The sequence below is a fragment of the Falco cherrug genome, chromosome 7 (assembly GCF_023634085.1).
Source record: "Falco cherrug isolate bFalChe1 chromosome 7, bFalChe1.pri, whole genome shotgun sequence".
Taxonomy (NCBI): Eukaryota; Metazoa; Chordata; class Aves; order Falconiformes; family Falconidae; genus Falco; species Falco cherrug.
Genome location: NC_073703.1, coordinates 52,547,948 through 52,691,629, shown reverse-complemented (window position 1 = coordinate 52,691,629; position 143,682 = coordinate 52,547,948). Strand labels below are relative to the sequence as shown.

The 143,682-nt window shown below is 45.5% G+C and overlaps 2 protein-coding genes and 2 long non-coding RNA genes across 10 annotated transcripts; 2 read left to right on the top strand and 2 right to left on the bottom strand.

Annotated features, from left to right (window-relative positions):
* Positions 1-4,125: 4,125 nt before the first annotated feature.
* Positions 4,126-10,613, top strand: LOC114016369 (uncharacterized). The gene is made up of 2 exons (XR_003560787.2): positions 4,126-7,272; positions 7,309-10,613. It is a non-coding gene; the product is annotated as an uncharacterized LOC114016369 (long non-coding RNA).
* Positions 10,614-19,806: 9,193 nt separating this feature from the next.
* LOC129736451 (uncharacterized) lies at positions 19,807-26,260 on the top strand. The gene is made up of 2 exons (XR_008733065.1): positions 19,807-23,541; positions 24,430-26,260. It is a non-coding gene; the product is annotated as an uncharacterized LOC129736451 (long non-coding RNA).
* Positions 26,261-27,298: 1,038 nt separating this feature from the next.
* LOC102048374 (serine/arginine-rich splicing factor 5-like) lies at positions 27,299-44,166 on the bottom strand. 3 transcript variants are annotated; one of them, XM_055715325.1, is made up of 8 exons: positions 44,010-44,166; positions 41,492-41,630; positions 37,878-37,948; positions 37,040-37,126; positions 34,655-34,727; positions 30,741-30,814; positions 29,676-29,786; positions 27,299-28,803 (listed from the first exon to the last, which is right to left on the bottom strand). In XM_055715325.1, the coding sequence occupies exons 2-8, from the start codon at positions 41,615-41,617 to the stop codon at positions 28,521-28,523; spliced, it is 825 nt and encodes a 274-aa protein (XP_055571300.1). In that variant the 5' UTR covers positions 41,618-41,630; positions 44,010-44,166; the 3' UTR covers positions 27,299-28,520. The 3 variants fall into 3 exon arrangements, with proteins under 3 accessions (XP_055571300.1, XP_055571301.1, XP_055571302.1); XM_055715326.1 differs by having other exon boundaries at positions 34,655-34,724; XM_055715327.1 differs by lacking the exons at positions 27,299-28,803; positions 29,676-29,786; positions 30,741-30,814 and adding an exon at positions 31,492-31,803 and having other exon boundaries at positions 34,655-34,724.
* A 7,909-nt stretch (positions 44,167-52,075) lies between these two features.
* Positions 52,076-143,148, bottom strand: ACTN1 (actinin alpha 1). 5 transcript variants are annotated; one of them, XM_055715950.1, is made up of 22 exons: positions 142,853-143,148; positions 99,682-99,796; positions 94,373-94,492; positions 86,746-86,832; positions 86,074-86,161; positions 85,086-85,164; positions 78,815-78,896; positions 77,092-77,177; positions 70,129-70,221; positions 68,772-69,002; positions 68,069-68,216; positions 67,346-67,496; positions 64,812-64,920; positions 64,149-64,289; positions 61,979-62,161; positions 61,111-61,245; positions 60,110-60,289; positions 59,057-59,203; positions 56,985-57,065; positions 56,356-56,421; positions 54,687-54,845; positions 52,076-52,957 (listed from the first exon to the last, which is right to left on the bottom strand). In XM_055715950.1, the coding sequence occupies exons 1-22, from the start codon at positions 142,955-142,957 to the stop codon at positions 52,799-52,801; spliced, it is 2,745 nt and encodes a 914-aa protein (XP_055571925.1). In that variant the 5' UTR covers positions 142,958-143,148; the 3' UTR covers positions 52,076-52,798. The 5 variants fall into 5 exon arrangements, with proteins under 5 accessions (XP_055571925.1, XP_055571928.1, XP_055571929.1 ...); XM_055715953.1 differs by lacking the exons at positions 56,356-56,421; positions 77,092-77,177 and adding an exon at positions 75,653-75,738; XM_055715954.1 differs by lacking the exons at positions 56,985-57,065; positions 77,092-77,177 and adding an exon at positions 75,653-75,738.
* Between the last annotated feature and the right edge of the window lie 534 nt (positions 143,149-143,682).

Sequence of the window (143,682 nt, the reverse complement as noted above, 5' to 3'; positions counted from 1 at the left end):
GAGAGTTTTGGATGAGTTAGGCATTTCGCTCCCCCGCTCCCATGGGAATCGTCATGTAAACAGACATGTCTTTTCCGCAGTGGTGCTCCGATGTACGGAGGCTGGGGACGAAGGAAGAACAAACCTCCTGCCTTTATTTCTGCGGGGGGTGTAAGATGAGTCGAAGCTTTTTGCAGTCGCTGTTCTATCCATATCTTTTGGGTCCGGTGCTATTTTTGTTGGCTGTGTCCCTGGAGGTGGAGGTGTGGAAGTGCCTTTCTGCTGGTCTCCACAAGCAGGTGTAGCTGTTCCCTCTGTTGCAGGCGCCTCCTCAGATGCTGTGGCCTTTCGGGGGGAGTAGGCGGATGTCAGCATGGCCGTTCTCCGTCTGTCCCTAACTTTTTAATCCTTCCTTTTATTTTGGCCTTGCGCTTCTTCCATGGAACATCTCTGGGTAGCCACTGGGAGGTGTGAATGGCTCGGGATGGAAACCACAGCTTGTAGGTGCGCCCTCTGCCAGGCTTTTCTGGCACCCGGGGGAGCCTGGCCTCCGCCTGCTCCCAATCGAGAGGGATACTACCAGCTGCTCGGTGAGAAAACAAATTCACAGAGATACAGGAAAGTGTGTTAAGGTGGTGGGAAGCAATGGGAGTGAGATTCCTGGCAGCTCGGGTATGTAAACATTCATAAAATAGAGAGCGTGTGCATGTGTGTACTTTGTGGTGGCAGGAAACCCAAGAAGCTAGCTCCATTATTTTTGCTGGAATTGGTCACAACAGTGCCAGACGAGTATTATAAGCCCTTAATCCTCCTGACTTTACACCTGTGAACAACCTAAAGACCATCCAAGGCGATCTAAATTATGGGACATCTTTACTAATTAGTAATAGGGTTTGGGATCCGACTTGGTTGTTCATAAAGAGGGTTTTCTGTTTCTCGGCAGCTCAGATGCTGGGCTACCTCTGGGGGACGTGAGGGGAGGGGGAGGCAGGAGGTGGAGGTAGTGTGTGGCCTCTTCTGCAAGTGTCACATGAATGTGACTAGCCTGCCACAAGTTTAGCAGCACAAATGGTGGCACTGACAAGATGCTGCAGTGGAAAAAGCAGAGGTGGGTGCCCTTTTAGCAGACGCAGGGTAGGGAATTTGGCTGAACTTAATGGATCTAGGTTATAATTTCCAGTGGAAATACTAATGCAATTAATACATTTCCACATAGCAGGACAGCAAGCCTGTGTTAGCGTTTAGCTGTTTGCCATGATTGCTCAGGTGGCTGGGCCAGCCACATCCTGGGCTCTGTCCAGCTGCACCCACATGCAGCCTGTGCTGGGCTGAGGCACAAACCAGTGTGGAAAAATAATAGGTTTGAGGGGCTGGAGGAAAAGAGCATCACCAGGACTGGCTGCTACATGGTTGTGGAAAGTGAAGGTGCCTCAAGAGGAACCTCTGCTCCTGGCCTGGGTGCCGGGCTGTCGTCACTGCACCCTGGCTCCCTGGCAGGGCACCCACCAGCCTGCCCAGCATCTACACACCCAGTCCATATGTGGTGCACAGGGCTGGAAAGCCCAGCAGCACCCTCCTGCAGTACCACAGACCTCCCGCCACCTCCTGCAGGGAAATCTCCCTGTTCTTGTTGGGGTTTGTCAATACTTCTTAGTGAAGTTGCAGACCCTTTAGGGCAAGGAGCAAATCTCATCTGTCTTTCCTCCTTGAATGCGCTGCAACTGCATGAAGCTGAAGAAGGGTTTTCCATCCTGCTGGCATGGTAACGGGAACTGAGAAAGTGCCCCAGCCTGGGTACAGCAAGGCGAGGGATGGAGCAAGAGATGTTTCACACCACTGGTGGAGGAGAGCTGAGAAGCAGTATGCCATCCCACTGCAGGTCCCTGGAGCAGTTCCCCATCCCCCTGTCTGTGGGAAGCACCCCCATATGGGACAGCTTGCACAGCTGGCTGCCAGCACCCTCGCACTTGGCAGTCCCAGGGTCCCTAGCATCACTGTTAGTCCCAAACTCAGGAGCTGCTATGGTGTACAGCAAAGGCACAGCTTCTGTTAGGTACCTTTAACTGGGCCTAGTCTACACAGGGACCTATGCCTGCCAAGGCAAAGAGAAGTCAAATATCTTTTATCTAAACAAATCGTCGTTCAGGGTAAAGCAAGTGCCAGAAGCTTTAAAGAGGCTGTTGGCAGTTTCCAGAAAAAGCAGCAAGTGACACCTGCTGCACATCAAAACAGCAATTGCCCTTGTATCGATAGGGTGGTTAGTTCACGAAACAAAAGTGATCAGGGACATGGAAAGGCACAGATCTCAGAAACCAGCACCAATTCCACATTTTTTTCAAATCCTGCTTCCACGCTCCCAAGCCCATACACAGCAGGGCGATAACACAGCACAGCGATTTCTGTTGGCCTCTGCCCGTTTCCAGCTGGAGCAGCCCTGGCTGCTGATTTATTCAGCAGACGTCAACCAGTGGAATGTTTCAATGATTTTTCCCTCCAAAAGAATGTGCTAGGACTAAATACTTTCACCTTTCTTTTTTTAAAGGAGAAAATGTAAACCTACTCGGGAGCCTCTTGGATTGTGTCATTTGTCTGACGTGCAATGCTGGTGGCGGCTCACCTCCAACAGGCCCAGCTGTAACCCTATGAAAAATGCCACTTCAGCCCTTCACAGTGGAACTTGTCATAACCTGATTTCCAAACACACGGGTTGCGCGCCACACTTCTTACAGTTCCATGAGATACTTGCATCAGGGAGGCAGCTTGCTTTCCCACCTATCCCGTTCCATCAAAACACACTTTTAGCGCCAGGCAGGAAGCCAAGGTCAAGTCTCCTTTTCTTTCTTTTTTTTTTTTTTTTTCCCCTCCCCCTGCCTGCTCTGAATACATTATGATACAGGCTTCAGTTCCACTATTCTGTCTTTTCCCACAAGACCGTTGCCTCATTCAGACCACAGCGGGGAACAGGCTTTCATCTCTGCCAGCTGGGCATGGCTGGAGCACCCCATGCCCGTAGGAGCTGTGTGGGGAGGACGCAGAGGCGAGGCTTTGCAGATTCCCAGGCACAGAAGACAGAGGGATTTGGTCAGGTCCAGTTCTGGGAGGGCATTTCCAGGGTATCTCTCCCACTGCCTCATTTATCAGGTTGGTAGTGAAGAATATCGATGAGGATGGGATTCCTCTCACCTGATTTTAGGTGCCTAAAAGTTAGGTGTCTAAACCTAATTAGCTGGACAGGCTTCCTGCATAGTCAATGGAGACAAATAGGCACCTCTAGCATGTGATTCATCTCACCTATCTTGAACATTTATCTTGAGAAGGGCTGACTCACTCAGCAGCCAAGCACCCACTTCTCTTCTGTGCTGTAAAGGCAGATCAGCAACTTGCTGAGGATTTGACAATTAAATTTTGGATGTCCCAAGTTAGGCAAGGTAAGTCCTACCCCCAGCTGCAGCAGTGTCTGTGGGAAGCATTGTCACTGTGCCCCTGCTGCACACCCACACCCACCCTCCAGTTTCCCTCAGAGGGTCCGTTTCCAGCCCTTCCCAAGCAGGGCTGGGTTTTAGTCTGTCCAAATCACATAATCAGTCCTTATCATATTATCAGGCCAAGTTAAATATTTATAAAGCACCTGGGGGCAGGGTCCATGTCTTTCTCCTGTTTGTATATTCCTTCGAGGAGCAAAGCCCCCATGCCATTTGCAACCTTTCGTGGACTAGTGCAATGCGGCACCGTGGGTCCCTGGGCCAGTCTGCAGGTCTTGATGAAATGCAGCCGGGAACACAAAAAGAGCTTATGGACATTGGGAAACAAGCAGAAGTGAATCATAAGAGTCAGGAGAAGCTACTAACGTGTGGGAAAAAGGCAAATGTGCTACCTCGGCACAAACATATAATAAGGAAGTATGTAATAATAATTATTGTTATTGTAATACGGTCTGGGTGAGCATTTGGGAAAAAGATATCTAATAACTGACAAGTGACGTGGCTCGGTTTGTTTTGATCTGAAATTCAAACAATGGTTGTGTTTATAAGGCAATAATACGCAGGGCACAGAGCACTGGCATTGCACCAACTATGCACTCCCCAAGTCGGGTTTATGTAGGTCATGCCAGACAAATAATAGTGTTCTTCAATATAATTACTGATTCATTACGGAGAGGGAATGTAATCGAGTCTGTCTGGATTTCAGGGAGGCGTTAGATATGGTAAATTCATACATTTGAACTCGGATTGAGAAGGCTTTGTGCGCTTGCCTCGCTCTGCTCCTCCGGGAGTTAGCGGTAAAATTCCCGCTGCAGCCTGCCCCGGCAGCGCGGGAGCCTCCCCGCTGGCTGCAGAAGGTGCTGGTGCTCCCACCACCCTTTGCAGACTCTCTCAGCACCCTTTGAAGCACTTCACAGGTCGATGGGGAAACTAAACTACGGCTAGACCAAGACCTGGATCCATATGTGCTGGACCTGGCACTTAGCTTAGGCAATTGCCCCCGCCCCGTCAGCTGCCCTCCATCCCAGGGGCACCCTGGCCCCTCCACTTCTGAGCTTCCTGGTCCATCTTCTGGATGTGTCTCTTTACACACATTATTCCACTGTTATTTCAGGGGGAAGCGGTAAAAGCCAGAGGACAGGATGGCCCAGCCGGTGCTCACCAGCCCCCTGGCCTGCACCAGGGAAGTAGAGGAGTACAGGAACCTTCAGTAACAACTGGCTGATGCTTTGGTTTCTTTGTGCTGTGCAAGTCAAAAAGAAAGATGTAAAGGTGCTTTTAAAAATAGTTGCAAGGGAAGTTTGTGCTTTGCCACCCGTCTGCCTCGCAGTGCTGTTCCCTGCTGGATGCCATCTGTTGATAAGCTTTTATCTGTCCTGAACTCAGCTCTGCGTACCAAGCCACCCGTAGCAGTGTACCTGCTCTGGCTGGACTGCCAAGACCCACTTTTTCAGAGACTTGGATGCAACTGCCTTGTGGGCAACATCCAGCCCTGAGCAGCAGCTGGCGAAGCCCAGCCTGTGCACTGAAAGCCTGTTCAGCATCAGCATCTGACTGTCATGGAGCAGGGACCACACAGTGGGGGACAACACAGTCCCTGGCAGGGTGTGGTGACACCAAGACCTGTGCAGTAAGAAATGGAAGGGAAGTGTGTGTGTGTAAATAATTTACTAGCATGACCTAAATGCTACCAGGACTTTGTTTATTTTTACGAAGTCAGTAAAGAACCACGTGGATTCCAAGGCTGGAGTTTGGGGACCAGAGGCTCAGAGGTGACACATTGCAAAGGCATCCAACCCCTCCATGCAGGAAGGCAGATGAGCTGGGAGCAGAAGGCTGCCTTCTGAGTTTCTGAATTTTCCTGCATACGGAAAGTTTTGCAGAGAAATGAGAGACGGAGAAATGCCACGTGTCTACAGGTGACTGCCCCAGAGAGGCAGGAGCTTCACCACAGGCTCTGTGGAGAGAGCAGGGAGGGGAAATAGTTTGCTGGATGATGCCTGTTATCTATTTCAAGTAGGGTTTCTCGCCACCTGCAGCTGCCAGTGCTGCACTGGGCCCTGGGTCCATGGAGAGGTAGGCTTTTGACTGAGAAACAAAAGCAAAGCCTGGACTAATCAGCATCAAAGAAGAGCTAATCACGCTTCTCATGAGAGCAGAGACATTGGGCCTGGTGTCTTAGTTGCCTTACAGTACAGGTAATGAGCATGGATGGGATGCCACGATGCCCTGCTCCACAGCAGTTTCCTTGACATTGCCAAGCCCAGGTGGTCTGGGAGATCAACAGCAGGGCACCTCCTCCCTACAAATCCTTGGCTTTCTGTAAGAGGGTAAGAGGTGTTGCACACACGTGAGACATTGATTGTTGGCTGCTGGAGTTGTGAGAAGAGGAAGGCTGATGCTCCTCTTTGTTCCTACTTTTTTTCTTTAAGACTCTGCTCCATAGATCGTGTGGTTATAAGAGAATCTCATTTTTCGGTTAAGAAAAGCATGCTTTTCCTGCTAGCCAGTGCAAAGAAAAACATGGAAACTCTGGAGCGTGAGCCGAAGACTGAAGAGTCAAGAGGCAAACATACAGAATTCAACATTATTGGTTTTAATTTTTTAGATTATGTTCTTTAGGTGACTGACAGTATTTTGGAACATGACTCTCAAATGTTTGGGATTAGCTCTCCTGGAAAGGAGAGGATGTTGGCTCTCGAGTGCCACTTGGGAAAGGCCCGGATCCCAGCCCCCAGCTCTGCAGGGAGCTGTTACTTGGCACGTACCTAGAGCTTAATCAGAAGTTTGGGACCACCTTTGGGAGGGGTCAGGGAGAAAAACAGATCACTTTTTCAGCAATCCTGCATGTGGCTGGTCCAGCTGGCTAATAGGTCCAGCAGTAATTCCTAACAGCAAGAAACTCTCCCCTTCAAGGGCTACCTGAAGTCCTGTGTGAAATGAGACTTCAGCCAACGGTACAGGCGCTTCTTAGTGGACAAGTATCCACACAATGTAATTTCTGCAGTAACTGGTGTCTTGGTGTCAGCCGTGACCATTCTCCCAGCCACCCAGCAGAGAGGACTGAAATTACCTGGAAATAAATTTCTTCATTAAAGTGTCCTTCCAGCTGAGGCTTTGCACTGCCCTGCAATAACAGCACATGCACATGTACCGCTTTGCTGCTTGCACGAGTACAGTGCTGGGATGCTGGCTGGCGTTGTGCAGCTCCTCCCAAGTTCACATGTGTTCAAGATGCGTGGTTCAAAGATGACCAGTCTGTCACTTCTAGTATTGTTGATGGATCAGAGCCCCACAGATTCAGGCTGTGGAGGATATGATAGTGTCTGTTTCAAATACAGCTGTTCCAAAATGCAAACCAGAATTTGTAAGTGCCACTGAAATGGTGAAGACCCATTGGGGAGCAGGTGTGTGGGTGGTGGGTGGCAAAGGCTCTTTTGGTGAAACAGTTCAAAAGAGCAAGTCTGCTGGCAAAGAGAGGGTCCCACGGTCACCTCCAACAGTATAAGCAGAACGAAAAGCAGCAGCAGCAAAAGCCAGTAACACGCCAAAACCTAAATGTCCAGGCTAAATCAGGCCAATAAAAATAGCTGTGCTGATGAAAGAATATGCCAATCTAAGCCACCTTTCCTGAAGCAGCTGAACCCTCAGTCAGAAAGCTCGTGCCAGGAAGAAGGGCTGTTTCAATGACGATGCTATGGAGGGGGATAGCTCTGCCTCATAGCTGGGCTGTATATGGTTACGGCCAGTTTGCATTTGTGAAGTGCATGCTTTTCCGTATCTCTTTAGTGCCAGAAAAAGCAAAAAATAGGTATTTCTCTTTAGTGCCAGAAAAAGCAAAAAATAGGTATTTCTGTGCATGTGTGCATCAGTGAGTTCACGTACTAGACTAGGAAGACTGTGCATATGTGTGTGTGTGTCCATGCTAGCTTAAGGAAATGTGTACGTGTGTAAGAACAAGAGCTAGTGAACATGTGAGCAAGACACTGAGTGGCCATCACGTGGCTGCGTGTGAGCGCCCCAGACTGCAGAAGAACCGGCGTGGGCTGGGCGGGGGTGCGGGTGTTACGCAAGGGCGAGTAGGGCTGCGCGAGCGCTCGCTGATGCAAGGCGTGGGGAGCGTGGGTCTGCGCCGGTGCGAGGGCAGGGCAGCAGCGGTGTGCACGCAGGCGCCGGTGCGTGCGGGAAGGGAGGTGATCGCTAGTGCAGGGCAGCACACAGGGCACCCTGGTGCTGGAGGGGAGATGCAGGGAGGCTTTATCCCGACTATTTATACAACACAGTTTGGCTCGGCAAAGAGTTAATGTGGTAAAGAAGAGTCTAGAAGGGCTCCTGCCAGCTGTAAACGGAGCGATCAGCATACACAGGATGTGGCAAGCAGCTAAAGGCGTCCCGTTATTAACTTCACTTTTATTTCAAGGGGATTCACTTCTCTGTTCTGTTTCCCATCTGGGAAGTGAAACCTGAGATCATGCTACCATTAAAAAAAAATTGGTCACAGTTCATTTGTTTTTCTACTTTATTCTTTTCTGTTCGTTTAAAAGTTACTTTGCTTTTCCTTGAATGGAACTTATTGAAATTGCTGGTAACACATTAAGTCTTCACTCTCTGTTTCTCTCCTGAGGAATTATCTCATTTGCTCTTGTTTGAAACTGTTTGACTCTGAGGGGAGTGTTTACACCCCACAGCGTGCTCACCGTATGGTGCAACCCGGAGCAGAGGGAACAACACGGGTTCCGCCTATGCACAGCCAGAGCTGGCCTGCGCACTGCTTACAAGGTGCTTTGTAAACATTTATTCATTCTTACACACACACGCTCCCTTCCCTCCCCCCATCAGGTGAGGAAATATTATTGTCACCATTTCACAGATGGAAGAAGTGAATGCAGATTGGTTTGGTGACTCACCCACAGCCACTGAGGCAGATCTAGAGCTGAGGTGTTAAGCTCCAGCCACCTAATTTAACCCAGCAGGTCACGTTCCCACCCAGGGCTGACAATATAGGTAGCGCCATCTCCATCTACCTGCCACCCACTTGTCCTGTGAAGCAGGAACACTCATCTCCACGTTTGCAGAATGAGATCAGATTGCTCTGGCTTACTCCATGCAATGGTGTCATCAGAGTGCGATATATCATTATGATATCATGATGTTATTATGCCTGAAACTGACACACAGGCCACGCACAGAACAGAGGTAGGCAGTTGAAAATCAGTGACCGTGTGCTCCTTAACCACATCACACGCACACACACCCTGTACCAGGGTGTTGGCTGATCCCACCACGCTGCAAGGATCTGCAAACAATCTGCATGCTGGGCAGGGTCTCCCCACCTTCTCTGGTGGGGCCTGGGTTCACTTCTGCCCCATACAGTCCGGTGCAAATGGCTGAGGTAGGAAAGGAAAGATGGCTACATGAGGCAGTGGAAGGAAAACGTTTGTCTCTCCAGTGGAAATGGCTTTTAAAGCACATGGTCAGTAGCTACAGTTCTGTGGCCCCAGTTCTCTGGTGAAGCTGGTTGGTTTTGAGTGCTGAGCACGTACTGGAAACCAAGCCTCCTAAAGGTGGTTCAGTACAAGCACCTGGGAAACCGAGGCTTCAGTGTCATCACGACTGAACATCCAGGGCCACATGTCGCCACTGTTTGCTTCTGCTTTGCTATTTGAAATCTTTGCCGACATTGTTATCCTCTCCCACAACTGAATCAGAAACAACAGCAATAAAAAAACCCCGCTCCTTATCATCTTCATTTGCTTTTCACACTGTTTATATGGAGCATGATTTCACTCATATCCAACTCATCACAGACGACTGATATTAGTCAGTTCCACTTTCTGAGGCAGGCTCGTCTGGCTGGCTGCGGCTCCAGCCTCGCAGGATGCTGCTGCCACCAGCCTCACCCTATCGGAGGGGAGGTTAGCTTTCCCTGTACCAATCTCAACTTTCATTTTTAAATGAAACAGTTGGTACTTTCTTCTTTTGAATATAACCTTTGCAACAGATCATTCCAGTGAAGGCTGGTGTTGCTTTTTGCCTTGCCATGTGCAAAACTTATTTCTGTTGCCACGATGAAGTCTGCAGAAAGATCCTCCTTGATTTCTGTGGGCTTTGGACCTGTCCCTCAGGGGCTGTTACTGCATGTGTTGAGAGCATCAGCGAAATGCCCACTAATTTCAAGGTGTGAGAGATGAGCATCTCAGAAGTACTTGAGACTGGGAAGGGGATGCATTTCAGTGCCTGGACTGTTCAAAGACTTCCCTACATCTCTTGCCACCATGGTGTGTGGCTTTGGGGTGCACTAGGACTTTACGACTGTAGGGAGATGGAGAGGTGGAAGATTCTTGACCATGTAGAAGGAAGATGGCTTGCTCTTCTTGCTCTGGCCCTCCTTTAGGGACAAAGTGCCAGAGACCTGTGTTGCAGTGAGTTGCACCATGTCTCCAGGCAGTTGCCTCTGGAGTTGAAGTTTCCTTTCCTTACTGAGGGTTAAATGGGAGTTTTCAGGACGTGGAGGAAGGCAGGGTGGCCGGCACTGTGACCAGCGGTGGCAGACCGTGGGCTGGTGTGCAGAAGAGCTTTGAGTCAGCACCTTTCATCCACAGAAATAGACAACCCTCCGTTGTTGAACTGGCAAAGAGTTAATCTCATAGTTAAAATATTACTGGGCTTTACCTGCTCTTATCCTTCCACAGGGCAAGGGGCAAGGGGCTTCGTAGGTCAGCTGGCTGGTACCTGACAGCAGCTAAAGGGAGCCGGTCAAGGCCCAGAATTTGACCTGTGCCTCCTTGGTTAGATCCTCTTCCAAAGTTCATGTCATTCTTTTATAGCCCTTGTTCATGCTTCAGTGTGTTTTGTGCTAAACAGAACGAAGTAAAAAGCCTGCAGAGAAGAAGGACCAGGCCAAAGCTGAGCACGTTCAGTCCAGGCTTCATCAGCCATCCTGCAGTGACACAAGGGTGCACAGGGTGCTCGGGAGGGCAGCCTCGACATTGCTGGCTGCTAAATGACAGTCGAGTCCTTAGAACAGTGCATATCACAGTGCCTAAATCTGAGGAGTCCCTGATGGGGAACGCGGCTGTGCCAGCTGTGAGAGACAAATAAAATGACTGGTTGAGAAGGAGTCACAAATTCAGGGCAAGCGCCCAAGCAATACCCCGCCTTCTTCTCGTAAGAGGCATATAACCAACACCCTGTGGCACTAGTAATCAGAGCCCTGAGTAGCACAGGGTTTGTTTGCTGCTGGCATTGCCACTGTGCCTACCCCAGCCACAGACCTCTGCTCCCAGACCTAAGCTACCAAGACTGCAAGTCACAGTTCCGTTGGCCAAAAGCTTTCTAAACGGGAACAGGGAGCAACCCTTGCTATCTCTGCAGGTTCCAGCTCGGCCACGTGTGGTGCTACACCCATTCATCTAAATGCAGAATTAGCTCTGAAGCTAATGATAAGGCTTTCAATGCCATCACACAGCTAATTTATTTCCCCACTGTCCCAAAGTGCTTCCCAGGTGCTGAAAAGCTTAGCTGCCAAAACCTCCATAGCCTCTGCTGGCGTCAGCGACAACACAGCTCTGCGTTGCATCATATTTCCTATTCGTGCAGGCCCCGAGTGCCTTCAGCCATTGATGTGCTCAGCCTCAGAGCCCCCAGCAGTGGGAGGGGGGTGTCGTTCTCCCCCTGACACGGCCAAGGAGACCTGAGGCCCAACAAGGAGAAGTGGCTTCTCCCCACTCACAGGGGAAATGGGTGTTGGACCACCACCACCAGCTGATGCCTCCCATCTTCCATGCGTGTCTTCCCTCCCCAGAGCAACATGCTTCGCCTTGATGTCAGTGAAGCTGCACAATTGCAAACTGGGCGTGAGATCACACTACAACACATTGGTTGTGTTGAAGGCACAAGGTCATCCCACCCTTGGGGAGGAGAGAGGACATGGGTGTATATACACACACGAGCACACCTTGGTGGCTGTGTCTAAACACACGTGTACACATGGAGCTTCCATTTGGAGATGTGCCCCGCATCTCACGTATCTGTTCAGGCAGAAAAACATCAGTGCCACCGTTCCTGCAGCAGAATCGTTTTTTGTTTTTCTCTCTTGGGATCTGGAGTTACTTCTGGTTTGCAAAAATAGCACTGCTCAAGGCAGCCTTCCTGATAGGTGGAATAGTTTCCCCTAGAGAAGAAACTAGTGGAAATCCCCTCTCCTGAGACATTTTTAACTTTGCCAGGAAACGTACAATGGGAGTGACTGCTTTAACTAGTGAGCTGACTGGGATGAGCTAATGGGTTTTTCCATCTCTAGTGTCTAGTTCCAGGGATTTCCATGAATTACTGTCAGGACAGAAGGCGGCAACAGATTGCAACTGTGGGATCTGCTGTTTCAGCTCCACTGACACGTCATTCCCTCAGGACACCCAGTGACCTGGTTAATCTAGTTCTTTGCTTCTGGCTTCTCCTCGTAAATGATTTATCAACTGGCATGGATCCCTGTTTGCTTAAGGAGGCGTGTGACGACCTCTAGCAGACCAGCTGCACAAAGCTACAGCCCGCGTTTGGCACCCGGCTGCTGGTCCCAGCTTGTGACCCCTGGCACTGGGAGCAGAAGGACAGGGCTCTGGCAGAGCCCAATGGCAAGGGCTGATGCAGGGAAATGTGGGTAGTGTTTACATGGCTCTGTGGAGAGCCTTGGTGACTAAGCCTTCAGCTCGTCAGCAGGGGTACTTACAGGCCTGCCTCAGCCCATCCTGACCCCCACAAGACAGAGGTCCTGGCTGGGTGACTGGCTGCCGTGTTTGCTGTATATAAGCTGTGGGGTACGAGTCATGGGAAGCACCAGCTGTGCCAGAGCCAGTCTTTGGGTCTGTGTGCTCCAGAGAAAAAATAGCATGAACGTCCACCACCTTTTCCATCCTCACAAAGTAGCATCAGTGGCAACAACACCAGTCTGTGAACCAGATGCGGTTCTGGAGGTCTTTGTCATGCACACACATAGGTCATCACAGACAAAACACTGCAGCTAAAAAGAAGATCTTACAGATCTAAACTCAAGCACTCAAGCCAGGGAGGTGAGGGATGATCCTTCAGGCTTTTGTACATGAAGCTAAAGGGGTGTGGAAAGAGATCAGATATCACAAATTGGGCACCCCCCTAAAAAATATCTATGGGCAACTCCCTGCCTTCCCTCCAGGCCAGTTATTGCTGCTGCCTGCTGTTTCAAATCCGGTTATCCTGAGCTATGCCTGTTTTGGCAAATACGGTGCAGCAGAGGGGAGGTCCCCGTTCCCGTTCCCGTCGGTGCTGTATGCATGCCACAGATCACAGAGATTAGTATGGGAGGAATAGCTCAGATGAGCTGCTTGAGGCAGGTATTGGGAAGCTTACAACAGAGCTGTGCAATGATTAGAAATATAAAACTGTTTAACAAAATCTTCATTTTGGAAGGTACAGGGCCATGCTGAATTTCCAGATGGCCAGAGGCTGTTTCATAGGGGTGGCACCCAGCAGAAAGGGAAGCTGAGGAAGCCCAGCTCCATCAGTGGCCTGGACAGCCCTGCTCCCCAGAAGCTAGGTGTCACACCAACCAAGGGCCACACGTCATCAGGGAGGACTGGCTCAGGCTGCGGCAGGGAATCTGCAGCCACATGTAGGCAGAATCACGGGGTGTGTTTTCTTCTCACATAAGGTTGGATCTGCAGCAGCTTTCAGCTTCCTGGGACATGAGAAGTGGTTTTGTTCATAGCCCAAAATGACGGAAGGTGCAGCTCCTGTTCCCTTTTCTGGGGGCACGCCACGAGCTTCCTTTCTTCGGGCCTCAACAGGAACCTCTGTGTTCACGTACCTCATGCTCACACTCTGCACCTTGTACAGCACACCAGCATCACCGAAGGACAGACAGCTGGTGGGATGTGTGAGGGCTAATCCCACCTCACCAGGAGCAGCCATAGCTACTCTGTGGCTCAAAACCCAAAAACACGTCCCAAAAATGTATGCAGTCTAGGCTGAGCCCACACGCCCTATGAGTTCCCAGTTGTAGTTGCTGGTCAGAGAGTCAGGACAGGGAAAGAAAGGAAGGCTAGCAAGTTACCCCAAAATCATATTTCCAAACTCTTAATACGGGGAGACATATTTTAGGTATAAACTTCGATGTGAATTCCCAGGTGCTGTTAGATTTATATATGGATAACACAGGCTTCAGGCTTAGTTTCAAGCCCAGACTCACTGAGTGTTTGCAGCACCTCTTCCGTAAAGACTCTTGCTCTCCAAACAGTGGAGAAGAGCCTGGTCCATGTAGAAACTATGTCCTTACCAGCAGCACAAGTACAGTTGGCTCAAACCTCTTGGCTTTGCAAACTCAAGCGTGTTCACTGAGGACAGCACAGATGTAGAGTGAAAACTTTACAAAGTGCAAAACTCCCCAGAAGTGCTCCCTGTTCCTAGGGGGGTGAAACAAGAGCTGAGTTTTCTCATTGACCTCTTTTGTGGCAGCTGCACAGATCTAGTAATGGCAGATTAAAAAATGCACCCAGAAACTCTGGCAGAGCCAGGACTGGAATCTGCTTCCTCTCATCACCAGTCTCCCAGGCTGGGGAAAAGATCGCTTCCAGGTGCCTGGCTTTATTCCGGTCCTGGCAACACAAGGCCATTTTCTGGTCCATTTTCTGTCTATCTCAAAAGGGTTTTAATTTGCATTTTTGACCACAACCAAGAAGATATTTTCATTGAGCTGTTCACGCAGAAACCATTTTATTGAGCTGTTCTGGTTTTGGTGTGCTAAAATCACCCATCTGGCAGAGAAATTCAGTGCAAGACAGAGAGAAGTCACATACCTCTCAGCTGGATACTCCGGTCAAGACTACAGCTACCTTCTCTGTAGTCAAGGCATCCTCCTTTACCACCACTGTTCTGGAAAGACAGGCTCAGAGTTAAGAGGCATGTGATTCCAGTGTCTCGTCCAGGTCCACTGCTGCTGAGGTTCACATTAAATCTACTGGCAAGATCTAACAAGACTGCATGCAGAAGGGCACAGTTATGGATGTATAGAAGTTAAAGGAATGATAACCTGCTTTTCTTGGACATGGTCCAGTATTCACTAAAGGGATTTCCATGAGCATTACTGGGACTCAAATCAGACCATAAATTTCTTCTGCTTTATTAAAGTGGGAAAAAAAATCCAAACTAAAAATCTATTTTAAAAGTTGTTTCCCCTTTTTCTTATGCATTTATTATCCTTTCTTCTCCTTCCTGGCACTGGGAAGAGTATATCCTACCTCTGACAAGACCTTGATCTGACAACTGTCCATAACATGAGAAGTGCATTCCTGAGTCCCCCAGTTTTGCTGACCGTGGAGAATCACAGAATCATTTAGGTTGGAAAAGACCTTTAAGATCACCAAGTCTGTTAACCCGGGACTGCCAAGTACCTACATGTTTTTTGAACACTTCCAGAGGTGGTGATTCTACCATTCTACCACCTCCCTGGGCAGCCTGTTCCAATGCTTGAGCACCCTTCCAGTGAACAACTGACTTGGCCCTGCTCCACTTCAAGGCTCGTCACTTGTACCAGGCACTGGCACAGCAGAATGTTCTTCCTGTCTGATGATCACCTCCCCAAAATATCAATTAAAAAATGTCACATTTCTGTACCCTGTGGATGTCATCTGCCTTATTTGTGCACTTGGTTCGTGCAGGGTTGTGACACACACTTCCCACAAGTCATCTAAGGAGGAATATTACACGTATTGAGGCACTTAAAGATGCTGGCAGAGCACCTAATTGGATTTCAAAAGGGCATTGCTTCTGCTGCCTTTTGGTTTCAGTACAGGCTGGACATGTAAACCCCAGTTTCCATCTCTAGGCAGCAAACACATTTAAGGTCTGGCTGACAGCCTCAGTCCCCCCTTAGACTATGGTGCTTAGCTCTCAGGGTGTTGCAAGGATGGAAGAAGTAATGACTATGAGTTCTCGGGAAATATAGAAATGGGGTCAACTAAGTAACTTTTAAATCAATTAGAAAGACAGTCTATTAACACTTTCTGCTAACAGCCAGCTTTGATTGATTCCTATGACTCCCACTGCCAGCATCTCCATTCACACAAGGAAACAGTTATGACCCTTCTCCCTCAAAAGGTTGGTTTATCTCATTTAATATGGAGAGAGCATGAAGATAGATGTATCAATGTGACATTAACTCTCCCTTTTTGTTCCCATGCTTAAAAAAGAAAAGCAGCATTCAAACCTTAAAGTGGAAAGTGAATCACAGAGTGGCCATGGATTGGAGCCATTAAATGCCTAGCTGGATTTTTTTATTGAAACAACGGAAGCAATTAACTGCACAAATAGCTTTGGCAAAGTGGGCTTTAAGTTCTGTGAAATTCACAGCCCTATACCCGAAAAGGTCAAGTACAGCAGCAAAGCCTTTGACCCTTCTGAGTGCTGAGGCACTGGCTCTCACCCCAGGATCGCTGCTGGCGCATCAGGCAAAGCACACACTAAATAGGTGCGAGCGTGAAGCCTAAAGGAGCTACCACATCTCTGCTTTGATTTCCATGCAACTTCGGAAATGTCAGGGTCAGTTCCCAGGGAGCAATTCCTGGTCCGTTACAGGTAAGTGTGGAGCCCAGAGGGGAGCAAATCCATAGTCCTCCTTTTGAACAAGAGGAGAGAAAAAAACATATCTAGTTTGTTTCCAATGCTGTCTTGACTGCCCATAGGTTTTGGTCTGAACTACTAAATTGGGAGGCCTGTCTATGCCCCGTGTTTGAAAGGAAAGCTTTTCTGTACTTTTTAGCATTGTGGTGTGTGAGCAATAGGGCTGCCATCTAGAGGCCAAAGCAACTTTCCAGCACATTCTCTGGGACAGCAATGGCACTGGCAATAACCTGCTCCCCACACCACCACCTTGTAAAGGATTTCTCATTTCTAAATACAATTGCTATAGTAAAAAGCACTTCTCCATCCACCATCTCTCATTCAAGAATTGCATATCCTGCCTTAATCAATCCAGCCTAAGAATGGGCTATATAGGTAATGAATGTGTCTGCCATAGGGGTGAAGGACAGTATGAAACACGAACTATAAAGCAGACACTTGCAGGGGCTTTGGGGGTGGTATTAAACATGTGGGTTTGAAAGAGTTATAGCAGGGAGACTCAAGTATGGGACAGGGCTTTGTGTTGCTTTCTTGGTCACATCAAGCTCTATAGCCACAGAGCGAGCACAATTCTCAGCGGCTCCTCCCATTGCTGCTCCTCACTACTTCCCAGCTTGGGAAGAGTTTGCTCTGAAAGTGCCCCAGAACTGCATCTGTTTTGGCTCTGAATGTGCTTTTCTCCCATCCCTACAGCAATATCATTCCTTTCTGGCAACAAGCATGGGGACCAGGTCTGCTGAGACCAGCAGCAAGCTCTGGCTACCTAGGCCTGGACACCGTCCTTCCCAACTTGTCCCTCAACTGAATACTTCAAGTCAAGCTGATACAAACTCCCAGCAACTGGAACCAGGCTGGAACTTGTCTTGGTGATTACAGCCTGTACAGAAAAGTCACATCTCAGCTCATGCTCCTTCCCCATGGCTGCTCCTCTGTCTTGCTGCCTAATCTTCTCTCTAGTCTGGCTTAAGTATGGCCTTTCCCCATGCATTTCCCTGCAGCAGGTGTAGGAGTCGTTTAATACTGACAAATGTTAAAAGGAACGAGGCAGAGGACATTCACAGCAACCTACTGCTCTCCATAATGCCCGATGCTAATTTGAGGTGTGTTAAACCCTTCTACCCCCCCACACACCTCCAGCAGCCAAGCAGGTTGAAGTGGAGCAGGAAAGCAAGGGATGCAGGGCAATACTCGGGCCTTGCAGCTGGAGAACCCCAGTCAAATGTCCTCACAAAGCACTTCAGTTTTGCTTGCACAGTGCCTGCCCTGTGCTCCGCACCCGCTGTATTGCAAAATCCCCCGTTGATGTGACTAAGCGTCACGCTCTGCAGCCTCAGCTTTGGTTTCTAGCTCTCGCAGCCCTGAAATGGAGACGGGGAAGTGTCAGACTCTTTCTGTTCTCCTTAACTAGGACTTTCTGACCACGGGTGTTTTTGAGTCCAAGGGGCTGGAGGGACCCTTCAGTCAACACTATCACGTGAGTGGCTAAATAAAAACAGATCTAAACCCAGTCAGTGCTGCTTACATCAAGGAAAGGGGAAGCGGCCGTTGACTCCAGCAAGCACCAGCAAAGTTCTGCAAGAGGTGGCTAAAAATAGGGCTGCCCCCTACAACACTTCCGTCCTGCCTTTGACACACTCGCAGCTCTCACATCCCATCGGCCTCGCCGTTTCCTTGTCGCAGGCTCGCCTCACACCCCGGCTCAGAGCAGCCCTTCCTGCCTGTGGACAGCCTCAGGAGCTTTGAAGTGCGGGCAGCTCCCTCCCACCCTGCTGTAAGCGGCCACAGCCGTGTCCCCCCGTCCCCTGCCCTCTTTACATGTACTTCAGCTGCAAATGAGAAGCAGGGCAAGTGCCTGGTGACTGTCTCACCCTAAGAAGATTGTGACAGTCTTGCCCTAAGAAGACACTAGAGGTCCCAGAGGTACTGAAGATCAGAAAAGCTTTCCACAGCGGAGTGTTTTCTCAGTAGATGAAATGGTAGAAAGTGTTTGTTTGAATACCCTGGGATAGCATTCCCAAACACTGCCTTTCAATTTTGTTGCTTATTCTTGGAGAACTTGGAGCCGAAATGGCCTGAACATGCTTCTTGGAGTAAAAAGCAGAACAAGTGAGCCCAGAATGTAGTGAAGGGGAACTGCTCTGCATGGTCTGAGGCTCAGATACCCTTGCCCCTGGAGCCAGGGAGATGGCTGTTAGCAGGCCAATAGTGTTGTGTGGATGTTGGATGATGGCACATAGATGGAGGTGCGTTGGCAATGTGCTGTATGAAGAGCAAGAGCATTGCCAGTTCTGCCAGTGCTGTTCATAGAACAGGGCTCAGGGTGGATGGCCATCACAGTTAGGCTGAGGAAAAAGCAACAAAGTCTGTTAACCCAGATGAAATGGATACTGTTGAAAGTAGCCTGTGCTGTTTTGCGCAAGGTTTTCCAAATGCTGGGAATGTCCATGGGAAGTTGGGCTGATTGGGAGCTCACCTCATTAGCATTTCTGTCTTCCCTGCTTTTCAGTCCAGCAAGTACCAAGAAGGACAAGGCAGAACATGCTGGACTCCTGGTAAAGACAAATAGGATCAGGGAAATCCAAGACCAGGGCTTTGCCACCTTCTCTGGACCACAAAACAATTAAGCAATTTACCATCTTTTTGCCATGCTGAGGCAAAGGTCCAGGCAGTCTGGGAGCTGATCCACTCCTCCAGGAGTCTGGAATTTGGCTGTTCTGGCCTTAAGCTCAGCGATCTGGTCTCGAAAGATAAACACTTCACGGACCCCAATTCAGCTCCCAGGTACCAGGGGTGAATCAAGAAAGCCAGCAGAGTCCCCTTGCTGTAAAAGGGCTGACAGTGAAGAGGAACTGGGCCCTGTCACTGAGGGTGGGGGCTGCTGTCTGGGGGTCACCTCTGTGGAGCCCCGACATTGGCAGAGGACTGGAGTGTGGGGTGGCTGCCTTGGGGATCTGGCTTGTTAAGGGCCAGAGGTCTCTGGAGTGGACCATGGAAAGGCCCACCTGGCAAGAGAGCCCCCAGCCAGCCCGCAGGACAGCTGCCAGGGAATAACAGCCCTGTTACCAGAGGGATGCTTCAGGGCACTGGGTGGTAAAACATAGCAGAAAACTTCTCCATTCAGAAGTCACACCCAGACAGCAAGAAATTTTCTCCAGACCAAGCCAAAAGCTATTTCCTGAAGCCTCTTTGTCACCAGACTCCTCTGGAGGAATGGCAGCATGCAGTGCGTACCTGGCACTAGCGGGAAGCAGGGCCATAGCAAGACAAGAGCACAGCCTCCACTCCAGGCAGCTCCCGTGGGCCCGCACGTGTCGGGAGGACAATGCTGGGGGCAGCTAGCTACTCAGCAGACAGTTTTAAATTTCTCAGTCTACTGCAGAAGACAAGCATTTGCAAGCTCTCGCTACTCCTAAGCCTTGCTAACTGCTCTCCTCTCAAGACTAGCCTGTGTAGGTTTCCTGAGTGGTTAGTTTGTGGTTTTTACCGTCACAATTTAGTATCTGGATCTTAATTCAACCTCTCCATAGCCCTCCACTGCCCTGCCAGAGGTCACAAAGGTGGGCTGCTGCAACAAGGCTTTTACCTTTGGCAGGGCCCAGGCTGTTTCTCCTTCCTCCAGAAGACAGACCACACCACCCCTCCTCCACCCAACCACCTCTCCCACCCTCCTCGGTGCTATTTAAGCACTTAGCAGGAACGAGCTACAGCAGCACATCGTCCATGTCAACCAACCCACTGCCTTCGAGGCGAGGCCACAGCTGCATGTTATCAATGCTAATCAACCCACTGCCTTCATTCCTCTACAGTGGGCAGCTTGGGCCCTTGGTAAAGCTGCACTTCTGAATCCTCCAGAAGCTGTTGTGACGACCTGGGGAGCTACCCTGGGGCTGCAGCTGGGCTGGAGGAACCGGTGTGCAGCCCTCCACGTCAGCCCTCACTGACAGAGGGACTTCCAGGGGCTTGGGGCAGTGCCAGGGAGTCAGAGGGATGGCACACGGTGTATCTGCAGACACAGAGGTGGCTTCCAGCAGGTCCTTTTGAGAGAGCTGCACACAGCTCTGCTCCTTGGGTGATTTTTGAGGTCCCCTGCCCGCTCCCCCACCTCTTCCTTCCGCCCCCCGGCAGGTGAGCCTGCAGGAAACCACGCGAGGAGCACGGCAGTTTCCAGCGCTGCGCCCAGGGTGCTGTGATGGTTTTGTGTGTGCGCGCGTCTTCTTTTTCCACCCAGGCAATGGTTTGGGTCACCGGGGCTGTTTTAAGATGGGGTTTGCAAGTTTCTGCTCGACAGGGTATTTCCTTGAGGCAGTGTCACAGCACCATCTGGTGGGGTCCCAGCCAACCGCCGGCAGGACAGGGGCTGCTCGTCTGCAAACGGTGGTGACGAGTGGGCCACCCTGTGCGCAGGGTCGCTCTGCCCCGAGCGCAGCCGCAGCAGGGGAGGGGGCCCTGCACCCCCTGGCAGCGGGCACGTCCGTGGGGGCAGAGGCGGCACCTTTGGCCGTGCTCGCGGTGCGCTGCGCTGGCAAGAGCTCGCCGAGAGCTGAATACACTAGCCGGCTGCCATGCTGCCAAGTGTCCCCGGCCTCGTGTGCTTGACGTGATCTGTCTGACAATGAGGTGTGCTAACCCTTCCCTCGGGGGCTGCGCTGCAGCTGGCACTCGGTGCCCTGAGATCTAATGGCTTATGTACTGGACAAACCCTGCCGTTAGGCAAACTGCACCGTCACGGTGAAGCAGCAAGTGGGGCAGCTTTAGACCCAAGTCCAAGACAGCGGTGGCTGCTACATAGCACCACAGCTTCTTCACCGTAAGTACAAGCATAAACCACTCTCACCGCACTCTTTTTCCATATACATCTATCACTGTTGCTCAGGTAGTATGGACAAATGTAGAGTAGGAAATGCGCGGTGCAGGTTTGCAAGGTCTTAGCTAAGTAAATCGCTCATCGTTTGTGAGGTGCTCACTGAGAGATTTGGGGTCTCAAAAGTTATGTACCGAGTATCATCCATTATCACCGGGAAATATAGCATAGTGTGATCATTCTGGTGTTCAGGAACAAGAGATAGGAGCTGCTGGACTAAAAGTAGTTCAGGGAGAGCGTGTACAATGAGCAGATGTGGATTTTAGAGCATCCAAGTGCCAAAACTGGGAAAAGGTAAAGCAAATTGAAACAAACGGAGGGCAGGTGTGGGCAGAAAGCTTGCAGGTTTTGGCAAACCTGGAAGACCAGCATACATGATCAGCAGCGGTTCTGCTGTGCTAGTGGTTCAGCACAGTGCTAGAAATAGGCTATGACAATTTGAAGGAAAAGAACAAGGAAGCTTTTTAAACAGATAAGAAAATTTGATTTTTTGAGCACATGACTTTTCAGTTAGCTATTCACAGGAACTGGCAGTGATATAGAGAACATGGCAATGGCCATGTGCGTAAGAAACAGTAGAGGTGCTTGCTTATACTTTTTTGTTAAACAGCTGGTGTGATCTGAAGCTTTACTAGGAAAACAACATAGAAAGAAAAAAGCCAAGTGCAACCAAAAACACCACTTCAGGCTGAAGCACTAGATGCTGTGTTTAACTCCAGCTCTGGTAAATTCTGTCTTTGGCTAGAGGCACGGAAGGGCCAAATACTGATTCTCTGGTGGCCTAGTCAGGCACAGGCTGCTTTGGAGAGCTCTGGCTGGTAGCCGGAATGGTGCTGAGGTGGACTTCTGATATCTCAAGGCACTTAGGAAAATCCAGAAGTCACAGCGGTGAGTGAGATCCACAGACCCATTCACTGAGTTTGAGGAATAAATCTTTCAGCTGTAAGTGTGAAATGCAAAGATTGCATCCCATTTCCTTTCTTTCCCTGTATATCTTTTTCTTACATCTCCTTCCTGTCATTGCAGTGCCAGTGTACGTTGCACCAGTGCGACTCTACCCCCCAGCTAAATTCTAACCCAAGTTTAAACTCCAAGTTTGGAGTACCTCTACTTTCATAGCTTTACAGTGGGAGCATTATCAGATTTTAATAACTTCAGCTATACTATGGGTGCTCACTTCCTTTAAAAGAGTGACCTGCTACATCTTACCTCTATGAACCACAAAGTAACATCCACCAGCCTCTGATACGCAAGGAGAAATCTGTTGCCTTAGAACACCAGAGAGCTGGCTCTTGGGTAAAACAAATCCAGCATGCAGGTAGGATCCTGATGAACCTGGTCTCCAGTGATGTATCACACCTACATACATACATACAGAGCAATTCTTGATCTGAACAGAAACATCTACTCTAAGCATATTGATCTGGATTTTTCCAGCTCAACCTGCCATTGCTAAATGCGCACACAGTGCAAAGGTTTTCTGGAGCGGAAAAGGAGAGAACAGGGAAAAGACGACATTCGTCCCTGGTTACAGGAAAAAGTCATCACACAACACAGAAGTATCATTCATTACGAGTGAAACACTGTCTTTTAGCTTAAGCCCTTCCTTAATTTTGAAGAGCAGATTTTATCATACACTCTTCTCTCCCTCATCGCTCCCTCATAGTCCTAGGCCCAGCAAATCAATAGTAGTGATTGTCCTTCAAGCATCTTGAGACTACTCAGACATACAGAGTTGCCATTAGCTGGTACATACAGTGCATGATTTGTTTCTAACCAAGGTCCCCAGCCTGCTAACCCTTGTACTTTCCTCTTAGTGCTGACTCTATCCAAGGCCTGAAAGGCTCCCTTATGGGGAGCCAGTGTTTCTGCTCTATCCCCTTCCTTGAAGCTGACAGGCATAGAACGCTCTGCTTGTGCTGCTCCCCCCGCTACAGCCCTCTGCCAGGCATAACTGCCAGCTGATCAGCATTATTGTCCTAGCAACTCACCCCCAGGGCAAAAGGCTAACAACTCTTGCAGGTTTGCAAACAGAGGGGATGAAGGGGTAACTGATTGCAGGGCTGGTAAAATGGGAAACATGCCCTCAGGTCTAGTACACACAGAGCATTTAGTCTTCCAGCAAACAATGGCTAGGGAGGGGGAGCGAAGGAAACGGACTGGAAAACACACGATTCCAAAACCCACGCAAGAAAACTAAAGCCACTGAGGAACGGTTCGGCACTCAGCTCTAGCGTGAGGGTGCAGCAGGAAGCGCAGGCAGAGTGAAAATCTTCCCACCTCTGAATTCATTATCGCTGACTCTGCTAGAGCAGCGGCAGAGCACTGCGGGTACAGATCCTGGGGCACTTCTTACTACTCGGGAGTGCGCTGCTACTACACCTCACTTTTGAAGGAGAAACTTTTTCTCTCCCTAGAGGAAGCAAACCCTCTTCTCAGCCCGTTTCATGGCTCCCCAAGCACCGGCAGCCGCTAGATGGCACGGGTCAGAGCTGCGTCTGTCCAGGGAAGGATCTCGGCTCTCCCTGCGAGCACGTTCCTCCTCCCGAGCCCCTCGGTTTGCAACCACGGGTAAGTACCCCCACCACTTGCTTTCCTTTTCTCATCTGTAAAGCAGAGATGTGATGCGGCCGAGTAGTTTATCTTCACAAACTGCTGGGATACCCATGGATGAAGAGCCCTGTGTTGATGTAACAAAAATGTAATTAATAATAAAGTGCCATAAACATCGCAGAAAACACTCTTATTTTGGGGGTATGATGTCACCAGTTGACAAAATGCAACTAATTGCAGCGCTCAGCTTTCAGCTGTGCCCTGTGCTGCAAGCAGCTACATGCTGTAGCATAGCAGTTGTATGCTGTAGCATAAGGCTTCCCCTGGGAAGAAAATGTCCTGTGGTAAGAGAAGCACAAGAAATCGGGGACAGAAGGAGAGTGATGGTGTTCTGTTTGGAGACTGACCACTTGGAGAGCAGAACAGGAGGATAAAGTTCAGAAAAATAGGATACTTGTTTGTGAGGCAGGCAAACAGAAGGATTGCAGGGGAGTTGCACCCCCAGGTCATAATTCCACTGCCTCCCTCCCAGAGAGGGCTGGAAAAAGCAGTATTGCAGGAGACCCAGGTACCCACTTTTTGTGATGTAATTGAATTGGCTTCTGGAGGATTGGATGAGCATCAGAGCTGGCACAAGATGGGGGGCAGGCACAGGGATGGCAGCTTGTCTGGCCAGCAGCAAGCTGCTAAATCATCCCAGCTGTATCGCCCAACTGCACCCTCAAGGTTCAAGTGGAACCTCTGAATCTGATACAAGTTTAACATGTGTATTGTCTCATGTCATCTCCATTTGCTGAGGAGAAACTTGTGCAAACTGCCTTTCAAGGATCAGGTTAGCAGAGTAAGGTAGGACTAATGACAGATTTACTTGTAGATGCATGACTGCAGAACTTTTGTTCCCTTCAGCTTTCTAGGGCTGGGAGTAGCAGCTTTCTGCCGGTTGGAAGGGATGATTCCCAGCTTTCTCATGGAAAGTGTCAGATGTTGGAACACGCTGCCTGTAGAATATATGACTTTAATACTTAAAGAAGTCTATTTATGGTTATTTTAAAGTGGAGCTTACATTCCTGTGCTCTGTAAAGTTGGAACTAAGGCACCTGATATGGAGAAATAATTTGTTCCAACAGAGTATAAAAATGTTCTATTTTTAAAAATAATCCGGTTTCTGAAATACACCAATAGTTCAGCCAAGTTTCAGACTATAATGTGTTCTGGAAAAAGTCTACCAGGCAAGACCCTATCTACTCATCGGCTGCCTACCTGACCCATAAATACTATCTTCTCAGAGGAACACAGGTACAACTTCAGTTTTTAGACCTTTGGCTCTTCAGCGGAGCACCAAATATTTTTAAGCAAAACAAACATGCGTGCTTCCCAATTTGTTTCAAGATCGCATGCTGGGGGAAACCTCTGAATCTGAACCATTGTCACGAGTATAAAGATCGCGCTCCCTCCTGCGGTCTGTCTATACCAGTCTTTGACGCTGCAACTGCCACCTGTCAAAGCTCAACTCCCTCTTGTCCTTTTTTCCCTGGTCATGGCTTCTGTCTACCCCAGACGCTCTTCTTCCCTCTCAAGACTTTTCCACACTTCTGACCACCAAGCAAGTACTTTATTCAGGCTGCTGAACCGTCCTTTTAATCCCTCTGCACCAATTTATATGCCTAAAACTACAGATTCTGGATTGGGTTTGCTCCAAGTTGAGGTCAGACATGACCAACTTAAGAGTGGCACAATGAGTTACACTTCATAAAAGCAATTAAGTGTACACAGGTAGCTCACTTTACATGTCAGGTAAGGTCAGAACTTTAAACCCCAATGAAAAATATAGTTTTCATTTCCAACTCTACAGTGCGCCAAAACAGGGCTGTGCTGCTCTGAAACCTGTGCAAAATTGTTAGGACTTCCTGATAAGATAGTCTTGAGGTTTGGTTTTGGTTTTTTTGTTCTTCCCCCCACCCCTCAAAGGCAAAACAAAAAAAAAAAATATCCAAGCTGCTATTCATAGTCTGCCCTCTTTAAGAAAAGAAAAATAAAATAAATTTGGTGACACAGCAGGAAATGGGGAAGGGGAAATCAGACCACCCTTCTACCTTTTCCCCCATGGTACATTTTAAGGGCTTAAGCTTTTCTGATGCAGAAAAAGCCATGGACAAGAAGTCACGTGCATAATAAATAAAAATCTGGGCTTCAAAATCCATTATTTCTCCAGGCACTGATATACCAAAATAGACAACTAAGAGCTGAGTAACCATGGACTCAGCATCTCCTTTAAGAAAACTGTTTTCAGCTGCCATAAATTCCTAGCCTTGCCCTTCAAATAAATATTAAGAAAGCTGCCAAGTTCACATCTACCATAAAAAAAAAAATCTTTCCCTAGAGAATGATCAGATTTAATATTCTTAGGATTTCAAAAGCTCACCTTTTCCTTACCTAAACACCTTTGTGCACCTTAGGGGAAGAGAGCGCCACTGCTTGCCACCTTGAAAAACATGTAAAAAAATTAGAGAAAGGTCTATTTCCATTGTGTGACATTGCACCTGTACCACCACCCCACAATCTGCAGTCCTTACTTACCTGTTGCTATATTTAGAAACCAGGACTACAGTTAACTTGGATGCAGCTGTGCTGGCAAAGATGTTTAAACCGCTACTGTGCCAGCACAGGAAAGAAATATCATTGTAGGTGTTTCTACACTAAACCACTATCAGTTCAATCACACAATTGACAAGTTTTTTTTTTTTAAAAAAATGTACTTCTAGGCAGTGTTAATAGCAACACCTATGGGTAGACTGGGCTTTAGGTTCAGAAATAAGTTCTATGTATTCATGGTTACAATCGCAGCAATTATAAACTTGTTTATACCCTCAAGGTGTTTGGGTGCAAAGGGGAGGCTGGTTCTTTGGTCTATATTCATCTTTCTGTTGCTACTGCTGACTGAATCAACAGAAAATTATGGAAGGGAAATGACACTGTACAATAATAAAAAAAATTAACAAGATCTGCATTAGTTCTATATTTAAACAATTTGCAAGGTAAGCATGCTGTGGTCAGAAGCACTCAAGGTCTCTGATATCGAGCTTGCCAATCTCAAAGGCACTAGGCTAGGCAGTGGACATTTTTAGGTTTTTTTGGTAGCATGACAAATCTACCAAAGCAAGCAACACTGACATTTAACACAGCTGAACATATCCCAGCTGTGCTAATAATTAGTCACATCTAGCAAGATTCCTCTGCAAAGTGATTTCTATTTGTTCCTTGGGTTCTTTCTGATGTGCTAGCCTACTCAGATCACGTTAAGCCAAACACGCAAAGAACATGGTAAGCAGTAATCTGCTCTAAAAAGGCTATCTGTATCAGCCTTGAAGCCTTAGATGCACAGAAGCGGTGTGGGCAACAGAATCTCTGGAACCACATTTCAAAAGTGACATGGGTTTACCTATAGGAAGATTCCAACACCCATGGCCATTTGGTTGTTGGTTCTTCTGCTGGTGGACAAGAAGGTATCACGCAAATCTGTCTGCAAGGACTGCAGCAAGACCACTATTTGCCATCCATTCAAACAGGCACTGATGGCCATGACAGTAAAATTCTATCTTGTCCTTCTATTAGTCAGCTTCTGGTTACTTACATGTTGTAATTGGTTTCTAGTTTACATTTTGCTTGCTTCTATTGTATTATCAGTACACGGTCAAATAAATTTCCCTGTGATGGTTTCCAAGATTGTATGACGTGAACAACAGCAACAGTAACATTACTAAACAAAACTGCAAAATAAGCCAGAAAAAGTTTTTATTTTAATTAGGAATGGTACATTTAAACACATGTAAGACTTTGGGATTAATTTACATATTTTTCCAAAAATGTTTCCCTTGATGATACAGAAGTTAAAAAAAATTATCTAATTCCAAACGATAAGAACAAACAGTACTTGCAGCGGAAATTTCTATTAATCAAAACAACTGTGCATTCAGGAGATTTAAAGAAATTACCCTCTTTACGCTTTACCATGATTCACTTTTCCTGTCACAACCGACTACACTTTTCCTGGGATTTTTTTGTTGCTGTCATTACTAAAATAACCTTCCTTTCCATCAAGACTATTGCTAGTCATACACACATTATTCAGTATCATACTTTTGGGTATGAAAGCTATGTCACTTTATAAACATCAAAAACATGGACATGCATATTGACATTTCTGTGCAGTTTTATGGAGTCACTTGTCAAATAAGGCCTCTACATACAATACCACATACTACTGAATTACTGGAAAATTATTATAATGGATTCCCAATAATCCTGATATCTGGATGGTACATCTCATTTTAACAGGAAATTCCAGCTTCCATTACTGCTTAACATTATATTGATTCACTATCCAAATGAGTAATATTCAACTAACCAATGTGTATTCCTGAAAGTCTGTTGCAAATTAAGCATATTATCAAGGTAATTTAAAGCTGGAACTTAAACAGCCTGTTAAGCCAAGCAATGGGGAGAAAAAGTGAACTCTAAATTCAGCTGGTCCATCCATTCTCACAGAAAAGTAGCCACAGAACCTTAAAGGAATAAAATCTATACTTCCTGTTCTCAGATTTAATACCAAGGACAAAAGCTAACGTAGTATTTTGGAAGTCAAAGGCCTTTGGAGGTGGAGGGGGAAGTGAGGGGCAAGAGAGGGAGAAAGCAGCATATTGTCTCATCCCATTACCTCAGCATTATGTGTACATAATGTATCTATGATAGAAATGTTTACTAATAGCAGGGGAAAAAAGTAAAAAAGACTTCCCACTCCAGACTTCACTGAAAGGAGAAAGCTGACAGCCCCTCCTCACAGAGATGGCCTACTTGATGACAGGCACTTTGGCAATGTAAGAGGAGGTTACCCTTTCATCATGTTAACTCTTCCCCTCCCAGTTCTCATGTAAAATTTGTCTCAAGTCTTCAAGAAACTTGAGTCAAATTAAATGCATTAATACATCTCTAAGAGCAGGTTAACTACGGCTATGAGTAGAGCTCGATCTAGAACGAGATTTTCTTTTAGACGAAGAGGGAGATGGGGAAGCTAGCAAGCTGGAGCGGTGGCTCTTCTGGGAGTAACTCTTTTTAGGTGTACGACTGCGAGAACGAGATCGGGACCGGGATCGGGACCGGGATCGAGAGCGAGACCTGGACCTTGATCTTGACCTGGACCTGGACCGGCTGTCTGATCTGGAAGATCCTGTAGACCTGGACCGGCTGCGAGATCTTGAGTAACTCCTTGATCGAGATCTGCTTCTAGAGAAACACAGTACAAAGCTACAAAGCTGTAGTCTCACCTCCTAGTAGATTTAAAGTACTCAAGTTCTCAACTATTTTGCAGGCACAGCACATCCATCTGAACATCTGAATGTGCTATGCACAGCACTCTTGTTATTTGAGAGTACTGCTAGATTGCTGTTTTCCTCCATCACAACAGTATCTTCTTAGGCCAAGGCCAGCAGAAACTGCTAGCCTTGACATTCTTTGCTAGCTTGGCAAAATATGAACTGCCTAATAAAAGATGCATTCCCCTCCCCCTGCCAGGAGGAGACAAAAAAATGTTTAGCCAGTTTTCAAGAAAAGTACAGAAATGAAAATTCATACTGGTGCTATTTTTTCTCTCTAGAAACACCCATGTAAATTAGTTAGGGTTTCTTTCAAGACTCTAGAAAAAGTCCCTAAAGGCATGGAACACCAGCACACTTCAGGGTGTAAGAGTTTAACACCTCCTCTAGTCATCTGTCCATTTTGTCATGAAAAGAAAGGGATTTATTTTTGAAAGACAATGAAAGAACAGCAGCTAAACAGGTTTTTTTAATGACTAAATGGCAGAACTACTTTAGGAATAATGAAAACAATCTATTTTATTCATAGTTTTTTAAAAGTCCTTTCATTCAAATATAAAATTTTATTTTTAAAGAAACCCACCTCCTTACTCTCATCCAAAAATGTTCTATTTATGCTGGTTTTAGCAAGTTAGTTCTTATCTAAATCTATTTACACTGCTAGAAAGTGGTTCTGTGCTGCGGTATTTAGCTTAGGGGCAAAGAATTAGGTAATAAAACTTAGGCATTGATACTACTGAAATCCATGCCCTCAGCAGAATTTTATCAGATCAGGTGACATACCTGTGCCTTCTGTGATCTTCAGTCAGTTTAATTCTGCGCCCATTCAGCTCAGTGCCATCCAGTTTTTCCAATGCACTCTTCATATCACTATAAGATGCAAATTCCACAACCCTATATATACATACCATCAGGAAAAAAAGAAAAAGTTTCAGAGAAACTGAAAAAGAAGAACAACTTTGGGCCTTTTTCAATCTGTTTATTCACAGCTTGATGTTTTATCTTCTCAAAGCTAATTTTTAACTTGGTTAACAGGAAAGTATGACACTAACAGTCCTAGCCTTTCAAACATTACAAGCACGCTCATCTGCAATGAGATGGAGAAAACGCAGGAAGCTACACAAACCTGCACCAGCTGAGGAAGTATCTTTCAGTCCTCTACTAAACTGCATTCTAAAGTGTCCAAGAAACAAAAACTTGGAGACTCTCCTGCCCTACTGACATTTTTAATAGTGAATAGAAAAATCCCATGGGTTTAGGGTTTTTTTCCCTAAAAAAAAGTATATGTAAGTTGCACTTGCTCGCATTGGCCCTAGAGCACTCTTGCCAGCACAGCCACTCTGTTCATATTTCCCTCTCTCCTGCTTCTCTGCAGCAGTTTTGTAGTCTGCAGAATTAAGAATTGTAGAGAAGGCAACTAGGTGTTCCCTATTGGTTACATTCATTTCCTCTGACTTTGACTGTTGAACCAGTGCAAAGCAGCCACACACAGGAGGTATTTTAGCCTCAGGAGTCAGATCATAAATGATTATACATATCAAAGTTAAAGACAGCAGAACTCAACTGTTGGAAGTTACCCTCCCTTCCCTTCCTGCTTTGACAATTTTTTTTTCTTTTTTAAGAAACATTCTACTTTGACACACTGTAGAAACTGAGTTCAATACCACTTCTGAACTCCTACTTACTGACAGTTTGGAGTTTTTTGTTTTGTTGTTTGTTTTTAAATTGGAAAAAATTCAGCATCTAAGCCACACCATAGATTCGTGTTTCATTTACTTTATATTGCCAAGATAATCTTCCTTCAACAGTTTCAGTTATCATACAGGTATAGGCATAAAATGAACTTACCCTTCATTCCTGTTGTTTCTGTGTGCATCCACATAGGTCACCTCCCCTGCTTTTCTCATGACATCTTTCAAGTCCTGCAGCAGAAGTTAACATTTTAGTCTTAAACAGGACACAAATGAGTCCAGCTAGTAATACCCCCCCCCCCCCGAAAACTTTCTCTGCTAAAACCGCTTAATGCTTTTGTATTTATATATATCTAAAAACATGTATGATTTCAAAAAAAGTTTCTGAAAAAGCCTATGTAACAGCAGCTGCATATAGAAAGGATCCCTCATTTTTACAACTGCAGTGAATAAAATATTGCTTTTAAAATAATGCTGCATCCCAAAACCATCTATTATGAAAACACAATGCAATACTTTAAATACCTACATATGCACTGAGATCAGAACTATAACAGATGAAAAGCAACATAGTATTAAATTAAGATTTTCATGACTAAACCCCCAGTTAAATGACAGTCCCACATACATAGACAAATTCATTCTATATGCTCACCTCCCCCAACTTCACCGCAAAAATTAAAAGCAAAAAGGTATAATTACTACATAAACAATATTTTTACATAGGGAAATTTTTTTCTTATATTTCACTTGGAATATCTGTCACACTACAGTGCTACATCAGTAGACACCCTTGTATTTAACTTAATAGAGGCTAAAGACACAGACACTGTAACATTACTTGCTCAGCAATAGGATAAAGTACAAACAAATAATGCAAAAGGCCACTAAAAAGCTAAACATTTGTGTAAGTTAAAGCAGTACTTTTACCAAACACTATCTGGTATTTTATAATCCCAGACTACTTACCGCAACATGCCACAAGTGGCAGATGATATAAGAAGGTACCTTAAGCAAAGAGTTGCTTGTCCAATACCTAGCTGGCCAAGAGGAACTCTCTTACATGAGAAAGGCAGAGTGATGGCTCATAGCAATATGCTTCACGGAGGTACCAGAGGCCCTGAAAGCACTGGACATAGTCTCCAGTCTCCAGAAGTGGCTAAAGAACCCGAGGATGATCTGTGCTAGCCAATCGAGATCAAACCCAGGCAAACCAAGATCTAGATCGCCAAAAAACAGGAGTGTCATAGGAACCAAAAAGAAAATTCAGAACAGGCCAAACCCTAGAATTTCAGCCACTAGAAAACCCCCAAATCTTTGGTTCTTTTTCCTCCACACAAGAAAAATGAGGGTTAACCAAATCAAGGTTGTTAGAAGAGGTTCAAAATGCACTTGGTTAGACATATGCTTGAGGAAGAAAAGACTATGAAACAAAAAGCCAAGAAAAACTTAAGAACATTTGCTACAGAATATAAGAAGGCTTAGTTTTATCTAATCTTTCAATTAAAATTAAATCGTTTTATTTTAAAAACTGGCATATGCAAACCAGTAACTATTTTCCTTGTTTCACGTGTGCTTAACACAAAGAAACCTTAATAGCAAACGAAAAATGGGCCCTACAGTACCATTAAAAGTAACACTTCAGTCTCGGCATGTTTATCCTAATTCAGAGATGAAGAATAAAATTTGGGCTCTGCTAAAGTCAATGACAACTTAACCAGACCAGGACTGGTAAATCAAAAGGAAGTTAGAAAATGTTAACCTACATAAATATTTTCTATTTCAGTAACTTTAGGCTTTAAAACTGAACCCCCCCACAGACTTGCCACACTATACTCTGAATCCTAAGGATCATCATCACCAAATATAATTTGTAACAGTAATGTCAACACAAGTAAGGTGCCAACGTTATTGCTTAAAAGACCGTAAGTGTGCATGTGTTATAAAATCTCAGAGTAGTTGCTATTATTAGGGGAATGTTTTAAAGTTAACTGGTTTTACTTTATCAGTGGAAGAGTCAAATTTTATCCTAAGGTTCCTGTTCTGGTTCACCTTAAACAGCAAAAGAATACCCTGCTGTCCTTAACAGAAAAAGAAAATAAGGTGTAGGACAATCATAAATAGGAAAAACAGAAATTAAAAATTACACCTTGATGTAACACAGATCTACTTTTCCCAACAGCTTGAAAATTTACAGATTCTGAAAAACTAATGAGGGTGGTTGGAAAGCTCTAAACACACAGAAATACGTTTGCTAAAATAAGGAGAATTCTGGCAGTTTGACTACTTAGATATGAGCTTATAAATGAGCAATAATAGTCAACAACATGAAGAAACTGATCTGAATACAGATTTTATTTGTGGTTGGTTGTTTTGTTAGGTTTTTTTTAAAATATCCCAACACAATACCTCTTAAAGGAGACAAGTTATCAAAGCATGGGGATCTGCACACATACAAGATGAAATTATGCGTGTAAGTTGAAAGCAAGGTTCCATATCAATCGTGCTTGCCAGAAGCTCAGGGATAAGAAAGGAAGAACAATGCCACTACTGTTAACATATTGGCTATTTTAATCTGTGGTGTAAGTAGCATACTTAAAAGCAGTTAAAACACTGTAGTCAGTATCAAAGCAGTACAGCTTCAAAACTAAATGAGGCTTGTGTATGGATGTTAGCTTCAAATGATTTCTATTTAGGCAGGTATCAAGAAGTAACGTCTCTTACGCTAACTTAGCATATATTTAAAAGAGTCATATTAAAACATTTAATTAGAATCCTAAAGATTCATCGGTATGAAATCTGAATTGGGTGGGCTTCAGTCTAAAATGGTAAGTACACATAAAGCCATTATAAATATTGACAAGTAAAAGAATTTTACAGAAACAATTTTTTCCCCCCAAGTTATGAATTTAATGCTGAACATCCCTATAGGATTTATTCTCCTTAACATTCCATTCTAGCTTACTTCTCTGGTTCCTACTGTCGTTTCTAAGCACTGTGTATTATAACAATCTCTTCATAAACATAACTGCGTAGCATACTCGGAAGACATTGAGATGAAATCCAGTTGCTCATCACCAACTCAGAAGCTGTTTTTTTAGTTATTCAATAATTAACACAACTGTACAATTACGAACCTTTTGAACCTGTCATGCAGAAAGTAAACAAACCTAGTTCAACTGTTTATCTGCATGGACTGTACCCAAGCTCTTATGGAACACATCAGCGGAGCTCCGGGCAAGGCAAACAGCCTCCTCACACGAATTTAGCTGCAAGACCAAGGCTTTGAACATTCATGATGTTCCACTGCATCTTTCAGTACACTAATTAAAGTATCTTTATTCAAAGAATACAAAGGTTAACGAACAAGACTAAACTCCACTATTCACTCAGCTCTTGTAAAAGCATCTATTGCTATGCCCTTAAAAAGTAAACTTTCTGTAGACTGTATACTATGTAGAACACAACTAAAGGAATTGATTATATAGTTATTCTGTTACAAGCCAGCTAAAAATTAGCAAAACCTTAGCAAGGGGTGTGGAGAGAAAAAAAAAAAAAAAAAAAAAAAAAAAAGATGGCAAGAAAGCTTCAAAAGACAATTATTTAAAGTTTGGGGTTTTTAGAAAATACCTACAGTAAGCTTTCTTGTCACAAAAATATTTTGCAAAACATAAGAAAAGACTGTAAATTTCACTCAAAACAAAGGCATGCACTTCCAGTTTTAACAATCCAAAAAGGATGACAATCTGAATGGATGCTGTGCTTCAATAATTTAGAAACAATCTACAGCATTCAAAAGTTTTATCAGCTGGTAAACACAAGTAAGCAAGAATCAGTTCCCAACTACAAAATCTAGTTATACAACTATCTGCACAGCTGTGAAACAAAAGACTCCTTTAAGCTTTTAAGCATTCAAATGCTAATTTTTAGCAATCACTTAAGCTTTTTTGCTTATTTTTTATTCATATTAAATATTTATGATGGCTTTATTAAGAAACCAGGCTGACAGCAGTCTTACTTCCAAGGCAGGAAAATAAGGTATAAAAAAATGAAGTTAAGAGGTTAACTCACCTGCCAGCTGATACGGGATGAAAGGTTTTCAACTATGATCCTGTGTTCAGTACGAACAGGAGGTCCATACCTGCTAGAAGCATTCAGAGGAGAAAAAAGGGAGAAAAAGTCTCCAGCGTAAGGAATTTAGAACTTAGGAGATCTGATGTTTTCTATAATTTGCTGAGAGATTTAAGTATTTTCCTTGTTGCTGGTCTGCAGATTGGATTCTCCCTACTCAAGATATATTTAGGACTCCGCTACAAGAAGAGAGCTGCTACAAGGGGATTAAAAGGAATTCTGACGAAGAACTTTGTATGAAGGCAGCCAGTATAGCTGCCATTTTTAATAGATACACTGAAATAAGTGCCTAGCAAAATGAAAATAATGTAAAGAGAATTATTTTAACTTTGGTGTTTGATAGGCTTGGCTCACACATCTGGTTTTGGAGAATACTAATGTAAAGGGCAATTATTAATTTTTTTTTTTTTAGTTGGTAGGGTAAATTCTGCTTCACGTCAGAGATGGAAGGCACAATTTAAAAGCATCTTAGTTCATGCTTCTAAATTCCAAATCACTTGTTAGTATTTATAAATGTCACCATGACCTATATGAGGTTATTTTTGTGGGTAAAAATACTTTTATTTTAGTAAAATGAGAGCTAGATAACTGTTTTTCCTGAAGTAACTGTGGCAATTTACAGTTCCTGAATGAAAGCTGATGCTTTTTACTTAACCAAAAATTAAAAAGACCCTCTCAAAAAGGAAAATGTGGCTTGAAAGTGTTCATACGGAAAAGTAAGGCATCTGGAAAGAACACTGCCCTTGCACGTCATTTCTGTTCCCAATCCTAGTCATTCTGAATCCAAAGGGATCTGAGAACTATGGAAAAAGGTATACCAGCCTTTAAATAAATAACGCAGGATTCTAACAATGGCACTATTTATATTACTACAAAAAGATTCAAGAATCATGAACACTGACCTTACAGAAAATTATTCTCATCTTCTCCTCCCACAGAAACATAATCCTAAATTGTGCGTATTGATTTGTACACTGAAGCATAGGCAATTTCATTTCAGTGCATACCTCAAAGTGTCCCAATTTTTTTCAGAACATCCAGATCTTCCGGGCATTTAAAGAGGTCCCACAGTCCCAAAACTGGCAGGCTGAGTCTCATTTTTCCATTATTGCAAACCGCAGTCTCTTCCTGTCTGGCATCGGCAGTCTGACGTCATGAACATGACTACAACGTCAGATGCCCACGACCTTCAATCACACTTCCTACTTTAAAAGTCCACTTTTAGCCTGGACCTCGGACCAATTATACCGCATCAAGGTTACTGCCACTAAAGAAAAAATAATCTAATTAGCATACTTGCATATGCAAATTAGATGTTCCAGACACTGGTTTGTAACCGGCAGCAATTCTGACCTTGAAACAAACGCAGAGGTTTATGTCAGTTAAGTCTTCATCTTTCTTCCAAACTCTGCTCTGCATAGGCCACAGCTATAAATGTTTCTACAGAGTAAAATATTCCATACATACTTGTTTCACACAGGCAGATACCAAGTACAAAGGTGTAATGTGTAGTTTCTTGGCAGAACATGTGCAAATCTGCAGAACTTTCACAAACTCTGCTGCAAGTTCACACAGTGTTCACCACTGGCTCAAATCCCTGAAAGTGAACAACTGCACAAACACTGTATGTCCACTACAGGTATTCTAGATAGGAGCTATGTCCTGTTTTTCAGATTCCATTGTCAGACAGAGGCTCTCCATCAGCAAGACATCTGTTCAGTCAGCAAACTTAAGTCAATTGGTATTTAAACACTTCTGCATGTGCTAGTATCTTGTGCCCTAGCACTGTCTCTCAAATACAGTTCTTTTGTATGCTGTGCTGAAGTAAGCATTTTGATAACCATACAACTGGAAATGTGAAAGCTTGGTTAGACAGTAAATATCTTGAACTACTACTCTATAATAATTCTACTTAGCCTGTAAGCTCAGTTTAATGCCAAAAGCCTCAACAAAGAAGCTCTGGTATCTTTCTTGATTTAGGGTCAAAAACAGCCAATCCAACTGCAGCACTACTCCTTCACACCACTTACACAACAGTAGGAAGCAAGACCAATGTAGTGCCTACAACATGGAGAGGGAGCATTTTATAATGGGTTTATGAACCTCTGTGAGCCAGTTAAACTGCTTTTAAATCCACATTCTCCTCAGGCAGAGGAGGTAAATGATAGTAATGGACCTCCAAGGTTTGAGAACATGAAAGTTCTTTCGTGAAGCTATAGAAGGAAACAGAGCTGGATCCCTAACTCCAGCCACAAGAAGAAAACAGTATTTCAGTACAGTTCTTCAGCTACTGAGTTTGTAAGACACAGAGTCCAGACCACTTACCTAGATCCACTCTGCGACTGGTAATAACTGAACCGTTGTGGGAATCTGCCCCTTCCCCTTCGGGCTCGAGCATGCTCAATTGTAACCCTTATGATAGGAACAAAAAAACAAACAAAAAACCCCACAAACTTTGTTTGACACTGACATACATCTTTTGCAACTGGAAGCACACATGCACAAACAAGAATTACTTTGCCCTTGCAAATAATGATTTATAACAGAGTCACTGGCGTTTCTTAAAGAGCCAGAGCAGTGGTATTCTCTTGTCTCAAATCATCATGAGTCTGTAATTCAGACTGAAACAATTAAATTTGCTCAACCAGAGCCCAAGAGTAATCACTAGTAATCAGAGGGAAAAGAGTACCAAAATGATTAACAACAACCTACTGACCAAAAACCAGCTCCCACAATCGAAATACTCTAACATGCAACCAGTACAGTCCACATTGTTGCAAACTGAAGGGCAACGTTCCAAATGATGAGAAGCTAGCATCACCTTATTTTCTGAAGTCAACAGACAGATAAGTAATAGATATATAAGTTTAATTCACTTTTACTAACATTTCTAGTGACAAGACCTTGAGTTAGCTTTGAAGGAGAAGTAAGTGCCACTGGAAAAAACAGTGAGCCCTGCTCCAAACCACCCCTCCTCCAGCCATGTCTTTGTGCCTCATATAAGCCTGCAGCCAGGATCCCAATGAATCCCTTTAGATAAAGTTATGAACACTGTATCCCACCCCTGAGCCACAAGAAACATGTCACAGCACAAGCTAATGCATTGTATTTAGATGCAAAGCACTTTTGCTGTTCTTAAGGGAAGTTACAGTATCATGCTTACCTTTCATCACACAACTCTTTACCATTTAGTTCATAAATTGCATCATCAGCATCCCGGTGGTCTTCAAATTCCTAGAAAGAAAATAGGAATAAGAAAGTATTTTCCATCATATGGAAATTTTCCATCCATTCAAATGTCAAAACACATTTTCTTTATAAATTTTACATTTCTGCAGCAACAGCCAGAACACTGAACAAGGAAGTAGATTCCATTTATGACTGAAAAGCCAAGATGTTCCTGTTCACGACCATTTCTTCTCCTTCCACCCTGCAAACTCCTTTTGCCTCCCTCCATTGTTTCAGTTTAACTATTTCCAGGACCTACACAGAAAAATTACCTGGTTTATTACAGAAATGTTTAAAATACTTTTCGTGAGAGAGGTGGGGAAGTTACTTCAAGGTGTACAGTTTAAAACACAGGCCTACATACAGGAAAAGCCTGTACAACACTACAAGCTGACCAACTGCAAACAAGAGCATGAGAGCTGTGCACTCCCAAACTTTTTAGAGACTTCTGGGCTGATTTAATTCTTACTGAATTGCCAAAGAGAGTAAACCAGAAAAAAAACCCTTCCTATTTTTTTTCTGAGCTAATTCAGCTCACTAGTCTGGCAAAAAGGTGCCTGAGTAAGGAAAGTAAGAAACAGACACCCCTCTTCAGAGTAGCACTGGCCACCTGTGGGTCTGGATCACCTATAATATGCAATTCCATATACTGTTGCAACAGAATCTGTCACCTTGCTTTTGGCAGCAATGCTGCCTCAGTCAGCCAGAGTAGCCTCTGCCCACTACCCAGCCCACTGATTCTTGGCAAAGCTGTTTGTACAGCTCTGCAGGAAACTAGGTCAAGAAACATCCAGAGGAAAAACAGCAGACTTTGTGCAGGAGGTGGGGTGAAAAAGAAGCGTTACTTTTCAACGAGATCAGCTACCCAGGTAGGTTCATTATGTGGCTGAACAACCATGGTAACACCATGTGAGGCAAGAGGAGAAAGGAAAAAAAGTAAGCAGTGGGAACAAGCAGCTGGGTAGGGACTGCTTGAACCAACAGTGTGGATGGAGAGGAAAAAAAAAGTGGAACTGCAGTTTGAGAGCAATGAACAACAGAGAAGAAGCTTCTCAAGTTGAAGAAAGTGTTTGCATAACTATAAACAGCTTTTCAGAAGCAATACTGGCTTAAGCAACCTACCCCTGTCTGCACTGAAATCTGTTTCACTATGAAGTGAAACATCACACATCCTTGCATGATGCAGATATTACCTTGAGAAAATTAATTTAGGCCCAGCATTTAAGAGTAGCAATAGTTAGCATCTACAACTCCCCTGATTTCAGCTAGTTTCTAACAAACTGAACATCTGCAAGTCTATCTAGCTTTACATACTAGCTTTATGGTCTGAAGTTTGAAAATATTCTGCAATAAAGTCCACAAAATTTAAGTAAATATAGTTAGTTTCAAAGATCAAGCAGTGATTTCAATCAGGCACAATGAAACATGCTTTTGACATTACAACAATGTTCAATCAGAATAACTTGATTAATAGGGTTTTTAAATACGTATTTTAAATAAAAAAAACAAAGATGAACTGACAGCCCATGACAAGTGAGGTACCACAAAGGATAATGCTATTCAATGTATTTATAAATGATCTAGATGACAGAACTGAGTGCACTCTCACCAATTTTGTGGCTGACACCAATGTGGGAGGAGAAATAGATATACCAGAAGCGTATCTATTTAAGTAAAAAACACAGACAGACCTTGATAGGTTGAAAGATTTTATCAACAAGAAGCGCAAATTTTAACAAAAGAGAAATATGAAATCCTGCAGCTGGGATCGAATAAACCTAAGCAGCTGAACACGCTGGGTTCTGAGTAGCTGGAGCGTAGCTCTGCTGAAAAAGACATGGACAATCCTTGTGGAGAGTCAGCTAAGCATGAGTCAGCAGTGCGGCCTTGCTGCAATGAAAGCAAACTGCATCCTGGGCTGTTATCAGGAACAGTACAGCCCGCAGACCAAGGGATGTGATTATTCCACCCTATTTGGCATTTGTTAGGCCACACCTGGAACACTGTGTCCAGTTTTGATCCCTCCAGCTCAAGGAAGACATTGAAAAACTGGAGTGGGACCAGCAGAGGGTCATCAAAACCGATCAGAAGGTTGGAGAACAAAGAAAGGTCGAGTGTGCCGTGTCTGCTCAGCCTGAAGAAAAGGCAGCTCAAAGGGGGTCCAGTTAAAAGTCTTCCAAAACCTAAACAGTTACAGAGATGATGGAAGTACTCTCCTCATGTAGGGGCACAGCGACAGGATGACAGGTGAAGGGGCAAGTGAAGTTTTGTTCAGATGTAAGGAAAAAAATTCTTCATCATGAGAACAATTATTTTTTTTTTTTTTTAGACACAGTTATGGGACAATTATTCAAGCCTGTTAGTGAGCTTTGAAAGAAAACGCTTCTGCCTAGGAACTGGAGAAGAGGAGGGAGGGTTTGGTGACTCATGTACCAGAGCTGAACAGAAGTTATGCCTGAATGAGTCAACAGCCCTACCCAAGAAAAGAAGAGGAATGCTCAGAGAAAGGCCATTGAGAAACAGCAGCAATGGGAAAGGATACACTAACTAAATGCAGGTCCATGTCTAGATCGGCCGTGTACCTTCAGACTTTAAGAGGCAGGTATTTACCTACTGCAGTCAGCAAGAAGTAGCTCATACTGCAGGGCAATGAGGAACTGGCTCATGTAGGAGTCAATACTCTTATGAAACCAAAGTAGGCAAAGCTTGTGGTTTTGTTCTTTTCCCACAGCTTCACCCAAGGATTGATCTTGGCAGAACAAATGACATGTAAGCCTGCCATAGGCTGCCCTGTGAGGGCAGTATCAACCTTTCCAGTTTGAACTCTGTGCTGCAGAACAGATAATTCTCAGTTCTCAGGAGAAAATAGTTAAGAAACAGGTTGATCAACTTGGGAACCTGTAAAAATTTGGACAACGGTTTAGGAGCACAGAGCTCTAGAAAGCAGTGGTAGGAAACTAAGATCCAATGAACTGTGTGTGCATTTCATTTAACAGTCTAACAGACCCATAGGCCCTGTGAACATATATTGATGGTGAATAAGCCTAAGTTTAGCTGCACAAGAGTTAAAAGCTGTGCTGCTTAAATCCAACAACAAGCACCTATTACAACACCTGTTGCCTCAGCCAGCTCTTTGCTCTTATGTCAGGCCATTATTTCGAGATACAACCAAGCTGAGCAGGAGTGAGAAAGGAAGATAAGTGGTTCTTATAAACTTTTCTGCAGGTTAAGTCTTTGTCAAGTTTTGTAATGCTATAACAGGGTATTTATACTGTCTTCAGAAATAAGGGATAAAATTTAAATCCATGGAGGACTATGATCAGAAAATGTATTTAATGTACCTAGAATATTACCAAGATTTTGAGCAAAACCTGGCTAAAACCAGGTAAAACTATAATCCCAACATCTGAAAAGCAGTCTGAAATGTGTATTAATATTTGCCATTTCCCACTGCAACTATTATTCTCTTAAAGACCCTCCCTTCCTTGACATCAGCCTAGCAAGAATAGTACCTGCAAGCAAAAGAAAGGAAAATAAAGTATTACTTACCACAAATCCAAATCCGTTTTTTAGATGGATTTCTCGTATGCGTCCATATCCTTTGAAAAATTTCTCCACATCCCGCTCCCGAGCGCGTGAGCTTAGGTGTCCAACAAAGACACGGCAGCCACTCATCTTAAGGTTGATGCTAAGAAAGAAAACAGCACTGTTTATCAGATTAACCAACTTAAAATAGGGTGATTAAGATCACTTCTGTATCTCAGAAAACTTGGTTAAACAGGATTTGATTTTATTGTCCTCCCAGTATATATATTACAAACCCAATTCTCTATAGCCAGATAAGTGAGAAAATCCTGTCTTACTGACTTCTAGCAGAACCTACACAAACTCTCAGTTTTGTCTTTTTTAGTCATGTAATTTAAAGACTTAATGCATCTGAAATTATGTTTTTTGTTTGCTGTTAAGACTAACAAGGCTTTTGTATCACAGAGCATGATAAAAACCACTCTATAAGCTCCAAGATACTGGGTTAAGAGCAGTTAAAAAAAAACCACCACCAAAACTGTTATGCTAATCATTGGAAAAACAACATAAAACATTCTCAAACTTTTGCTTTCACCTGAAGGAATTGTTGCAATAAAAGTTGTATCAGCATCCAAAAGATAAAGAGTAGTCAGAAAATTATTTTCATTTGCACTAGCCATAAAATACCTTATTTTGACAGTCTATCAAGTTATGAAGAAGAAACATTTTGTTATTGTGATATTTCAACAAAGGCAAAACCAAAGGCTATTTTGGACGTTCGGATTTTCAAAACTATCTACTGATCCAGGATACATACTCTGAGATATTTTATGGAAGCTCCAATGTTTACCTTGAGTATGTAATTATTTTTTTTTTCAGTTTATGTGATTTAGAAATTTTTAAGTTCTTGTAACTGGAAAATATTAACTATTAGGCTCAGTGAGCTTGCTGTCACACAAAACCCAAAGAATCCAAGCTCTAAGGAATTGAAACACAACGTGATCTTAAATTACAATACTGGATTGCAAAGCAGATACAGTAAACAGACAACATATCAGGTCAGCTGTGAAAGTAATTCAAGACAATTTGAATACAGTATTTTGAATTAGTGTGATTTAACTTCTGTGTTAACACCCACTAGGTTTCTATTGATCAACTTCTTTATTCAGGCCCACTGTGCCACTAGAAAAGTGCCAGAACTTCAGAAGACAGTGTATAGGGCTTCTTATGGGGCAAGGGGTAGAAGTGTGCCAGCACTTCACATCGATTAACCTAAATTGTCCCCAAACTACTACCTAAGCCAATAGCTATTGGATCACTTTCACATGAAGTTTTTTGTGCTTCCCCTACAAGAGCCTATGCTGCCTTCTGTAAGCACTGCCTCCTTTGTGCTCACACTTGAATTTTTATGCCCGCATGGAAATCCAGCTCAGACCGATTCAGCTCCCTCGCAGAGTTAGCTAGTCTTCCAAGGGATCGTTTCCCGGATGCATCCTCACCACACTGCCAAGGCCAGCAGTGGGTAGGTATTAAGGGAAAGACAGGCCTTTGCAGAGGAAGGCCAGACTTACATAACTACGTACTTTAAACACTCTAAGATCAGTCACCTCGGCAACGGCACTCATTTTGGGTGCAACACAGCTCTGACAAATTAAAACGACTGTGTAACTGCTATTCAATACTTTCAGTTCTTAAGTTTTAGGAAAACAAAGTGGGAAGAAGAATCACAGATGGAAATTAACATGGGCGGATGGAATTCATTCGCAGGACGGCCTGCGAAACCGTCACAGATGCAGCATAAAACATGCAAACTATCCGTCCATGCATTATTTACTCAACCAGCTGGGAGCACAATGGATGTGATATCTGTATCGACACCCGCAAGTCGCAGAGCTTCACAACGTCGTTCCTTGCACAACGCAACCGCGGCTGCTCATCGGTGACTCACAAGACACCACATACCGGCGGAAAAGCCCTCGGGAAGCACGGCCCCGCAGCGAAAGGCCATCTGCTCGTTCGGCTTTTTAAGAAGCCGAGACGGGACGGGGCTGCGCTACACTGTCCGCCTCTCCGAGGCGGGGGGACCTCCTCCTCGGGTTCACGGCCACCGAAGCACCGGGCCGCCCAATGGCGATCGCCCCTCCGGCTCTTCGCAGCGGACGCGGAAGCTTCGTGCTCCCCATTAGGCCCCGACGGCTCCCCAGCCCTCCCTCCGAGCGGCACCGCCGGGCCCAGCCCTCCCTCCGCACCGCCACGGGGCAGCGGCGAGGCGCGCCGCCCCCCAGGGCCCGGTGCCGTCGCGCCTCGGTTACCCGCCCGCCGGCGGCCCCCCGCCGAGCGCCCGGGCCGGCAGCGCTGCGCGGCGCCAGCGAGGCCTCCGCCGGCAGCTGCCTTCCCCTCAGCGCGGCGCCGCCACAAGAAAGGCCTGGCCCGTCCCCGCCCCGCGGCAGGGCCCGGCCGCAAGAACCCCGCTCACAACTCAGCGCCCGACCCCTCCCGGGCCCCCCGCCACCGAGCGAGCCAAGGCGGGGCAGACACGCACCGTCACCGAGCGCTGAGTCCTGCGGGCCGTGAGGAAACCACTCTTCCCCGCCGCGGCGGCAATGGCTGCCGTGATCCTGCCAACGACCGACACCGCCGCGCGCCCCCAACGGATACTGCGCAACCGCCAACGCCCGACTCCAACTCCCAGCGTGCCCCGCGCAGCCCCGCCCCGCCCCGCGCGCGCCGGGAGCTGTAGGCGCTGCGGGCGGCCGGGTGGCGCCGGGCCTGGCCTGGCCTGGCCGCTCTCAGCTGGAGCGGGCGCTGCGGGGATGAGGGCTCCCGGGGAGCGGTGTCTGGCCGGGAGGAGAGGGGCGGGGGTGGCAGGCCGCGGCCCTGTCAGGGTTAGCTGTGGGGCCGAGGCCGCCAGGTCAGGGAGAGGCCGAGGTCGCGCCTGCCGCCACCAGGCCCAGGCTGCGGGGCGGGAACGCGCTGGGAGCCAGCGCTTGGCGTGGAGCCCTCTGGAATAAACCACGCTTCTTCCCCAAGGAAGCCGTGCTGTGCCTGTGCATCCTTGGCAACCTGCTGCAGTCCCCCAGACGTTGTACTTCGTGCTGAACTGCGTGTGGCTTTTGACCAAGACATAGCAAAAAAAGGTGGTTATCAGGCTTAACAAGCGGACGAGCAAAGGCACACGGCCGAAGAGTTCATCCGGTGTTACCCGTCAGCTCAGCAGCTACAGCTCTGCTAACACAAGTTCCCTGCGGCCAGCCCTGCCTATCCAGAATTACCCGGCTTTGGATAAAATCGCAGTACTGTTACTGTCGCTGACACCAGGGGGAAACCTTGGGTGGGGAAAAGTGGCTCGCACGGAGATGCTAGGCAGCAGTTTTTCCATGCACATACAAGCAGCACGCTACTTTCTGGTTTATCAGTGTCTGAGATGAACTCATTTTAGGGAGTTCCTGCGGTGTAGTTCATGACAGTTCACAGTATGATGATCGAGATAAAAAATGTTACCTGTTTCTTCAGTATAGCATAGCTGGTAAAATCTTAATTGTCCGGATGCTTAAAATACAGCTGTAGTTTGTTTTGCCCATTTTTTCCCCTTGTCTGATAGCATTATGTCTGGATCTCCTGATTTAGCTTGGAGTAAATATCTAAGTTACGTCTGTGACATCATATGTTAGATTCAGGCATCATTCAAATTTCTTGCCATCTAAGTATTCTTTAGGATGCAGATAACCTACACATTCAACATCCATAATAAACACAATCATTTAGGTTGGAAGGGACCCATTGAGATCATCTGGTCCAGGCTCCCAAGATTGCCTGGGACTGTGTCTGATCAGCTTTTTAATGTCTCCAGAGATGGAGGCTCCATAGCCTCTCTGGTCAGCGCAATCCAGTGTCTGACCAACCTTACAGTAAAAAAGTGTTTTCTTGTGTTCACATGAAATATCATGATTTCAAATTGTCAGTGTATGCTACTGAGAAGAGCCTGGCTCCCTCCCTTGAATTCCCTCCCATCAGGTATTTATACACATTCAGACTTCACCAGGCAGAACAGTCCCAGCTCTCCCAGCCTCTCCCTGCATGAGAGATGCTCCAGTCCCATAAACGTCTTTGTGGCCCTGTGCTGGACTTGCTGCAGTAAGCCCGTATTTCTTTTGTGTTGAGGAGCACAGCAGAGGACACAATGCTCCAGGTGTAGCCTCACCAGTGCTGAGAAATCACTTCCCTTCGACCTTCCAGCAACATTCTACTTAACGCAGCCCAGGATGCTGTTGGCTTTTGCTGCAAGGCAACTGATGTGAACACTTACCGGTAAGAAAATGGAGTAATGTGACAGGTTAACAAAGGTACCTGTGGTTAAAAAAGAAAAAGTGGGTAGCTGTAGCTGGGGCAAGTATGTCTTAAACTTTGAATACAATGTCCAGTTGTAAGGCTGTTTTACATCTTTATTTGAGAAGACTGTCCAAGACACTCAAAATGGCAGCCCTGTGAGTCTTTCTATATAAATTCTGTGTAGGTAGCAGAGCTGGACTATTATAGGAGTAGCACCAGAGCCTCTGTGTGCTTGTGTGCTTGAATTGCTGCACAGGAAGCTCAGAAGCAGAAAAAAGCTCCTTAGGTGGCAGTCTTGGAATGGTACAGGAGTAATAGGGATTTGAGTTGCTGGCAATAATGAAGATAGTCATGCTGGAAGCCAAATTAAAGCTTTGTTGGTTTTATCCTGCATCTCTGCAGCCTCTGGGGTCATGTCAGTGGGGAAGAATGTGGCTGTGCATATGGAACGCAGCTCTGGCTTCTCTGGCAGTCTCTGAGCCGGGCTGGAGTCCTGCTTTTCCTTTCTTGGTTGTGGACACTCTGCATGGGTGGTAAAAGGCATGAAATATATCATTAGAAGAATCTGCAGCATTGCCTCTAGCGTGTGGGTAGTGTTTCTGGAAGCTATCGTGTGCAAAATCAACTTTCATAATAAAGCTGTATTTTAGTTTCCTCATTATTTTGGTCGCACAAAAAGATCCATCTCTCAGAAGACCGTCTGAAAGCCCACTAGGAACTATTAGTGCCCTGACTGCACACCTACAAATGTAAACACTCACTCAGCTGGAATCAGGATACTTAAAAAAACACAACCTGTTTGTTGCTGGGATAAATGAACTGCTTTCTTGCTTCCTCAAAGAAGACATTTTATTTTCTCTGTGGCAGAAAGCAGGATGCTGTGGTTCAGTACCACAGATTAGAGATTATGCCCTCTATGATTATTCAAGTAAGAAGTAGCAGGAGAGAATTTCTTCATTAAAGTGATGGTGTAATGTTTGAATGTGCTTAATAATAAAGAAGGTATAAAGTGCTTTCTTAACTCTGCAGTTTAAAGTAGTCCTTGTTTTTAGGTTTTCTTTCCTGTTCCTTGGGTGCTTACTCTTTTTTTCACAGAGACAGACGGAGGGAGGCTGGAGAGATGCTCCCTGGCCCAGCCTATTAGGTGTCCTGCTGGTTAGGGTGCAGTGTTGGGAGGTTGGGATCCCCTGAGGAGGGATGAAGCCCTGAACTTGTGTTACTCTCCTTATGTGAAGGTATTTTAGGCAATTAGGCTCTTACAGAGCAAATGGGTGACAAACCCACCAAGGGGCTTTGCAAAGAAAGCAGCCAGTCTTGCTGTTCCGTACTGCTATTTGTACACGGGGTAAGGTTTGCAGCCCCCAGTGATGTGGGGTGTTTGCAAGGGAAATGCTTGGGCCCTGATGGGGACTGTCACCAGGGTCCAGGTAGCTGGTTGTTTCAATGGCCCATTCCAGGCCTGCCCCGAAGCAGAAATGTAGGTGTGCAGAGAAGGCTTAGGTGTAACAGGGAAAAGCCTAGTGAACACTACCTCCAGACTGGGGCAGCAGCTGAACAGAGACCGTTTGGATTGCAATTGTAAATTCAGGATTTGCATTTCAACCTTCTAGTGGCATCTAGCCCTTTTTCTCCATGTGCCACCTTCATCTGCACAGTGGCAATAACACTGTGTGCTTCCTACAGCAGTCGTGAGAGATTATGCTTTTCCAGACAGTAGGAGGATCAGGGTCACTGAGGTATTGTGCTAGCTAGAGGTCCTTCACAATATTTTGCTTGAATGCTTGCTAGGTCACAGGATGTGAACTACTGACTAATAACAAGAAGGTGTAAATAAAGTTGCTAAGAAGAGATAAGACAGAGATGGGATGTAGTGCAGTTTTTACCAACATATTTTTGTGCATGTGTGTCCCAGAAATCAGAGAACAAACCTGAGAAGCTTTCCTTGTAGAGGAATACAGTGGGTTGATTAGCATTGATAACATGCAGCTGTGGCCTCGCCTCGAAGGCAGTGGGTTGATTGACATGGACGATGTGCTGCTGTAGCTCGTTCCTGCTAAGTGCTTAAATAGCACCGAGGAGGGTGGGAGAGGTGGTTGGGTGGAGGAGGGGTGGGAGTAGTGTGGTCTGTCTTCTGGAGGAAGGAGAAACAGCCTGGACAGTAGAATCTGACCAAAGGTAAAAGCCTTGTTGTAGCCTACTAGTTTGTTTGTGCTGCAACAATTGGTGCCCCGTGTAAGGCTGACTGAGTTGGACTCCAAAAACTGGTGCCTGATGTAGCTGAGACAAGTGGGAGAACCTGTGACCCATAACAGATGCTGTGACAGGTGAGCTGTTGACAACTAATTGATGTGGGTGTATTGCAATATTTGTTAGCCATCTTGACTCAAATTGCAACTCTTTCCTGACTGTTATGTGGAGTCCAAACACGGGGGGGGGGAATCCATTTTAATATCTTATTGGTGAGTGTCTATAGTGGCTGTAACTCCTCAGAATATAGGAAAGATTAACTTTTCTCTTGCATTTTTAGTGGATTTAAATTGCTGAGACTTTAATCTACCTAAAATAGTCTTACAGAGCATCCTTTCCTGTATGAGATTGTCTAACTTTATTCTTTGCAATGGCTGACTTCTCTACTGACTGTGGCACTGAACATGTTTTCTCGGTGCATGCTGGGGAGTGTTCTGATTACCTGTTTGTCTCGGGATATGCCCTAGACTTTGTTTATCATGCTAGGACTTTCCCAGCAGCTTAGAGCTAATGCAATGGATTGTAAGGGTTTACACAGTAGCAACTCTTTCAGTAGCCAGTCACCTCTGCAGTTTGATTAATTCAACAGGATTAAGCTTTCTTAGTACTTCGCTGCCACGGGTGGAAAAAATCTGTCCTACCCCAGCATCTGTAGTGCAAGTAATGTTGTACCAATAATCTTGTGGTCTGAAAATCATACCTGCATTCTGTTTTCTTAATAAAATTATTTTAGTTTGAGCTGTTCCTTTTCCCAGCCGTTACAGTCACCCTTTCTTTATTCCTTGCCCTCTCCATTATTTCTCTGATAAAACCAGTCAGTCTGATTCAGCTGGATGGATTGTCTGTGGATGTATGAATACTACTTTGAAACCAAGTTTAGTCAAGGTTGCAGATCTGTTTCCTTTCATTGTTTTCTTGTACTGCTGGCTCTGCTCCTTCACTCCAAAAACAGATGCTGGCAGCACTGAAGACATTCAACAGTCACAAGATAGATTTGAGAGGCTTTTAGAAAGGCAGTTGACATTCTGGCAGGGAAGACAGACCCATGTTGTCTGAGCACTGATGTGTTTTTTGCCCCTGTACTGCCAGATAGTTATGCTGGGGCAGGTACTGAGACCTCAGCAGCCAAAGGTATCAACAGCGATGAAAGGAACATGGTTAATTTCTTGGGAAAGCATTGTTTCAGGTTTTTGTGCCTGAAAATAGTGAGTATGGCAGACTGATGAAAAGAGTTTACCCTTGAATGGGAGATGTGAGCTTGAAGCAGACTGTCTGCTTCTTCTGTCCTGAAGGGGCAGTCACTGAACTGCAAGCAGCTGCTTCCAGAAACAAATTTCATCAAGGCTGATGTCAGGACTTGGCTAAAGAATGGCATGGCATATTAGCTGCAAAACCATGAACCTAATACCAAAAGCTGCTTTCAAATTTCAGCATGCCAACTGCCAGAGACTGTAAGGCCACGTGATTGCAAGATGCACCTTGTGCTGCATATGAGGGAGGTGAATGTCTTGCAGCATCCTATTTGCTTCCCCTCAGATGGGCTGGGAATGAGGAGGCTTTGTCTACAGCCCAGAAAAACAGACAAGGTCACACAAGCTCTAACCAGTTTGTCAAAGGCTGTGCCACCTAAGCAGAATAAATACCAGTAAGTGTGCCTAAAATTTTAGGAACACCTGTTGCCAATATTTTGAACTTTATTCACTCAGAAGCACTCACACAGGTGAGGCCCTTCTGGTGCTGTTGACACATCGGCTTCAAAGGATGTGGTGCTGTGGTGCCAGTGGAGCAACATTAGCAAGGCTGGATCTCCCACACTGACACCAATTTGTGGCATGGGCAGGGATAAGCTACTTGCTTTCTCTCTCATAAAACCAGCTGGGGTTTTGTGTGGTCACAGCATGCAACACAACTACAGCCCAGTAAAAGTTTTTTGTTTTGCAAACACAGGACAGGGCAGCTACTGAGGCTGAGGAAACAGGGTTGGTTATCAAATCAAGGGCAATGGCTACTGTGAGGCAAACATCAATGTAGATTATCAGCTCATGCCTGTCATCACCACCTCTGCTGTTTTAGTTTTCAAACAGATGATCTATTATGCACATTAGAATGTGGCAATGAAATCGGCACTATTCTTGAAGAGGAGAGTCCCATTTGCAGCAACATACTAGCGATGTAGCTGAAAGTGGGCCTACGGGGAAGCTTGCAAGTGGATTAAATACTGACGTGGCTGCAAGTCCCTACATTATGTATTGACCAACTCCGAGCGCACCTCCAGGCTTCTCGGTGTCATGGGTCACAGCACAGGAAACTCTGCTTCAGCTCAACCACAGCACTCGTTAACAATGCAGTTACCGGTAACTTACATGAACTGCCTCTGCTTCAACATTTGGAGACAAATGACAGCAAGTACAGTCTGGCCTTGTCTATGTATGAAGCAGTGTACTGTACGTATGAAGCTGTGTACCCTCTGTGAACACATTACCCAGCCTACAGGAGAACACAGATCTTGGTGTCTCCTGGAGGAAGCCTTGTAGGAGGCATTGGCATCCCCCCTTCCAAATACAGTATGCGGATACTGTCAGGTTGGGATACATCATTGTGATGTAAGAACCATTTACTTTAAAAAAGAGAGGGTGAAAATGTAAATATCTGCAGCGAAAAAACCAAGCATTTGAAAGAGGGAGGATGTTAGTTAAATCCTTAGATAACAAAACATGGCCTTGGGGGAAGGAACCATAAATATGTCAAGCTGGGACACAAGAAAATAAGCTCAAGGAGAACCAAATGGTTAACAACACTAAACAATTTGAACTATGTGTCAACAATCCTATTAACATAATAAAAGATCCACCCTGGAGCAAAGAGGGCCCCCTCACAAAGCCCTCTTCCCCACAGAACATGCAGATGAAAAGAAAAATGCTATACCTTTAAATGGAGACAAGGCTCGAAAGAACCAATGAAAATTAAGTGTGATTAAATGTAACTGTGAACTATTGCCCAAGTGTGTAAGAAGTTTGACTATGTGTTCAGAGGAGTGCTAGCTTTGTGGATTTACCACCTAGCACCCAAGACTCTGTGTGTGGATCAGCTCTTGCACACGGGGTGAAGAACCCAGATTTGGGATAACACCATCACACCGCTGTGATTTTTATTTTGTTCTACTCAAGGTCAGAATAAACCAGAAAGCTGTGCTGACCCCCCAACCCAACACGTACAATGCCTTCCTCAGGACGTAGCTCTGCCCTGGAGAACAGAGGGCAACAGCAACGCTCCTGAGGGCTGCAGGGGTTGCTGGTGAACCTGTGCATGGTGCTCCTGCAGTTGTTACTTCAAAACAGAAACTGCCTTTGGGACCAGAGATGGCAGTATGTAGTTTTACCTAAAAAACACTCACTAGAAACGTGTCATGAAGCAGTAATGCAGTTTTTTTGCTCCTAACTCCATGTTTCTTAAAGTTGTGGAATGACAGGAAATGCCCAGATGGCTGGGAAAGGATTAGCTGCTTCCCCTTGCTGATTTTCAGGCACATGCATGTGTGTGTATACTTTATGACTTGTTAAAGGTCCCAAAGGCTGGTTTCTTCTGAATGTCCAATACAAATATGATCCTGGTCTCTGGAAGAATTTATAGTTGGAAGACATGATATCAAAAGCGGTGAGATACTCAATGCTGAGCATGGAACAGTGGATGAGTTTTTCATAGGTAGTTCAAGGTACAGTGGCTGTCTGATCTCACAGGTCTACTAACCAATTCTGTGCTGGTTTTTAAGCAATAAGAAGACTATTGTTCTTAGACATGTGGGTGTATCAGGGATGGTGAAAAATTACCCAACCCATTAAAGTGGTCATAAAGCTGTGAAAATTGCAACATCATTCAACAAGAATGAAAACGTTAAGAGGGAGGGAAGTATACCTTTAAAAGTATTGTAACTACAGTTAAAAAGCCATTAACTTTGGATTCTCTTCATCATGTTTGTTGTTTTAACTAAGTAGGATTAAACAATTTTACTATACAAATGAATGAAGTCTGGAGTTGTTATCACAAGAAATTTTTAATATGGTTTGTGACAAGCAATATCAAAGTTATCAACTCTCAAGCTTCATGTTGTGAAACCAGACAACTCGCAGCAACAAAAAAAGTTGTGCACTGATAAACATAGGAGGCATATTGTATTTTTTAATTAAATATGAAAACATGAGCTGTGTACATTATTTTTTCCCTAGAAAACACAGCAATTTCAAAAGTTTATCATAAAATATTTTCATGAAATGAGTGAACCAGCAAACACATGCACTTGTGTGCCTTCCCCCCTCCCGTGATAAGAGACATATGCAAATGCAAAAGTTAACAGAACAAGTGGTATTTTGTTGTTGTTTGGTTCTTTTTGGAAAGGATGGAATGTAACATTGTGCTTGACTTCCTATGTCACAACAAAAAATATCTGGTGCAGTATTTTAACATTTTCTTTTTAAGTTTCAATCTGGTGGTGAAAAATACCTTTTTCTATAATAAAATATGTCTGTTCTTTTTAAAATGTAACTTTTTTGCACAAAATAATTTTGTAAACTGTCATTTCAAGGGCAAGGTAGGTGGTGCCATGTCAATGTCCTCCCCCCCACTTAAAAATGTGATCTGTTATCTGAAGCAAAACAGGGAAACACAAAAAAGAGCGGAGCAGAGGCTGCTTTGCAAAGAGAAAGAAGGGCGTGTGGGACAGGGGAGAGGGGAGGGAGCGTGTGGTGGGACAGAAAAAAGTTAAAGGTCACTTTCGCCATAGAGTGCCGTGGAGAAGGACATGTAGTCCAGGGCACCAGGTACAGCATCACGGCCATTGTAGGGTGCCATTCTAGCAATGCAATATTCAGCCTGATCAGGAGGCAGTTCCCGCCGTAATTCATCCACAGTGATGTAGTTCTGCAAAGAGGACAAACAATAAGGTGATTGTTACTTTCAGAAAACTGACCTTCCTCAGAGCGACAACCACCCCCTGCCCCTCCAGACAGCAATCGGGGCCGGGACCCAACAACTAGACTAGCAGTGTACACCCACGTGGGGAGCTCTGTGCATACACCTTGGGAGGAAATGCAGTCACTGCCCACTGTTTGGACAAGAAAACGATTTTTACAACAGAAAAAGATTGTTTTTGCAGGAGAGATGCCAGCACACCTAAAGCAAAGACCTAGAGGTAAGTAAGGCAAGTTGTTGGTGTAAGACTGTGCCTTCCTGTGGAGGTAATTGGGTGAAAGCAAATGGCAGGACACAGAAACCTGGGAGCTGCCGATCCCTCTCTTCAGAGCAGGGAAAGGAGCCATCCCCACTAGCTCTGGCTGGTAGCACCAGCGCAGGCAGCAGACAAGCAAACACTCTGTATTGCTTCTGCAGGTCCCCCAACAATCCCTGCCTTTCACAGCAGACGTTTTTAATAAGCAAGCAAAACTTCTTATGTAAATTCAGCTTCTGGAGACTCACTGGGCTAGCTTGGCTTCTCTCCATGCGGCAGGTAACAGTAGCTGCCTGTTTGCTAACCAGTATGTTGTCTTTAGCTGACTGACTCATGGGCATTTGCAGTCTGTCTGAACAATGCTTCAGGTTTCACACCATCTCCTTCCCTCCTCCGTGACTCCCCCCCAGCGCCTTTCAGTTTAATGACTGGAGTGAGTAAGAGGTATTTTTCTTCATAATGAAGTACTGTCTGATTCATGTTACAGTCACTAAAGCATATTAAACACTGACAATTATATTTAACGTACTGTACAGAGTAAACGAGTTAATAAGCAATACTGCATCCAAAAGTACCTATTTATTCAGCGATTAGCTTATCTAAATAATGTGGAATTTTCATGCCTTGAAAGACAATAGGACTGTAAAGACTAAAGGACCAGTATCGTGGTTTTCTACAGTAATGATTTTGAAAAGATTTATTAGTGAAACATGGAAACCAGTACTGGATTTAATGGTAACTCATTACAATTTCAGAAATGGTATCTGACATTTAAAGTGAGATGAAAAAAATCATTAGCAAATATAGAGATATATTAACATTACATGAAGATGTTTGTTCAATTGCATAAAAGATTAGTAGGGACTGTTATATAAGAAAAATAAGATGACAATTTTTATCAGCTGGTTCCACTGATGATGCAAATTTTAAAAAGTTAATACTTTTAGCATCATCCAATTTCTGTGCTTAAAAGATGATCTCTTGCAGATACAGATATCCTCAATGAAAATCTACTATTGGTTATGTAACAACTGATAGTGACACATCTATATCTGAGAAAGGTCATCTCAAGTTTACAGCCATCAGTAATTAATAGTTTTTCAAGACTAATCAAGAACCATCTGTTGAATTTTTTCATACATTTTAAAATGACAAAATGCAACCAAGCTCTTAATTAACTTTTTAAAGCAAGAGTGGGGAGCAAAGTTCTGACTGACAACTGAAGAGGACTTTCAAGTGCCTTGGCAAGGCTGCTCATTAACCCACACTTAAGCCTTGCACTCCTCCAGCACTGCACAATGGTGGTGTGAAAATACCCTCCATGCTAGAGGGTGCTTCCCTCAACACTTTCTCTCAGTGACAAGATAGAAAAAGAAAAGCAGGAGCAATGCAGATGCAGGTAAGGAAGGTGTGGAGCCTGACCTTATCTCCAGCCAGGATCTTGAAGGAAGCCATAACCTGGTCAGCGGTATCTGTATCTGCTGTTTCCCGGGACATGAAGTCAATGAAGGCCTGGAACGTCACTACACCCAAACGGTTAGGATCAACGATACTCATGATGCGGGCAAACTCTGCCTCTCCCTGGAGAACAAGAGAGTCATGTAAGCCTGGACATTTTGGCAGCAGTGCTATGAAAGTGAGGAGAAACTGTTCAGCAGTGCATCTCACAGCTAGAAAAACAAAGCCAAATAGAAACCACTTTTTTTTCCTCTGTTTTCTTAAGCAGGATATTCTTTTTCAGCTTGCTGTTGTGTACAAATGTTTCCCACTCATTTGCCCTTTGGAGTAAAAGTCACAGCTGTGCCCTAGGATAACATCCATCTCCATCCAACTCTAGGACAATGCTCCTATCAGGAAACAGTATCACACAGAATTCAGGGAATCATGCAAATTTCTGTGTAATATATGTTGTCCTAGATGTCTGTAGCAGTATTTGAAGGTCTGCATTCCTCAAATCCTTTTATTTTTCATTTACTAAAAGAAAACTTCCACAGTTCTATTCAGCTGCCAGAACAGAAGCTCCCAGAAGAAATGTCTCTGGGGTCTTTAATAGTATCTGGTTCATCTTAACTAGACAGGCTTTGGAAAGAAGGACTTGCATACCTGGAGTGGCACAGGGAAGTAGCCTTTACAGGGAAGATCCTACAGAGGAGTTCGCTACATAAGTCAAAACTCTGTAGTGTAATTTTCTGCATTTTTTTTTTTTTTTGCATATAAATGGAAGATCATCTATTCTCATCTTTGGGACTCTTTCCTCCCCAGGTAAAGAGGAAGAGAGAGCAGAGCTGAATCTTCTCCTGGGAACAGGCTCTTTAACACATCTAGAACAGTATACCTTCAAGAGTAATTAAGGTATCTAATCAAATGTTACTGCAGCTTGGCACTCTACACTAAAGAGTCTGTATTTATACTGGGCTGATGAGTAAGATGAATAAACACTGCTTTGCCTGACAGCAGGAGCAAAGATACTCTGAGTACAGCTGAATATTTCTGCACTACTCTTTTCCTGCCCCTTGATGAGCATCAGTCGTTGGTGAAGCTCTTTCTATTACTTATTGTGCCTCTGAAGGTGCCACATGTTACCGTTCTGACTATGCAAGTACTCTGGAGAGGGAAAAGCTATGGGGAGGATGACTAGAACTCGAACTTATATGTACAGGAAGAGAGATGTGAAATAAATAGTAGGAATGAGAGGAGCAGCATTTGAGTGTATTCAGAAATCAGGTCATGTGTATTTCTAGATGAGTTCAACTGATACTTGGGGCTGGGGAGGCTGTGTGCACTGTGCAGAGTGCAGGAACTAATATAAGGAAGTTTACCATTTCTTCCACTTGTAGCTACTCACTTCGATAAATGTAGTGCTTATTTGAAATACACAGGAATTAGACAATTATTTCCATTTTTTTTACTTTCAACTACTGCTGTGAGACAAGAATTTTACATGTACAACTACTCTAGATTAAACATCCATTGCTGATAATTCTGGAAAATAAGGCTGTATTTACCTTGATTCACTACACATTCTCCCTTTAATTTTGAAGATGTCTACAAGAATCACTTTGAACAGGAGTGACAGAGGGCTCTACATTACCATATTGTAACCCATGGAGATAAGGCAGGCTCGGAAATCTTCACAATCCATCATACCAGTCTTCTTCTACAGGGAATGATGAAAAGATGGAAAGATGGAAAGATGGAAAAAGCCAAGACAAAAAAGGGAGACCAGTCCAGGGAGAAATGAACCCACATGAGATATTACAAAGAATGAGTTTCAGGAGGGAAGAGAGGGAAGGAAGGATTTACAGACAATGAAAAACAACAGAGGAGAGGTAGTTTGTGAAACCAAGAAGAAGCAAAGGTGATTTTGGACATGGAATAGTTTATACACAAGGAACATATTGACGATGAAAAAAAGGAATGAATATACCAAGCAAAACAGATTGAGGGATGGACAAAAAAGGGAGTGTGAAGTGACACAGAAGTAAATGGAATAATTTCCAGACATAAAAGGAATTTTCCCAAGACAAACAATTAGGGAATTAAGAAGGAATAGATATCAAAGTACATTTAAAGAGGAAGTAGTATAGAAGAGTGATGTATATATAGTCAAATACAAGAACAGCAATGACAGATGGATTAAGACAAACAAGAAAAGAAAGGAAAAACTGTTATTTTTTCACAGTTTAATATCTGGCTGTGTTCACCACTAGCATTCAGTACCTGTGCATCGTTTCCAATATCGTAACCCAAGCTGATGAGACAGGCTTTGAATTCCTCAGGGCCAAGTGTGCCGGAGTGGTCCTGGTTATGCGGTGTGCGCCAGGCAGCAGGACATGCAGTGCCAGTGGGGTGATGGTGTGGGGCAGAAGGAAGGGGGACAAAGAGGAGATAAAAGGGAGGTGAAAGGACAACAAACAGGTGCACCATGCAGTGGGTGAGGAGAGAGGGAGAGGAAGAATGACATGCAGATAGAAAGACAGGGAAGAAAAATAAAAAAAGTGCACAACATTAGATATCACAATGACATTTCAGGATGTGCTAAAAATGCTCTTGGAACAGCTCCTCCTCACAGAGCTCATCACATCTTGAGAGCATTTGAATGACAAAACCAGTTGATACTCAGAAGCCTCAAGATCTCCATCTCCCGAGTGAATTACTTGTGTCACCACTTGTTATCCATAGTGTCAGAAGCCCTGTGTTTGACTAGTAACCCGGAGTGCAGGTAAGCAGGCAGAGGCAGTGAGAAGCATTGCCTTAATCTTCTAGTCAAAAGTCCCACTAAAGGAGTAGGTGAGGGCAGGTATGTTTGGAAACACGCCCAGGGAAGCTTAGCTGTCAGGGCATCCCAGGAACAGACAAGGAAAAACAGCTGAAGCTCAGGGGAGCAGTGTTATGGCTGTATTTGTGAGACCTGCACATGAGCCGAAGCTTTGACTGGCAAAGCTATTTCAAGTGCTCAGCTCTGCAAACAGCACTGCTGTACAGCACAGCACTACACAGCTTGGCAGCTGCTCTTCCCTTTGCTCATTCCCCACATCCCCCAGTGTCTGGATGTACCCATCAAACTATACGTGAGCTACCACGCGAACTGAGACTCCCCATCCACCCTGCAGAATTTTAGCTCAGGACAGCCCCCAAGCACTGAAGAGGCTCTGCCTGCCACCATCATCTCTGGCCAGATCAAGGAAGCTACAAGACAGGATGGTGGGGCCAATTCCAAGCAACCTTCCTCAAAAAAAATCAGCTTTTGAGGTCAGCATTAAGCCTTCGTAAATCAAAACACAGCTGAAGATGGGAAACCCATGTTCTCTATATGTTATCATACAGACTGGTGTGGAGCAAGGGGCAAATGATATGAAGGTCAAAATATAAAATCTATAGGGCTTTATGGGTTCCTCTGCTAAGAAAAGAAGCCAATGGTTTTTGTTAGGCAGCTAGAGAAGGGCTGAAACAGCCAGTGTTCAGCAATCTGAAAGTGTTGCCAGTCTCTGAGGGCAGACTGCAGCCCTGTTCTATGGAGACCTTTCACACACTCTGGCTGGCGTAGCAAGTGGTGGAGAGCAACCTATATTTGCATCACTGACTTAGTATCTCTGCAGGCTGCTCACGGCTTTCCAGACAACATTGAGGGGTTGATAATGGAGCCAGTTTCAAGCCTGGGCTGCTGTCTCTGCTTCCCTGCATGACACCTTTGTGACTTGGGTTGTAGAAGGAACAGCTGCAGACAGGCTGGCAAATTGAAGGGAGGAAAATTTCCTTTAAGGAATTCGAATTCCTTTCTTACTGCATGACTTAACGCCTTGGCATGTGTTTCCAAGTAAGGCAAGGCAGGCTTTACATCAGGGGTTTATCTATGTCATGCAATGCCATGGTGTGTATAGACTCTCCTGTTTGCTCCATACAAGAGCAATATTTGTTTCTTCAATACACATTTATATGATGGTATGTCAGAGTGGAGGATAGCTGCTCCAAAGAATTTTATAAATCAAGATAATAATCTCTCTCTTGGGAAGATGGGGTAGAAGTTTGATTCCCTAAATAAGCCTTCAAACTTTTCCATGCTTTAGGCTTTATCAAGAAATTTTGCAGTTTCCTGTGAAGATACACTTCTGCCAGCCTGATGATCCATTAGCAGTCTTCACAGGAATGACTGCTCCACAGGAGTGGTGTTTTTAAGGATGAAATAGCTTCTGTTGATCTAGTTTTATCACAGTGACTATTTACTTTTTATTGCATTGTGCAGTCTACATGGAAGCTCGTAGCTTACCAAGCTGCAGTCAGCACTGACTTACCCTGTCAAAATGGTTGAAAGAAGCCCGGAACTCGTTCATCTGTTCCTGGCTGATTCCTTTGGCATCACGGGTCAGAATCTGGTTTTCCACTTCGTTGATGGTTCTAGCAATTGTTGTTAGTAACTGCTCCCAGCCCACCCGGATATGCTGGAAAAAGAGAACAGGACAATTTTTAAATTAAAAAAGTACCACTTCTGCCTCTGAGGCCAGTGGATCTAATGTGCTACTTGTTTCAAATTAAATGATCCTGGTGGCCAAGGCAGAAGTCGTCCATTTGCTCACAAAAGCTTCCTTCTCATCTGCAGTGTGAACCAACCAGACGTTTAAAATCTGAATTCTGACTGAAAAAAAGAGGCCATTTCCTGATCTTAAGAAAGCCTTGGTCCTATTGCAAAGTTCCTTTGTCTTGTCAGAGCAACACATTGAGAGCCTTCAACACAAATGAGAATCAAACCCAGTGCTTCTGGGTCTTAGTTGGTCAGAAAACTCTCCTTACTAAGAAAATAAACAAACCACAGTCCTTGGAAGACATTGGTGCTCCACTGCCTGTGCTGTTGCTTAATGGAGAGTTGGCCAGAAACCAAAAGACAAGTTTCAAAGCCCGTCTGTGTTCTGCTGGACTCATGTTGAACTCCAATTGCTTCCAAGAAACCTCAGAAAGCCAGACTCCAATTTTAAAAAGCTTTTGTTGGACTTTTTCCTTCTACCAGGCTGTGGCAGCTCAAAATCACCAGCACTCCCTTGGTCTTTCTAATCCCAGCTAATAGGTTGCCACAATTGGGTGGCAGAAGAAATGAGACCGGCCAATTTTCAAGCAATACTGCTGATCTCATTCAGATTATGTCTGTTGTCTATATTTGGAAATATATTGGACTGGGTTGGCATGAAGTACAGCAAGGCAAAAAAGAAATTCAGCAACATGCTGTTTCATGCTTGGCCACACTGTCAAGCTCTCAATTTTCCTAAACCAGAACACATTGCTAGAGCTAGGTGTGGCTGATGCTAGCTGGCCACAGCAGATGAGGCTGGCTGATCTGCTGCCAAAACATTTACCTCCATGGTGTAGTTGGTGTGCTTGTTGTCAAAGATGAGCGCTTCCTGGATCTGTTGATGGTCTCCTTCCAGCTGGTCAATCTTTGGTTTGTAATTCACAATGCTTTTCTCATACTGCCGCAGGTGATTGAGCTGGTCCTCCAGGGTCCCATGCATCTCTATTGAAATGCGTCCAATCTCCTGCATTAGCAAAGCCAAAGGAGTTAGACCCCATTGGAAGGACAAGCTTCAACATGCTGGACATTTATTGCAGCTATTTCACACTCACACAGGATGATGATTAAAAAAAAGAAAAAAAAATATCTCATGGAGCAGTTACTTTAAATGAGTCAAGACAAGTGTCAGCAAAAATTTTAATAGAGCTGAACATTTTCCAAGTGAGGTGAGTCACATGAGATGTGTCTAATACAAGGATACAAAAGAAAAGGAAACTGCAGTCCACAAGCTGGTAATGTACCAAGCCAGATCTTTTTCTGATGTACTGTCTGCCACTTAGTCCCTTCATACAGACATATTTCTGTAATTGCCCTCTTCTTTACAGCTCCTGCCATCAGTTACAGCTTCATATTTTTCCACTTCATCAATTGCAATTACTTCAACTCAAATATTACCTAGAGAGAGAAGATCTCCCTTTAAAATGTCTCCTCTATATATGTTTGATATGCTAATTGTATTTATTTTGTCATGTGTATCAAGACCACTGCTGTGAAAGCAGTTACACAAAACATGCCTTTGATTTAGGGTTTTAACTTGCTGCATATAAACACAACCGTTTTAAGTGATGTTTTTTATTCCTGTACTAAAGAGTTCAGGGAAGAAAAGTACAAGCACTTTAGTAACTAGTGTCAATCTTGGGATTCTCCATATTTTCTATTGAAGTTTCTCTTGCTGTAACCTGAAGGAAGAATGACTGTGCCAGTGGTCAGGAAAGACCAAGAATAAGAATATCAGCGAAGATCACAGAAGAAAACAAGACTCTTTCAAAATCAGCAAAGCACTACCTCCATCTTTGTCTGGATCCAGGGTCCAATGACATTGGCTTGTGCACCAAATTGTTTACGGAGTCGTTCATTTTGCTGCTGGCGAGCATGTTCTTCCATCAGGGCTTGATCCCTCCTGGGAACTAGTTGCCGCACCTACAGCAAAGAGTAACAAAGTATGCAGTTTATACATACAAAGGCACATATATAGTAAACGCAGAAATTGCTGCGAGGAAGGGAGGAGTGGTGTTTGCACTGAAAACAAGCAGTCATACTGCTTAGGACACAGTGGGAAGGCTCATGGAATGCAAATCCTATCTGCTGTAGGATGCATGCTGCCAACTCATCTCAGGCCATGGAAGACGAGAAGCATCTTCCATTCACTACTATTTTGGTGGGTTTTGGTGGTTCGTGTAACTGAACTGCAGGACCCTGTCCAGACCTCACTTTGGTGATCTTGTTTGGTAGTAAGAACCATCAGCACGGCTGGTAGGGAGAGCAGCTGCTCTTCTAAGCTTACAGCCACAGAAGGCTGTAGAGATAAAACATCTGAAGGGCTGAATGGTGAAAAAGGATACTGACTCACATATCATACTTGCTTGTCAGGTCAACTGAGGACTGAAAGCCTCAAAGCTTTTAATTTAGCATCTTTCATTATAAAAATAGCAAGTAAAAAGGGTCTGACACCCCTTACACATTTATATGAAATATATCTTCCATTTTCCAAGTATGTGGCAATTGAGCTGAAAACAAATGGGGAAAAAAAAAAAAAGGCTCAGCAGTAAGCACGAGAGGGTAACGGAAGGGTAAATAATATACTTCCTGGGGCCCCCAGTAGTTAAGCAGCAGCATTCTTCCACACTAACTTGCAAGGTTGGAAAGAACTCACATGTTCCCATTTGCCATTGATCTCATGTGGGGTGATCGTAGTGTAAGGATTCGTTCCTGCCATGTTGACATGGTATGTCTGGACAATCTTTGAGACTTCATTGTGGATTCCCAGGATGGCCTGTCGCTCCTTGTCGGCATCTGGCAAAGTGGCTTTGAACTGTTCATGGGCTGTGGTTAATCCCTGCAGAAGGAAGGCAGCAGCAAAGGGACAGTTAAGAGCATTAGTTACTGAATAGCCTCTTCAGTAAATGTATCCCTGCAGAAGTGACTGCAAAAGCTTAGATATTCCCAGGATACAAAGCAGGCTACTCTAATACACTTTTCATGTTCTCCCAGCATCACTAAACAGGCTGTTTCAAGTAGTTAAATGATGTGAAGTCTCATTTTTGCTCTGCTTCTGTCCCATGTTGACCAATGACAGATCACATCCCAAAAAACGGTGGAATAATTCCAGCTCATAATTTAGGGGGGGACTCTTTCTCCAACACTGCTCAGGGACTGTCCATCAGCCCCTTTGGGAAGATCTGACTACTAGCACTTCCTATAAAGCAGTCACTTTACACTAGTGAAACTAGTGTAAATGTGCCACGCTTTTCTTGTCCCACTAGGTATCCGCTACTTCTACACCTAAGATAACCCCAGAAGAATAATAAGAGTCAGATTCAGTCTGATCAGAGCCAGTTAGAACTAGGTGAAGGTCTTCCAGCCAACAGCAAACTTGCGCAGGCAACATATGCTCCAGCTGCTCCTGAAAAACAGCTCCTTCTCCCTGAACACAACAGGCCCTTTCTGTTCCCCGTCTTGCCGTGGTGCCCAGCCTGTGCTCCAAGGACTGACGGTGGGGGCATGCTTGCTGGTGGTTTGTGGACAGCTGACAAGCCAGTTGGTCCTGGCTCATCTCCCACTGCTTCTACAAGCCTTTAAGGTACTTCGTCCCAGAAGCCTGGAAGATCAAGACTAGGGAAGCAAACACGGGGAAAGAGGCAGCAAAACCAATGGGGGACAGAGAGGTGTGTGCAGGGATAACTGAGGGAACAGTGTGGACAAAAGAGGGAATGAAAGTAAACCGCATGGCTGACCACTCTCTTACAACACACACGCTGTAACTACTTTTTGTAAAAGTGCTTCCTTACACGGTGACTCATTACTTTGCAGCTGCTGCGGTGGCCATCGAGATGTAATGCAAGTCTGGGGGCCTGGGAAAGATACTGCACAAAGGGATGATGGAAGTGCTTAAATGCTGTTCAGATTTGTTCTGCATTATGAAAGGCTTAACGAACGCCTTTGTTCAGGAGGGAAGGGTAGAAGAAACAAGTAGCAGCTCACTAACAGTGTTGATACCAAGCTAGGGCTATTTCACCACCCCTCTGCCCCCGCTGCCTGCATGGTGTCCTGTTGGGTGTCCCATTCACCGCCGCGCTGATGGCCACGTTGCTGTCCGCCATTTCTGCCAAGAGTTAACTTGGATTCTTTTCATGAGCCCATCAAGCAAGAGAAATAGAAGTCCCCAGTGCAACCCAGGGAAGAGTAACTCCTGCTCTCAGAGGCCTGAAAATCACCGGTAGATACCTCAAGTTGCTTTCATAACACACTTTCAGAAGGGGGAAAACTGAAATACTGTCTCTGTTGTCTTGCAGAAGGCAGGAAGTCTTTCACTTCAAATGGTAATCCACCACCAAAGTGGACAATTCTGATTTTTCTTGTGTTCAGCACCGAAACCCAGCTGCCAGCTCAACACCTGCCCTCACAGTACTTCCTATCACTTAGGACCAAATTACATGGACATGACATTACATGGGAAAACTGACCTGCAGAACCTGTGAGCAACACTAAGTTCTGCTCATGTGGGTTAAAAAAACCACACAGGACCCTAAAAGATTCTCTAATTTTCAGGCTTTCATTAATAAGACTGGACTTACACTGAAAAAACCTACTTTCAGTTCTTTGTGTCCAGCTAGGATGGTCTTAATATGTTTCATACCCATTCAGATCCAGGTTTTCCCAGGAAATCAAGGAAAAACATAACAATTTTTGTTTCTCTTGCTAAGGCTCACTCACTAGACCAGAAGCACCAAAACATGACCTACAAATCTGGCACCACTAGGAAACCAGGAGACCCCCAACTTCTCTTTATTCCAGCCTAACCGGTGCAAATGACTGCTCTGTACCTGGATCTCCTCAATGGTGTGAACAATGAATGTGTCCTGCAGGTCCTCCATGGCCCCTTCCATCCAGTTATTGAAAGGGGCAGCTCGTTTGGCATATTCCAGGTACAACTGGTCAATTGTTTCCAGTAGCTTCTCTGTCCTCTGGGTACGCACCAAAAAAGAAAGAAATTCAGGAGAAATGGTTAGAGAAGAATAATCACATAGATAGGTGGGCTGGCTGAGCTGCTCCTTCCTTTCAGACCTCCTTGGTGCTCCCAGGATGGCACTACAGTAAAAGTGTCTCTGCTGTTAAACGCTTACACACAGGCTGGATTTTTCCCTCAGAGGGAAGAATCTCAGGTCCTTTGAAATAAAACAAAACAAGGGCAGTATTTTCAAGCAGAACAAAATTAAAATCACAGACAGGTAGAAATAAATCTGAGCATATCTAGATATCTAGATAGAAAACTATCAGAAATAGTCTGAGCAAACAAATGACACCATAATTGGGCTGGAAGGGGAAAAGCAGGCTAAATATACTGAAATGTAGCCCCCATTTACAGTCTGGGATGTTATAGGAGTGCACAAAAGAGCTGAAATTCGTTGCTTGTGCCCACCACAGCTTGCTTCCCACAAATGACCTTCCCACGTAATCCCAAAGGTCCAACTGGTAACATGTCTCACCTCTAAGGCTTCTCTACGTTTCTGGGTTAGGGCACCCAGATTATCCCACTGATCACAGATCTTCTGGCACCTGGCATTAACACTTGGAGAGTCATAATAGTCCAGCTCACTGTAAGGGGCAGGGAAAAAAAGGATAAGTCATTAAAAAAAGACCTTTGGGAGGAGAAACCCATTAGAAATCTTTATCAGCCTTGAGGACAGATTCAGACAAAGAGCTCGTGGTCTCTGCAAGTAAAGTGAGCCAGGATGACAACAGTATCCAGTTCTGGAGACGCTGTACGTTATGGTACATCAAACAGAACAGAACAGAAGAAAAACAACCACAACCTAAGGCCTTACAAACACTGGTGCTGGCTGCCTGACCGGAATAACTTTGCACTGGGGGAAGGGAGTACAGACTTTTGCTCAGACTGGGAATAAACAGATAAAGTGCAGAGCAATATGCCCCTGTACGCTGTGTAAGGACATCATGCAGGCTAACTACCTGCATCTTGTACACGAGAATGGGCAGCAAAAATTTTATTATGAATGCAAAGAAACTGCTTAAGATTGTTCTAAGAGTTGCATAATATGGGTGGCAAGGAATAGCTAAATTATACAATCCATTAATTTCTTTAGGACAATCCCAGAATTACAGTGTAGGTTTCTCTCCTACATGCCTGACAGGGGGTGCTTTGCTGCCTATAGGCTGACACTCATGGAAGACAGGCTGGTAAGAATATGTCTGGGGAAAGGAGAGCACAGGGGTAACCTGAAGCTTGTGGACTTGTACAGCTTTGTGCTCTTGGTTCTGCACATGGTCAAAGAGGAAGAAACCTGCAGGCAGAGGGAGACTAGCTGAACTGGGAATCATCAGCCTCAGAAGAGAAAGAAGAGTGACTTACTGGGTCAGTGACTGACCCTGGGCCATCCGATGAGCATTTTTTTGAGCAGGAATGCAGGTTCAAACGTTTCTTATCGCCTCCTCCAGCCTTGTTTCTTCCCACCATTGTATTGCCCTCCTGAGGTGCGTGGGCACAACTGTTGGTGGAGTCTTGTGGTAAACTAGTCAGGAAACTGATTTAGGCTAAAAATAACTTCTTTGCTGGGTTTTTAATCCAGATCAGTTCCTTGATCTACTTTGCTGCAGAGCCAGCACTGCAGATGAAAGAACTGTTTCTGAAAGCTTGTCTCTTAATGCACCCCTGCTGGACCACTACTGCTGGGGAGAGGAACGTGCCGTGCCCCCAAACACACCTGGCACAGGCAGCTGCAGTTGCTTCCTCCAGACCCTCTCCATCTCCCTGGCAGTGTATCTCTGGGGGAGAAAAGGGCTCAGCCATGGTTTTTCAGGGCACAGCCTCTTTACCGAGATGGAAGATGACTTTTGGAAGGACAGCAGAGTCCACTGTTCCTACACTTTGGAAGAAATCATCTGTCCCGCAGCTTAGGGTCCAGCCTTCCCTGTCGCTCTTACAGCTGCAGCTGCTTTGGAAGTGGCAGGTCAGCTAATGCTTGCTGACTAGCCAGCCTTGGTTTTAATCTTACTGACATGGAGGATTGCCTTGAACCCTCCTCCTGTTCCAAGGTCAATCCTCCGGTGGACAAGGGAGCGATTCTGTAAATCTGTGTTGTTAAAGGAGATAATGATCTTGATCCAATAATCCTGATTTTTCAGAGAAAAACAGTCCTTCAGCCCAAGAGTACTGATCTCGGCCCAGATGCTAACTTGAGATAGGTCAGTGTGATATATAAATCTTTTTAAAATAGGAAACAAAGTCAAAGCCAAGTTCTTTAGACTTTTTGCCAAGAATCATGCAGAATTTCAAAATCTCCCTCCCTGTCCTGCAGAGGCCAGCTCTTTACCTGCCTGCTATCCCTAGCAATCAACCTCCTGCTGTGATGAGAACCCATTTCTCCTGGTAACCTGCCACTCCTCACTCCAGCAAAAGGTGTGGAGGTGAAGGTTTCCAAGCTGGGGGGCAGCAGGGAGGGAGCCGAGCTGCTCTGAGGATGCCCTGGAGCAAGTGCTGACCAAAGCGCACATGGTGCAGTACTCCTGAGGCAAGGGGCCTAAAGGTGGCAACTGTGACCACGATGGGCTCAAGCATCAGCAGATTTTTTTCCTGATAGAATAAGGAGGATGTTTTTGATAAAACAGAGCAAACCGAGAGCCTGCTATCCTCTGCTGTTCCCTTCTACTCCTGGAAAAGTATGACAGTGTTATAACTCTGAAACCTAGCAGGCACCAGTGGCAGGTCAGACTCTCGAGGGAAGGGTTCACAGCAGCGTAACGAGCTTCAAGAGGATGGAAACTTGGCTTGGGAACATAATTCTGCCGCCCCCTCACCAGCACCCACGATTCATTTGTTTTCTGGCCTGCTCTTCTGGTGCATGCAGATACTGAAGAGCAGTATCCTAGATACTGTTTGGAAACACTGGGACTTCCCAACATTTTTGTAGGGGGATGGATTTATGGCTCTCCAGAGGGCAGAGGGCAAAGCTGATTAAGCCTCCCTGGCCCCAAGGATAGGATGTGCACTGGGGTGCCGTACTTCAGCTCTTGTGCAATAGCAGCAATCTGTTCCACGCGGTCCTGGTGTGCAGCCAGGTCGCTCTCAAAGGCCTCGTGTTTCTTCAGCAGGGCCTTTATCTCCGAGAGGGTAGCAGTTTCATAATCCTTCTGCTGCAGCATTGCTTCCTTACCTGGGGAGGGAGCCAAAGGACAGGAGAATGAAGGACAGGCCCCGACGCCCCCAAAGCCAGCTCCCTGCCACCGAGCAGCCCCGAGGACCCTCAGGAGGGTATCTGCACCACTCCAGCCACCCTCCCCGAGTGCTGGCCAAGAGATGCACAGTCCTCGCTTTCAAACCACAGAGTGTGAGTTTGCCATTAACCGCAGAGAAGGGCACACAGTGCAGCTCAAGCCAGTGCTGTCACAGTTTATACTGGACTCATCTCAGTACGTGCAAATTGGGCTATGCCAGTCCTGTAAAGGCCAACTGCAGCATTTACTGTACAGTAACTTTTCCTCTGCTTTGTAGCTCTGTTCTATCCAAAGTTATCACTTTGCTAGTTAGGAAATGCTGACGTGGCTGCATGATGTAGCAGAACAGAGATCAAGCTTTTCATACATTATTTTCTAATAAAACAAGAAACAAATATAGCCTTATTGAGAGGAAAATCTCATGGAAGGACCTATGCACAATCCACCTCTGCCTCCCTACATAACGGACAGCACTGTATCAGGCAACAGGAAGCATGTAGGTTGGCATTACCATCTGTCCAGGACTCATGAATGGATGCCTTTTGCCGGAACTTCTCTGCCAGGTGATCCAGCCTCTCTAGCCTCCGGATCTCATTCAACAACCACTCCTCATAGCCCTTTTCAGCCTGCTCTAGGCCACCCCAGGCATTGTTTATATCCTGGAGACCGGAGCATGAGAAGAAAAGGCATGTTAGAAGATGGGGAGATTTGTTCATCAGCATTAGACTCAGTGAGCTACATGGCTCCAGCTGGTAGCAGGGAGTGGCCGTGGGCTTTTCATCTCACAGTGTTGTGCAGACCAGTCAGGACAAAGACAAAATGCCAGACTTAAGAGAAGCAGGACTAGCAGTGTCAGGATATACCTGTCTGCACAAGAGTCCCTCTCTAAGCAACACCCCACGTGAAACTTTAACAAAACCCGGTCATGTCTGAATCAGAAAGAACGAGGCACCAAGGCATCTCCTCATAAAGGCATGCAACTTGTGAAGACCAGGCTGAAACTTGTGAAGAGCCTCACAGTCTGGTTTTGATACAGGGAATCAGTGATCATGTGATTATCTCTTATTATGGCCTCGTTGAACTATATTCTGTAGGGTTCCTACCATAAAGCAGCTCACTCTGAAGGTGCGTATGCTCTGCCCACCCATGGGCAGAAGAGGACTCCCATTTTTTAGGCATGGTTGGGGTATACACGAGCAGTTACCCCCACTCACCGAGACCATTTTCCCTTCTGAAGGCATGAAGGCTGGCCTGTTGCTGAGCCGCAGCTTGGTCTGCAGGGTGTTGAAATTGATCTCAAGTTGGCACTTCTCTTGGACCTTGGGGGGCTTGTGCAGGCGGCGATAGTCCCGGAAGTCTTCCAGTTTCTGCTGCATGGCTTGCATGGTGTTCTCTGGGGCCCGGTTCTCCAGCCAGGGGATGGTGCGACGGATCCACTCCAGCAGCTGCAAAGAGCAATGACAAGAAGCCTTGAACTGGAAATTGTGTTAGAACAGCAGGTGTTGCTCTGCTCTCATTAGGGACCGCTTACTTCTATGTTTGCTGTCAGAAAGATTCTGCCACCAGCAGGGCTTGTAAAGAAAAGTTTGCCAACTTTGTTGAAAGTATTTGCTTTTTAATGAGCAGCCCATTCCCTACCACACTAAGTAGTACTGCTTGTTGCAGCACCGCCAATACAACAAGGCATAGCTTCCACACAATCAAGACCAAACTAGGTCCTCAGATTATGCTAAAGCTTTCCAGTTTTGTTGGACTGTTCAATAACTAAAGGATGCTGTAAGTCATATTATCTCCAGAAGTGTCTGACAGGAGAAATCAATTTCTTGCCTCCAGTTACACTTTTCCCACTGTAGCTTCCTTGAAGCCCGTGTTGCTCTTTGAATAGTCCTCCTTAGCAAACCAAACCTATCTGGGGAGCCAGCAAAATGCTAATGCAATGGTGGGCACTCTACAGTGTCAGTGCTTTTCAGACCAGGCTGAAACCGGGCTCCTGGACTATGTTTGCCTGTCTGTTCTCCATCTTCCCCTCCCTACTTATCTTCCACAAACATACTTCAGTCCACATTTGGTCACTTCTGTAGTTTCACAGCTGTCAGTCTGTCAGCCTCCTCAGTTAACCAAATGAGCTTCCAGCTTGTATCTTACACAGATTCTTTCCAACTATCAGCAAATGCATATTTCTTTCCTCAATTATCTCTAATTTCCATTCTCTCTGATCCAATTCCTGACTTTTGCAGTACATCAGCATACAATTTGCATGAAAGATGTTATGAAGTTTTATAGTCCTGAGGAATGCAAGTTAAACCAGCTTGATTTTTCCTTCATTTTCGCATTTCTGCAGCTGCTCTTAATGAACTGAAAAACTCAAAGCTGTTCTATGGAAGCTTTCTGTTTTAAAGTAGATTGCTCTTGCCTTTAAGCAAGTTTGATCTTTAATTTTTCTCAAGCTAGAAGGGGAAAAAACAATTTTCCAGGGGAACATGGGGCAACAGCATTCCCCAATATTAGTTATTAATTATGCATTAAATGCAACTCTTTTCCAATTACCACCTCCCAGAAACCAACACCTACATCACTGGCCAGTTTTTCGTAGTCTTCCATGAGCTGTTCATTTTCTTGGTTGACTGCCAGCACCTTGCAGATACGATTTGCTGCTGTCTCCGCCTGATGGAGAGAAGAAAAACAGAAGATGGCAAAGTGTGAAAAAAACCCAAAACAAAACTCAAGGCTTGCAGCTTACCTTCCTGCTACATACCTGCAGGTAAAGTCTCCTACCTTTGGCTCTAGCAACCTGTTTGTGCTTCAAAACTTCTGTCCTGATCCCTTTGCTTTCCATCTGACCTAGAATAACTTACTTTTTCCTTCTCAGGTGAATACATTGAACACATTCCTTCAGAGATTCTCAGCTCTACTGATCACACCCTATGTGTTGTGAGACAACCACATTTCTATGCCTTTTCTGAAGCTGCTCCTATGAGGGCCCCGTTGTTTGCTTCCTACCAGAGGGACCCTGGCTGCCTTTTTGCAATGACAGGGGTGTCTGCCACCACCTCCATTCCCCTCACCAGCATTCAGAGCTGCAACACCTGTAACTGAGTGGCCAAGCTGATGAGGCTTTCTACATGCTTTTACCCAGGAAAAAACTACCTAAACAGAGTTAATCCATACACCAGACTTTGGAAAATTCCTAATTTTGTTTGGAAGATAAAGTGGTAGATACTCCTTTTAACCTTAAACTCTGCCCAGCAGAGCTGTATTCCAGCCTTTCCTGTATTTCTGGCACTCATTACAGGGCCACCTCCTCCAGCATCTTGCCGCATGACACCTACCATGTATTCAGGGTCTTATGATCCAGCTGAGAAGAGGATATTTTTTTTCCCTTTCTAGGTAATCCTTCTGCTTACTCTCCCAAAACAAGTCTCACCAAAAAAGAGCATGTTGTTACTATTTAGGGTTTGTGTTTGGGGTTTTTTTGGTTTGTTTGTTTTTTGTTTTTTTTTCCATTGTGGAACCAAAATCTTGTTCTCTGCAGGGTACTGAACATGTTAAAACATGAATTTGGAACAAAGTAAGGATCAGAAAAATCCCAGCTATGAACTCAGGAGCAGTCTGCTCTGGAGTGCAAGGCACGCGTTTGGCACAGAGACCATACAGCAGGCTGATCCTTGCACAGCATGTATCTGTGGATATCACCTCCCTTTATCATTATCATGGTGCGTGCCAGGCCACCAAGGGTTGGAGGATGTGCCCTGATGGGTGTCAGGGGATTGCTCAGCACCCTCTTACCACAGTACAGCTATCGCCCTGGTGCCTGGGGCAGGTGCTAGAGCTATCCACAGGAACACTATGGAGTAATCCTCCTTACAGAGGCTAAGTGGAGATGAAGAGGTGAGGAAACATGCCAACACTACAGCAAACCAGTTGCAAATGCTGTGTCCTGCCCTAGAACTACCTGTGGGACTGATGTCAAAAGAAATTTTGCTGAGCTTATTGCTGGCAAGTTTCAACCTTTTTCTATCTTTAAAAGGCCTTTTATTATCTGTTTATTCAATCTCCAAGGCCATTTGAGAAGAATCCTCTAATTTTTGCAGCTGATGCGACGGCAGCAAGAATAGCAATAAAGTCATAGGCTATTAACGATGTATGGATTGCAAAGGTCCCAAGGGATCTGGCAATCTTATCCATTTGTAAGAAGCTGTAAAAACAAATATTCAGTCATCTGTCCCTTCACTAAAGTGGGCCAGCTAGCCGATACACAGATATTAACTAATTTAAAAATATATCAGAGGGACCTGCTGTTCAGGAGAAAGAGCAATTTCAATCGGGGAAAAAATATGTCTGCAAGAAGTGCAAACAATGGTTGCATTTAAGAAAGCTTGTATTTTGATCTATTTTTAACTGAAGTTTGTACTTTAATGGAGTGCTTTCAGATATCCAGAGAAAACTTTATAGACATGGGATGTATACAGACAATGTCAAAAAGACATTGCCAGAGTCCTACCATGATGTGCCTAGTGACTGCAGGGAACTGGTGGTGCCAAATGTTCACCTTGATCGTCTCAGGAAAGGAACGCCCTGCATACTCTTAACTTTCTTCTTTTTACACCCCAGGAGCTCACTGCAGCAGCAGCCAGCTGTGCAGGAGGGACCCCATTTCACAGAGGCATATTTACATGTATCCAACAATAGATTTTCTCCAGCTGCCCAAGTTTTTAAATATGCGTGTGTATATATGAGTATTGAACATCTGTCCAAACACAAAAGCCCTCTGAATGTCAGCAATTACGACATTATTTGTATTATCCTAACAGCTGAAGTGTAGAGGCTTTCTCTCCCCTACCAGTACTTGCTTCTCAATGGTCCTTGCCTACTCCAGACTGCTCTATGCAACAGTGTGCTGCTGCTGCAGCAGCGGGAAAGGCTCTGTGGCCACTATCACCATTAATGTCATGAGCAAGACATTACACCGGCTTGCTCAGAGAAAGGCATGGCAAAAGGATGCTAGTGCTTTCAGGTAACCTTCCAAAATGCCTCCCACAGTACTGCTAATAAGCTGATCTGTGGCGATGGCAACCTCAGTGAAACACTTTCAGGTAAAAGAAGAATGGCATACTAAGATGTTTATGCGATGCCAAGGCAGCTCCCCCTCCCTACACCTTCATTAGTGGAGTGGAAAAAGCCATTTTGGCTTCCCCACCCTACTAAAGGCAATGATACATTTAGGATGCTCACATTGGCTCCAAACAAGCTGGGATGCCCACAAGGCATGGAGCAACACTGAGAAAATGCACCATCCTGGGGCCTGAAAGCTGCAAACCTGTGTTCTCAGAGAACCCGTGTGGGCTGATCAGCTTTAGTGCAGCACAGTGCTGACACATTATACTACTTGCACTCAAGAGACTGTAGGGAGGGCAAGCCCAGGGCATTCTGCCTGATACCACACTGCTGCGGTGTGATACAAATGTGCTGTTTTGGCAGATTCAAAATGGAAATCGGAATAGCCAAAGTAACAGTAATTGCTCTGCCTTTTGTCTTTTCTATACCTCTCAGCCCTGGGTTGGCCTGCTTAGGATAGAAGTGGAGTAAGCTGTCTCTCTAGCTCATGGATCCAGGTCTATTTGCTGAGGAGGATCCTAAAGGAAGGCATTCCCACAGTGTGTTACGTAGGTAAGATGCCTGCCTGTTGCTGCCCTCTGGTCTCAGAGGACCGCTCCAGAACACCGTATGCCAAACACAATCTCTTAATAAAATGGTAAAACGTTAGTTAGAAATTTTCATCCCAGAAATCAAGTTTACAAAATATTAAGCCAACCAGTAGTTGCATGCATTTAGTGTGAAAGTCAGAAGCAGTTAGAAAACAAGCAAATGAACCAAAGCAAGTATACCTACAAATATATATATATATAAAAATGGCACAAAGAAAAAGCAGCCATCTACACACACATGTCAGGCTGGGGACCCTGTACCTTCAAAGGCTCAGTACAAGAGAGTGAAAGAAGCAGAAAGCAGCTCATGGGACTTCCCCTTCAGGACTGGTGGCAGTAATGAAAAATCTGAATGAAAAATGGAGCGATACCACAGTAAGTCACCTAACCGTGCAGGAGGTGGCAACACATTACAGTCTGGGCTGGGGCTGGCACTCAGTAATCACTTTGCACTTGCCCAGGGGTCTGAATCTGTCACTCAGCAGCTGGTTAATGTATGGCTAAGGCAGCTCCAAAAAGGAGCTCCACCCCTCCATCCAGGGCACAGTTGAGTTGCTGGCCCATCAGAACTGCTAAAAAAATTAATAAGCGATTAGATCTTTGATCTTTCCCGTAAGCCAGTTAAACTACATGGGACCGAAGCTTTAGTAACTAAGCAGCTCCATCTCTAGTTCTTGACCTAGCTACTTGGTTCAGGTCCTGAGGCAGTAAAAGGTTGTTTTCAGTTATCCCAGGAGACCTAGCATCCACCTAAATTGCTGATGAGAGCACGGGACCTGCTGAGCAGGTTTCCAAATTGTGGAATGGGTGCAGAGAAAAGGAAGAGACTGGCAAGAGGCACAGCTGCTCCTGCAGCAGGCTACAACCCTCCTCATATTGTGCTTCACTGTTTCCTCAGTCTGGAGTTCTTCAGGCTAAGCAGACAGCATGGAGCAGTCCCCCTGGGGCACCTGGCAAACAGCAGGCCTTACAACTGGGATGGCATGAGTTCTGAGACTGCAGCCTTCCTAGGCAAGTATCAGCTGGCCACAGCTTGCAGCCTGGTCTTAAGGTTTTCAAACTATTTACAAAGCAGGATCCTACTGGAAAAGTCACGACTACACAAATTATACCAAACAGGCAAGTCTAGTGCACTGCTGCGGGACGTACTCCCAGTTCCTTGGAAACAAGGCAGCATCATATAATTTTTACGGAACAGGGCAGAGAAAAAAACAACCACAACAGCTTGAAGTAAAGAGCTGTTCCCTAACCTACTGCCTGAGTTTGCCCTCTGAAAGCCAGCATCAGCATGGTACCTGCACCAACGCTGCAACCATCAGCACTGGTTTGTACAGAAGAGATGGACTCTTCTTGGAGTGGAGTTAGCCCTCAGGCTGGGCAACACATGGACCGTGTCTCAAACAGAAAAGGCCTTGCGAGAGCAAGAAGTTGAGGCTGGTGGAAACAGGGAGATTTTACATCTGTTTGTAACAAGAAGAATGTACCCTTGAACTTTGGATTTTATTGTTCCAAAGCCTACAATATGAAATGAGCAGTGATCTTGTGGAAAGGCTGCAGGCCAGCCAGACTATGGCACTGGAGGAGCGAAGGACAGACCTTTTTCTTCTATTCAAAGTACTGCAGGGAAATTGCTATTTTGGGGGAAGTTTGCCCGAAGGCGAACTGTGACCATTTAGTTCCTCTGAGGACAACTGTCCCACTGCCAGGCAAAGAGACTGGAGTAAAGAGGAAATGGAGGAAGAAGGACTTAAATTATGGAAATGGGCAAAGCAGAGGAGAAGAGAAATAAAACGCACAGGAGGTTTGGGAAACAGAGGAGAATGACCGGGGAGAAGCAAGGAATGGAGAAGCGTGTGGGTTTGGGAAAGCTCAAGGCCTGGTAGGAGTGGACTTTGTGGCTGGAGCACAAAAGTGCTACGTAACCAGCTCACAGATGATTCAGCCTAGGAGGAGACCGCTGACCCAGTGGGGTCGAGCGGGGAAGGCACGATGGCGGGTCAAGGAGGATGGGCTGCGATTTCCTGGAGTAGGCTGATCTGACTGTGGTGCTTCTGGAGGTGCATCGCCTGGCCAGGATGATGCCCACTGGTGACTGAAAGGGTACTGACTCCGCCAGAGCAGATGTTCATGCACCGCTCAATGCCAGCTTTACCAAACACCTTCCCCACTGCTGGGGGCTGACAATGGAGGGAAGGAGCAGCTCAGGTCTTTTGGGAAGGACGCTGACATCACATCTCTGGCAAGCCTACAGATCGCACATCCCAGCGCATCGCTGGGTGTGTTGGGCTTCCCTGCCAGTGCCCTGGGGCTGATGGTGGGTCTGGCTCGCTCGGAGAGGAGCAGTGGGCAGGGCAGGGGAGGGGAGGGGATTGTTAGCGGTAAAGTCTCACCTTCTGCGCCCCTGAGAAGGCGTGGTAGTAACATGAGACATAGGTCATTATGGCCTTCTCATCCGGCCTTAGCGTGCCTATAATATCTGTGCAGAGAAGGAAAAGAGGTTGAAAGGATAAAGTAAGAAGCAGCACATAGAATAAAACAAAACAATCATGGGTGGCGTGAGAGGGGGAGAAAACTTCCCATCATGCATTGCAGGACAGGCCAAACAGATTTCCATGCGGAGAGCTGGGAGTTCGGATCAGAAGGTGGCTAGCAGCGTTGGCTTGTGGCTCAAAGCGGCACCCCTCCCTCCCACCCACCCCAGTCCAGGGGGATCCCGAGCTGAGGATCCAGGCTCTGCCACCTTCACGGCTACGGGCCAGAGGCCTGGCCCGAGGATGCAGACAGGCTGTCTGCAGGTTTGAATGCCCGCACTCGAGGCCCTTGTGTATGCCAAGGAGCTAGAGATCAGAGCCCTCCTACGCGGTGCGCTTCCTACACAGATCTGCTCTGCTGCAACATGCACTGCCTGTTCCTACAGCACTGAAGCACAGGCGGCTGCTTGGTTTTGGCGAGAGATGTTTACAAGGTTTCACCCACAAAATGTTTTCCTTAAGTGACTCCAATTACCAGCAGGAAAATGGCTAAGCCAGACACAAGCAAGGACCCAACTGCCTGATTTCCAGCATGGTGGGTGAGAAAAGAGGGAAAAGAGAAACAAATGAACAAAACTAGGCATCTCGGTCATAATAGGCAACGCTCTGTTTGCAAAATCACCACGAACGTACTTGTTAGACGTGCTTTGTAAGCCCCAGGTGAACTGGGTCTGAATTGGTGGCACAACTGGAGAAAGCAGCACGTTCAGACCTTGAAACAAGGGTGTGGGAACCTGCGGCATATGTGAGGTAAAAGATAAAGCTTTGGGTATTCATTGAGCTCTTCATAAAACCACTAAGTCAGCTCTGTTTCTCCATCTTTGAAAAAGGAAAAAAAAGAAGTGAATAGGTATCATCATTCTTTCCAGTGGGGACAAGCCGTAGTGCCCTGACGAGCAGAGCATCTATGTGGTGGTCTCCACCTTTGTGAGACCAAGCATCCTAGCTCAGATTTCCCAGGAACAGGGGGTGCAGGTCCTCGACTGTCAGGGCAGCAGTTTGGAAGGCAAGTGGAGAAGGCAGAGCTCCCAACTCCTTTGGATATGTGTGTGCACCAAGGTGCTGGCATACTAAAGTACCACTGGAAGTACCACTGACTACAGGGAAATGGGACTCCTGGCTCCCTTGCCCCACATATTATGTCTGGGGCACCACTTTGAACCAACAGCCAACTCTACCAAGAACATAATAATAAAGATGCCCGTAGCTAGAGAGGAGAGAGAGAAAGAAAAAAAGGTTTGGACATTAGCAACGGCACCAGGTGTGCTCTGTGGAGGGAGCTTGGGATCCTGCGATACCTTCTGGGCTCCTGAGAAGGCGTGGTAGAAGCTAGAAACATAGGTCATGATGGCTTTCTCGTCAGGACGGGCAGTTCCAACAATGTCTGTCAAAAAAAACCTCACGTTAAGAGCATAATCAACTAATGGGAGAAAAGCAAAGGAAAGGGAGAACCAGAATCGTCCAGGAGGCCTGCTGGGGTACATGCTTGTCATAGCAACTCCACAGGGCTTCCCAGCATTTCCCAGAAGATGTGTCTCTCTCAGAAGCCAGGATCACCTTCCTGGTTCCCCTCCCTCATGATAAAATTGCTTCCAGGGTCTGACCAGACTCATTCAGCCATATGTCAGCATGTCTCATGTCACAGCACCTCCTCGTCCCGAGAACATTGCTGTGAATGGTGGGTTGACTCAGTCCAAACTGGCAGCAGGTTGACATGGCTTTTATAGACGTATTCTACTGCAATTCCTCCATGCAGTTCTTCAGGAAAGATCCTTTCTCCCTTCCTTTCCATGCCCGATCCCACCCCACACACCCCTTCCCCCCACTATTTCAACACAATGATGGCTTGAATTTCAAAAGACCCTTTCATTAGTTTCAGGGGAAACTCAAAGCCTCCAGGGATCAGAATTAAAGGTGTGGAGGAACGCACATTAGCTCCACTCCATGAGGGAGGAGAGTGATCAGAAAAGATCAGTGGGAGCTCCTGCAAGGGGCCCTCTCTTCATCAGTTCTAGCTTTGATGAGATCTGAAGCTAAATCTACTTATTTTGGAGGTGGCTTTATTTCCTACATAACGGCAGGAAGCACTTGAATCTACTCCAGAAACATCATGATTTTTTGTCACCTCAGCATGACGAATGCAGGGAAAGCAAGTCTCATACCTGGGGATGGGAAATACTGCCTAAGAATATGAACATCCTAGTTATCCAAATACAGGTTCACTGTAGTTATCTGTGATATTGTCCCCTTTCCCCCTTATTTAACAAAAGCCTTTAACTGCTTCTCCTGTCCAAACCAAGCTTGAAATACAGCTTCTACCATTGAAACCAGCTGTCTTCAGGCAAACAGCCAACAACCAGTGAACGATTTCTGGCTGTTGTTACTCCAGAGTTGCAGTCTTCAAAGTCTATTGCCAAGCTGGTCCTGACAAGGCTCTGAAAAGTAATCCTTGCTGGCCCAGTGGCATCAGGGAAGCAGTCATAGTCAGTAGCAAAAGCACCTCTGAACAACATAATCTCTGCCTTGGTCTCCAGACCCAGTCAATGAGGGATCTTCAGGCCCAACACTTTGAGGAGTCATGAAGAAGCAATTTATAATACTAATATCATGCCCCCAAAAGGGGGATTGCCAGCAATGTCAGAAAGAGCCCAGAAAAATATGCTGGAGTAAAAGGAACACAGTCCTACACCATACATTAACTCAGTATTAAGCCCAATCCTTGAAAGGGAACACTTCAGTCAGCAGTGAACATAGCCAGGTGTTACTCATCTCTGCCTAATGTGTTAACCCCAGGTTAAGATTGCCACACCAGACTCAGAAGGCAGAGGGGGCACAGGAGGAAGAGGGAAGCAGAACACGTGATTCATTATTCCATCGTAATTTTTTCCCTATACATTTACTATGTGGTGATGGAGGGAGCATTCAGAGGTTACTGAATTCTTGTACAATACAAGTCCACCTAGAAGAAGTGGGAAAATTTCTTGAGAAAAGCATGTTAAAAGCCACCGGGTTCTACTTTACCTTCTGCATCCAGCATCTTGGGAATATCCAGATATTTCTCAGCCACATCAAAAGCTGTGTTTAGATTAGTGAGAGGATCATCCTGGGAAACAAACAGATCCAGAGTATCAGCATCACCTTGTAACAAGGTACACAGCATTCATCTCAAAACAGAGCTATCGTGCTTGGTTTGGTTCAGGTAACCGTACTGTCCAGGCAAAATTATGCGTGAATCCTCATGTATCAGGATGAAGTAATTATCCTCCTTTTGAAAGCAGAGCCTGGAGACTCATGATATGCTAATTAACATACAATCTATGCACTTGCAACAAGAAGGAATAATACATTTTGTCGTGAACCTAGTTTAAAGTAAAATGTGAACATCATACTGATAGTAAATGGCCATATCTCACGCTTATATTAGGTTTGCAACTTCCATTTCAAAGAACTGCAGAGCAGCGTATCTGTTAGAACATCTAAGCAATACTAAAATAGTAACAACATCTGCAATGGGTGCTGTCCTTAGCTAGTCTACAGTTTGTGGAACACCAGTTGAGTGGGAGGAAGAGAAATGTTTTAACAAATCTCTACAAAATAAATATATATAAAAGTACCCATTTTGTCTTGAGTATTGCTTTTCCTCCTAGGCACTGCACATGACTTGCTATTTCCTCGGTACATTTCTATTCCTCTATATATAAACCTTCTGCTGTGGCAGGGTGCACTTCAGATACAGACATCAATATACAGTAATCAAATCCTAAACAAAGTTAAATGTGACTTATCATCATGAGTCATATCACAGAGGTAACTAGATTTTAAAGAGCCACACAAAAGAATATGAAACGCAGATGTCGCTGGAAATGAAAGACCTTTGCAAATCGTTTCCAGCATTCAAACGTAATGATCGGTAACAAGACACCTACCAACCTGTAGAACCTCATACAAGCCTTGCATGGAGACCCTCATACAAGCCTGATTCCTATATACGTGTATATCCATGATACTTAGTTACTCTGAATGATCAGTCTACTTAATGGATGACAAATGACATTTGCACTGTCACTTTCTACTGTTGAGGCAAGTGGCTTCTCCGGGAGGAAAGGGTGTGCACAAAGTGCTTGTGTTTAGTCACCTTGTTTGCCAAGTGCCTTCTGGGAGAGAGGAAGGATGGAGTGACACTCTTCATGTTGTCGTTTGTGCCACCTTAAAAACTAGGAAATAAGGAGTGTAATTATTTTACCTTTCTAGAGTGGCACCCATGTTCTTTTTCTTTTCTATTTGAGATCATATGCCTTTGCCTGTTGCATCGACTTGGAAGATTAAGCTGAACTCTAATCAACAGACAGTTTCCTTTGAACCCACTCAACACCAAAGATGAAGCCAGGCAGGCTTGGGCAAACAGGTATAGGCATGCAGACAAGTTCTTTTATGGCACTGGTCATTATGTTGCCCTGGAATTATAACCTTCACGAAACTAGGAAACGTAGCTATTCTGAAAAGCCGTTTCCTGCAGCTTTCCCATAGGAATTACTGCCTGTGTTATGTTGGCATCCCATATAAGCGTCATACTCCTTTGGGTCAATGTCTCCAGCAGACAGCAATGTTTCACCTACCAGAGCAAATCACACATGGAGGCCATCAAACAAAATATGACCAGCATTCCATATTTAGTCCACTGGGACAAGTCAATGCTAAGCAAAGAAGTGTTGTACGGGCACTCTGTGATGAAACCAGCAGCTGTCACACATGGTAACAGGCCCCCGTCTCAGTGTCAAATAGTACCTTATCCCTATATAATACACTTTCAAGGGTGACTACATTGAATATATCTACATCCACCTCTTCAGAGCTTAGCAGTGGTGCAGGCAGGGGATTTTTACTGTCCTCCAGGCACATGGAACCACCCTATACTATGGAATTAAGAGGCTTGTACCATTTCAGCTTCAGTCTACTTGTCTCCTGTGCCTGCTGTGGATAAAACTCTATGAATCCAAAATGTAACCAAAAGCCTTACTTGAGGAGGTGAGGCTAGCTGGTATATAATGCACCCTTGTTCACAGGTCCTTAGCTCCATTTACGAAGGAAAAGTAACAGCCTTTCTTTCACTCCAGTATCCAGACATGCCAAGTGGCATCTCCCCTGCCAGTTTTCCCCTAGCCCTTGTGTCATTTTCTACTTCTGTAGAAATGTCACCACTGGGTACCAAATTTCAGCCTATGCTGACAGTGACCACCACGGCGTGGCTAACACCCTGACAGAGTGTTTAGTATTAGCACAGACCCTTCCTCAGCGCAGGTCCATCTGAATATGCTGCCTGAAGATCTGTCAGCTTCTTCAGGAGGAAAGGGAGAAGCAAACTCATTGCACATAGCTTTTCTATCAGTTTGCAAGTAACAACACTAGGAGCAATGTTGCCGAAGGTTAAAAAGAAATTTTAAGCTGGAAGTTGGGAGAGGTTTCCTGATGGGAAAACTTACTGGGCTGGGGCACTCCCAAAGGAAGGGCTGGAAGTCTTAACATGTGGGAAACCGGAGGCTCACCTACATGAAGCCAGCAGACTTCTGCTTCATATTTAAGACGCGTGATCACACAGTCTCTTGGGGAATGAAGCTAAAGATAGCGCTACTGAAAGCAGAAGTCCAAGGCTAGCTCTGAGATGAGCAGAGAGCTAAACCCAGCAAGACGGTGTTTGCTGTGGGAAAAGCTTCACTCCTCGTGGATAGTGGAGCTGCTCATTGCAAAGGTGATGCTTCTTTGTGCAAAACATAGGATTTCCCTAGGGGCTTACCCGAGACTACAACAGGGTCTTGAGCCCTATGAAATTCCTCCAAAACTCCATCACTTTCAGTTCCATCCCATGGTACACCTGCTAATCATTATTCCAATCACCTGTTTCAGTTGACTCCCATGAAAAGGGATGAAGTAGTAGACTGGCCGGGCAGCTCCAAGCCTCGCAGTGCAGCACTACAGCTGCCGGCACACTTTAGGGACTGAAAGGCAGCAAAGCAAACAAACAAATGCCAAGTCACCTGTCCCCTGATTCCTTCCACAGCTGAAACATCCCCCCAGAAGAGCACTGACCCAGACGAGGTTCTGCAGAGGTGCCTTGATTCCCACTCTGCTTATCTGAACACAGAAATAGCAGAGACATGAAGATGAGGAGTAAATGGCCAGGCTCTAGCTGGGCCAACTGTGAGGAAAGTTATAGTTTCACCATGGAGGAATTAAGTTGTTTTAACGGTGGCAGACAGCAAACTTGCCCTAAACAGATGCCCACCTGGCACGTTCTCTGCTTTTGCTGACTAAAGACTACTGCAGCTCCTCCTGTTTCACCACAGCCCTAACTCACACAGGGATTCTTCTCTCCTCCTCCAGCTATTTCCAAGTCCTTGCAGCACACAAGGTTGCCATGGCAATTATTGCAGTGTGACATAAAAAAAAAATCTTCTATTAACTAGCAATCAGGAAAGGAGATGGAAGGGAAGAAAAATCAAGGGAGAGCAGGCACTTACTATATCTGCCAGAGTTGAAGACGCTAGGAAAGAAATCCAAAACCCATGTTTTCAGGAATACCTGTAATAAATGCATCCAGCACAGCAGTACACAGACCACATTTCTATGTGGATTGAAGCATCTGAGGGGGTGAGCCATCAGTCAACCACTGTCCTTGACAAGAAGATCTTAAATATGGCTCACAGTTGAGGTGCAGTTGGGGTTAAAAGGAAGAAGGGAAACCCCATCTTCTGCACATCTTTCACACCAGACCATGAGCTGAATCTTGAGATCTTATCTACAGTGAACTCAACAATAGCAGACAGACCTGCACTGAACAGAAACCACCTAACCAAATAAGTAGCTGTGGTGTTAGGAAATCACTGACACCAGCCTGGGTGGACTTGCTCCTTTTATTTTGGGGCCTGGACTATACAAGCAACTTCAGCTAGGCAGTGCAGGTAGGCAGACTTGTGCTTGCTCCACTAACATAGCTACACTAGGAAAAATAGCTAGGAGCGTAAACTCAGTACAAAACTTTGCTAATAAAAGAAGTTGTTAACTTTTGAGAAGACGACATGCAGCTACACTGGCTAGCTTTTGCTAGCATACACTGCCAATACGAGGTTTGTAGCATAGACACAGCCTCTGTGAAGGAGCAGAAAACACTAAAACTGCCCAGACAGGAGGTACAATGCAGACCTCTTGGCAACTTTGACTGATGTTCATCTCTCTTATCTTACGCATTTGTGTGTGTGTGTATGCTTGTAGACAGAAGCACACACAACATCACCAAAGGCACATACAAATGAGATGCCATTAATCACTCCCTAGAGTTGGAAGAGACCTGGAGGTGGACCTCTAACCTACTATCAACCGTAATGGCTGCTTCTCAGCAGCCTTGCTCATGTCCTTTTCTGCAAGGTAAGTCCCCTGCAGAACCAGGCATGATTCAAAATGTTGGGGTTGGTTTGTTTGCTTGACTGTTTTTGAGGGAAAGGGGAGAGGGGAAGCAGGCTCCGAGAAGAAGGGCAAGAATCAGTTGAATTGAGCCAAAGGGAGAAGAAAGAAGCAAAAACTAAGTTACAGAAACAGTCCAGGCAAATACTGTGTTTAGGAAGGTGCCATGTTTATACATACTACTATACTATACATACTAGGCTGTGAGCTAAGTTCTTCCCAGCTATTTGCTCAGGATTTCAGGTGGGGTAGAGCTCTCAAACGTGCATTTAGTCTCACACCTTTAGAGTAATTAAAGCAGAACAACAATTAAATGATACAGAAAGAGTCAGAAGACTGCAGGAGGGCAGAGGGAACTTGATGAAAGATGAGATCAAGGGCAAGTGGAAAAAACCCGATGGTTGTTCCCTTTAACATTACTCCAAGTAGGACAAATCCCTTCCCATCTGCATTGACTTTGGCTAGGACAATCACCCCCTCTTTCACCTTAAAAAGCCTGCAGGCAGTATGACCAAATAATCTTCTTTTCCTCACTCTAGTTTCTCTTGCGTTTGGCTTAGGGCTTTGTTGGTAACAGTGTGTGCTGTAGCATTTACCCGGCTGGGTTTGTCAGATGCACATTGCTTAGCTGCTTTTATTTTCCCAAGATCAGGCACTGAAAATGTAGCTCTAATAATTCCTTTTTTTATTGCTGCTGTTTATGTAAACAGGTACAGTCTCTCTCCACTGTTATTCATCACATGCTGACTCCAGACACTAAAACTGATCAGACAATGTAATTGACTGCTCTGCAAGACAGTAAAGATCTAAAAGGTTACTGGAAAGCAGATCAGGCATTGTACAATTCATTTCCTTAAGGATGCAGCTAATTTGATTAACTCATTTACATACTGCCTATCTGCACCGTGATCCAAGATCCCAGGTCTATCAGAGATTGGTTTCTATGTTTATTTCCCTAGCTAACATTGAGCACGTATGCACTTTATAACACCCAGCTCGTGAGATCAGGTGGTCAAACTTTTTGAGTATTAGCCCCAGTAACAACATATGAATTATGCTCTTGGTGACACTTCACTCCACATGTGCACAGATAGAGTGAAACCAGATCTCAACAGACTGCAGGAACGCCAGTAGGATGAGAACCCAGTTTGGTCTTCCATGGCTCTGCTGGGTCAAGACACTGCTGGCAGCACAAACCACTGAACGCTTATTCTCATCATCCACTTTGCAATCTTGTCTCCAAGACACACAGGAAGCAAACTTTGGAGCAGCTAGATATCATGTTACCAGTGGCAACTTTTAAAGTAAAATTGAGTGTTATCATAAATGCTTTTCTGGCACCTGACACCTATATGCTAGGAGAAGCCAAGCACTGCAAATAGCTCAGTGCTAAGCTGGAAGCATGTGACAAGTGTCCAGTGAGGGCACAAAGACCCCTCAATGAGCTTTTGCAATTGAACATCAGGTAATCAGTTTCTAACCAACTCTCCGCAGAAATGTTAAGTCTGATTTGACTCACTAATCTGTGACATTAGCACAGAACTAGTCTCACAGTTGGTGTTACTGAATTTGCCAGCTTTTGCTCATCAGCTGGGATTGGGGCACGTGTCTCTCATATAAGGCAGTCTGAAAGCCAGGAAAGTCGAGCAGGAAGCTCATTAAGTTCACGCTTCGCTAAGAAGCCTGAATGTACTGATTCATCCCTCCTTCCTTCCCCTCAATCCTGCAACTGCCAGCTTGTGCTGAAGTTCTCCAATTAAGTTTATCATGCTAATTCTTCTCCCTCTTTACTTCTAAGGAGCCAAGCATCTGGTCTGACAAACAAATTGAGTTGTACCTTTCGTAGCTTCCCGTAGTCAATGAGCTCTGGACGGTGTCTATGAATTAAAGCGCAGAAACCAAGGCCATCTTTCCAACTACAAGAGAGACAAAAGAGAGCACAATGAACAGTGTTCAGCCAGGGAGAGACACAGTGATGGGCATGAGCACGAGAGACACCACCAAGACAGCAGGATGACTAATTATGGTTAGTGCTTCTGTAAGTGCTGGGAGGGAGGCCTGTCTTGTACCTGCATGAGACTGTGATAAAGACTCCTTTCAATCTCTACAAAAATCCACTGTGATTAGGACTTGTCCTTTGCATTGCCACCTCCTTTTTTCTCCACAGCACATGCACAGAGAACTGTGCATGTGCTGTGGAGCATGCAAGGACAGGTGCAGAGCTCAGGGCTCAAAAAAGGTCTAGACCCAAGCCCTAAAGAAGGAACAAGTGCATTCCTCAGGGAAAAGGCAGATGGCCACAGCTAGCTCCGCTATAGTACTGGCTAGTGTGGAAGGCACTTAAGCTCTCAAATAAGTGCTTTACATTTATATGGTTCACACAGCTCTCCAAGATGTGCTGGAAAAAGCACTGTTATGCAGAATCTTCACTGGTACATCTGCCAATTTGGAAATACTAAGATAAAAGCAAGAAAACCTCTCATACCTTTATACTTTATACTATGAAGTATGGCTCCTAAAGTGTTCTGAGTTTTCACAGAGCAAAAGCTGTCTTGCTTAGCCCATGGCACATATGCTGAGGACTTAATGCTCTAAAGAACTTTATGAAAGCAGCAATTGTAATTGGAATGAGGAATTGGGATGTAGGTACTTGGATCTTCTTGTAACTTCTGCCTTTAATTTCCTACATGACTTTCTGGACTACAGTGTTACTGTGTAATGTGCACCTGCATTGCCTTGGGAGGTCTGTCAGGAACACTGTTGAACACACCAAGAAGCATATGAAAATAACAGATTGTAAAGCTAAGTTCTTGCCTGTAACTCACCTGATATGGAAGTTCTGGATGTTTACATTTTTGTAGGGGGCCGTCTTCCTCTGACACCATAACAAAAGTCCTTCTTTAGCAGATGTCTCTAGAGAAAGAAAGAAAACACACCAATTAACTCATTTTCTTAGAAAGCAGGAGTCTCTGGAGCATATGCTAGAAAAACATGACCAACTTTGGTAGAGATCGGACTGAATTGTGCTTTATTTAACTTTACTTGTCAGAAAATTCCTTGTTTGGAAGAGTCTGCTGGCATAGTTTTGCCACTATTATTTTCTTAATGAGGTTCTGTAATAAGGAGGTAGCTTTTCAGGATTAGAGAGGAGAGCTTTGTAGGACTTGTAATAGACAGGTTCATTTGCAGTGTTAGGCCCTGAATCAGCCTGCAAGAAATGCAATAAATTCCAACATCAATGTTGGCTTTCAGGCTTAAACATCCTTTTGAGCTGCTCTTAAAAATCTCTTACAACAGGATGTAAAAAACTCTTCTTGGTATAGCTGAACCTGGCCAGAAATGTCAGTGAGATGACAGGGCAGCTTGGGAAGGGTAGCTCCCTAGAATCTTCCAGTGACTCACCTAAAAGCACATTCCGGGCCTTTTAAATGGCAAAAGCCATTTAGTTACCCCAGTTGCTCATTATTGAACACTGGCTAGAAAGAACTAATATTTACCTTCAACTGAAATATCCTGAATGGCAAAACGAAGGATGATGGTCCAGATCATTCCAAGAGTCATTTTAACATTGCCATCCACGATTTCTATGGAGAAAAAAAAAAAAAAAGGCAGAAAGAGAAGAAATAGAAGGCATCAAGTTGCAAGTGCAAATCCTAGTAAAAGAGGAGCACTGGGGAGCAATCGCTTTTGCAGATGGGAGAACTGGAATTCCAGCTTAAAACTGTTCTTCCCTCCTCCCCAGATACTCTGCTGGTACAGCAGTCTTCCCCAGTACTACCCAGTAAACAGACGGATTCTCTCAGAGTATAACACTGAGCATGAAACAGACACCAATGATCCAAAAGACCGGGAATAAGGCTCAATTCAGATCAGTGTAATTCCCTCCAGGGGCTTAAAAACACCTTGTTCAGGTTAAATTCTGATCACTTAAAAGCCATATCAGCCAAACTGGGAAAAAGAAAAGCCTTCCTCTCTTATTCTGATGTCTACTCCAAGTCACCTATATAACTGCCCCAGCATAATTATTCAGAAGAACCAGTGAGACTTCCCAGTGCAGATGAGCTCTGACAGCTGGTTTTGTCCTGCGAACAAGATACCACCAAGAAACATCAACATTTTAATTTCAAACAAGCCTAAATGCTTGCTGTTTCAAACAAGCCTAAATACACCAGACTGCCTGTATAGGGCCTCTTTCAGTCAAATAGATTGCCAAAAGACACAACAGAGCATTCCTTGAAGTACATGCATCCTGCTTGAAAAGGAAGTAAAGACTCATGCTGACCAGCCCGAGCAGACCATAACATAAACTAAGATGTTCAACAGATTGTGCTTCATTGCTCATTGGACTCCGCAATGTAAATCAGCAAGGGTCAACAACTCAGAGGTTTTAGAAAATGACTGCTTGCACGTGTGAAGTATTATCTGTTTAGGATGGGAGGATTAGGGATCTGGGGGGAGACGCTGGCAGAGAAAGTGGTTTCCACCATGTATAGATTAGTGCCAAACAGTCAGCAGCTGGGTCTCAAGCGCCAATCCTCATCATCTACAAAAATTCTGCACAGACTATATATACACATTATAGAATTTACAGCCTTCACTTTTTTGGATAGTGAAACTAGCTGAGCTGCCTTCTCCTATTCATTCTGTGGCAGGTTCCTGCAAGGCAGAAAGATCTTTCACAAGCAACTGGCAAGTTGTAAGAGTATTTTCAGTAAGAAAAGTGTTAGAATTAACCTATTGTTTGGAGGTAGAATAATTCAAGTCCTAACAACGCTGCCAGAAACCATTTTTGTACTACTGTAGACCTCTGTGCTGCTGCTTCCATAAAGCTGCCCAGCACTGTTCTGGGGCAAGTAAAATCTGCAGTATAGACAACTGCCACACGTCTGGACCCTGTCACAAAAGTAACAATATTTCAAATTTTCCTTTTAAGCCATTAGAAAAAGCTTTTCCTCTTATGGAAAATTTTCAAAATGTGAACCTCAGTGTATTCAAAACCAGCAGATGAGTAGCACGCACCCCAAACACAATTGTTTCAGAAACCATGTCCATATGGTCCAGATTCCTAAAAGTTATAATTTAGCAATACATGTGGTACAGCTTTCAGTGTAAATTAGAAGGATAATCTCCACTCTGCTTTGACATACATATGCATGAGGGATCTATAGATTTAAAAGACAGAAAACGAGACACACCACTTTGTTCTACTGCAGTAAACCCCTGTGTCCACATCTTTCTGCACCTGAGAGTACACAGATATCTTGGTGGTGCCTCAGTTTGCCCAGAATTAGCCACCAACTTTTCACTGCAGTACAAAACTGCAGTTATGGTTGCTGGCAAGAAAAAAACCTATGTTTGCTTGTTGACAGTTTTCTCACAAATGAACTTTTTACAGGTATTTTAGGGGCAGGGGGTTGTGCACTAGGCTGACGGAACAAAATGTCATGTGATAGCAGGTATATTCAGTTCTGCACTTCTTGCATTCTTCACACCTCCAACAAAGCACCACAATCAACTTAAAGGAAAATCCTTACTACTGTTACAAATACCTGAGATACTACAGCTAAAATATATATACATAGATATATATATAAAAGGCATCTGTTTTCAGCTTGTTAGTTTTGTTCATGTGGTAGATCTTTGGTGGACTTTCAAAATCTCCAATGCCTGTAAAAAACACATCAGTTGGCAGGAGGGCCCTAGGATGTATTTAAGATTGGAAACTAAATTGAGCTTTTTATTTTAATAGACTAGATTAAAATCTGATGGCAATACTTTAATGTGAAAAAGCTTTACGAACACTAATAAATCGATCAGTGAGCTGAAACAAGCAATTAATGTTACTGTTCCATGGATTTTAATTGGAAATAAAGGTCAAGATACTTAGCTAAACCAGATGGCGTTAAGTTGCTAATGTGGCATTAGAATTCACCACGATTGTTCTCAGGTCACGTTCTCAAATTCTAGTTTTATAAAGTTAGCTGGCGGACTTAAGATGGAAAGCATCTCTTGTCCCCCAGCTCTCTTCATTGCATTACTCATTTAAAAAGGAAGCTGTGTGCTCCCTGATCCCATGTCTTCCTTAGCTGTGCACCAAAGCAAAGCTGCTCTGGAAGAAGCCCAGAATATTTCCAGCACTTCATCTCTACATATCATTTTACTTTTTCATGACACAGAGAAAACCCACTGCCTAACAAGCAGATACTGATGTCAGTGAGGTTAGTGACGGATCCATCCTGGAATGCAGATTTAACCAACCACACCATCCCCAATCCTTTTCTTTTAAGCACAGTTGACAAAACTGTTATTATTTGTTAGAAGCAGGCAAGCATTTTTCATTTCTAGAGCTAGAAAACTTCTCCTGACAACCTTGTTACAAAGTCAGCCAGCCTGATCAGGAAGGCAATATGCTCTTTGGCCCTCTCACTCAGTTTTCCACCCCTGCACTCCTCAATGTCAGCCTCCTTTTCCTTTAGGATCCCTTCAGTGCCCTTCAGCTGCTGCCAGTCCCTTTGTAATATATTGATATATGGTCAAGAAACAAAAGTGAAACCATGAAAAACATGGTTGCAAAACAGGTTTGCATGAAACCTTCTGCTTCCTGGCGATGAAACTCCACAGGAATTGTTTAAGAAGCTGAACATAACACTACAAAGCTAGAACAATCTAACGCTTAATTAAAGATCCTGTGTTTTTTCCCTGCTGATATAAGTAAGGCTCAGCAATGTGAGAGCAGAGGCTAATAATCAGACAGTATCTTCTGCCTGACTGTGCTTTCCAAGCGCTCTTCCTAAGCAGGACCTCTGCAAGCATTGTCTGCGCTTCCCTCCACCACCAGCAGCTGTGGTCTGAACAGCAGCAGCTAGTACATGTTATTAATGTGATTTACATTCAACTTGGGGGTGGATCAGTCGTTGGCTAAAGCTGGTGAGGCAGCTGGATGGAAATTTTTTGCACCAGTGAATATGCTTCCACCCAGCTCCCATTATTGTACCAAATACCACAAACAAAATATGCAAAACCTACAGTACCCTCAGCCATTTGTTAGACAGCGAATTAAGAGCCTCACAAATATCCAGTCCTTAGGAGCAAGACTGGTTGGCTACATAGACGTGGTTTTTAAAATGCCACTACCTTTTTTAAATGCATGAACACATTTTGAAAGATGCGAAAATGATTAAGCTTACTTTTCCACCCTGGCCTGGGTAATTAAAAGCAGAATCAATGCTACAAAAACTGTTATTCCCCCCTTGCTAATTCTGAGTTGCCGGTGAGAGCACAGCCTCTCTGGTTACCCCATGGAGAGGAGTTGCAGGGGATCAACAACTGGCAGGACAGCATTATGATCTGCGAATTGGAGACATAGAGCAACAATGGTGACATAAAATAAAGGCTGCTGAGCATTCTATTTATCCTAACAAAAGCCAAATAAAGCAGGACGAGCAACCATGCCCTTGTCCTCAGAAAGCATGTTGCTAATGATGGCCCAGACAGATTTAGAACAGATGGCTGGCATTGTTGATGGGGGTGTATATCTCAGCTCCCTAATTGTGAGTGGGCAGGAGATAGGGACAAATACAATGCTAGCTTCACTCACTGACAGAGAGAGACCTTATCTCCCCCCTCTTTCCACTGTCAAATATATGCTTGCTCTGGCTGGTGCCTCAGTAGGTGTTTTGCTCATATGGGACTTCTGCAGTTATTGAAATCTCCAAGCTTTATTTCTCCTTTCACTTGCATGGATGAGAATAGGCATCAGTTCATCCAAAATTATCTTTATGCTGAACTGAGCCACATCTGTCAAAGAAAGCAGCAGCTTTCTATGCAGATTAGAGGTGTAAATAAAACAGTCTTAGGGTCACATACTTGACCTATTCAATCTGTTAAATCCCAGGAGCATTTGACACCAGTATGGAATCTATTACAGGGGAAGAAGGCTCCTGAGGTGTCAGATGACAGTGAGATTTAAAAGCAGATTAAAAAAAATATTAGAAAACTGTACCAGGCTAGAGCCTTCCTTGATCCAGATTTACACAGATCTGCTGTATGCCACAACTGCTTTGATCTGCTATGGACTCTAGCTAACAAAGATGTTTAGAATCATCTTGAATTGTTAACAAAGATGGTTGCAAAAAGCAGCTTTCAACCCTTATTGCTTATTCTGCTTGCTTAATTAACTCTCCATTCAATGTGGACATGGAATATGTCCTGCACTCATACTGTGTATAGGAAGTCCTCTTCAACTCTGGTTCTTGTTCACTGGGACAAGGCTGCAGAGCTTGGCTTGTAAACAGCAGAGAAGGATCTTTATTTGGTAAAATACGAGATAAAAGTCATGAAAACATTTTTGCTGGCTTTAACTCAAACACAAGGTTGCACAAGGCTTAAACTGACCTGAAAGTCTCCTTGGGATTCCTTCTGGAGTTTATTTTTTTAATGACAACAAAACAGTAATGAATAAAGCCAGGACACTGCTGGCCAATGCTATTTGTCTAATGTATACAGAGAACTATAGCCAGGCTGCAGACCCTTCACACAGGACCCTGCTCCCCAGAGACGAGCAAGCCACCTCGAGGTGAGGAGAGCACTACCCTAGCCAGCACAACCACACCGCTGCTGGATGGTGGTTTTCCCCTCTGGGAGAAAAGCCACCTGGAAAAATTCCTAGATCAGTCCAACCTGACTGAGGCACTTAGAGCTCATTTTCTTGGTGCAGTTATGACTGCCTCATTGGCTTTTACCTTCTACTTTGCTGCTGCACGGTGTCTTCTTGTAAACCCTTAAAATTCATGTTCCAGAAAGGTTTATAATCCCTTACGTGGACAGAGTTCCTGCTCTGCTGTTCCAAGTAAAAGTCCATTTCTATAGCTCATGTGTAATTTACTGTACACCAATCACCTGGATGGACCAGGCAGAAGGCCCTGCAGCAGGTTATGTTTCCCGGTGACAACCAGAGTGGCCTGGGCTTGGTCTGGGTGCATGGGCAAGCGCTGGGGTGGGGGAGCCCATGCTGTGATCACACTTACGTAGCCTGAGCTGGCATCACAGCACAAGCCCAAGTGCTCTGTATAAAAATCAAAGCTCGCCTTGGTCCAAACATCAGTTCCGTGCTACCTTTGTGAGTACAAAGAAACCCACACGGGTTCACCATGTAGCTGCATGGGCACCAGCACAGAGGAGAGCCAGGATCATTTGGCAGGGGAGGTCAGGATCACTATTCAGACTGATATAAATCATGGCTTCTGTCACAAAATGGCACCTCACAGCCTATTTCTGAACCGAGTAACTCCTATGAATCCATACAGAATAACTGGGCCCTGGAGATCTTTGGTCACAGAACACTTTACTTGCAAATGATTTCTACATGCTGTGAGGGTACAGTCATAGCTGATTCAGGAGCAGAGATCAAAAAAGAAAAATCCAATAGAAGGAGAGAAAAAGGCAAACTAGTGCCAGGGAAAGCAGAACCAGGGGAAAAAAAAAAATAGAACAGGGAAGATAGGTTTTAGGCATGCTCTAAACTCCCAGAAGGATCCAAATATCTGCCCAAGATCCAAATGACAGCAAGAGCTCTCTTAAGGCAGAAGACCTCTGACTCCAGGTCCGACTTCCAGTTTGAAAAGGGTCCCATATAGATATGGACTACTGTATCAGACACTGGATGCATCAGTCATTTTTAAGGGCACAAAATTACCTTAGATATGCATTTTTGCTATGTAAACAATACTCAGGGTGAGCAACACCCTCAAGTTGTTCCTGAAGGAAAAGCTAAGAAAATTGAAGAAAAAGTTTTGTATGTGAAGTATCAGTGTCATTGAGCCATTTGCCTCTTGTATTTTGCTGTTAAATACCAAACGCAGTATAGAAGTGTCTGCAGTGCGCCTGGACACTAGTTTCAAATTGTTCCAAAGTCTTCATAAAGGTAATGCAGTAAGTTGAAGTAAAGGTCTCTGTAATGCAACCATACGCACCTGCAGCAGCCGAGGTATCCTGCCTGATCTGACACAGAACAAGTGGACCATAGGATGGGCATGTTTTGGAGATGTCCCCAAGAGAAAGGTCAAAACTAGGGACAGCATGCCAACACTGGTCCAACCTCATGGGCTCAGAACAGGCATGGCTCAGCCCTGCAGCCATGGCTCTCCCGGAGGAGGAATGCTCATCCAGAACTGTATCACAGGCTCATTTCCTGACTCTGTCAGGAGTTTCCCTGGAGAAACCGCCTATTTCCATCTGTAAGATGGAGATAAACCTTCCTCATTTTCCGTGGTCACTGTAAAGGCAAACCTAGAAATACCACAGAAGCAGAGTGTCTCCTCAGCAACAGTGACAACATGAGTCCATAGACAGGACTCACACATAGGTTCCCGAGCAGAGGAAAATAAGTATCATGAGAACACAATCCAGGTAAGATGACAAGTTGTTAAGGTTTATAAAAGAGCAAACTACCTTACTAACCTGCAAGCCCTTCTGGGTCTCAGGTGACATACCTGCAAAACACCTACCATCTTTGCTAAAAATACAAAAGTCCTACACAACTCCCTGCTGTCTGCATGATTAAAGTGGGGGCATCCCTGATGCTGCCCACAATGGCGTCTACACAATGACACACAGGCTTCCAGCCAGAGCACCCAGCTTTCCGGGGTGCACAACAAGAAGCTTGGAAGCCCTGAAAATTGGAGCCTTTGGGGTCCTTGACCTGTCTTGGGGACTGCACTTGGCTTTGACCCATGGGATGTCCTAGAGCAACAGGGAAACATTTCCCAGCAGGTCTGCAACAAGCTAAATACAAGCAGCTGCTATGCTTCAGTTAGGACCTTTCTTCATTCAGGAAAGAAACATCTCAATCAATTTGTTTCTGCCACTGCTCAAGTGTTCATGAGAAATCATGAGAACCAGGAGAAAAGCAGGAGGACCTGGCCAATAAGGGCAAGCGGGAATCAAGTTTGGCAGCTTGGCGCGAAGCTAGGTTTTAAATCCAGGGTAAAGGCCCCTTTTTTCCTCCATGGTTTATTCAACAAAGACGTGGTGGGGCTGGGGAGGCACAAAGGCAAATGACATGCATGAGAGAAAGGCAATGGCTAAGCGCAGCTTAAGCCCAGAAAAACCAGATGGTTTCCTTACCTTCTGCTCCAATAGACACTAGTTTGACCCCTTTGCTGGCAATGAAATCCAAGGCCTTGTTCACGTTAGATATTTTGTGCACTCGCATTTTGCCTCTTTCAGGCTTAGCCAAACGTTCACCTAATAAGAAAAAGGAAAAAGAAGTATTAGAAAACAATTTTGACCCCTTTCTTCCCTGGTGGGTATTTCCTCATGCTGGCAGCTCCCGCTGCTCCGCCAGGCAGAGGGTAAACCTCCCTGCATCCTTTCTCAACAGCAAATGCTGGACAGCCACACTCCCTGTTAAGTACCCTCAGAAAGAATCACCTTTTTGTGGCATCCCAGATAATTTTAGTAACAGAGGAACTGTCAGCACTGAACTCTTTCCGCAGCAGGTTTATATCAGAGGTGAAAAGGTCCTTCAAAAGCACACTGAGCTAGGCAGTGGAACTAACCTCCATGCTATTAGCTGCAGACAACGATGCCTGGAAACAGCACAAACTTCCCTCCCGCACAAAGACAGGTAGGAAGCTCCCCACCAGCACTTACAACACCCAATTTACAAAGCAAATATCTCCTTTTTGGAACTCCCTACAGTCAAATGTGAGGGTGATCTTGTATCTTGCCTTTTCTTTTCCCCAGCCAGGATACAGACCTCCTACCTCTCAGTCTCTTCACTGAACGGTCACAACTGCCTGTATCAGGAAATAAAATCATTTCTTTGGCAAATGGCTTTGTAACTGGAAGGACTGTCATCTCAGCTCCTTTCCATTCTATGTTTCATGTATGCAACCCTATGCAATGGTCTCTTGCACAGCGGTATGCATTTTAAATGTTTATAATGAAGCAGAGAAGCAGCCTAGCTCTGAGGTAAGAGCAGGTAAATCTCTGATAGAAACGAGTCTCGGGGCAAATGCCAGCCCTGACTGGAACAAAGCTGGAAGATTTAGAAAAGCACTTTCTTGACCTTATTTATTTGAAAGAGCTGCATTAATGTCAGTCATGCCTTTCTTGATAGGCTGCCTGTAACTATGCTCACAGCCTGCTTTTACTAACAACCCAACATCCACAGTAGGCAAATTAAAACTTGGACAGACAAGCTGCCTTTTCAAAGGCACCTCTGCTAGATAAATAAGACAAGGCATCAGGGACCACCTGTATGTGACACACACCACCAAAAAATGAACAGAGCAGCTGCTTTCAGATCATAAGCTGCAGAACACCAAAAAAATCTAAACAAAATGCAAGCAGGTTTTGCATTTTGGAAAAAAAGTTATGAGATAATTAAAAGGAGATCAGTTGGGCAAGTCTAGGCACGTAATTACTGACCTGAACTATTCAGTACCAAGTGTCTCCTGCTGTATCTCGAACCTTAATATTTAAGTCAATGCAAGCTGACGCAAAACCTTTATTTGAGGCTTAAGAGTGAGACAGAAAAGTACTTTTTAAAGAACCATTTTTCATACTAAAACTGGATGGCTTGTTTCCTAACAAAGGAGTGAGGAAAATCTAAAATGGAAAAAAACAGATTGTCTCCCTAGCCATGCCCTAACAAAGAAAAAAAGGCTGGAAATGAAAATCCTTTCTTTAAAAGTGTTTCAGTGATTACCGTAGGTTGGTGCCATTAGCTCTCAAGCTCAAGGATAAAACCAGATTCACTTTCAAAATGAAACACTGATGTCTGACAATTTAAGTAAAAAGATGTATTTATGGTACAACCTCCACCCTAGGATTAAAAAAATCTCTTTTGCTTTAATGGAGCCTCAAGTACACATCATGGTACATTGCTTTCTTTTTCCACTTGGATAATGCTAGTCATTCTAAATAGAAGTGGAAGCATTTTTTGCGACAGTTTTACAATGGCATTTTTACATGTAGTTTCACAACGGACTTAAACAGAGTTGTGCTGTCAAATGTCAACAAACGGGTTGAGCCAGCTAAAAAATAACCATTTTCTTCAGCTCATGTGACTGTAAACTAGCCTTGCAAAAAGAAAAACAAAGACAAGAGATTAGGTTTCAGCTGGAACAGCAAGCTGATCCAATTCACCTTGTGGCCGCATGTGCACTGCCAATGCAAGGGAGAGCATCTGAACTGCTCTCCCCAGCACTGGGGAGAGCAGGATTGTTCCCCTCTGACAGCAGTGCAATCCTCAAGCAATTGACGGTGATTGCAGAACTGCAGTCTCCCTCTCTCGAACACCACAATAAGATACTTGTTTTAGAATAATTTTATTTGGAATAAAAGTGTCTCAAAACCCAATGGCTATTTCCTTTAGACTTGGACTTTATTACAAATTTAGATTACCAGAGAAAAGCTTCATCTGGTTCCATGCCATACACTATTAATGATGTAGACTGTTAAAAGGGAAGCCTGCTAGAAATATGTTCTACTTGCAGCTATTTGCATCATTGCGTTATTTCTCAGTACTTCTCCCAGCTGAGACAATGAAAATGGTCTACTTGCTTTCATTCTCCGATTCTCATGTACCAGCCCAAGGCTGTGGTTTAAAAGCCAAACAATGTAAGGAAGTGTTGGCATAGAAGTTGTTTACAGCAAATTTGTTTAGGAAAAAATTCAATTAGTCATTCCTTTGGGGGTGGGGAAAAGAAAAGCCTTATAACTTTAGAAGTATTAAACATGACCTTAGCCTTTTTCAGTCTTGTAGTGTTACTTTTAAAATGGCTTTGTCAGGGGAAGGAAATGCATGCGGTGAAAAATGAAAGTGTGTCTTTCGGGGCAATTTCTACGAGGCCCCCAATTGTTACTTCCCACCACAGAGGCTAATGGGAGAGACTGGCAATGAGGAAGTCCCAGGACTGTCCACGGAGCTTCCCCGACCGCACAGTGGCTGGGGGACCGAGGGGCTCTGATTGGGCTGGGAGGGGACCCACTGGCAGCACAGGTCCAGAAGGTACCAGGCTGAATAAAACCCAGCTGCTCTCCTCTTGCATAACATCATTGCCTCCCATATTTTGGAAAGTTGCATCAGATGGAAAAACTGCTTCCTACCTGCCTGGCAGTGACATGTCCCCCAGGACGCACAGGAGGGTCTGCCCTACAACAGGCCTTCCACAGCCCCAGCAGCACAGTCCCTCTCCCTCCCTCGGGTCTCCAGCAGCTTCCCTGATGCAGGCTCCATCCTTCCTCCCACGGCAGCAGCCACCACTGTAACGGGGCAGAGGAAGATAGCACTCCCTCACTCCCACACACCCTGGCCAGGCAGAGGAGGCATTCGGCTTCACACAGCTCTTGGCCAGCCCAGCCCAGTGCTCTCGCAGCTGAAGGCTCTTACGGCCATCACCCTCTGGGTTAGAGTAAAAGATCAGCCTGCCACAAAGCAACCCTGCCAACAGCTCTGCAGTCCCCCAAAATATGGGAAGGAGGAGGCACGGAATGAACCAAGAGCTGAAAGGAAAGGCCAGAAGCTGGAACTGGAGAGCTAAGAGCCATCCAGAGATGCATCCTGTTGGCAGGTGATCAGTGGGAACTGTGGCAGGAACGTACAGGCAAGCCCTTGCCAACCACTGGGAGACTCCTTACCCTCTTGCTGCTCCTAGGTTGGGCTGCTGCTACCCCAGCTATGAGCCAGAGGGGCTACTAGCAGAGCCAGCAGCTGGAAGGAGGCTCCGTAAGAGCAGTAGGACTCACAACTGGAAATGGAACTGCCAATTATGGAAATTAAATGGAGAAGACACAACTGTGCTAAATTTCTCCTCTTTTGCCGCTGTACCTAGGAGAACTGTGGTTCTAGCTTCTGCTGGCTCTAAGAAAAGGATGCTCAGTCCTTAAGTGTGTGAAGGACCATAGCCTCTGGTGGGATGCAGCCCACAGCTGCTCCCCATGCCTTTGCCCACTGGTCATCTATCAACAGGCTGTGGGCACAGAGCCACTCTGCAGCTGTGCCCACACCACCAGGGCATTCAGAAGCCATTAACTTCTTCGCAAACTGAGGGGGGTCTGCCAGGGCCTGCCAGTGGGCCCCCAAAGGGACAACAGTAGAGGAAGAGTGGGAGATGAGGCAAGGAAATTAAGCAGAGATATGAGGCCCCCTGCTTTAGCACTGAGCCTCATCTGCCCTCCCCTGTTCATGCTTCTCTCCCCTGTCCTCCAGTTCAGTGATTAGAAACTAAGCCACTAAGGTCCACTTGTCCCTGCTTCCAGGCTGCAGCCCCTCCTCTGCAAGGGAACACAAATACAGAAAATAAACTAATAGGAATTTGCTACCTCATTTCTTACAGGCACAGCAGAAGCAATGAGTGTGCTGCAAAGCTCTGATAGTATTTTGAACTCTGATCCCTCCAAACCACTAGCATGGGCAAAACCCTTGAGGTTTTATCCTATTGCCATAAATTCTGAAAAACACATACAGTGACAGCGTCTGCAGGAGCTGGAAAAGGGGAAGGAAAGAAAAGGAGAGGCAGAGGGAAGGCAATCCGAGCGCTTCTATCAAGGCAATTTTATTGGAAAACGTACCAAGAAGGTCGGGAGTGCAAGTCACTGGGTTGCTATTACTGGCTCAAAAGCCATCAAAAGAAGGTCTGTGAGCATACAATCCCAGTTTCATACATACTATCTTTACCCCCCATGATGCCTCCCACAATACTTTATTAAGGTATTTATTTAATCAGCACATCAACAGGTATTACTACTTATATGAAATAATCCCTAGGAGATATCTGTCGTGTAGTAGGACATTTGTGATAGGGAGTGAAAACACATCAGACCTAACTTGTTTATGCTACTGTTTCTATTTCAGACTGGGTTTTCTGAGATTTTGCTTTTGTTTGGGACTTTTTTTTCCCCTGAAGGCTTAAGCACTGAGTTCAGATTGAAACTAGAATGGAAAAAACTTCAGTCACAGCTGAAACTGAAGGACACAGAAGACTTACAGTTTTGACTCCCTTCTTCCAATAACTACTATCCTATTCCCACTGTCATGTGGCTTTGGTATGATTTGCCAATGCAGCTTTCTCACACTTCCCAGAGCCTGCCAAGCAGTGAGAGCCATTGCTCCAGCCTTCACAGGAGGCTGCGCATTCCTGACAGGCAGAGGGGAGCAGAGAGGCAGGAGCAGGAATGCAATGGGCTGCCTGCACAAGCCATGAGGCTTGGAGTACATTCCAAAAGCACATTAATGGTCACTGCTGGAGACAAGATATTCATTAGGGGGAAATTTGTTCTGAATCAGGAAGCAGCTGTTCTTATATTCCAGCAAAGTCTGCAGCATTACAACCCTTGTTGTCCCTATTCTGTAAGAAAGGGAGAGGACAGATTTCCAAACAGAGATGCTCAGGACACTTGAGAGCACCACACAGAACCTCTCTCACCTGAAATGACTTCCAGAAGTAACATGAGTTTAAGACCATCCCTGAAATCTTCCTCTATGTTCTCAATCTGTGTCCCAGCCTTGCGGAGGTGAGAATTACACCATGCTGTAAATGTCTAAAACACAGGAAAGAAAGAAAGAGAGAGAAAAAAAAAAAAAAAAAAGAAGAGGCAGTCAGTAATCTTCCCAGAAGCCAAACAGTTCACAACCAAAGCAATGCTGCTAGATACCACGACACAGATTTAAATGCTGGTTAGGTTATCATCTTTCCACCCGCTGTCCTTGTGGAACAGAAGCGTTAGCACCTAAATATGAAAAAAAGTTGCAGGGTGTGCCCACGACAGAGGAAGTCTGAGCGAGGCAGTCACTTCAAAGCTCCAGCATGTCTGATTTTCTGGAGAGGCCCCTATGTTTTGTGTTTGGTTTAGAATACCTTGAAACTGATTTTAAGGCATGCTAAGTGCTCAGATTGCTAGGGACTCCAGTGCTGTTAAATGACATAACATAACGTGAAGGAGAACGGAAGGAAAACAGCATTCCAGATCTTCTCATCTCCGGACAGGTGCTTGATAAAAACAGGACCATCCTCCTATGGCTGCCTGCCTCTGGTTTACTCCATCCCCAGCAAACATTGCAGCCCTCAGACACTGAGGGACAGTGTGCTGAACTCCTCAGCGATACAAACCACATCCCAGTAGCGTCTGGCCCGCTGCCTCCTTTCTCACCGAGTTGCTGCTAAGCAGACCTCCCCCCGCCGCATGACTGTCCCACCTTCCCTGCCCCCTCATGTGGAGGAGTAAATGCTTTCTGAATAACGATGCTATCACTCATCTCAGCAGAAGTGCAGGTCCTAGAAAGGATAAAAGTAAGCATTACTTAGCAACACTACTGTCTAGCACAATCCCAAACTCCCACTATTTGAAAGCCTCTCGCAGCGGATCATTGCAGCCACATCAAAGATAGAAATCACAGCCAGTCTGTAATTAGTGATATTATGTACTACCAATGGAGTAATAATATGAGTTTGAAGCATGGGAGGGACTGAGGTCCAAACTACAACACAGCCAGTGACATTCAGGCTAAACAAAACTCTTTTTGGAAACTCCTTCTGACCTCAAGTGGTCAGGATAAGAGGATCTCTCATGTGATAGAAATGAATTTCACCACAACTGATGAGAAGACACATTTTTTGTGGTTGCCATCTGTTAGCCCGTGTTCTGAACAACAGGCATGTGGGGCACTGATGGGGAAGAGGACTGTCTTGTCCAAGAGATGTGATAGTAGGGATTACCTCAAAAAAAGCACCATATGAACAGCTCTGAAAAAGTAACTGCTACCAATTGATGGTCAAACGACAAAAAGCAAATATAAACCACCTCAGACACCTCTGGGTGGCATGGTCTTACACAGGTGAATCAAAGGGCCAAACCTGGAGATGCAGAAGCTGTTTGACACAAAAGCACTGTTTGAAGAGTAAATGGTAGCAACTAGTTCTTTTAAGGCAGACATGTTTGTCCAAGTGCTAACGAATGTGTTTCACAGTGTTTGAATAGGACACCAAGTAAACCCTTTGCTTTGTACAAACTGATAACCCTTCAATCACTCTTCAAATAGAAGGGTGAGGTTACTCAAAAAACCAGTGGCTCTAAAAGCTCAGTGCTACCACAAGGAAAGGAGGTCTTTCTTCCCGTCCTCTCCCAGATGTGCTCCCAGAGCCAATTCAACTCACTGACCCAGCAAAGGACTGTTTACTTCCTTTGGTAAGGCTATGTCTTCTGCTCAGTAGCGCATGGAGACAGTTCAGCACAGTCTAACAAGCCTCTCCAAGAGAAAATTTGGCATATATGGGCCAAGCAGGAGGGTGGAGTGGACCACAGCAGTCATGCCATCTTAGGCTGTTGTCTGCAGCAGAAAGGATTCAGCTGATACTGAAGCACGGCATGCCAAAAACTCAGAAGTGCTTCGCTGCTGCTTACAGCATGCACAGGGTTTCAAAAGAAAGATTACCTCAAACGGCAAAGAGCATCAGGGTTTGTTCTTATTTGTCTGGAAGCTGGGCTTCCTCTACTAACTTGCTTGCACTCATGCCGACACAACTACAAATAATGCAGCAGAATCTTTTCTTGGAAAAAGCATTGCTCAACAGCTGCCAAGCTTCCCAGTGCTGCGCTCTGGCCTTGCTCTCCTCCAGGGCTGTGGGATGGAGCAGGATAACAGTGCAGCTGTTAATACTTTCATGGCAATGGCCCTTTGGACGGACGCATGTATTGTGAAAGTCTGGGATATCTTTTTTCAACATGGTCTGGTTTCCTTCCAGAATTGGAAGCTTTAAAAAAAAGTCAGTCATTAAGCACCTTTTATTGCTTTTTATTGTTATTCCCCTGAGAAATAAAAGTGGAGTTTTTTTCAAGTAAGAGCGGTTTTATTTGAAAATGGCCCTGTATCCTAAGGACATCCTTTTGGCACTATTTTCTTCATTCCACTGCCTGTGCTGTATTATGTGAGAAGAGGTTCATTTACTTGGCTCCCCCCTTTGCAGCCAGGCTCCTTCACTCCTCTAGAGGGGCAAATGACAGCAGAGATACTTTCAGATGCTACATCATCATCCCATATCAAAGTATGAGACCAAGTTATGTCAGGAACGTTGTGGATGCCCACAAACCTCCTTCTCATATTTGGAAAGCAAGATACCTAGCGCTAGTGACCTAGGGCCAGTCACATTACAAAATCTGCACTGAATTGAGGAGGAAGCCTGAGATCTAACTCATAGGCCACAAGGCTGCACTTTTATTTCTTGTACGATTTCTCTGAAGCCATTTCCGTTTTGTTTTCCATCAGCCCAAACCTGATCAGAAAGTTCTGCTTTAAATCATGGATAATTCTGGTATAGCTCAACTGGGCATCGCTTAGCACATTTTGAGGGTGGAAAGAGGGAAACTGGGTCTAATTTTCTAAGAAAAACAGATGAAATTAAAAGAAAACCATAAATCTTCTAAACTTTGATTATAAACGGCAGGATAACCAGATCAATGAGAGTATTTTTATTGCTGTAAGAGTCACCTAGGGCTTGGTGGAAAAGTAAGTCCCAGAGCCAACACTCCAACTTCTCTGCTGGAGCCACTGCCACCACATCACAGCCTCAGACATGCTGAAGGGAGATGATTCTGAAAAACATTGCCATTAGCCATCAGCAGCAGAGCTGACACCTCAGCTCCTCAAGGACATGGACCGTGAAGGGTTAATAGATAGAGCACATGCAGTTCCCACTAGACAACTCCCAGATGTGCAGACATTTTTCTCAAGGCACCCTTCAGGTCCTACATGAACATCAATAAGCACAATACTATAAGCAGCACAACAGTGTATGGGAACAGCTACAACCAGCAGCCCAGTGTGGATGCATTAGGCTGTTTTAAAAGAAAGCGGGATTATGAATGCTTTTAATAACTGCAATGAGATTCACAAACTATATTCTTCACAGACCAATCCAGAGCAACATCCATCAAAACACAATAACCAGAAAACAGCTTTACGTTGCATTTCCTGCATATACTGCACAGGATTAAAAAGTATCTTCTTACTTCAAAGTAGTAAATTGGAAGGAGATTAACAGCTAGGAGGAGAAGGCCTGAAGACATGTGGCAGAAAAGCTGGGGGGAGCAAGAGAAGAAGGAAGAGCTGAAATTTTTGCTGTCCGCTGGGTCTTGCAATCCTGGCAATCTTGTTTGGAGCCATTTTTACTGACTTGGCTTCAAGCATCTGCACAGGATCCTTTTTGTTATTCTAGGAAACCTACCAAAACCACCCACTCACCCCATCCACCTTCTGGGCAACACAGAGCTGCTCCTCCCGATGCCCTGAGTCACAGCTAGCAGTGGCAACTGGCTTGGGGTGGCTAGTAAGCCCTGCTGTGCTGCCCACCACCAGCAAACAAGCTTTCAAAAGTGGAAAGGGCTGCTGAGGGCAACCAGTGGTCCTTCTGGCACAGGCCCAGCCCTGAGCACAGCCAGACAGAAAAAACCCCACCTGTTGTTTGCTGGGTGAGGTGAGGTTATGGTATCTCATGGTATGGTACCTCACCCCAACTTATGGTATCTCATTTCTGCCCCCCAGTTTGGAGGGCAGAAACACACTGCCAGGAGGGAAGCACAGTCTCCTCAGTCACAAGCTCAAACCACTACTCTGAGACAGCAGATGTGCTTCCTTGCTGCCTGCAGATGCAGAAGCCTGGATATTATTCTCCTGATTACCTCTAGCTCCTTGTCCCAAAGACGAGGAAACAAATACTCTGCTAATCCTGAGGCTTATGGAAATTTCACAGAGCTGGAAAACTACTTATAAATAACAGCACAAAAACATTCCATCAACTGGATTTTCTTTATACAAATCTCACACCATAAATTTGCTATGGTAACTGCACAAGAGGTGCAAACAGAGCTGGGTTTCTTGTCCCTTTGATCTTTCCATATATTGCATTCTTACTTTCATTTTTGGACACAACAGATCGCCAGGACCCCCCTGCAGATCTGCCTCTTATTCAGTATTCACAGTGGAGGATGCCCGATGAAGGAGCTTGTGTGTGTTTGCATGTACATCCAGGTATTGCTCACCACTGCTTTCTGCGCCCCCCACTCCCATCTAACTGTGATTTGTAGCTTCCTTTTTTTACACCCCAGCTTCATCAGTAAGATCCCTCACACTAAGATCACGTCTTGCTATTTGTGTTCTGGGTGCTGTACAAACAATAGGACCTTTGTATTCTACCACAACATAACTTGTCAGATAATAAAAAGAATAACAAGTGTTACTAAAAGCAAGTAAATAGATTAACTGTTCTACTGCATATGAGGCAGGTTTGCTGCTGGGTAACCTCTACAAGCCTCCCTACTTACTTACTTAAACAGGCACCACATCCTTTTTCTGACACACCGTGAAAAGTCCCTGCTTCTTCAGAGTTCACTGTATTAACCCTTGCCCAGGCATGAGTTCACTAAAAACAACAGTTAGGCGATTGCTGGAGGTCCCGCAACCAAAGCTCTAATGAGATACCATCTTCAGCTGGCTCCTTCCAGTCCTGCCAATGGCAAACCTACCTTTGGGTCCCCCTGTATTCCACATGCACTCTCTGGTACCCTTTGCACTTCCCAAACTTTTGCTTTTGTTTCTGAAGGCCAATAACCTTTCCTCTTCACACTATCCTTTACAAATTCAGTACCTTTCTGGTACCAAAGTGGCTCAGGCAACGTTCCTGAAACCTGGGGAAGTGGACGGTAAGTCAGCATTTTGAAGTTTAAAGAATGCTTCTGCCTGGAAAGAAGCCGTGCCATGACACCGCTCACATCTAGAGGGTTCTTTGCTGCAAGAAAACAGTCATAAGGCACTTCAGCTGCTGAACAATTTTAGCAATGTAAATGTTGAAGCTACCGCAACTATATAAATAACAGATATTAAAAAAAAAAATAAATGGGCAGTTTTGTTTCTTTGTGGCTGCGACAGTGACATTACAGCTTTATCTGACCTTTCCAGATGCTCTTTACTTCTCTCCCTGCTAAATCACTCTTCCATGCAGCCCTGCTTTCCATGGGTGAGTGTAAACTTTCTGACACAGCCAAGAGACTGCGGTATTCGTCTAACAGCCCTGGAGAAGCTGTAATTGAGCCAGAGCAGTGCTGCTTGCCTCCTTTCTGACAGGAGAAAGGTCTGGCTTAAGAAACCAAAGAAAGAATTCACTGGAGCACTGCCCCTCCTGAACACCACCAGTGCACTCAAAGAGAGGCAGTGTTCACAGCCACCAGGGCACCCTCCTTTGCATTTATGCTGGGGGATGAATTTTAAGCAAGTATTTCAACACTGCTCTGCTGTTGAGATGCATCCACAAAGGTTTGGCTCCTGTTACAAAGGGGATGGAGCTGCTAGCACACAAATGAGGCCCAGTAGCACAGCTTTACACTGTCTGCACATGTGCTCTGCAAAGTGAGGTCTTGAACAGGCTGAAAGCTGTGGGTGCTGGCCCACACTTTGTTCTAGCGTTGTAGGGGAAAAGACAGGCAGACTCCCTTTCGAGTGACCAAAAAAAGAAAGTAGGATATTCAAACAATACATCAGGCACAGCTGGAAAACAAAATCAATTTACCCAGCTGCAAGTGCTGCTCTTCTGCTAGTCATGTGTTCAGAGGAGTGCACCTGGGCTTCTGACCACTCGGCCAGGCTGCATTCCCTGCCTGGCCTGAAAGCCAACTCTCCACAGTGCCTGCTCACTACAACACCATGCATTACAGGACTGCTGAGCCAGATCTGCTAATTCTTGCAACAAATTCTGCAGCTGGTTCCACACTGCAAGGAATTTTGTTTAAATGAAATTATCTGGAACATCAACTGAAGCACTCTGCTAATAATGACTAACAGTTTATGAAAAGCAAGCAGAAAACTGCTGCACACGCAGGGTTTTCTAAGCAACAGAATTAGTGATAAAGCAGTTCCAGCTGCCCCAAAATGGGTCCTTTCCACCTTGGTAGTCTGGGAGCTGAATATACTGTATCAGGTAAGGAGGATGCTAACCCACAGTCACCACAAATCTCTCTCTTGCTCCTTGAACACACAGACTAGGCCATCATTAGCTTATTAATCAGAAGTGTTTGGACCGAAAGGCTGGACAGGCCATGAAACAAATCTCAACCGTACAGTCCAATTTTCCCTGCACTCAGCACGAATTCATTAAAAGCATTAACCCCCTGGGTATCATGTGATTTTCCCCTTCCTGGTGCTATTGCTCTGACAGTTTCTGTGGCATCATCTTCTCAGAATCCTCCTGTCACACCTTAAAGCACTTGGAAGAATTGCAGGGGTCTCATGGGTGGCTGCTTGTCGGCTTTCCTAAACTCAACACCGACTCAAAAGACAGACTTGGTTGTGGCTTCTTTTCCTGTCCAAGGCTGTGGTATAAGCTGACAAGGAGGTGCTCAGTTAATTAGGGAGTAATTGCAAAGTACTCCTGGATGCTGTCAACACCTTGGCACAAGAAAGGCTGTGGCTGGACAAGAAGGATCATGCCAACAACCCTAGTGAAGAAAGCTGGGTGTTGAAAGGGCCCTTCATGAAGTACAACTGTGACCAGATAAGCCAGAACACAGTCTCCTGGCCCACTGAATAGTTTCTGTGCCCACAGGCTGCAAGTGACAGAAGCCTTACCCACATACATGTCAGTGGTTTTCAGCTGCGATGTGGGAAGTGCAGCCCTACAGCCCTCACCTCTACATACATATCTTGGTTTACTCCTTGGTGTACTTGGATGTCTGCTAAGATGCCCAAAAATACTCACAAATGGATGTCCTCTCCCCACAGAGGAGCTCTAGGGATTGGAGATCCTCTACACAAACTTCATCACAAGTCCAGGGAGGCGCAAAAAGTGCCTTTTGCTTGAATGTGAATTAAGAGATCAGTCAAAATTTGCCATAACCTCCAATTTCATCTTCTAACCTGAAATACCTCCACTGCATGTTGCTTTGCATTTGAACCTAACAATTTTGAAAAGAAGAAAGGCATTTGATAAACCCTTTCAGTATTTACTCTTCAAGCCTGCTCTCCAGGACACGGGACTGGTTTAAAGAAATTGGTTTGTGTTGAAGAGTCACACTATCATCAGCTGACCTTTAAAGAATTATAGACACGATGGTCAACAAGACCAACACTGCACAAAGAAGAGCTTTGCATTCCAATGCAGTTGGCCAAAGGAATGAAATGGATATTCAGAAGGCATCATTACAGAAACTCACAGCACTAATTCACCACCTCCACAAAAGGAGTTTAGTACTACTAGCATCAGTGGTAATGTCCTGTTCTGGTTTAATTGCAGCTGCTGAGTCCAAAGTGTAGCTGAAAGATGAAATATAGCCCACGCTGCTTCTAAAGTACTACATCCTGAAAACGGGGGGTATCATTACATTATATTGTGTATTATCAGCATCCACCTAAAGAACCATTTGGTGGCTGCATAAGGAAATACCAAGGCTGAAAAGGAAAACTCTAAGTTTCCTCACGTTTGATACAGCCCCTGCAACTTGGAAACACAGAGTTCAGTCACTGCTTCTTAGCCACTTCCCAAAACCTGTCTCCACAGCTCTGGATGAGAACATCATCACAGCAGTAAGAGCTCCTGGCCAAACTAACTGCATAAGCCAGGCTGGATCCCACTGGGATGTGAAGTTCACCACCAAAGCCTATCCTTGTCCAGAGGTGCTAGGAACCATTACATAGGGAAAATAAAACCAAACTAAAAAAGTAAATTCAGTGTAGAAGTTTTCATTTTTGCTCAGTGGACTACAGTTCTCAACATCTTACACAATTTTTAATTCTCCTCTCCTGGAAGACAGAGGAAGAAAAAGGCAGAGTTCCTTCCACGTTGGTTTTCTGCTGGCATGGTATTAACTGCTTTGGAGTCAGAACAATCCCTTTTACTAGCTAATAACAGGCTAAAGTGGTGAGGGCAGAAATCTCAATCCAGCACACTTCCTGTCCCACACAGGGTAAATATTTGTTCTTCTCTACATTTGTGCCTCTGGAGCCTTTAACTCCATTTCTGCTACAGCATTCATTATTTCAGGAAGAATCTGCTTCTGGCATTTGAAAGCTACTGACCATTAAGTCAATGAGTTGGCTGGCATTTCAGATCAGTAAAGTACAAGCTCTCTTTATCCCAGAGTTACCAGGAAGCACTAATAACGAAGAACTTACAAGAAGTCTTCAGACATGCAAAAACCATGCAAAAAACTATACAAGACAACCAACTGGCTAGTATATAAAAGTACAGTCTTTTATAGTTTATTGTGAAGCTCAGGCTAGCAAGACTTCATTATACTCTTCTCTCTCCTAAGAAATCAGTTCATAAATGTCAATTTGTTTCAAGCTGTCTCGTAACAAAAATTAAACAGAGCCTATCTCTGCACTTTATATGCTGAGCTTCCCAAATACTTTATAGCATTTTAAAACATACTGGAAGAAATCATTTTACTGAGTACTAGGATGCAACTATTTACGGACTGAAAAGTGGCAACAAACCACTGAAAGCAAGACTGTTTGATCCATGAAGGTTGAACGGCAAATGTCCAGCACAGGACTGGGCCAGGACACCAGGATGAAAGCCTTCATGAGCAGCCTTATGTCCCTGATGGCAGGCCTGCACTTTACACCCCACCACCCAGCCAGACTCTCTCAGAGGGTTTATTCAGACCCAGTACCAATTTCATGGTGAAGCGTGACCCACTTGATCCAGGGAAAAGGCTGGGGGGGAGACAGCAAACACCTAGTACTGCCACACAAATCAGGCCATGTGGACCACCTCCAGCTCTGGCTTGCCTGAGAGCACGGGACAAAGGCACAAGACTTCTTCCAACTCAAAGCAGGGCAGGAAAGCACCCTCCCTCCCATGCACTCCCATTGCTCCACAGGCAGACATTAACACAACTGCTCTGCTGAAGATCTGTCTCCTGCTTCTGCTCTCATGGGGCAGGGCGGGGGTCACCAGTTTACAGGACGTCCACAAAGCCAGCAGTGCAGGAGCCGATCTGGCCAAAAGCCCATCTGCAGCGTAGGTTCAGAGACGTGTAGCACTGCCCAGAGCAGTCATCTCCACCTCACACACTGCTGTCCTGAGGAGCTGCTGCCTTCAGCTTCCTGGCAGGATTCACAGGTGTTGCTCTGTGGCTCTTCCTCAGCTGTTTACTTTGCTGATGAAGGGGAAGGGAGGAAGGGGAAGCTTCATTTATCCAGGCTTTCTAAATACAGAGCTAAGTAAACAGGCTGAATAATTGAAACAACTTAATGCATTTGCGTGCTGCTCTGTATGAATGCTGCAAAATTAGCACAAAGCACTGCCACAGGCTTTTCAGGCTGCAGAACTTTAGTGACTCTGCAGCTCTAGGAAACAAAAAATTTGAAATAATCTGGTTTTATAAGGGATGATGGCAAGTATCCTGACTAAAAGAATCTATAGCTGCATTTTGAGTGAGAAAGGGACTCCAAAGCAGTGTTTGGCATGAAGCCTGAGAGGTCCCTGACAAAGAGCAAGGAATCAGGATACCTGTGTCCAACAGAATTTCTGAAGGCTACGTATTTGGGCTTCATTCCCATCACTGGTGACACAAACTCTTAGCTAAAACATACAGAAAGAAAATAAGACTTCTGGATACATTTGTCCCTTTGACCATAATCACTGTCCCTGACTCAATGTGCTGTCAATGCTCAGAGCTCTCACGTTCACTTGCGGCTGTGAAGCGCATCAGTCCCAGCTTCAGAGGATTCACCTTTTAGAAAAGGTCTGCAATTGTTAAGATCATTCATTTAATACAGGATTTTCCAAAATTAAAGAAATAGCTCCTGGGACAAGATGAGTATAGAAGTAAGGGCCCTGAAGATGGGTTGAGATGGCACTTTCAGTATGAGGCTTCGAGATGAGGGTGGAGACAGTGCATCTCAGAACATCGAGGTGGCGTTAGTCAGGGTGGTTGGCAGTGGTCTCAGCACACCCACAACCTACCTCTTGTCATGTTCTTTACTAAGATCATAGGAAACTAAAGAGATTTATTAATAAAAAAAAAAAAGACTGACCCTATCTGATAAAAGCAAAACACAGTTCACAATCCCTACAAGCTATGTAACTGTCCAAACAGCAGTCTCCTAGGTGAGATCACAGGACTGATCCCCTCACACTCTCCAGTGTTTGGTACTATCATGTTATGTTTTGGTGCCATCACCTTGTTCTCAAAAGTAACATCCTGCTGCCATGGTGCAATTTGCTCTAGCTTGGCCCATGCAGTTAGTGCTGGCAGCCTAACCGGAGGGGAAACAGCAAAACTGTGGTTGTGTATAGCAGATTACTCCTAAGCGAGAGAGGCAGCACAAACAAGAGCAAGAAAGCATTTATTTGAAAATGTAATGAGCAGACAGTTGGCATCAGGGGCTGATAGAGTTGAGAGCTGACATCTGACAGTGGAGAGACGAGAAAAATTGAAGAGGCAACATGGGGCCTTGAAAACAAAGATGGGTACCTCGTATTTAACAAGGTGAAGAAAGGGTGCTACTGGAGAGACATGAACTAAAGGGCATATTTGTAAGTGATGGGTGACAAAAATTATCACTGCAGGTGTTTGGGTGAGCATTATTGGATTGCTTCACTGAGGACAGGAAAAAAAAAAGGATGTTGCCATTAATCAGACAAAAGATAATTGAGAGCCTGTGTGGGAGCTGTATGGAAGATCCATCAGCCATTCTGGAGGGAAATGAAATGTCAGCTCAGAGTAGGGAATGTCACATCTATTGTTGGATGAAAGGATTTAACTGATCTGGGTATAGGAGAGATATTGAATGTTTACTTAAAGGCACTACAAAAAAAGTCCCACTGCTAATCTACATGAGCAGTTAATGCCTTCTAAAAGACAAAATACACAACTGAGCCTCAGGAAGTTTGAACAGGGACCACCCCAGTGTGCCTTCTCTCTCCCACCTCCACTGCTGCAACCCAGACCAATGGAGAGATGGTGAGATGGAGAAGCTCCTCTACCTACCCCTAAGTAGGTGTGCCCCTTTCATTCACACACACAGCAGCAGTTGTCACTTTTTACTGCTGTTATCTCTGAGAAGCCAGAACAGATAATAGGGATTGTTCTGCGATCTGCACCTTCTCATGCATGAAGAGAAGTAGGTCCTTACTGTGGCACAAGCTTGCCAGCGTGTCCACTACGTGTCTCATTGAACCTGCAGGCCTTCAACAGAGCACAGACAAGTTATGTCAGGATGATCATCCTCAGTGAATTACTGGGAGTTGACCACAGGCATCTCTCCTAGGCTGTAACTGTTAGGTGGGCACACACGTTTGTACAGCTGTAGGTTCAACAGTGTTTTCAGTTATAGTTTAAATATCCAGCACATTGAACAGCTACCACCACCACAAATTCATATCTATCAGTGTCTGCATGTCCTGTGGTTGTGGGGAAGGGTATTTATTAAGGTAACAGTCATATTTAAAATTGAATAGCATTGTGACTTATTTTTAATTGGATACTGAAAGTGCTAAAGCTACTGTGGGTGGTGAGATAATGAAGATTGTCTTTTCTGGGATCTTAAGACATATTCCTTGCTGAGGTATGAATGTGTCATCTAAAAGCTAGGATAAAACAGGATTTAAACTGTCTACACTAGCACTGAGGAGCAAGCTATTTCTCAGCGTGCATCACAGCCCAAGGAGTGGTCTAATTAGTGAGCATCCTCACAGGCCCTAAGGCATCTGCATGCCACTGCAAGTTTTTAACACCACCTTAACACCACAGGCACTGCAAGTGATGGGATTTTGTATGTTCATTCAGCATATATAGCCCTGACTGGTGCTGAGATGTGCTTTGAGGAATCTGTGCCAAGTCTGTGGGTACACCTGGACAGCACAGTGAAAACCAGAGTAGAGGTGTCTGAGCCAAGGTACCAGAAACAGTGATAGTACGAAAACACGGCTTGGCAAGGGCTATCCAACGAAGGAGCTGTACCAGAGGTCCACAGCACAGCCCATCTGCAGAGATTAGTACATAGAAAGCATGGGAACAGAGGCTGCGTACTGCAGTGGAGCAAAGAAGCAGAGGAGGTCAGGTCAGGTCTTGCCAGCAGGTGTGTTCAGACCAGGATGGAGATCTTTTAAAGCAAAGTATGAAAAAAAGGCAGTTGAAGATTAAAAGTTATGATAGGAGATAATTACAGCAGGAGCTTTGTTACAGACTGCTGTGGTTCACCGTTTCAGACACCCCAAGAGAGCAGCAACTGCATTAAGAGAGACAGAGGCAATGCTGGCTCAGCCAACAGAACACCTGGCTGAAGGGAGCACAGCACTTCTCTGCTTCTCCCCATTTGCTGTCTTTGCTCCAAACTCATACTCCATTGCCCTGCCCATAGCCACCAAGACTCCAGACCGGGAAACTAAGCAGAATATGACCTAACTTAAGGGGATGTCTTTAAAGTCTTTAAAGACTTTCTCGATCTTATGACCAAAACCTCATATTTTTATCTAATCTGACCTTAATTATTTTGTTTGTCTTGAAACTGTTTATGCAGTTTATCAAAGCAAGAAACTCTCTCTAAAAGAAGTCAGATGTGCAACTGTTATCAAGGATTAAAAGGAAAAGAGCAACACTCAAGTCTGGTTGGTTTTTTTGGTGTTTTTTTTTTTTCTTCCTTTGATCTTTTTTTCAAACTAAACCATTAGGAAAAGCAGTTTCAGTTCTAGGTAGCACAGTAGCTCTGAGCTAGTATCTATTGGTATCAATTATTCTTTAAAAAACTCATGCTGTGGTTTTACAGTCTAGTTTTCCAGAACTTTTATGAAAAGGAAGAAAGGAAGTGAAGCTTAAAGACATATGCACCAGGGATCTGCAATACTTTGGGAGGGTGTTGAGCCTGTTAGAGCAGCTGCCCTAGGTGAAGCCTGGGAAACACAGTCAGCAAACTTTCTGGACTTGACCCAAAGGCTACCAAAGAGAATGTTTCAACTGACTGCAGGCGGCTGGGATCAGGCCCTGCACTGTGGGGGACAGCAGCAGAACGACAGAAAGTCTGGTGACTCCAACCAAGTCAAAAGGAGCCGTAAGGAACTGCTGCGTTATTTCAAAGCAGACACGCGGAACACTTTGCCAGACACTAACGGGAAAAATTTGATCTCTTTTTAAACTTAGCAGCAAAATTTTCACTGTCCTGATGACAGGAAAACCTAAAGGAACATGGGGGGAACCACACTGCAGAAAGAGCTGGGAGGAAAACACTGCTACCAGCCAAGTTCAGCCCATCAGGAAGTGTTTGCTGTTTCTGCTTTTCTGCCTCAGAGAGCTGAAGGCTTCAGACAACGTTCTCCGAGAAACAGGAGCACAAGGGGATGGGCAGGGAGACAAGCCCCAGCATCAATGCCCTCGGCAGATGGATATGCCCATTGACTGGTGAGGCCTTGGGGACCAGCCCAGGATCACCTTCTGTAAACGCTCTACTCTTCAGTCACCCTCTGGAAAGACACGAGAAGCCCAAATGTAACCTAGATTAGTAACACCACACTACTGTATCTGGCTGGGGAAATTCACTTGGCAGGGTAGTCAGGAAAGCCTATGAATAATCTGAAGGCAGGAGCTGTAACAACTCCAGTGACTGAGGACAGAGTGTGATTTAAGTCCTAGCCACAGACACGTTCACATTCTTGCATTTGCTCATTTCTAGGAGATGAGGTCAAAGAGCTCACCACAAGAGAGGATGGATGATGTAAACTGGATGGTGAGTGCCAGCACTAGATTTTTAATTTTTTTTCCCCACTGTGCTCTGCACACACCCAGAGCTTTTCCATTTATAGGAAAGGCCATTGGTACAAAAGGTGCCTGCTTCAGCGGGCCAGGAGGCGGCATCACACTGGGTATAAAAAAGTTTGCACTGTTTCCAAAGCTCAGCACTCCCAGTTAAGGGATGAGAGGAAAAACACCCCAATCTTTTCCCTCTCTAAGGAGGAGCTTTCAGGTAGGCAGAGAACTGGAAGAGAGATCTGAGGAGAAAAAGCAGGTACTTTCATCAAGGAAAATGAATACACCTTTGAGTTAATGGTGTGTTAGCTATTTTCAATAAAAAGCGCCAGATATCCATTTTTTTGACCAGCTTTAGGCAGGAAGAAAGAGGATTGGGACAATTCTTATTTGCCATGTCAAATGTCCCAAGATGCTGTGCATTAATGCAAGTATTATCTTGGGAAAAAGAGAAGAAAGAAGAGCAAAATCCCACTGGAAACAAAGTTAAAATTAAATTTTCTTCAGACATTTCTACATTACTTAACAATTGAAGTTGTTAAGATCTTCCCTTCCTTTCTGTAGCTCCACTTCAACCCTAACCATACTTCCAGCTACACTCTGACTAAATCGTGAGCGTTCCCAACCAACTGCTGCAAATTTCACCTTTTTAGAAAAGTGTTTCAGGATAGCTCTGACAATTTGAAATATTAGTTAGAGTGAATCAGACATCTTTTTCCTGCTCTATAGAAAAGGGCCTGTTTTCAGCAAGGGCACATATAATAAGAGGAATACTCTGTCAGAAGTTGCAGGATTTTGCTTTGGCAGAGGAACTGTGATGCCTTTCAGGAGATGTAGTTCAGATGCCTCAAGCTCCCTTTTTATTCTACTGTGCAGAAATATTATGTTAATTTAATGGCATCTTCCACAATAAGCTACCAAATAGAATGGTACTTTACAGGAGTCTGATGTGTGTAAATCATGGGAGATGCAATTCCCTTTGGAAACCGCCTCACAGATACATTTGGGTATGCAGCTAATAGTTCCGTTGTATTTTGCAGAAGGAAAAGGAAGCTGGCCAAAATATTGGGATTTCCAGTATTTGGTGGGGGGGGGGGGGGGTTTGTTAAAAAATAATCCAGAAGAACCAACAAAATCCAAACAAACAAGTTACCCCAGTATCGCTTTTGCCCCACTGAAAACATACTTTTCACTTTAAAAAAAACCAAACAAACAGCAACAACAAAAAAAGTGTTGTATACTACAGTTAAAGACTATATGCATTTTGGTCAAAGAACATTTCCAACAGTTTGAGAAGGACTGGCTCCTTGCAGTAAATGCTGAACATCCCCCTAGCTACCAGTGTTTCCCAAAGCATTATCAAGAAAACAGGGCACACACACAGTGCTGCCAGTTTTGCCATCAACCATGCAGTTAAGTGTAGAAAAGGTATTTTCTCCCTGCTGCTAGCAGGTTGCCCCTAGGTGGACAGTCACTGGGAAATGAACATAGCAGTTTGAAAGATGGTAGTTGGTTGGAAGAGGATGGCAGAGAGCCAAGGGTAGAGTTTAACTTATGATTCATGTGTAGGGAAATGCATTCAGTTACAAAAGATGACTGGTAGTTGAGGGGAACTGATTTGAATGGAGTCAGGCAAAGATTGTTATTTGCCTTTGCTGCTGTTTAAAGAGAAGGGATGATGAAAATCCCAAGATGAGAAATGCGTCTGATTCTTCCTAGGTCAGGAGGAAGAAAAAGGGGAGGTGGGGACCAGTTTTGTGTTTTCTTGGATGAGGGAATTTGTGGAAATAGCTGGGGTAAGAGTTTATTTGTGTTACAAGCTTTAATCTCAGTCTGGCAGTGGTGGCAACAGGCTTTGGTCCAGCAGCAGCTGGAGAAAATGACCATATGAAAAATCTGTATTATATATGAACATAAATCCAGAATTTTCCATTCCTCTTCCTTCTGCCTGGAAGCATATGGCATCTATTCCCAAAAGTTTCAAATAGCAGACACTGAAACGATCACCAGCCCTGTGGTGATTAGGAATTATTTTTTCTCAGCTCTAGGACTAGAAAAAAATTGTATTTTATCCTTCAACACAATGAAATCTTGCAATACAATTATCTTATTACTGAATTCACAATTTTTAACATCCCTGCCTGCCAAACAGAGCACAGGAGCTCACTGCTGAGTCCAGTGACTGTACTTTTACATCATATGTGACTGGAGGTGTGCAGTCCTCAGGGAGATACACTGATACAGGATGCACAAGCTACTGGTGGAAGGGGGCATTTGCATGGGTTACCACAGACCTGTGCATAGCACCACCTCTGCAAAGCTCTACTGCTTTCTGACAAGTAGGTCGCTCCATTAATGTTACTATGTTCAGGTTTCCTTTTGGCACTCAGTTCTGCTGAAACTGCTCAGAGACCACAAACCACGTTTTAATAAACAACACAGACACACACACGAAAATTCCACCACAACTAAAATCCAGCCATCCTTCTGCTCTTTCCACCTCCCACGCTGAGCTTCAACCTTGCATTTGGAACAAGTCAGAAGTGACCGGCACTGTTCAAAGCATTACAACAGCCAGGACACAGATGCATCAGCAATTTTATAGTCTTTGTAGGTAGCCACCAGTCACTGTCCACATAAATTCATAATCGGGGGACTATTTGCCTCCATTTCTAGGCTGAGCAAAATGGGAAGCAGCCAGGACAGTGAGTGTTGTTGGAGAGCCCTGGAAGACAGAGTGCTGTGCTTAGACGCTTCAGACCCAACAGGGCACCTCTCCACTCTGCTCAGCAGCCGAGATTAGTTAAGGAGGCCAAAGGGAGGACATGAGGGTAGCTGCAAGGCATACCCTGAACTCCGAGTCCCCCAGAAACAAACAGCTTGAGCACCCTCCTCGCTACACACCAGAGAGCTTCACTGTAAACACACCCTCTACTGAAGCAGAGAGCAGTAATATAAACCAGATGCTGCAGGGAATTTTTCCCCTCTTCGTCTGCTCTAAATTTAAATACTGAGCTCTTCTTTTGCCAGTTTGTTCTTAAAGGGCCCGTGTGCCGCTCTTCATCTCTATCCCACTTGTCTGAATTTAACAGAGAACTTGGCAGCTCTCCACATGCTGCAACCACCCAGGGAAGCATGTGTTCTTCATGAAGTCTTGAAGGCTGAGACCTGGCTTTGTAACTACTGTGACAGGAGCTCTCAGAGGTCCTCTGTCTGTTTACCTGGGCACAAAGGGAAGTCTTGCAAGTGAAATCATGGCACAAAAGCACTGCCTGTTTCTCTGGCCATATGAATGTTAGTTAACGGATTAATGCCGTGGCAGCCATCCACCGCGGCTCTTCCAAGCTGAGGGAGGAAGGAAGGGAGAGGTGCCATGCAAGATACACTACGCAAGCTGGGTGTCTCATTGTAGCACATACTGCCTACTTACTCAACAGGACACATCATCGTATTTCAGCATTGTGCTGTGGCTACATCTAAATTTAGGCAAGGATTTCTGGGCTCAAGACTTGCAAAGCTGTAAGAGCAAAAGTGTTAAAGACGGCCTGACATGCAATGGGCTGTTAACATTGCAGTACACAGAGATAACTGCACACCATCCAGTGCAGCAGAAGCACGCTAGCAGCAGTGTAACTGCACACTGCATAACCATGTTTCCCAAAAGCTGTTTTTTCCAGCTTTAACAAGAGGGCAGGCTCAAAAACCACCTCACCCACAGTTTTTAAGGAGACTCTACCCAGCCCCACTGCTGCCCATTGCTACTCCATTGAAAGTGACAGCAAGAACAAGTGTGCCTGAACAACATCTGCTCCATCTCTAGGTCTAAAGTCTTTAAAACCACATGTGAGCCCTATAAAAATCCACCCATCCTTGACACATATCCTACTCCAGGTCTTTATCTTCTGAAGAGAAATGTGGTAGAGTCAACACAGGAACTTAATTCCTACCTCATGCATGACAAAGAATTGCACTTATCTTTCAAAAATTGTACCAGACCCGAATCAACACAAAGAAAGTCCCGTCAAGAAGCCAGTATACAGTGCCAAGAGCAATCCACTAGCCTTCTATGTTAGGTGACTAAAATTAGTATGCCATTACAGGCCTTGCCTCCCAGGCAGAGTCATGAAAATCCATTACTCAAGGTCTCATTGCAAAGGGCAGTGGGAAGATGACACCCTAGGAGCACTGCCCCTCCAGACAACAGGCTCCACTGCATTACCACCATCACACTCCGATGGGCTGCTAACATAGTACAGCTGAACTGACTGCACCTGCCATAGGCGTTAAGTCAACACCATCTTCCCAGTGAAGATTTTAAGTGACCATGGCTAACCATTAAAATGGCATCAAGTTTAAACATCACTGAGGCTATGTCTCTGACCCCCCTCCCTTTATTAAGCTATCAAAGCCCACAGCTGCTTTGGTTATCAGTGGGGCTTTTTTTGCCCAGGAAGGTACTTTAGCCTCCTAGCACCACTAACCATCGGCCAGCCTTGGTAACTCAAACAAATCACTAACAACGTAACAGGCAACGTGGCGTTCTTGAAAGATGCAAAGTAACCCTAGTGCACCCTTTCCTAGGTACTGTTGTACTTCGCCGTTATCGTAACGTCATTGACCCTTCAAAGGCAAACAGCCACAGGCCAAGAGGGATGTTCTCTCCTGGAATATAAACTAACTACTAAAGATAGAAAATGAAAGCATAAAGTGGCCAGTCTCCATCATGGAGAGAACTAAGTGGGGGGGTTACACAACATGTCATAGAAGCACAAATATCACCTGATGCAATTATCAGTGACAGTGAAAAATAAGATGATCATTAAGGTGAAAACATATTTTGACTTATAAAGCCTAGCTGTGAAGAACTAGATCTAATCAAAGCAGGTGAGCAACACAATCACAAAAAAAGTTACCGATGATAAATCCTCACAGAATCAGTTGTATTGGACTACTCAAACATCTTATTGGATCCTAAATGAATTCAAAATAAACCAGGACAAAACAGCGAAGAGCCCTGAACAGCTCACTAGCTCATTTGTTTAATGCACAGCAATACCCTAGAAGTGAGACTGCAAATACAGGTGAGGAAGGAATGGGACAAACAACAATTATGGACATTACAGTAACAGCTCACCACACCATGCTGCACCTGCACACAGAACACAGTCGGGTCCTGAATCTGCACAACAAGAAAGCAGGAACAAAACATTTTTGCAAGCAAACTCCTTAGATCATCTGAGATGTTCAACTTACTTCTGCTTTACAGTTCAGTAGGGAAGAGCAGAATATAATTATGCAGCAATTGTTTAATACATCTACAGTAGATTTCATGTTGTGTTTGACTTAGATGAAGGTCAGATCGATACTATGTGGCTTACGGTTGTTTAGCTTTTTTGAGGCAATACAAAGTAAATCTCCCCTTTCCTGCCCCTCCCTTGCCACTCTTGAAAAAGACATTGTCAAGCTACAGAAATAATTGTTGAAATCTAGACTTTCTGTGGACATTGTGGTTGAGTATTAACTACCAGTGAGAAATGCCACCAACAGTAGCAGCTGAGGGTAGCATGGGGAGGTGCCCTTCTCTCATACACAGAAGTGAAACCATTCAAAGGATGGGGTGCTTTTCACCTTGTCTACTGCAAGTTTTGAAATAAGTCTTAGAAAGATAGTCATTTCAGGTGGGTAACAAAACTGAGCTGCTTCAAAAGGCAGTGCTTCAGCACCCCCTGTAAAACACAGCATCAAAACCACTGTGAACCATCACATTATTTGCCTAAGCTGAGCATGCATGCAAACACATCTCTAACCTATATCCTTCCTTAGCTTTTTTTTCTAGTAAGCACTAATCTCATCTGAAATGTATATTTTTTTTTTAGCTACAAGGTCCCCAACTTGCATATGTTTTCTCTAAACTCTTAGATGTGGCTCCTGACCACAGGAAACAATCTGTGGTCTAGCCTGTCAGGAAGAACCAAGTACAAGGATGTCCGCTGCTTTGCGCTTGCACACAGGTACCTGTGAACCACTGATTTTACCTAGAAATTCTCTAGGACACGGGCTCATCTTGTTTTCTGTGATGCATGAAACACTATGCTGCACAAATTAATGGCCAGTAAACCTCTGCACTTAATGGTTTTCAAAACAGGGGGCACCCATTAAAAACTGTGGAAGTGCTCTAGAGCAGTGTTCCCAAGCTACCACAGAAGTCCATCACCCTGGGGCCCTGGCACAGCAGAACTGGGATTTTTTTCCCCCCAGGACCAGATGAAACCTCTAATCCCATGTAATTTTCTGAATGGCATTTCTAAAAAAAAAAAAAATTAAAAAAATCAAGTATCTGTTTCTTTGGTAAATGGCATGGGATTTATTCAACCCGAGTCTCATAAATTTCCAAACAGTTTAGAGCTTACTGTGGCAATTTTGGAAAAGCCTACAGACCTAAGCCATATGCTGGCAGTAGACTGAAGCTGAACTCATTGAGATGCTTCCCATGATTGCCAATAGGAAAGGTGTTCCCCACAGGACCTGAGCACCGTTCTGCACCCTGGATTTGCATCATCTCACAACCTTTTAAGTTCTTTGCTAACGCCTCAATTTAGGCTACATGGGATTTTTCTCAATTCTGGAAAAATCACCTCGAGGACCCTCAGAGTGTAGTTTGCTGGTGTGGTACGATACATGAGCACCACAAGGTTGTGCTTTCCATATCCACCCTCTCAGCCACCGTCTCCATTTCTGAGCAGGCTCTTTTGGCTGTACCCACTCAATACACCTTTGAAACACAGCTAGATGGATGATGGCTGCTCAGCAACCTTAGTTACCAGAGCCGGTCTCTCAAGTCATACCCCTGCTTCCTGACACAAGTCAGCTGATTTCTTGTATTAGCAGACACACCTGGTTAAGTTCCCCACTTCATGAACAGAGACAGAGCCACACCAAGGAATCCCTTAAATTCACAGGGCACGGGCATGGCCAGCTTGCATGCTCTCACTGACAGGGAAGGCAGCAGGGTGGCAAATCCCTTTGTTTTGTGGACAGACCAGCACCCAGAGCAGCAGGACCAAGGTGGACACACAGCACATCCCAAAGAGGCTAGCAGAGGTGAGTCACCGCCACTGACAGACATGGGAGGCAACAGAGCCACCAGCACAGGGGACACCCTCATTTAGAGACGGGGCACCAAGCCATGCAGGGGGAGGAGAAGGGCACCCTGTGCCGGGGCTCACAGGCTGCTCTGCTGAGCACAGACCAGAGCTGGAAGAGAGGAGACTGCTGCCGAAGAGGCACAAGCTACAGGTAGCAGCCAGCCCAGCACCGTTGGCATCCAGGGGATGGAGGGACAGGCCTGGCAGCAGGCTTGCTTACATCCTCCCATCCACTTCTTGTGAGACCTCATTTGCTTTCCACCAACTGCACAGCCTTTGGAAAAGCAGGTGCATACAAGGAAACCCCCCCCCCCTTTTTTTTTTAAACAGGTTTGGGTTTTTTTTATTAGTTGCAAGGAAGAGCGAGTCAGTAAACAACAGCACAGGCTTCCCCGGTATCTGCCAGCAGCACCTGCTCCCTCCAGCAGCCGTGGAGGATCCCCAGGGCCTGTTACACACTGTGCTCATCAGCGTGGCAATGAAGGAGATGCAGGAGGGATTGAGTGTAACTGCCACAGCACAGTGTCTGTAACAGAGCAACACGCACCCCTTGTTACAGTGTCTGAAAGCCCACAGGTTCAGCAGAGCAATGAGGCTGGAGAGGCTCCCACTCCTGATGTGAAGGATAAAATGGGGTCTCTGCCCAGGAAGAGGCAAACTGTTTACACAAGACATTTCATTTGAGGGTAGGATGAGGTAGCAGGGACTCTACCTTTATTTGGGAGCTACGGTGGCTTGCCTAAAAGAAAATTCCTGCTAAAGGAAACAAAACCCATATGGGGCAGCTAGAATGACAGAACTGCAAGTCCAAAGCACAGCAAATGGTTCACACCAGAGCTGTTGCGAGCCATCAAAGTGAGGGGCATCCTCTCCAGTGTCCTTCCACTGCAAGGGCCAGAACTTACTTGCAGAAATAACTCAGACTCGGGTGTGAAGAAAATTTCAGAAAAAGATAGTGCCTTGCTGAAAACATTTTCCTACCAGGCCCTTCTGGTTCAAGTGTAGAAGCCCTCATCCTGGAGAACTTCCACTTGAGCTATGTTGTCACCCTAGCAAGACATTGATTCCCCCCTGCCACATGCTATACATTTGGGACAGGCAAGGAAGAAAGAGCAGTTGCTTAGGAGACAGTGCCCTGGTTCCAGCTGAGCCCTGGCCCGGAAGGGCAATGAAAGCACTGTAAAATCTCACTGCAAAGCTGGGATACAGGGAAAACAAAGACTTCACTTCAAGGCTGGGCAAGTAGCCTGGGCAGACCACTACTAAGCTGTACTCTGACTCTTCCTTACATAACTTTATCTATTTTTGCAAACAATTTAATAATCAATTAAAAAGGAGTCCTTAAGATGCGTCAAGCACTCTCTCACAAATAACCCAGCAGAAAGGCTCCTGCACACTGAAGCACAGCTCGTGTGCCAGTTCAAGGTAGGTTTCTTTTGCCTTTAATCATTTCTCCCATGAATAAGTAACACCTAATGCAAGTGCTCTTACCCTGACAGTATTTGTATTCTGATACCTAGTTGCTACTCATATGCCTCTCCTAAGACAGTCCCTTAAGATCATAGTAGCAAAGGCAGGAGACATGTGGAAGATGATGTTGCCTAACATAAGTGCTTAAAGCAGTCATTTAGCATAGTACGAATTTCTTATTTCAGACTTTAGGCCGAAAACCTGCTGGATTAGCCCCCTGCATGGAGTCCATTAAACACAGTGTTTTCTATAATATGCGCATACCTATACATGACAAAATTAAAGCTTTCTTCACTGCAGGCTCATCCTCCGTTCAGGTGGCTCCACAGCCAATACTCCTTGACCAAGCACTTCTGCAGACAATACATGGTGCATCACTCATCATTTTGCTCTGTCCTGCTATGTACTTTAAAGTGGACACACCAGCACCTCATTCACATATGCACTTACACCACCACCAACCTTGGTGCAGTTCCACAGGAGGGAAATCTCAAACATGGTATTGGTCACCATCCTCTCAGGTATGTGATTTACTTTAGGGGAAAAGGAATGGTTTCATGATGGAGAATGACTAAGTCAAACACCATTCTTCAGTTACCACGGTTGGATGTCTACCCAAATTCATTGCTGCTGCCCAAGTACTGGAAGCAGAAGTTAGTACCACATCAAGCTCTTTGAATCTGCTGTCTTGTGTTGGGAAGCTGCCTAGAGGTATCTACTGCACACAGAAAGCCAGCAAGAACACTTATGAAGCTAGGGGATTAGACTGAACTTGCTTTGATACATATTCATAAATGCTCATTCTTGCATGTCTGTGTAAGAAAATGCCGAATCATTTAGTCACAGATAATAGTCAGAGTACAGCTCGTCTCTTAAAAAGAGTGCCTTCCGTACTCACCATTCCTAATTTTGCTGTTGCCCGACAATTTTCCTTTGCAACAGTTGCTAAGCAAAACATTTGCAATTCAACGTACTATCACAGCTGATAGATGGTAATTGTTCCTAACCGTTATGCAGTAAAATGCATGGCTGTTGAGTCTTGTTTGTTTTTTGACCTACCCTGGTTTTTTTTCAGATATGTGACACTCAGGATATTTTATTCTTTACCTAGGGAATGTCTAAATAATTTCTACTGCAGTATATGCATGAACAGATGCAGTAAGAATAACAAAACCAGCAGATCCTGGATCCTGCATCACATTACATTAAAAAAAAAAAAACTGAACACTAACAAGAAATAACCCAACAGGACCAGGATTGTGAGCAATCTACAAGCCACCATTGCCATGATGTTTGTCATCTGTTTCCTCAACTAAGGAATCATTTGAGTGAGGCAAAGTGCACACAGATGACAGACAGCAGTGTTAGTTACCATCTGGAAGTCAAATTACCCCTGGTACAAACATTTATTGCCCCTTGTTTCAGATGACCTAAAAACCTCATTCCAGCAATATCGATACAAAGTCTATCAATACCTACTGAAAACAGGTATCTTGCTAGCACCCTAAGACATCTATCACAAGTCTTCTAATTAGAGGAATTTGGGAATATTTCTGGAAGTTCAAGTAGCTTTCTGTTTCTCCTACAATAACCCAGTTCAGTGTAAGACCAATATAGAAAACTAAATTCAAGATGGACTCAAACTGCTGTATTTTAATATTTGTGGCTAAGAAACTTTACCGTAGGTTAGCAGTCATAGCTAGCACTCAGCAGAATAGGAAGCATCTCCTTTCCTACTGAAGTGTAAAAGAGTAAACAAAAGTCAACTTCATTGAGGAAAAGAGAGGGGAGAGTCTTTCCAACATCACTAACAGACACATGGACAGGGTTTTTTCAAGCTTGTGCTTAGACCAGGAAACCTCTCCTATTCCCCTTCAGCCCAAGAGCTTCCTAAGCAGGTAGACCCCAATAATAAACAGGATGGTCAATTAAGTTCTTTGGCTTCGTCACAGGGCAGGCGGGAAGTACCCTTCTCCTTCCTTTCCCATGTTCAATTCATATAAACTTCATCCATGCATGATGATCAGATTTTCCAGATAAGACAAAGATGATGGAAAAAAACCTTTGGAAGCATGGGGGAAAACAAACTTCTGTGATTCCTAAGAGATGACAGGCGTGTTCAGAAATGGCTTTGGAAATCAGCAGTGACACAGGTTGCTGCCATGTGTGGAAGCTCTAAGAGGACAAGGCAGGTCTTCACAAGTGAACTGGTACAAGACCGAAGAATGGAAAAGCCCCATGCTGTGTATGTGCTTAGGCAGAGATCTGTTTGTCAGGAGAGAGAAAGAAACAGAGGGATCTGCCTTATGCAGGAGGAATAGCAGGAAGGTAAATCACACCCCTCCTTGGGCCCTGTGGAAATTTGCTAGTTATGCCCATTGCTGACAGCAAGGGTAAGCTATAGACCACACTAGAAAATGACTATAGACCAGACCTTCCCTCTTGTTCAAAGCCACACCTAAAACACTCGCTTGAACTTTGTGCTTGGTTCTCCAACAGCGTAACTGCTCAGTAACTCAGTACTGGCAAAATTGCTGAGTGACACCCATCCAAAACTTTGTGGCAAGGGACACGGTCCTATTTCCCAGACTGGTCACTGTCAAGCCCAGATAGCTTCATGCACTAATCTCAACCCAGGATCCAGCCAGAACTTGCTTTAGTAGAGATCAGGTTATTACAGAATAAGTTAATTCCTGGCAAAACTCCCCTGGCTTCAAGCTTACACCAGTGACAAGTGCAATTCAGCCCAATCCAGGGTTTGTTCCTAAAACCATCCATTTTCTGCTCTCCCCATAGCTCCCTCCGAGGCTTGCAGGGATGAGCAGGTCTCTGCAATAGAGCTGATGTCAGGCTGCATAGCTTCAGGAATACCAACATGAAACACATTGTTTCAGGGTCTCTGGTTAAGTGCTAATCTTCTTCCGGATTTGCAGCCAGCCCCAATTATGCAGTAAACAGAACCGCGCCATGTGATGTGTGCGCTTAACCCTCTTCCTGCCGGCAGCTGCACATCAGCACAAAGTTGCAGTGGGAACAGCAAAACAGTGTCTCCTCAGACTGACTGGCCTTTTGTCCCCAGCTTTGTGCTTGCTGCTGTCTCCTCTGGGAAGCCATATCCACACCATGGAAGGCCCCAGAAGGAGGAACATGATTCCCACCATAACTAGTCCCCTGGAAGTCTGCTTTATTCAGTGATCCATCCTGCTCTGACCCAATCATCTGGCTGGACACCAGCCACAGCCATGTCCAGCAACAACGCTGGTCTACGTGCAGCTTCACGGGGAAAAGGGTACGGGCCAGCAAGATCCTGCAGTGGGAGGCTCAAGCTGATCTTGTCTGTGGGCCAGGAAGAAACAATCCCACTCCCAACACACTGAATAAGCAGTGGGTGGGCTCGAAGAGCAAAGGCTGCAAGTTGTCTCAACCCTTTCCTCAGCAAGCAATCACACGATTGTTACACGCTATAGTAGGTGCTGGCCATTGCCCAGGGGCACCGTGCCTGCTGCGCAAGCATCCGCTGCAGTGCCCCGCACGCAGTGCTCCTACTCCAACGGCTGCCACTCGTGTTGTGCGGACACAGCCATGCAGCCCTACACCAGCACCCACCACAGCTTGGGAAAAGAAAGTGACCTGAACCTGTGGGCTGGAAGCCAGGTAAGTAATTAATTTCAGCCCCTTTCCCCCATGGGATCCTCTTCCTTCCCATGGGATCACACCCCATCATCAAAGCACATAGGATCTAACCTTTGCAGGACTCTTCCTTCCTCTTATGCAGTCAGATGGTCACAGAACACTGTGCTTGTAAGGGAAACATTTTCTTCCTGCACAAATCAGGCAATTCAACTAAGAAAGTGGAATTTTCACAGCATTAGGTTACACTTGGTACTTAACAAGCCTAGCTACACTTCCTAGTGGCCCAGGACCTCCTCACATCCTAGCTCCTACATCCTATGCAGTGCACTGGCAACTGCCAGAGGAAGTTAGTCATTTCCACATTAGACTGTCTCCCATGACATGAGCCAGACAGCCCATTTCTGCACGCAGGTAAGGTATTGTTAAGTGAATTAGAATTTATTTCTTCCCTTCTCAGCTGCCAAAACAGCTAAGCCTTTGCATTGCTTAACAGGCTACTCTCTAGCACTTTTTTCCCTAACTTCCTGATGCTTAAGAACCCAACCCTGACAATTTACAGCCCATTTCCAGCTGTCTGTGTTGCTTCTCTGCATTTAGGACTGCTGTAGGATGAGCTCTACCCAGAACGACTAAACACAGAACCTCAACACATTCATGCTGCAGACTTTGAACTGCACTTGAAGCAACAGCTGGCAGAGCAGTACAGGTCCATATGAACAGCAATCAGGCAGCAAAAGCAAATCAGATCAGAGCACTATGCATTTGCTAGGGAATAAAGAGCAAGGTACCCATCAGTGAAGCCGCTGCAGCACAGCATCCTCCACTGACAGTGGACAACTGCTCAGCTCGCTGTAGCAACAGCCAGCTCTGTTGCATTATGCTAACAGGGAAGCACCACCCCCAGGCATGAGTGGCCAACCCACAGCACAACCCTTTGCTCCCCAAACTCCCTACAGCAGCCTTGCCACTCTTTAAAGATGGGGATCAGACTACTGGTACCTGTTCATGGAGGAAGTCTGGTATTCTGCAAAGCAGCATGGCAAAGTCTTCAGGTTTTGAGCTTTCAGACTTTCGAGGGCTAAAGACTGCACGTGCTGAGCAGCTTTGTTTCCTCAAAGCTTCAGCAACTGGGTTTGTGTGAACTGCTCTGAGCTCCAGCAGTCTCAGCAGGGCCTAAAAGGCAGCAGCTAATACTCCTCCATAGGCAACAGAAGCAGCTTCTTTCCCAGCTCAGCAGCTGCTGCGCAGCGGTTCTTTTGACTGGCTATTAAGCACTCGCTTCCAGAAGGCGGGAGCCTGCATTGGACTTGAAAATGAGACAAATGCCAAATCCCAATCCAGGGCCAGTGCTTGGGGAGCCGTGATGTTGAGAACACAGATCTACTGATATTTATTTCCACAGCAAAAACAGTTAAGAGTGTTTTTTTCTTAGACTCTCTCCAGTTCTCCCCCATCCTCTTGCTGCTCCCTCACTGTGGTGAGCTATTTAGGTTTAACTGTTCTTCCTCTTATTGTTTTGGCAAATTAATTTTAACACCGATTAAGTTCTTTCATCTGGCTCACAGTTCATGTTCCCCAAGCAGTCATGTTGGAGCAATGCAGAGGTTGTGCCTTGCAAGGGAGGGAAGGATCAGCTGGGGACACACATTTCTCAGTGCAGCCCCCTTACCCTATCAAGCCATAAACACAGTTTCACTGCTTCAAACATCACTTGTGTAAGGCAGATTGCCATTCCCTCACTCCAAAACCCCTCCCCTGTAATCTCAGATATCTTGCATGGCTAGAGGTGGTTTTAAACTGCATTCCTACCTACGGAGAGTTGGCGGGACAGTATTCTTTTCACATGCAGACTAGAACTATCGCCTGGTCCAAGCTGCAAAAATTCAAGGAATTTGGGAAGGGCTTAAAGAAAGTGAGAAAGCATTGCTTTGCTTTCCAACCTAGCAAAAGGTATTCAGAAGCCTGGAACAGAGCACAGATCTCAAGCTCTTTTGGCTGCCAGAACCAGGCCCCCTCTGCATTTGCTCAGCCCCAAATACTACATTGCTGAGGGACTGGTTTCATGGCTGACACTGACCACTTTATTGACAAGCTGCCATGGAAGTGAGCAGTTCCACTCTGCACTCACCCTTGTCGTCCCCCACCCTGTCACCACCTCCTCCTCTTAACCTTAGGCTCAGCAGGATCAACTCTTATCTCTCTGAAAAAACACTTTTCCATAGCATGTGCAGGTACTGATCATGAGTGCATCCAACTGAGAACAAGTAACCGGTAAGCACAGACTGGACTGAAGATTGTGAAACTGCATCTGGAGTGAGTCTTGCCCCTTATGTAAATGGACAAAGAAAGAATACTCAGCACTCGCACATGCAAAAGTTAAATAAATTAGGTGCAAAAGATTTTGGCAGGTCTTTGGAATCATCAGGGACTGCTAATTTGTATATACCTTATGTCACCCTCTGGCAAACTGTCTAGAATACACTTTACAGACTGCAATTACACAATACATTTACTCACCCCCTTCCAAAGGCTGCAGAAGTACCAAAGTTCACTAGCCAAAAAGCAGATAAGCACTACACAAAACTACACTAAGAGCTCTGGAGTGTGTTATGCCCAATATACACGTAAAATATTTTGCCCACTCATATCTTCTTGAGAAGGTAAAACAAGTACCAACTTGGGGGGGCGGGGAATTAAAGCCCAGTTAGTTTGACAGAAACAGGCACGTCTAGCTAACATTTCTGTTCTCTTTGACTAAGATTGGAAGGGTGGTGGTGGTTTTGGTGCACTGCAACTTCACGACAAATAAGCACCCTTACAGAACCTTGTTAAGGCTTCACATGAGAATAAGTCATAGGAGAATGTGACTTGCCAATCCACCACACAGGAAGGTCAGAGGGGAACAGAAACCCAAGCGAGTTTTGCCAAGAGCTCACTCTTTGCTGTAGCATCAGGACAATATTCACACCCAGAGGCGTGCTTATCCAAAGGACACCTCTTCCTGCATGCTGCACCCTGGCACTGAAGAAGAGTTCTGCTTCTGAGCAGGGCAGCCGCAGGCAGGCCAGAGGTAGGGGCGTGTTTGCACTGGGCACAGTCAGGCTGTGGGAGTCCAAGGTGTGGGTTCGGTCTGTACAGCCCTTCCAAAGGAACTGCTCTCTAGGCGAAGAGCAGAGCCCAGAGGCTGCCAGAACCCACTGCCAGTGGGGGACTTCCAAATAAGCTCTGAAAGAAAGCAACGCCACCAAAACAGTCTCTGTGTGAAAGAGATGAAGAGAATTATTAAAATCTTACTAACAAGAAGTTTCAAAAGCTCTTCCCAGCACCACATAATTTTGTTAATGTATCATACCATGAAAGCCAGCAACCCACCTAAGCAGAATAGCAATCTTCAATCTAAAGCATATGAGATCACCGAGCACAATGGCAGAGTAAGATGGGAACAGAGATTTCCCTTCTCAGCTTCTGTCAATGAAGGTGGAGCAAGAAAATGAAGGGAGAAGAGGAGGAGGGAGAATTTGGGATTGGGAAATATAGATAGAAAAAGAGATATCGAGAAGTACCACAGGAGGCTTTAAACTCAAAGCAAAATTTAACAAAAAATAGCATGCTGGTGATTTTATTCTCTGGTTACGCCTACATCAGAAACCCACTACTGAGTACTGCTGTACTACACTAGCAGCATTGGAAGGGTGTGGAGAAAGGGATATCTATACTTGCAATTTTATAGCAACACACTGAAAGCAGACATCTGAAGCTAAAGATGACAGAAATACAGAAGCACCACTCTAAAGTGGTCTACTATGAGACCTCATCCTGAAGAGAGACTGGGAAGCACTCAAGTAGGGTATGCTGAGAGTGTCTGTGCCAGCACCTCAAACCAACAAGTCCAATGTATGGCGCTAGTGCAGAAAAATACGGAATTGAACACAGTTGCTGCAGGCTATGAGTAGGGCAAGAGGCTGCAGGAAGATGCACATAGCTGCAAAGGTGTAGCGTAAGGCAACAAGCTGACTGCTCAGGCCAGCAGGCAGAGATCTTCGCACGTCACAGGGCCCATCACAGAGATCTCTGGCCACTGGCACTCTGGGACTTCCTCCGCACCTTACTGACCGTTCTGAACTCCGTGGAAACAAGTACATTTTCAATCTTTCATGCAAGTCAGTGAAAACAGCAGGTAAGTGGCAGAGGCTGACAGCATGCACAAGGTCTGGAGGGATGAGAAAAATCTCTTCCCTCCTAAGCTAAACACTGAGCATATGGAACAAATTCATTCTCATCAGAGATTGCTTCTCTATTCATGTCATCTGCCAGAGGCCATGACGCAGACTGTGCATCTTAGAGTGCATCTATTGCCCAGCACCACACAGGAATGAAGCCTGGAGAATAATCTGCACAATAATTGCTCAAGAGCAAAACAAAAATCCCATGATGGGAGTGGGTTTTGGGTTTTTTTGGGTGGTGGTGGTATTGTTTGGTTATTTGTTTCATTGTTTTGTTTGTTGTTTTTTTTTAAAAACCAAACAAACAACAAAAAACCAACTCATCCTTAGACTGAAAAGACACTTTGTATTTCTGACCCCATCACAGGCCAAATACTGCAAATGAATACCCTTCCTCAGCCGGCAAGTACAGCCTGACGGCCACCCAGCCGGCTGACGGCTTGGCAGCTAGGTATTTTACCACTGCAGGGCCTGTGCTTGCTGCAGTTGTGTGTACTCACCCACCCTCGCCCCCTTTCATCCAGCAGGACTCTCCACTTTAAAGCTGCCCACACTTGTTCCTCTCCATGGTCCTCCTCCTCCCCAAGAGGGAAGAGCGAGTCACAAGCTTCATCTCAGGAACTAAAATTGAGGAAGCAGAACAAAGGCTGGAGACCAGCACGCTGGTACTGTCCTCCTGTCAGGATATGAAGGGGAGGGCAGGGGAATCATTCAGGAAAGCCAGCTCATTGCTCGCAAAAGAAGTGGCTGAAGAATGCAGCAGACAGATGTGTCTGCTTGGAAACCCAAAGTCCTGCAGAATGAAACTGCAGGACCAGAAGCCGAAGTCTCTTGGCTTTGCCTACAAAGGTAGTAATTTGGCGGGTGGGTGGAGAGCACAGACACTGTGCGTAGGGATAACAGGGTCCTCTGACAGCAAGAGGAGACATTGAGTCTGCTGCAACATAAGATATTTTCTGCCATGTAACAAACTAAATGTTAAGTACTACTACATCACACCTTCAATACAACCAGCTGCCCTGCAAGTTCCACTCAACACCAGTGTGCTCTGTGACACAGCCTGCAAAGGGAAGGCCTCCTTTCTGATAAACGAGCACCAGGAGATCACCATGAGCTGGGCACACTGGCTTACCTCCATGGAGCTCCTGAGCTGCTCCCTGCTGTGGGAAGCCCACGTGGCACCAGCCAGGGCTTTGGCACCAGCCGGAGCTTGGCACAAGAGGCAGCAGAGGCAGCATGGCCTGTGCCAGGCTTGCCCTGTGTCCCCTGCACCCACCCCGGGGCCATCAGCAGTAATTACCTCTCACAGGACTGCAGGCAAAAGTTGTTCCAAGCTCTGCAAACGCAGAGGATATTACGCTTCAAGTGTTTTAGTTACTGTAAGCAGTTCACTAATTACAGTAGTAATGATTGGATTATGGCCAGTTAACAGCTTTAAAGAAACAAGCCATTACAGGAGGGGGAGGGAAATACTCGTTTGGGTCTAGGATGGAAACAGCTTTCAGTGGTCCACCCTGCAGGAGGCTGTCAGCAGCTGGCTGGGTCAGAACATTTGCAACAGGCTGCAACAGCAAGAAGCAGTGTAATGTGTCACTAAATAATAGGCTGGCACATGAAAATTATCAGTGTTGGAGGAAGTGTGCTTGCAGGAACAAAGGTCCCCGTTCATACGCTGGCCCTGTCAGCTCCAACACCTCTGCATGAGTGGACCCAGAAGACATGATGCAGACAGGTGTATGCATGCTAAGTTACTGACACAGTATCATGCTTGTGATGCTTTGTTTCAGCATGCAAGGAGTTGTGACTACAGGCATTTTAGAAACTCTTTCACAGCGACCTGCTAGCTCCAGCCAACTGCCAAATGCAAACACCCACAGTATCAGGAGCCAAAGGCACTCACCAGAAAGAGCAGCTAGAAATTTCTTTTTACTAGCAATTGTGGCCAGCACTGGAAGGGCCACAGTATCTGGCATTAACCTCTTAGTCCCTTCAGTTGCATAAAGTCCACACAAGGAACATGCAGTGAGGCTCCCTGCACACCTGACACTCACCCATCTCCTTGTTCTTCCACAGCATCTGACTGAAGAGCAGTCTTTGCAGAAAAGCAGCCGGACCAGTCGATCCCTGCAAGAAGTCCTATACCAATGCACAGAGACTGCAACAAGGACTGCCAGCTCTGGAAGATGAAGGGTTTTTTTGTGACCATGCCTCTTCCATGGAGGGCAAGAGGTCCCAGGTGCAGCTTACACCCTTGAAGGGCACCCTCCTCCCTGAGGCACCTTCCATAAAAGAGGAAAGGAATATTCTGTTTTACAGAAGAAATCCCCAGTGTGTTGAAACCACAAGGAGAGGAACAATACTCATTCCTAGATGACTACCCTGCTGGTGCTGCTAGCAGTATGTCCCTGTGGGTTGGGTAGCTCTGCCTAACCAAGGAAAACCAATCCCTTGGACCCTCACCACTCACCCTACGAAATGCAGGTCTCTACACCCCTCGCCAGCCCTCACCCACAACAGCCACCCCTTGGTGGTGGCACCCCACCATCATGACCCCTGCACAAGCCTTTCACTGACTCCCATCACCCCCTCCTCAGCAGTATCTTGCTCTGCTTGGTCTCCTTGTTCTCTCCCTTCAGAGGTCTTCAGCTGAGGACTGGCAGAAACAGAGTTTGGTATCGCTGGCTGGAGGGTGAGGATTTCTGGCAGGAGAAAACCAGTGGAGCTGGGCATCTTGCCCAGAGTGAGTTCACACTTGGCTCACCACAGCTGGAAATAGTCTCATCCCTGGCCAGAGCTCCCCAACGGCCCAACAAAACCCTTGGGAAAAGGCAAGTTTCCACGCGTTAGCCATTTTGAAACAGACTGGTTCATATTCATGAATGTACTCCCCCGCTGCCCCCACCCAGCTTCTCTGCACAGCACAGCCGCCTGCAAGTGCCATGGCGAAAAGGTGCTGGACGAGCAAGCACTGACGAAGCACAAAGCCTTGCTTTGTGCACGGAGCCAGGTGTGGCCAAGACCGATGCTTCAGAGGAAGATGCTCATCCTGTACATCAACACCATGAGCAGAGCTAGAGGGAAGGCAGAGGCTTGAACAAATATATCTCCACACTCCTCTTCCCACCACACCCTTGCATACTGGTCTCCCCTCCCTCATTGGTGGGAGATCTCCACATCTCCCAAACTAGATAAGACATGTAGGAAACTCACCTGGGAGCATAAATATGCTTAAAAAGCTGGAACTGCTTTTGGCTGCAATCAAAGTTTTCCTTAGGAAATTAAGTATTTTGTGTTGTGATAAACCCTGGTAAAGATGTGTTCTAAACAGCTTTAACAAAAGTGTCCTTTCTTTGGCATTGTTTAGCAGTTAAGAAATTAACTTGTGCTTTTTTCTTCCCGCTTGTGGAGCCACATTTTAAAGGTTTTCTTGGGGATAATACATTAAAGTAACAGAATTAACATCACCTACTGAAGGGCAGATTTAAATAAACTGAGGGGGAATCACAGTTAAGTACACTGGGTAGCAAGAGAAACTCTGCCTGCTATAGAGCCAATGAATCTGGCCAGAAAACAGGACTCTGAGATGTACACTTCACTTTCCATGATGAAGAAAAGAATACTCAGCTGGGATGCAGAGACCATACATGGTTCTCTCACTCTCTCTCATCTCTCAGAGGCCTTTACAGGCTAGCTCCTGGAGTGAAGATATAACAGCACAACTTCCATTTACAGCAGCAGTAAAGTTCAAGTGTTTAGCATCATATGCTGCAGCAAGGAATAGCGAGTGCCCTGGCTGCTTGATCCAAAGGCCATAGAAAGTAGAAGTCCTTCCTCCACTGCCAACTGGCCTTGGTTCAGCACCTCTGCAGGACAGGAGAGTTGTCCTCAGTGTTGCAAAAGGAAGCACAAGTATCCTACATGTAACTTCTCCAGCCATCCAGCACTCTGCTCGTGGAAGGAGCAGGGTGAACAGGCTGCCCATCCACACTGTGCTGTGTGGCACAGAGATGCAAGACTTCACAAGGGTTCCTCTGAAAATGAGGGACATGCATAGGATGCACAAGCAGAGCCCACCTGTGCTATCCTGAAGGGCACACTGCATCGCAGTAATGCATGGTCACTGCAAAGTCAAGCACATGGCCAAAGAAGCAACCAGCTGATACATCAAGTCATCCCTGACTTCCCATTGACCACATAAACCATCTAAGAGGATGTGGAAAAAGCTGCTGTTTAAGAAGTCTTCCCTGCAGCCTCCTCACCTGTCTATCAACTATCCACACTGGTGTGTTCCTGCAATATTGCCCAGAAGCCCTGGATTGCTGGCATTCAGAGACCTACTTGAAACCACTCCAATCTGAGTGATATATGGAGACTCACATCAGTGGTGTCCACTGTAGTGAGTGTTAATAGCCAAGACACGGCCTTTTCACCTGACAACACTTCCCTTCTTGGCTCCAATACAATGGAAAGGCCAGTTTTGCTATCATTTCCCACGCTACAGGGATGAATACATTTCCAGGAGGTTTTCAGTTTGCATAGATAGAGTGACAAATCAACGATTTATCTGGATGAGACCCCACAATCCCCTTTGTTTATGCATGCATACCCCCAGGCCTGTCAATGGGAACTGTTTCAGTGCACTAGAGCATGGAGAAGGTCTCTGCAGAGTCTTGTTCACGTTGTAGCGCTTCAAAGCAGCAACAGGTTTGGAAGAAGAGAGGACAACTGCAGGTAAAAGCTTGAAGTCAGTCAGCTGCATACAAGGGTTGGCTTGCAAAGGCCTGACCCAGCCCTTACCAATAGGATGCACATTGTTGCCAGCAGAGCAGGAAAGACAACAACAGGAAAACAACATGGGGGAAAAATGGTTCTGCTTTACTGCCTAATAGGGAGCCAAGAGGTTAAACTGGCACCAGGCCACACCACAAACATCCTATGACCAAGTTCTACTCTCAGGCAGTGGAGGGACAAGAGCAGCAAAGGCAACAGTGGGAGGGGAACAGGAAGGAAGATTTTTTTTTTTTTTTTTTTTGCTAATCATATTAATGTTAGTGGGGTTGCTCACTTAAGCATCTTTTGGGTTGGCCCAAGGGAATCCCCAGTTCTGTCTTGGTGATCAGGGTGACTACGGAGAGTCTGTATGTCAGTCTCACACACCAGGTGGCTCTACAGACTTCAACAAAGCAGACTTTTCTGGCATGACTAGCATCAGCAGAAGGTCCTGCTGCTGACCAGCCTATCTTAGCACTCTACACCAACTCATCTCAATAGGTCCAAGCTCTGTGTAACATGTTTCAGGCCCAAACCCGAGTTAATGCAAATCTTACATCCCTATGAAGAAAAAGGTGACTGCCTTTCTTGCTAAGGTCATGGTTTTCCCTACCTAGCACTTGCCAAGCATACTACACACATCTTTCCCCCTACATGCACAGTTCACCTATGGCTTTGAGGGGATGAGAGGGTTTTACATTGCTATACAAGATCTGTAGTAGTCATGCTAAGCACGTTCCACATGGTAACCATCATGTTTCCAATAGTCACACATGGCAGGAAATCAGTTCTATGCTCTTTATAAAAGAAGAGTAAACTCCGTTGCATCCCATCCTCCTCAAACACCATACAGAACACCTCTAAAAATCACAGCAACACATCCAGCAAGCTCCTGGGGCAGATGCAACACATTAAAGTGAGACCAGTCCACTATATGTGTTGCATTTTAGCAGCTTCACAACGTTTCCCCAGACAACTCTCAAGCCTCTTTTCTGCAGTGACTGCTTTCTGCACCTCATTGTCAGAAGGAGCACAGCCATCCTCTGCTAGTGTAAGTGCACCCCAGATAACAGTCTGAGTGTCGGGCACAACAGTGATAATCCACAGGCAGCTGGAAAATGCTCTCAGTCCTTCCCCAGCACAGCCGTCCAAGTTTTCACCATCTCTGTCACTGCTGCTTGTGCCAGCCTTAAGAACTCCAAGCCAAAGTCTTAAGTGGATTCCAGTGAGGTGGCACAGAAAAGGTGACACAGGCTCACAACCTGGCCAGAAAGGCCAACTGAACCCTGCTCCTCCTCCAGTTAAAAAACTGCATGAGAACTGCACCTCTCACACAGCACACATGGGAAGAGCAAGGTGCCTACAGCAGGAGCAGCTGGGGAGCATGTTACTACCATTCATGGTGGTCACCTCAGTGCTGGGAAGAGCGGGTACCATTCATTCACTGAGTCTCCACTGTAACACACGCTGCTTCTCAAAATGCAGTCCCGGTGTTCACAAACACTTTTACTTAACAGGTTTACCGGTCCACATTCTCACAGCTACCATCCAGTTACACTTGAATTTCATAGCCAGACAACAGCACCTCATACAAAAGCACCCACTTCCTTCTAAGGGGACAAGTTCTCACCAGACAGCCAAGAAAACTGAAGTTTCCAATCAGTTTCTGCTTAAAAATGCCCTATGTGGCATGCCAGATGCCCCAAGCTACACCACCAAGCACTGCAAGCGGCCAGGGAGGAAAACAATGTTATCCTCTCTAGCCTTCGCACTTAAGCACAGCAAAAAAAACGTCATTACCAAATCACACACAGAAGAATTTAAACTGGTTGCCTGAAGCAGTCAGCAAGAAATTCCCCAGACAGACACACTTTACATCACTGGGCTGGTAGCTGGATGCCTTTGAGGTGTTCCACCCTTCCCTAGAACATTAGGAGAAGGAACAGTTCAATGCAGTTTGGCAAGTATCATGTTCTTATAAGTTGAACCTTGGGATCCGTTACCAAGCCCCCCAAAGTACGCGTGGTCTCCTTTTTAACCCATGTCTGCTTTCTCCTTACTTCCCCCCCACTTAAATAGGATGCTAAATAGGTGGGTAAGTCACTGCAAAGTGCACATGCCTCATTCATCATGCATCAAGAGGTTACAATGAATAATAATGTTGTCATTAAAAAACCCACAACTGCACATCCTGACGAAACCTGACCACAGAAAATATGAGGCAGCTCCCACACTCAAGACAAGTAACTGATCTACAAAGCCAGATATTTCCAGAGCCCCCTACAGCAACTTCTGAGTTTAGTGTTTTGAAGAGCAAGTATCTGGCAATAAGCTACCTATGTTAAACAACAAAAGCTTGATCTGGAAGAGATATCTGGTGACCTATATTGCCTGCCTGTTTGACTATAAAAGAGCAGCTGAGCAAGCAGCCTTACAAATTTCAGCATTCTGCTTCTGTATGATACTGGTTGGTGCAAAATAAGGCACAGAAGATCCTCACATGCATCAGGGCCACCTTTCCGGCAGCACACCCACATTGCAAAGACCACACAAGCACCATCCCTCACTATGGCCCATAGAGTACTACACAGCATCACTCACAGCAGGAGCAAAGGGACTCAGTGCTGTACGTTCACTAATGACACACTTATTTGCCTCATGGCTGAATCTGTAATGGTACTGAAAGAAATTTTAGCAAACTACAGACTAGGTGCAGTATCACGCCTCTTGTGGATCCACAGCAACTACGACAAATGTAGTTTTCTGGAAATCTAGAAACCCTTCTCAAAATAGACCCTGTCTGGACAAGAGTACACTCAGTCCAAGGGCAAAGGAAGCTGTGATTGTGACTTTTACATTTTGGTGGCGATACTAGTCACACTTATGCCACCTGATCTGAGCATGCTACCCCGCAGGCTTGGAGGTGGGGTGTTTCCATGAGGGACCTGGGCTCTTTAAACAGGTACTTTCTATCACTAACAACCCTACCTCAAACAGAGAGGTAATTAGCACAGCAAAATTCAAATCCTAACAAGAGCAGTAAGACCTGTTGGATGCAGACACAGCAGGGCCATGAGACCCATGGCTTTTTAGGTTATGCAATCGGCCCCGTATTTATGTGTATCTTTACACACAGTGCATGGCACAGTGTCAAAAGGGGTTCTGGGAGACGGACATTTCTAACAGGCAATTTCTTGCAAGTCTGTGAATAACTGTACTTAGTAAGTACTTCTTTAGGGCAGAAAAGATGCTCCCAAAGTCAGTACTATCACTGCTTCAGCAGCACTGTAAATCTAAGCGATGCAGCTCTCTCAGCCAGAGGTATTATTTACTGTCACATTGCCACAGAAATGCCAATCTGGTGAGGCACAGCAGCACTGGATAAAGACAAGGCACATTTATTTCAGCAAATTTTTTTGTTTGGTTGGTTGGGTTTTTTTGTTAAGGAAAAGCATTACTATCGTTCCTTACAGCATTTAAGTTGTATATGGTTGTCTTCTACATGCTGCAAATGAACCCCTCTTCCTACTCATTGTCAAGACAGCAGCTGCCAGGTCATTACAGCTGGGACAAGTTGCTTCAGGCCAGATTTTAAAATAAACCCTGAACAAGGTGCACCTTGACCAACCAGTTGACAAGAGTGGCCAACAGGAGGCATGCAGGGCCTGAGGGGCTCTCTCCACCAAGACCCCAAAGTAGTGCCAACTTCACCCCAGTGTCATTCCTGACCTCCCTGGGACACTCAGGAGGCAGTGGCAGGAGGTTGTCCTTATCTCCAATGTCCTTCACCTCACCCACAAAGACGACCCAGGCATGCTGAGCACCAAATGGCTCACCCGATCCCTCAAGGCCAAATCCTTCACCAAAGCTTCAGCAAAGCTCCTTCACCAAAAGCCCTCAGACTGACTCAGGAGAAGTCTGAACCCTGCAGAGCAAGATGGAGAAATGTCCTTGTGGGCATGAGTGACGATCTCTTGGCCAGTAAACACCAACATACGTACATTTTACACAGCAACGTTCCTACCCCAACAGCTAGGTGAGACTGTTGCGATGCCTTTCAGCGAGTTTTTTGTAACACGGGAACAGCAGGATCAATTCCGTTATGCCTTGGCTGGTGCTACTTTGAGGCCTGTCTCCAGACAGGAAAGAAGAGAGATGGGAGAGGAAAGAAAAGGCTATTAGAAGAAACTACTGAAATGAGTTCAACAGTGCAAAGGGGAAAATATTTTAATTCCCAGAAGAGACCCCCTGCTCCCGAACAAAAGGCTGTGCAGAGGCTTATATCAAGTGAGAAGTAGCTGAATTTGTTCCGCACATTGTATTTTTTGCCGCTTACGAACAGCGACGCTGCAACGAGCTCTTTAAAACCTCTTCTGATAGACATGAAAAATAGGCTTCGCGTGGAAAGCTGCTTTCCTCCCAGGAACTGTCACTTTATCCCTACATTGTAAAACAGTAACTTCCCAGGAAGGGGCAGGTGGGAAGAGGCACGAGACCAGTGTCTCTTCTCTGTATCATATTCAGGGGGCCAAGCTGCACACTGCAAACATGAAATTCACTCTGCAGCTCACCTATTTACCCATCTCAAAGCAGCTCACAAGATCATCTCTCAAACACCATTCCAGCCAGCTAAGGCTGTCATATCTGTCTCTCAGGACACAGAAAACCTGTGAACCAGCATCTCCTGAAAATTCAGCAAACTTGTCCTTACAGCATGCCTCTTGAGGCTGTCACAAAAAAAAAAAAAAGAAAAAAAAGTCACAGATCTTCCTGCTTCCGATGGATGCCCCGCCGCGAGCTCTGCTGAGTCCATGCAGCTGGGAGAAGGGGAGGTAGATTCAATTCATCTTTGAGTAACATCTCTAGACTGTTTGCTTCCCAAGTTTCAATTAGTCCCAGCTGCACAAAGCCGCACAGGACAGCACTGTGGCACAGCTCTCCCCAGGCCACAGGGCTTTACTAAGCTGAGACACAAGGGGCTGGGTGGGAAACAGCCAGCAAGACACAGTCTCTTCTCACACAGATACTTGGTCACTGGATTACCAGCCATGCTACCACTTCAGATATGCCATCTCCTCTCCCATAGCGGCCCTGAGCACAGAAGTTGCAAGTCTGCCTCACCAGCTGTCCTCAGTGCTATAAATAATAACAGCAGCAACGATTTGGTAGTACTTACATCAGATTTAGTACTATCTGATTTAGTACTTAGAGTTCCTCTATCAGAATTTCTCTAGCTATTCCTTAGGTGAAGGAAAACCTAAACCACATGAATCAACCAGGAAACACTAAGCTTGAAGAGAGCTTCCAGGAATACTTGGGAGGCACAAATCTCTCCTGTTCAACTCAGTAAGTATCAACTAACATGTACAGTAATGAACATTTAACTTCAATTACTGCAGTGATTTCATTTCACAAGAAAGAAGGGGTGACAGTTTTGCTACACTACACATCCCAGGCTTATGCTTGGTGGATACTGTTATCTCGTCACCTCTGAAGGTATCAAGCCTCAAGACCCTGACAGGGCTTTCGGTCACATTCAGACCCTGGGGAAGGGAACAAAACTGTCCCTCAGTATCCGCACAGCCTACACAGGCTGGGGTCCAGTCATCTATCCCTTTGAGGGTGCACAAGCCTGACTGGCTGCAACTGGGAGCCATCATTCCCAGACTTGATCTTCCTACCTACAGACACCAGAGGGGTGGGTCATGATAAAACCATGAACTTGCACTCACGGCAGAAGGGAACAGCTTCAAGGGAACAGCTTCAACTGTCCGTCGGCAGGAAGAAAATCAATCAAGCAACCCCACCACCAGCGAAGGGCACCAAACCATATAGAGCCCTGCCGTTCAGCAAGCTGGAGAATGACACTCAGCACATCAAATTCAACTGATAGCAGCTGACCATCAGAAGAAATTGGCTTGGGTTATTTTGGAACAGATACGTTAATTCCTTAAAACTCCCTCTTGGCTTCTCCCCTACGCTGCCCAAGTAACCCAAGTTAACAGAGTAGCTCTCTGTCCCCCTCTTGTGATAAGATCAAGAGGACTTATCTCCTAGAAGGAGACAATATTAAAAGAGCATGGCCTTTACTGCACGTACCACAACCTGGGCTTTAGGACTCCTTTTAAAGCCAAAGGTTCAGCTCCTGCTTCTGACAACCGAGTCAGTGTGCCACTACATATAAATTATTTTGCCTCACCCTGCACTGTGAAAGGCAAAAAACCCCCCATGTCATGACAATCATTTTCCCTCACAGCCTGTGAGCAACACTGCCCATCTCGGTCTGGGCCCTGCTGGCCGTTTCTAGATGTATTTACCTCATATAGGTATAGGCCTGGAGATACAGATCACAGCTAGGCAGTTCTTTTGAAAAGGAAGAAACTTTCCTCCTCAAAGGAGCAGAGCCTGGTCTTCCTATAAGCCACGCAGGACTCACCCCCCAGACCACAGTTACATTCCCCTCCTTCTCCTCTGTTGAAATGTAACAAACATAACTCACACCCCATCAACCCTTTCTCCACTAAATGCCCTTGTTTGTGTGCTTTAATTCTCATGCTGTCTACTCTCACCACCCAGGTCCCTCCAAGCAGCTTTATAGCTACCACCTTCCATTAACTCGTCAGGCTCCAGAGTTCAGTGATGCCACCTCAGACGCTATGAACAGGAGAACCTGGAAACCCCCCATCCGGAAGCAGAGGGGCTGAAGAAGAAGAGTCCTCTCACTGCCGTGCCCTCCTTCCCACTTGCTCCCAGATCCTTACAAGAAGCCACATTACATATATTAATAGATCACCTACGCATAAATAAGCGATACCCTCCCCTCTGGCAGGGAAGGGCTGGGGGTTCCCCTGCCTGCTCGCAGCTGGGGCTGAGCAAGGCGCGACCCCAACGCCAGCCCAGGGTGAGCAAGTGCGAGCCGGGAAGAGCGGCGGGACCCCGCGGCACCGCGGGGTGTCCCTGCCATGGCAGCGCGAGCCCTGCTCCGAATTCTGCTGTATTGTTGCCTGATGAAGTGACTAAAACGGAAATGTTTCGGGGATTAGGATTCCTGAGTGATCTAATACAGGATGCTTTTGGTTTAAAGGAGGAGGGGAAAAAAAAACATAACTAGAGAGCGGCGCGGCTGGAGCTCCTCTTGAGCTCCCCCCCCCCCCGCCACCCTTTCGGTTTAAAAAAAGGGCCGAATGTTACCATTTTTGGACATGAGCTCCGCGCAAGCCCTGCCCTAAACCACACCATTCAAACCAGAAGCCAGTTACGGTCCCGCTGCCGGGCCGCCGGGGCGGGGGCAGCGGGGGGGCCACGGGGGCGGCGGGGGTGGGGGGAGCTGCCCGCCGCGCTCCTCCCGGGCGCACCTGCGGGCCGGGCCCGCCTTAGCGGGCCGAGTACCGGTGACAGGGCGGACATCTGTTGCTGCGGGGGAACCGCCGCGGCACCTCCCTCGCTCCCTCCTTCCCCGCCATCACCTGCCCGCTCCATCCGCCCCCGCCGCCTCGCCACGCCGCGCAGCGCCAGCCCCCGGCCAGGCGCGCACCGGCCCGCCGCGGCCGCTGGGGGTGGCGGGCACGGGTCCCGGTGGCCCCGCGGTGTGCCGGGAGGGGAGGGGACAGAGGCGCGCCCACCTTCCTCTGCTGCTTCTCCCAGGCTGGGTCGAGGAGCAGGTCCCGGTCCCAGTCCTCCTCCGGCTGCATGTAGTCGTTGGTCTGCTGCGGGTCGTAGTGATCCATGGCTGCTGCTGCTCCTGCTCCTACTACTGCTGCTGCTGCTGCTACTGCTAAAGCTGCTGCTAATGCTGCGGCCCGTGCCCGCCCCGGTAAGCTGCCCGCTGTGCCCGGCCCCGCGGCCGCTCAGCCCGAGCAGGCGGCGGCGGCGCCCGCTCTCACCTCTCCACCTCAGCCGCGCGCAGCACCGCGGGTGCGGGACGCCCCGCCCCGCCCCCGCCCCGCCCCCGCCCGGCTCATTGGCTAGGGCCCGCAGCCGAACTGCATTTCCCAGCGACAGCCTCTCGCTCATTGCGCTTCTCGTGCGTCCGTCACGGTGCCCGGCCGCCGCCATAGGCGGGCTGCTGCTGCCCCGCCCCCAGCCCCGCCCACACCTCTCCCGCGGCGGCGGCCGAGGGCGGGCGAACCGGGGCCGGCCCGGAGCGATGCGGGGAAGCTCGGTGCTGCTGTCGGGGCATTTTCCGCTCCGCGGCGGTACGGGGCGCGGGAGCCCGTACCGGGAGCAGGCCCCTCGCAGATCCGCCCTGGCGGGTGGTGCGGCGGAGCGGTGCGGGGGGCGGCTGAGCAGCGCGGGTCAGAGCAGCATTTTGTCCCTGGGAGGCCGCTTTGGTGCGGCGCAGCTGGCGGCCCGGCCTCCCGGGCCCGAAGTGAGGGCGCTCGGTCACAGCCCTGCAGCCCCGCCACCCTCCGCCTCGGAATACTGCTTCCTCGTGGGGTCTCGCCGATGTGCC

Coding starts and splice junctions, on each gene's coding strand:
- LOC102048374 (XM_055715325.1), bottom strand. CDS start 41,617: ATGAGTGGCTGCCGTGTCTTTGTTGGACACCTAAGCTCACGCGCTCGG. Junction 37,127..37,877: donor AAAGAGTTGTGTGATGAAAG/GTAAGCATGATA, acceptor TCCTATCATAAG/GGTTACAATTGAGCATGCTC. Junction 34,728..37,039: donor CAGTCGCAGAGTGGATCTAG/GTAAGTGGTCTG, acceptor GAATGCTTCTAG/CAGGTATGGACCTCCTGTTC.
- ACTN1 (XM_055715950.1), bottom strand. CDS start 142,957: ATGGATCACTACGACCCGCAGCAGACCAACGACTACATGCAGCCGGAG. Junction 77,178..78,814: donor CAAGATGCTGGATGCAGAAG/GTAAAGTAGAAC, acceptor TTTTTTTGACAG/ACATTGTTGGAACTGCCCGT. Junction 68,217..68,771: donor CAGAAGGGAAAATGGTCTCG/GTGAGTGGGGGT, acceptor TCCGGTCTCCAG/GATATAAACAATGCCTGGGG.